Below are 144,179 nucleotides of genomic sequence, written 5' to 3' on the forward strand. Positions count from 1 at the left end.
AATCTTAAGAGAAAAGCTGCAGAATCAAGGCCAGGTATCCAAAGACTGAGCTCAATTGATCCTCCTGCTCTCCTTGAGCCTCCAGGATCAACTGCCTCTAGTCAGGGTTCTAAACCCTTTTCAACTGTCAGAAATTCTGCAGTAAGGCTTTGCAGGGTTGATTTGCACCTTCTGCACCACAAAAGTTAAACAAACTGTGCATTGCAATCATTACGTTAATCAGACTTACTGGGCTCTTTTTTTAAAAAATAGGAAACTATTATGCTAGGAAATTGTTTTGGGGAGAGTCAATACAACAACAACAATCCAACATTTTAAAACAATATCAAAATGTCCATTTATAAAAGTAGAATTGGCTGCCTCTTGAGGTACTATTTTTCCTATCATGAAAGATCTTCAAAGTTAAGATTACAGTTAAGAAAAATATCATATATCATATTCATGGGGGGGTACAGATTTAACTAAGTGGTTTCTAAGGCTATTTTCAATTCTAAGAGTTTATGAATCTGTGAAATGTCATAGATATAGTTATAGCTACCTTATAACAAGGCATTACATTTTTTTGGACAAGATAAGTAAATATAGAGTTATATAGATTTATAACTTGTAAAAAAGGAATTCTTTATTCCTTTTCTAATTTAATGGGGGACCTAGAGGTCCTCTTACCATAGAGATGTGTAGGGATTAACCAGCCCAAAGTGACAGAAAGTAAAAACCATAGAGATAGGAAGGGAGGTAGGAAAAGGTTATAAAAGGAGTCAGTTGCTGACAGTTGGTTGGGCTGGCAGTTGCTGACAGGGCTGGCAGTTGCGGGGAAGTTGGCTGCTGGGAGTGTGTTGGTTTGGTGATTGGCATTTAGTTGCTGGAATATAAAGGCGGGCCTGAGCTTACTGAGAGGGCCTTTTGGCTTTAGCCTTTAGAGTGCTTTTTGACCTTTTCTGGGTAGGGAGGTGGCTGGTCATCATTGACAGACTTGATTGGAGATGGATTAAACACTGATTGGGTTGGTTTTGATTGGGGTGGCTTGGGATGGAACTTTGTGAGATGGTTGTTATTAGCGGTAGTTATAGGTAGATATAGGTGGTTTTAGGTAGTAATTATAGGTAATTATAGGACAACTAGTATAGACATTAGGAAATTTTCTTTCTTTACCTCTTTTCTATGTTTCTCAACTTTACTATATTCATTTTACTATATTCTTTTAATATCTCTTTTAATTAAACTAAATTGTTAATTGTTAAAAGCTGCTAGACATTTTCTTTTCTCTGACTTAAAGGGATAATGTTAATTTACAACTCTACTATATTCTCATTAAAACTTAAATTATTAAAAACTGCTCTCTTAGTTTTTCAAAACTCCTAATTTAACCCTTACAAACTCAATGTGACCAATTTAGACTAATATAGGTTAATTGTCAACTTGAAGGGGGATTTGTAATTACCATTTTTTAAATCAATGATTTTCTTGATGATATAATGAGAATGTTAATCAAATTAAATTGTACTTAACACAAAGTTGGGACAGATAGCTAATATACTAGATCATTATCAGGATTCAGAAAGGTTTTGAGAGACTGATAATGAGCAGTTTATAGCAAAAAGTATAAATGTAAGTTTTGCACTTTAGTTACAAAAATCAACTGAATAAATGGAAAATAGAAAAGACTTGGCTTGATAACTATCCAGGTGAAAATTTAGGGATTTTAGCTAACTGTAACCCAACAGGAATTAACAGTGTAGTGTGGCACCTAAAAAAGTAACACAATTTTAGTTTCTTTAAGAGATTAAGAATGATCAGACTGAGAGAGGTACTGATCCTCTTTTAGGTGCTAAACATATTAAAATGGGAGCATTATGTTCAATTCTGTGTGTCTTTTTTTTAAATCTTGGATCATCCTGACTCTTTAGGATCATTTTTTTTAAATTTTTAAATTTAATTAATTTAGAATATTTTTCCAAGGTTACATGACTTCGTGTTCTTTCTCTCCCTCCTCCCTGGCTCCTCCCATAGCCGATGAGCAGTTCCACTGGGTTTGACATATATCATTGTTCAAAACATATTTCCATATTATTAATATTTACAGTAGAATGATCATTTAAAGGCAATATCCCCAATCATATCCCCAATCACATTCCCATAGAATCACGTGATCAATCCTATATTTTTCTTCTGCATTTCTGCTCCCACAGTTCTTCTCTGAATGTGGATAGTGTTCTTTCTTGTAAGTCCCTCAGAATTGTCTTGGATCATTGCATTGCTGCTAGTAGAAAAGTCTATTACAATTGATTGTGCCACAATGTATTAGTATGTTTTCCTGATTCTGCTCCTTTCACTCTGCATCAATTCCTGAAGGTCTTTCCAGTTCATATGGAATTGCTCCAGTTCATTATTCCTTTCAGCACAATAATATTCCATCACCATCAGATACCACAGTTTGCTTAGCCATTCCCAAACATGGCTATTCAACTAATACTAACTCTTAAGTATTATTTCCTCTTGTTGAAAAAATATTGATCATGGGGTTGATAGAAAAATAAGAGAAGGGGGAATGACAAAGGTACAATAATTGTTATTTAGTTTTTAAATAAAGTGTCACATGGAAGAGTTTAAACATGTCATGTATGGCTCCAGAGGATTCAAATAGCACCAGTGGATAGAAAGAAGTTATAGAGTGGAAATTTTTAGATCAATATAAGCAATAAGAACTATCTCTATATGAAATGTGCTACCTTTTCTACCAATCAATCAACAACCATTTAGTAAGCACCTATTATTTGCAAAAGCTCTTCTGGGGACATAAAACAAAACCAAAAAAATGAAATAATCTGTACTTTCAGGGAGCTAACATTTTAAATAATGATTTCCCTGTGACTAGAAACATTCAGACACTTCTAGAGGGTCACCCAAAAAATGAAGAAGCTGTAGCTCAGTGAGGTTATAAGTGACTTGTAGGATGTAAATATTATTAGCATCATTTTAAAGACGAAGAAACCAAGGCCCAGAGAGGCAATTTTACCAAGGATCATACATATAGGAAATGTCAAAGTTGAGATTCCAAACAGATAAATGATATCACATCAAAACCTTAAGTTGCACTTGTAGCTATCTCATGCTGTGCTATGTCAGTACTATCAGACTCTACCATGTTAAAGTTATTATTCTAAAATGTATTGGGTATTTCTTGCCCTTCTTTTTTCAATATTACTTAGCCTAATTCTCACCTGCATTATTTATATGTCTTTTAGAAGAGATAGTATCAGCAGTATTTCTCATACTTAGGAAAAACAGGTTTCTTTTAGAGGCAAGCAGAGCATGCTGTTGATCAAACTCATTGGTAAATGTAGTCAGTTGTCCTACTGAAAGGAAAAATTATATTAAATCATTAATGAATGATAATTGGTAAAAGTTGTGATGCTTCAGAACAAATCCTAAACTCTAGTTTTGTAAATTATAATGGATTAAATGGCTTTGTTATCATTGGGTGTCACATAAAGTATGCTTAGGATTGCTAGTTTATATTTCAATGTTTTGGTAGATGCTAAAAGAATCATCAGGTTACTAAGCACTGTCAACTCTATTTCTGGAAAACTCAAATTTGCCCTTTGTCTTTTAGGAACTCACCTTGGGGGAAGGCCCTGACTGATCTGAGTGACTTGACTGATCCTACCTCTGAACTGAACAATAGACTTTGTAGTACTTAATGATCCCAGTTTAGATAATATTTGTAATCAATCAAGCCTTAGGTATCCTTGTTTTATTTTAAAAGTTTATAGACATTAACCTGGTAGTCCAGCCCCTGGCTGGAAAAATCTTTTTGCAACCAGTGTAAAGCATCAGTCTCTTTCTGTCAATCTAGTCCTGGGCTCCTCCCTTCTTTGTATCCAATGTAGAACTGGTCGATCATTCTTCTATGCCCCTTGTTCCCCCAAAAAATATATGACCTCCAAATTCTGTTACTTTTGGAGAATCATCTTTGGTGGTGCATTCTCTCACAGACACTGTTCCCAGAGTCCCAGAGCCTTTGGCTCTGTGTGATTTTTAAGCCCTTGACCCTGTGTGGTGGCCAAATATTAAGAACTTGCCTCTTACCTGATTAGAGATTTGGTTTTTCTGACTATTTTAGTGGTTCTGTGTTTTTCCTAGTTAACAGCACATGTAACTAGCCAGACATATCCTGGACTAGTCTTTTCTCCTCCTTTTCCCTCTCAAAGCCCAAACAAGTCTTAGTTCTACTAAACCAGGGGTCGGCAATGTATGGCTCTTTCTGCAGGAGCCATAAAGTCAATTTTTTTTCAGGCGCTGTTACAGGAGTGCGCACTATTACAGGAGCGCGCACTGTGAGCACTGTACAGCTCTCACAAAATTACATTTTAAAAAATGTGACATTTATGGCTCTCATGGCCAAAAAGGTTGCCGACCCCTGTACTAAACCCTCTTGAACTGAGCAGAATTCAATGAACCAAAGTCCAGTTGAATTTAAGGTCAACTATAGAATGGGGTACTATAGGTCATACATATGCATATATAGGAGATTAAATAATTTAGATATCATTCTTATTTTTAGATAAGTTTGGTAGCAGATGGCCTGCCCTACTCTGGCACTACTTGGGTCCAACATTGGGTTCTAGGAAAGGTCATCCTCTGCTACCATGATGTAATACAGTGCAAAAAGGTATATGTTTCAAAGTGAAGAATTTAGGTTTGATGAAAGGAAAATCTTCCTAATAATGAGGTGATAATACATTGGAATGGATTTGCAAGTACTGAGAAAACTTATGGAAGCTCCCAGAAGCTTTAAAAATAGTATACAACATTGCCTCAACTGATGATTAGGTATAGGTGTCTACTGATAAGTCAAGGAATACATTAGTCCGGCTGATGACTCTATTCCTACCTTGTGGATGCATGAAAGATGTTAGTCCTATGAGGGTTTAATAGCAAATAAAAATCACCCAACTTCCTAGAATAGAGTCATCATAGTAGTCTGAAAACTAAGGGAATAAAATACAAAAGCAAAAGAAGAAAATTTGCTGCAATGGACCAAAGTCAAAGGAGCATGAATAGCAATGCCACCTCTCAGAAATAGTGGGAAACTGCAAGTAACAGCATGTGTAATATGTAAGAACATCTGACTTAGAAATAATAATATATTTAACAAACATTTTTCAGCTAAGAATTATGGTATATTTTCTAGCAGTGTGTTTTAACACCATTAAGTTTTTGTAGCTCTAATGAGTTGGATATCCATAGGAAAAAAAGGTTAAATCAATTACCTAAGAAGAGCTGTCTAAAGATATAAAGGCTTTATTTTTTATTCAATAAATACATCTTTATTTTTAAAACACGTTCAAAGCTTGTAATAACCATTTAATATGAATAAAAATGAATATAACATTTTCCTAAAAATGAATATTGGATAAAATATTTCTGCTTCATATTTCAAGTTGTCACTCATCTGAATTCAATTAAGTAATAAACCAGTAAATGATAAATACAATATCAAATCAATTAAGAGAACAGTTATTATCTCTAGTGAGATCTGAATAATCTTTGGCAAGCCATTATCTTTCTGAGTCTCCATTTCATTTGAAAAAAGAAGGGATTGAATAATAAGAAGGTAAACTCTTTGAGGTCAGGGTTTGTTTCATTTCTATTTTTATATTCCTGCTACCTAGCCCAATGCCTATCACTTAATACTTTTTTATCTTCCCAATGAAGTGTGTGTGTTTGTTTGTGTGTGTGTTTGCCTGTATGTGACTTTCATGGCTATTATTTAATTGGTCTTGTGAGTTCCCAAAAAGAGAACTTCCTCTATCAATGAAGATCTGTGGCTTAGAACTAACTGGAGGATTTAGAGCAGTGATTCCCAAAGTGGGCGCCACCACCCCCTGGTGGGTGCTGCAGTGATCCAGGAGAGTGGTGATGGTCACAGGTGCATTTGGGGGCGGTGAATAACTGTAAGGAGGTGGTGATAGTATGTGACAGGGGACGCTAAGTAATATTTTTTCTAGAAAGGGGGCGGTAGGCCAAAAATTTGGGAACTACTGATTTAGAGTTTAAGAACCACCAAGTTTGCATCAGAGAAGGGAATGAATGAGATTAGAATGGCCTGGCCCTGGGGTTGACCCTCCTTCCCCTGTGCCATGGTCTTGCTATACTTAATAAGCCAATATACATATTGTATTTAGTAATTATATAGTAATTATCAAAATTATCTCAGTAATCACATAAGCCTTATCTGAGATTTATAATTGCTTAGGATAAAATCCAAAGAACACCTGAAAAGAGTCAGGTGTCCTCTCTACTTATTAGAGGTATAAGTCACCTCTTTCCAATTCTTTGCAGAAGTGAGGAAGTAGAATGATATCTTGCTTGTAATGTCAGGCTTTTTCAGTATATGTTAGTTGGGTACATGGAAATTTTTTCCCCCATCTTGTTTATTATTTGATGTAAGAGTCAGAGAGGAGGAAGAATTAGGGGAAGATTGGAAAAGGCAAGAAATATGAAAACAAAATATTAATTTTAAAAATGGTTTTATTTTGAGATTCCATTATAATTCATCCTCCAAGAATACCTTAAAGTGAACTTGAAACCCAGAGTTGCCCAACAATAAATCTAGTCATCTCTAGGTCTCTGGTCAGACCCAAAACTTTAGAGCTTCAAGGAAATCATTCCATCATAGATAATGGAAACTATTTAGCACTGAACTAAAATGGATTTTAAAGTTAAAGTGCCTTTGGGACATAAGTCTTAACCTAACCTAGCTGCTATCTGTCCTGACATCCTATGATGCATGATCATTGACAGTATAAAAATGATGCCTTTTTGCTGAAAACTTTATTGACATTTTCAGTGCACAACAACATGTGAGATTTAGAATATTTTATCTGGCCTTTCTAATACTTTTGTCATAAGATAAATTTTGGTTTATGTTCTTAGTTCTTTAAAAAAATTCTAGAAACTATATTTTATAGACTTTCATGGAGCAAGAGTGGCCCCTTGTGGTCTTTCAAATTTTTGTTAAATTTTATTTTATTTTTCAATTAACAGGTATTTTTTTATTTTAACTCCTTCCTGTTATCCCTTCCGGAGGGAGGGGGGAGAAAGAAAAACAAAATCATTGTAGTAAATATGCATAATCAAAGAAAAAAATTCCCATATTGTTTATGTTTTAAAAAAGTATGTTTCCTTCTATATGGCATCATTTCTGTGTTAAAAGAAAAAGAACTGGGTAAAGTTCTGAGAAAAACTGACTTCGTTAGGAGAACTTCAGGTCACAAAAGCCAGGGTCTATCCCAAGATCCCCAGTAATGGTCTGAGACCCCAAGTTTCAGAGGTTGCAGATATTTATAGCAAAATATAATAGACAGTGCGGAAATGAGCAGATCTCAAGTCAACTCTTCTCAGTTAGGGGGTTCATTAAGGGACATCCCTTTTGGAGTATCAGATGTACATCAAATGACAGTTTAAGATCTCTATGTCTCCCTTGCCCTGGGACACTATTATGAGAGCTCTAAGTCAAAAGGGCACAAAGAATTAATCTTACTTTAATTACTGACATAGCACACTATGATTATTTCTTGATTATTCTTACTGATTATCTCATATACAGCTATTCAATTTGCTAATAACAGGGCAATCTCTTACTATAAATCACACAGTAACACTTTAACATTAATTAATAAAACTATTATAAGAATAATCAGTTAAATTTCTCTTTACAACTATGATTAGAGATGGGTAGCATTCTCCATAATCAATTGTCTAGAATAGTCATTGGTCATTGTATTGATCAGAATTCTTAAATCTTTCAAAGTTTTTGTCTTTACAATGTTCTTTTTATGTAAATTGTTCATCTTCTTTTGATCACTTCACTAAGCTTCCATCAGTTCTTTCCAGTCTTCCCAGATTTCTCTGAAACTATCTTTCATCCTTTCTTAGGGAACAGTGGTATTCCATTACATTCACAAACCATAATTTGTTCAGCCATTCCTCATTTGTTGTGCTTCCTTTGAGTCTGTAGTTCTTTGCCACCACAATAAGAGGCTCTTTAAATAGTTTTGAACATATGGACCTTTTTTCCTCTTTTGTTGAACTCTGGTATCTACACCTCATAATCATATTGTAGAGTGAAAGAATGAGCCCAGTTTATTAACTTTTGAGGCATTGTTTCAAACTGCTTTCCATAATGGCTGGTCCAATTCATGGTTCCATCAACAGTATATTAATGAATTTCTTTTCCTATAGCCCCTCAAACACTGTTCATTTTCTATTTTTGTCAACTTCACCAGTCTGATGGGTATGAGATTTTAAAAAAATGACTCACATTTCTCTTGTTAAGATAACTTGAATTTATTCCTTTTATAATTGCCTGTTCATATCTTTTGGATATTTATTAATTCCTTACTATCCCCTTGCCTCCCCATAAACATTTTTTTTTAAATTTCTTCTTTGGGTCCATGTCCTCCTACCTTTCTGAATAACAGTTGCCCTCAGTAACTCTGATTCCTCTTTTAAGGAAAGATGCTAGCACTGAGGTATACCACTCTCTCAAAGGTAGTTTTCTCTTAGAGCAGTGATGGGCAAACTTTTTAAAGAGGGGGCCCAAAGGAAAGGAAATGCTTGTCTGTCAGTCTGTTTCTAAGGCAACTCTTTTGAAGTTTCATTTTATTGTATCCTACTCATTGTGTTTGTCAGATTAGGAATAATGTCCTGCTGCCAGATAGAACATTTCAGGGGGCACATTTGGCCCCCAAGCCGTAGTTTGCCCACCATTGTCTTAGAGTATAAAATCTCTACAGATTATACCATTTAAGGTCCCCATTTATCATTACAGAATAGATCTCTTCTCCCAATGGGAGTATCCTTCATTTGGATTCCCTTTCACCAATGAATCAAGATTTTCCCCCTTTTCAGCCTTTCAAATACTTGCAGGTTAAACATCTCCAGGGTCTTCAATAAATCCTCCTATGAAATGATCTATGGTTCCTCATCATTCTGGTGTAAGGGGTAAAAAGGGGTTTTGATTGGGTGAATATTAAAAGGTTTGGTTGCCAGGGAATTGAATAATTATCAGTCCCCAATTAAAGAATAACCTCAAGTCAAAATGACTTTTATGGAAGTTTATTTACAAATGTGGAGAGGAAGATGAAATAAGGAAATGAGAGAGAGGATAAGATAAGATAAGTAATCTAACATGCTAGGTAGTTTGCTCCAATCCCCTAGTTCAGGCAGATCTAATTAACCCTCAGCCAAGGGAGGTTCAGCCTTGAGCCCAAGGCCTGGAAAGTCAGAGGGCTGGAGGGCCCCAGAGGCAAATGAAGCAAAAGCTTCAGTAACAGAGTCTCTTTTGAAAGGGAAGTTCCTTAAAAGAAGTTCAGGAAGATTCAGTCTTTACACTCACCTAGTGGAATTCCAAAGGAAAGATTTAAGAACACTCTCACCAAGATCTCAGGGTCCCAGCTCCAGAGCTCCTCCAAGTTCAAGTCATGAACAAGAAGAGGGACGCTGAGCTCTCTGGACTCTCTTTTAAAGGGGCTTCTTTTGCACCACTTCCTGTGCCTTCCTCTTAGTTTACATGTCCAATCACAACAGATGCTTTTCTTAGGACTGCCCAGGAGGCAGTCAGTAAATTCTGATTTATGACTCACTCTAGCACACATGGGTCACAGACCTCCCAACTTGTAAGTTAGGTGGAGATGTTTTCACCTTTGGTGATTAAATCTAAAGATGGGCAGAGTAGATTTAATCTAGTTATCCCACTGGTCACCTTTGATTGGTGACCCCTTAGCTTGTTGACATCCTGTCTAAATGTGATGCTCAGAACTGAATACCATATCCTAAATGTGGTATGGTAGGTTAGAAGACAAAAGGAATATCCCCTTCCTTGTTCTGGACACTATCTTACTAATGCAGCCTCTGTTTATATCATTTTAGTGCTATTTCATGCTGTTAACTCATATTGATCAAGCAGTAAACTAAAACTCCTAGACTCTTTTCACATAAAATAAAACGAGGCATCAAGTCATGGTCATCCAAAAACTAGTGGTCTAGTGCCAAGGTATAGTGAAACTAATCCCATGGGCATAGCATAAATATGTATTCCTATTAATTAAAAGAATGATTAAAAAATAACCTTTACCATCTGTCTTGGAACCAATACTATATATTGCTCAGAAGATGTTGTCAAGGACCAAGCCATCACTGACTTTGTGACATAACATCTTCACTCCTCAATCTATTTATTGTATTCTTTGACTTAAGAATGCCAGCATTTTGCAGTACAGACCATTCATTACTCAAGACTCTCTCCAAGGACACTTACAATACAGTAAAACCCAAATATAGGCATACAAAGAAAGTCACCTGGGTAACCAGACTCCCCAGAGCTATATTGCTCTTCCACATAGAGATCTCATCGGATTCTCTTTTTCTTCCTCCTGACAACATTGTTAGGTCTACATCATGAAAGCCTTTATAAATACCTTCCTAGGAAGCTTTGCTACCTCCTCTTTGATAGACCATTCTCTGAAGGGAAGAGAGACTTGCTTTTAACAGAGGTTTTGGCAAAAACTGATGTTTTTCTGTTTCACAGTTCAATTGTGCTGCCTCTGATTGCTTTAAATGTAAAGAAGAAAAGAGCTGAAGGCATCCTGACTAAAGTCTTCATTATAAATAGCAATCATAACTCTTTAGAAAATCATCAATCACTCTTCTTCAAAATATCAGAATCTTTTCTAATCATCTATACACGATGTGACTCTCATAACTGAACATAGTGGAAGTGTGCAAATGTGAAAATATATTTAAAAATTGAGAAAAAATTAATTTTGGGAAACTTAGGTGATTTACCCTGGGAGGAAAAAAGTCTATGCTTCTAAAATTTTCATTATGAAAATAAAATACTGTGAGATGTGGGGGGTATAGTGGATAGAGGGTTGGCCTTTGAGTCACAAAGACAGGGGTCTGAGTTCCACCCTTGACACTTATTGGCTGAGTAAAGTCAACCTCTTGACCTCTTAGTGTCTGGGACTACAAATTGCAAAACAGTTGCAGTTCTGCCTTAAGAGAGGGCAGTTCCTTTTCTTTAAGCTTCCTAAAAATGAATTGTTATTAATTAGGAAAAAAAGAAATGAAACACTACAATGGATCCAATAGATGAAAAGGAAGTAAATTTCCTGCTATAAGCAGTTCAGAATCACTAATATATTAATGGCACTTCCACAGAAAGAAAGGACTTGGGGTAAGAGTAAAGGAGCTTCCTATAGTTCTTTCTGCTTACAAGATGATTGTTGTTGTTCGGTTGTTTTAGATTCTTTATGACTCCATTTGGAGTTTTCTTGGCAAAAATATTAATTTGCCATTTCCTTCTCCAGCTCCTTTTACACATGAAGAAATTGAGGCAAACAAGGTTAAGTGACTTGCTCAGGGTCACACAGTTAGTAAGTATCAAAGGCCAGATTTGTACTTAGGAAATGCACTTTTCCTGACTCTAGGCTTAACACTCTATCCACTGTGCCACCTAGCTGCCCTACCTACAGAAAGATTCCAAGTATTTTCCCACTTGATGGGTGCAAGGGGGTAGAACACGTCATTGTGTGACTGTCATAGCTAACTAATAAACAAAACTTGGCATATGGACAATCAGAATATCACTTTTTTCTATATCTCAAACTTTATATTATGCTAATGTTTCATCTTATTTTATATAGTAAAGGGAACATGTGTTCATTATAACTTTTACTAGCCACCAAAAAAAGGTAGAGAAGTCAGATTCCTTAAAAAAAATTCTAGTTAACAGTTTATAGAAAGTGGAAGAGGAGTAGATCTGGGAGTTTATACCCCATGAAGTTTGGCACCTTCTCTCCTGATTATAATCTTTTTAAACCATTTTTTACACATAATATGTAACCTCACAATAATATAATACATACAATTGTTATAAATATAAATAAATTATAATAAATATGCTTATCTAAAAGTAAACATTTCTCACATTAGATATGTTCAAAAATCTTTGTCTCATTCTTTTTTCCCCTCTAACCTTCCCATTCTGAAGAAGGGAGATAAAATGATATGGACTGTACTTATATTATCATGTAATGCATATTATTTTGTTCATCATGTTGTAAAACAAGACATATTGCTTTCACTAGAGAAAAATTCATGGAGGAAATAAAGTGAAGAATGGTATGTTTCAGTCTCCATTCTATCTGCTTCTTCTATGGTGATGGATATCCATTTTCATCATAAGTCCCTTGGAGTTGTCCTGGATCCTTGCTTGTTGATAATAGTCATCATTCAGTTGATCATCCTGCATTATTATTGTTACTGTGTATTGCATTATCCTGGTTCTGCTCACTTTACTTTGTATCATTTCATATCAGTCTTTTCAGGTTTTTTTTTTTTTGTGATCATCTAATTTGTTATTTCTTATGGCACAATAGTTTTCTATTATATTCATATATCACAAGTTCTTTAGCCTTTCTCCATGATGGACATCCCTTCAGTTTCCAGTTCTTTGCCACCACAAAAAGAGGTGCTATAGATATTTTAGAAAATGGGGTTTCTTTTCCTTTTTCCTTATCATTTTAGGGGGGGAAGTGGTATTACAGGGTCAAAAGTTAAACAGTTTTATAATCCTTTGTATATAATTTCAAATTACTCTCAAAAATGGTTGGATCAGTTCAGTTCTATCAACATTGTATTTGTGTCCCTATTTTTCCACATCCCTTCCATTTGTCACTTTGCTCTTTTATAATTTTATTTGATAGGTTTGAGATGATATCTCAGAGTTGTTTTGATTTGCATTTCTCTAATGGATAATGATTTAAAACATCACTTCTTTACTTTTGTCGTGGTATTTTATCTTGCTCCCACAAGAAAAAAAAAGGAGTCAGGTAAGTAAATGAATAGCCATTCTTTAGCATGATCCTCTTGTATTTCGCTCCCCCCTTCTAATCACAGCTCTTCCCAGCTTTATCCTAGGATCTTTAAGTAATACTTGCAAAGCGCTTTAAAAAAAAAAAATCTTAATTGGCTATAAAAACGTTTTTTTCTCAGTGCAATTTGATAAACTTTTTTATAAGAGCCTACTATGCGCAAGGTACAGTGCAAAGCAGTGAATAAACAAAAAGAGGCAAAAGAAGATAGTCTCTGCCCTCGGATTTACGATCAGTTTATAGTTTAATTGCGGGAGAAAACATGTAAACAACAATATATACAAGGCAAACTACATCAAGGATAAATAGTAAATAACTAAAAGAGAGAAAGCATGGGAATTAAGGAGTGTTGGGAAGAGTTCCTCTTGTTATGTTATCATCATTAATATTATTACTATTATTTTCGTAACACTTAATAAACAACTCTTCCTAGCTCTCAGCCTCTTCCTCTTCTCTAATCCCCACACACCAGCTCTTTGCCCTCCTCAAATCCCCTCCTCTTCTCAGCCAGTTCATGAGGGACCGCCTTCTTTGAATTGACAGCCAATGGTTGAGGCTTTAGTTCTTGAGGCGTGTCCTCCCCAGCCAATAGTTGGGGCTTTAGCTCTTGAGGTGTTTCTCTGTCTCTGGGTTCGGACTACTAGCTCCTTCCCCAGCGTCCCCCTCTCCCAGCCAACTCTCTTAGTCGCGCACGCTCAGAGCAGGGCTCCCCTTAGTGTCGTCCTCCTCCTCCTCCTTCTCCTCCTCCTCCCCATTCCTGGTTGTCTGGATTGAACACCAGCCACAGAAGCTAGAAGCCACAGGAGAGGAAGCTGGTGGGCGGACCTTGAAAAAGCGGGGTGGGCGGGCCTTCGGCCTGGGATCGCCGTTTTCTGCGTTGTCCTGCGAACCATGGAAGCTCACATCCTGAAGGTGAGTGAATGATCTCCTGGGAAAGGGGCGAGGAGAATGGGGCGCTGAGGCCACGTTGGCGATCGGAGGGGGAAAAACGGAGGATGGGGAAGGTCCGAAGCCGCGGAGACCGTTTGGTTCCGGGCGTGGGGCTGATTGGGCCGGTGGGGACCCCGTGGCTCTCCCCTTCCTGGATCGTCTCCGCTGCCTCTCTTCACTCAACTCCAGCGCCCTGATGTGGGGTCACTTTGTGACCAAGTCCAACCCCTGGTCCCATCTTTTGCCCGCGAGGCCACACGACTCCTAGTCCTGGAGCTGAGGATGAAGAAAGCAAGACTTGCTATCTGGAAGGGCTGAGTTCAAATGGGGCCTCTGACACTTAATAGCTTTGTGATTCTGTGACAATATACAACGATATTATCACAGATATAATAGGGCAAGTACCCAGGTTATACAAGCCCAAACTGCCTGTTTCCTCATCTGTAAAATGGGAATACTTGTACGGACCTCACGGGGTTGTTGTGAAGATCAAATGTAATATTTTTGTAAAATGCTTTGCAAGGTTTAAGTTTAAAGCACTATGTAAATGCTAAGCAGCTGTTATCTTCAGCAACTATGAAGAGAATTTCCATACCAGAATCTCCCTGTTGGGATGAATTCACAGGTTCTGTCTAGATTCTGTCCCCTTGTGACCAAAATGAGTTTGCTTGCTGTTGATTGAAGGTTTCAAATGATAACAGGATGAAGGTTCTTTTAACATATGTAGATGTCCCCAATTCCCCGAATTGAAGAGAGCTAATTCCTCTTCTCCCAGTACAGAGAAGTGTTTTAGGAGGGGAAGGAGAAAGTGGAATTAATAGGGAGACGATGCTTAAACACAAAAGAGGCTATCTTAATAAATTCTTTCTTCCCTACAGCCTCTCACATCGCCCATTTTACTTCCTCAAATTTAGGACTACAGCATGCTTTCCTCTAGGTTCACTGAAAAAGGAGAGAGCCATCAGGAAGGGACTGAACTTTAAACTTTGGAGATCATGCATAATACAAAGTGATATGATTCCTGAAAAATCAGACAATATAGATATAGTTAGTTTGAGGTTTGTGACTGGTATTGTTCATTCCCATTATGTAGTAAGAGGTAGCAGGAATGAGAAAGTGATGAATTAAAAGATGAATATTTTGATGAGTTCCTTATGAACAGATCTGGTCACATCACTCCTCTGCTCAAAAACTTCCCCTGGCTCTGATCACCAACCAAGAAAAAGTACAAGTTCCTCTGCCTGAAATTCCTGGCCCCTCTACAACCATAAACTATTCAACCTTTTTTCTTATTACTCCTTTCTCTAGGTACCTTAGGGCAGTTAGGGGGCATAGTTGATAGAGTACCAGGCTTGGAGTCAGGAAGACCTGAGTTCATATCCGGCCTAGACACTTACAAGCTTTGTGACTCTAAGCAAGTCAGTTAACTCCATTTACCTCAGTTTCCTTGTCTGTAAACTGAGGTAGAGAAGAAAATGCCAAACTACTCCAGTATCTTTGCCAAGAAAACCCTAAATGGGGAAGAGTAGGACATGAACAACAATAACCCCTTCCTCTCAATTTTAGTTATCATTAAATAGCACTTTACCTCCCAAATATATACTGTCTATTCTTAAATCTCTACTTCTACTCAGGCTCTTGTGCTTAGAAGGCTTTCCAACACTATCTTTGCCTAATAAAATCTCAACACATCATTTAAAACATGCCACTTTGTAGAGGAAGCCTTTCTTAAACTGCCAGTTTTTATAAACTTCTCTTTACTTCACACAGCACTTTACTTTGTAGTCCCAATACTCAATGTTAGATGCTATCATGTTGTTTCTAATACTTTACTAAACAGTAAGTTTCTTTAGTGTATTATTCAATTTTTTTGTCAGGGGAGTACATTATTTCTGAGAACTTAGCTTAGGATCTATAGACTATTAAATTTCTATAAATAAATGTTTCTTCTTGTTAATTTAGATAATTTCATCTATGCTTTAGATTTATTAGTATAACCATCTCTTATTTATCCAGATCAATAGTAGATGAGAATTCTCAAATACTTAAATAAATAAAATACTGATCCTTGTAAATATTCCTGCCAATGATGCATATCATAGCTCATCCATGCCATTCGATCAGATATCTTCATAAGTTTGACACATACTAAAGCACTTCCTCACTTTCCCTTGACATAGTGGTCATAACCACTGGATGACCCATGTCATCTAGCAGATGACATCTGTTTTGTTTTTTTCCTTTCCTGTATCTAGCCCTTCTTCTGATCAAATTTTTTTATTATGTTCTTTGTTCTGGATTATATTCAAGTTCATTATTTGTAATATGTTTGATACTCACATCTACCTTGAGCTCTCTGTTGTTCTCAGAGTGTTCCTCAATTTTAATTCTGCCAAAACTAATGTCCCATAACCCTGCCATATACCAATATTGGTAAAATATAGTATTAAAAAAGATATGCCTTTATCTCAAGGAGAAGTTTAAGGTCATTAACTGAGAGAGCCTCTTAGATGGGATTTGCTTTTCTTATATCTTCATTTAACTTCTACTTGATCTGTATAATTTCATTACATTTACTTTTGATTTTTTTTTTTTGGTATGGCTTTCTTTCTATTTACTTTCTTATGGGTACTGAATATATTGGTTTTTGGCTCTGCTTTTTTCATTCTGCCTCAGTTCTTATGGCTCTTTTCATACTTCTTTGTATCCACTACATACTTCATTCCTTATAGTATTTAGCCTTCACGTATTTAAATTCTTCATTTAAAAATATTTTATTACATACTTCACCACCAAAAAACACTCAGCTAAACAAATGCATAAAAATTTCATAAAACCATAAACTCTACATTATTTACAATTTGTTTTAAAATATGTAAATTATATTTTTGTACTAATATAAACATTCTCTACTTTTGAGTTCCTTATAGATTTGTTTTACTTGAATACTTTTTCTCTTGATTTTGTAGCTGCTTTTTTTTTTTTAACCCTTACCTCCTCCTTAGTACTTGGAATCAGTACTAAGTATTGGTTCCAAGGCAGAAGAGTGGTAAGGGCTAGGCAATAGCAATTAAGTGACTTGCCCAGGGACACATAGCTAGGTAATGTCTGAGGCCAGATTTGAACTCTAGGCCTGGCTCTCAATCCACTGAGCTACCTAGCTGCCCCCAAGGAAGATAAATATAGCTGTTTTTTAAATGTAGTGTTCTTTTTTTCCCTTTTTTAAATCTCTTCATATATTTCCCTTATTTTCTTTATATTTCCAATATTTATCATTTCTAATGACATCATATAATCCATTACATTCAAATATCACAATCTATTTAGCCATTTCTCCTATTGCATTTGTGCTATTTCCAATTATTTTGTCATAATAAAAAAGCTTCTTTGAATATTTTCATATGTACATAGCTTTTTATCCTTTCAGTAAACTTAGGATCTGATCCTAACTCAAAAGAGATGGAAGAACTTAAGAAAGACCTCAAAAACCAAATGAGAGAAGTTGAGGACAAATTAGGGGGAAAAATAAGAGCAACAACACAAAAGCAAGAACATTTTGAAAGAAAGATCACCCAAATGGAAAAAGAGATCCAGAAACTTATGGAAGAATTATTGTATTAAGAACTAGAATGAGTAAGAAGTTAATAATTTCGTAAGACAACAAGAATAAATAAGGCAAAAACAAAAGAATGAAATAATACAAGAGAATATGAAACATCACAAAAACAACTGCCCTGGAAAAAAAGATCAAGGACAAATGATATAAGATTAGTTAGATTCCCAGAAAGTTTTGATTTTTAAAAAAGAGTTTAGACATCATACTCTAAGAAATCATTAAGGAAAACTGCCCAGAATGTCTTGAATCAGAGGGTAAAATAGAAATGGAAAGAACCCACTGATCACCACCTCAAAGAGACCGAAAGATTGAAATGCACAGGAACATCATTGCTAAATTTCATATCTCCCAAGTTAAAGAGAAAATGCTACAAGAAACAAGAAAAAGAAAACATTTTAAATAATATGGAGCTATAGTCAGAATAACATAAGACCTAGCAGCTGCAACATTAAAAGAACATAAAAAATGGTGCTCAGCATTTTGTAGAGCAAAAGAACTGGGCTTATAACCAAGAATCAGGACAAATGTAATGGAATGAGCTAAAATGGTAGTGGAATAGATGTGGAGGAGATAAGGTGAAATGGCTATCTCATATAGAGGAGGAAGGGATGGAGGACTGGTAGTACTAAAATCCTACTCTCATCAGACCTAGGATAAAGAGAAAACAACATACATAATTAGTAGGATAAGTTTTTTCTTATGGTATAGGGAAACAGGTGGGAAGGGAGATGGGATAAAGGAGTGACTGGATAGGGGAATATATATCAAGAGGAGGGGAATAAGTTGACAGGATAGGGAGGATTACTTCCATACTATGATGAGTGTTAAAGTAAGAATTTTGCATTATATTTATGCTTTCTAAGCCATTTCCCACCAGAAACTATGTTTGTATTATATATATGCTCAGGTTTACTACTACTACTATTAATCTCATGGAAGGGAATGGGGACTCTCTAAATCTTTATCTTACCTAAGGTTATATCCATTTCCTTAATTTCTTTCTTATTTATTTTTTTGGTTAGATTTATCTAGTTCTAAGAGGGGGAAATTAAAGTCTGCTCCTATTATTATTTTGTTATCTCTTTCCATCATTATCTCATTTGTTTTTCCTTTAAAAATCTGGGTGCAATAACACTTGGTGTATAAAGATCCAATAATGATAATACTTCATTGTTCATAGTAACCCTCCTCAGCATAATATATTTACCCTGTTTATCCCTTCTAATTATATTCTTTTTGGTCCCTACTCTGTCAGAGATCATGACTGCTACCTGTGCCTTTTCTGGATCATCTGAGTCATAATATATTCTGCTCTAACCTCTCACCTTCACTCTCTTTGACTCTCATTTTCAGTGGTTTCTTATAAACAATACATTTTCATGTTCTGGTTTTTGATCCTTTCTACTCTCCACTTTCTTCCCAAGTGAGAATGCAAACCACCATACTCAGTGTCATAGTTACTAGTTGTGCATTTCTATCTACTCCATTCCTCCTCACTGATTATCCCCTAATTCTTTCTTTCTGCTATATCCCTTCTTAGATGGCCAGTTTCCTTTGACCAATACTTCTCATTCATGTCTCTTTGCCAAAATCCTCTTTTACCTTCTCCCTTTGCCCTACCAGTTCCCACCTTTTCTTATTGGGTTGTTTTCTCCATTTATATTTAAAGTTATGAGTTAGGTTTATGTTTTCCTTCATCTAATATTGACTTTTTTCTTGAGTTATGAGTTTTTTTCCTCTTCTTCTATAAACATAATACAAGTTTTCCTTCCAATCTTGGCAGTTAGGAGCACATCATTCCCCACAATCTGGGAAATGCACTTAAATTTTTTTGGCCCTCTCTTCATACAAGAGAAGAAATCTGAATTTTTTCCTTTTCTTTTTCTTCTATGGGATATTTACAGTACCTTATTGTAAAATTTGGGTTAAATGTTTGGTCGTAGGCTATATGTTCTAAGTTCTTAAATTTTTTCTGTGTCATCTGGTCTTTGCCTGTTGTCTGCAGCTTCTGCAAATTTCCCATTTAATTTCTTATGTCAACCCTCAATATATCGAAATGATAATGGGGAAAGTCATGATGAAGAGGGGATACCAGTACTGTGTTCCTTCAATTACTTTGACTTAATCTTTTATAAAATGATTCTTTCCATGCCTCTCTTCTTCTCACTCCTGATTCCCTCTTTTGTTTTGTTACTCTTTTCTCTTTGGGATTTTGTTTATTAGGTTTTTTTCTGTCCTTCTTTTATCTGATTAAATAATTTCATTCTCTCCCCTTTTTCCTCTCAGTCAAGTAGGTTTAGCTTTCTTCTCACCTTCATCTAGTCCTGCTCATTAGATTTTTAAATTTCATTTTTGTGTGTCTTTCCAAAAAGTATTTCTTTCATTTTCTTTGTTACCCATCCTCCCCTTCTACTTAAAATCCCTATTCTCTGATTCATGACTTCTATAATTATCTAGTCTTTCTTTTTCTCTGTATTAGTTATGCAACTAAGTTTTTATTCTAAGCTCTTCCTCTAAGTGGTTTCTGATAGTAACTTGTAGGATTTGCCCTGTGGATTCCTACCTTTCTTTGTGCCTCACACCCCAAACAATGCCAGTTTATTGCATTTATTGTCAGAGAAAATACCGTCCCCATGATAGGGCTATTCTCCTAACTAAGTTCTTTATTATTCAGCCCAACATTGATTCTATTGCCTCTGGGAAACCTTTTTTCCCAATTGCTTTAACATTTCTTACCTTTATTTATGCTCTCCAGTTCCTAAGGAGTTCTACTTTCCTCCTTCATGAAGTCGGATGAGTAGACTTCAAATCTCCCAGACTATACCCAGCATAAGATCCCCATATCCCTTCACAGACCATCTCTCTTTAACCATAGAAGTATTATCAGTGGAGATCTCTCCTACCACTGAAGTTAGGCCTCCTTTCCATCTTTTTATTCCCTCACCCCATTCTCATCCACTTCCTCTGTAGGTTCTTTTCTTTCAGTCAAGCCAAATTCATTCACCTGTTGTAGGTAGGCAGTGTTTCCTGGTTCTGCCTATAATACCTCAACCCTGCATTTTTGCTATTAATACCACCAGACTTGTGCCTTCACCCATCTTCTTCTGTATGTGTAGAAAAAAGGGTTTTTACTGTTTTTACTATTATTTCTGATGTCACTCTGTTGCTGCTACTGCCCTTGGACGCTGCATTTTTTTTTCCTATGCCTGCATTTCTGTTTTTTGGAGTGTTGGAGCCAAGTGTCCCTTAAGCAGCTTATTCTACTTTGGGACAGTTGTAATTATTATGAATTTCCATCAGGGTAGTTAATTAGATATAAAGTTAGAGAATTTATTGATATTGAAACCTGATATTAGTACTTATCTTGCATTTGGCAGTAAGAGTTTTTTGTAGGCCCCAGTTTCCTTACCTGTAAAATGAAGGGTTTCAAATAGATGAACTCAGTCTTTTCCAGATGGAGCTATTATTTTTAGTAAATGTATCTTTCCTTTTGGCTTCCTTCCTGTGGAAGTCATCACACTTAATTATGACCCTTATTGGGAAAAAGTGCTTCTGTCTATTTAGTCATTCTTTTGGATAATAAATCTAGAGCTAGAATAGACTTTTGAGATTATCTAGTCCAATGTTCTCTTTTGATAAATCAAGATACATGCATAAAGGTTATTGACCAAGATGGCACAGGCAAGTGGTAGAGTCAGTATTCAAAATCAGAGCCTATCAATCCAAGTTCATTACTCTTTCCACTAAAAGTTATATATTTTTTACTTTGTTTTTTTCTTTTAGACTTTGATCAATTATTATTGTCAAGAGAGATTTTTCCATCATGTAGTAACTGTTGCAAGTGAAGGGCTTAAGAGGTATGTCAGTGATCCAGTTTTCAGATTTTACCATGCATATGGCTTGTTAATGGAAGGTATGTACTATTTTATTGAATTTATTCCTTTTGCTCAAAATTATTAATGTTTACGTGAAGAGTTTGGCTATATACTAATCTTATTTGGCTTTTAGGGAGAAATCAAGAGGCTTTTCGGGAACTGGAGGCCATTAAAAACAAACAAGATGTTTCCCTTTGCTCCTTGATTGCATTGATATATGGTCATAAATTGAGTTCTAATCCAGGTATAGTATATAATAAACCCCCATCTTGACTCCACTCCCCCAATCAACATTATATTTAACATGGCATTGAAGACATTTAAAAATAAAGCACTCAAGACTTTTAGCCTACTCCATTCACATTGATCTTTGTCTGACTTTTGTAGTATTTGTAGTCTCAAACACTCAAGGATCTCATTGATTTGGGAGTTCTTTTAGTGATACGGATGGCATCTTACTCATGTCTGACTATCCTGTGCCCATCTTCTTTGCATCTTAAACTGGTTTTAGAGTCTTGAGCACAAACCACATATTTATTTATATCATTTATGACATTTATTTACATCATTTATAATCTCCTACTAATGGTAGGAGTATATAATATGTGTGTGTATATATAATATATATAATATACATATATATATATATAATACTTAAGTCCACCAAAGAATGATTTCTCATGCTACATCAGGGTGTAGAAACCCTGGTTTCTTAAAGGCTATGTTAGTAGATTGCAAACTCTCTGTTAGGACCCAAGATGCCAAAAGTCATTCAACTAAATTCATTTTAGTTCAGCCCAGCCTTGTCATAGGTTTCATGTCTAACATCTGAAAGATGAAATGAAGAATTATTCAGCTACAGCAACTCTCTGAGATCCTCTGCTAAATCAAAGAGGGATTACCATGAGTATTGTTAGTGGGAATACCTCCTCTGTTAAAAATCACAAGTTCTTGTAATATTAAAGTTTACAACTTAAAAGTTGCCTTTCTCACACAAAAAAATGCTTAAATATGCAATTCAGCCAGTATCTTCATTTTTATAGATAAGAAAACTAAAATTAGGAGAGCTTTACCATTCACTTGATTCAGATAACTAGGTTTCATATAATTTATATATATTCATATAACTAAGGGTTAGAACTAAGTCTTCTGACTTGTAAATCTAGTATTCTTTCCACTTCCCCAGGCTGTATCCACAGATGTATGAATAAGAAAAAAAATTTTTTCATAGCTTGTCAAAGATTTAAGTATATTTAGTCATCTGAACAAAAGATGATTATTAACTACAATGTCCAATGAGGACTGCAGGTACCCTGAATCTGGAAACATCTGGCCTAAACTGCTTGTAAAGCCAATTAAATATAAAACATATATGCTCTACATATATGGAAAAGTGGATATGTATTCTAGTAGTTTACATCATTTTTGCTGCAATATAGAAAACCCAAACCCTAAATTTAACAGGATTGATTTTTATTTTAGGGATCTTTTTTTTCACCTTTCAGATCGAGAAACTATCCTAGAATTGGATGCTAAAATGAAGGAGCATCGTAAAACTGCTGGACCAAAGGCCCTCTACTATGCAGGATTATTTTTGTGGCATGTTGGTCGTCATGATAAAGCTCGAGAATATATTGACAGAATGATCAAAATTTCTAATGGTAGTAAAGAGGTAGCAATTTTCTTAATTGTCAGTGCAATCATAAAATGTCTCCATTCCTTAATCACTATTAGTACATTTTAAAATATAGTCTTATTTTTGAATCTTTATTTGTTAGTTCCTTCTGTTTTATATCCATAAACCAAATTTTAACTCATTTTTTATTATATTTGAATGTTGTAAGAATTGAGGTTTTTTTGTTTTATTCAGTGTTCTCTAAAATTTTCTCTTCTACTAAGTGAAGAGCATGATCTTAACTAGTCAGTTACTTCAGTACACTTACCTGTATTTTCATGGAAAACAAACAAGTGGTTAAATAAAAACTTTAGAATAGGAATATAATTCTTATTTTAAGAATTGGCCTGATATTTAATTAAAAAAGGCAATTGCCTGACTACAGATTGACAATATAAATATTTTTAACTGAATTCTTGGCTTCTTTCTAATATTTTCTTCAGTTTTAATTGTTAATTGTCAAATTAATGTTTTATTAAGAAAAAATGTGTCAAGAAAAAAAATTATTTGCTAGAAATTCTATTTTAGGTTCATTGATAATAGTTGTAATAGGCTTTAGAAGCCATTTTGTGCCATTCCTTTATTTTATAGATGAGGAAACTTGTGTCAGTTATTCCCCTCCACCCAGAGGCCTACCCTGATACCTTTACACGGCATGAGGTTAACTCAGACTGGAAATTTTGACATTTCTTATCTATCTGGAAAGGTTGATAAGTCTATTACAACTATGTCTACTATCTGTAGATCAGTCTATCTAAATTCATAGAGGTTTATCACCAGGTTAGATGTAGAATGATACATCTTTCAATTCCAATAACTCATGAAAACTATAAATAGAATTACCAAAAGCATCTATGGATGTATGTATTCTCTCTATTAAAACTATTTGACCTTTTCAGGACAGGTCAGTCACATTAGCACATATTTCCAAAAGAATTATCTCCCAGATCACTAACATTTATCTCCATAATACATATTAATGGTCATATCAGTGATAGCAATTAATGCTTCATTCTTTCTGACCTCATTTATCTTTTTATTTTGATCTCTGGTGGCTTGGGCCCCTTAAAGAAGTCAATTGACTTTATTTAAAATGGATATAGTAGCATTGTCACTTTTACATTCCTTGTCTTTTTAGATGGTCAAATTTTTTTGGACATGTCACAGAAAAGTAAGACAAATGCTAAAATTGTAATTGTAAATTACAGTCAGTATGAACACAGCAGTAAATCATTTGTATCAGTAATGTGATATTCAGCATGCTTCTGAGTGCCAAGTACAGTAAACTGGTGTTTGTTAGGCCCCACAGTAATCTATAGTTTCTTTGACTGATGGCTGGCAAGTGTCTAAAATGTAACTTTCTTGCACTAAAATAGATTTCAATGATTTTGTTGAGGCAGCTATTATAATTTCCAAAAGACATTTATTCTCTAACCTTTATTAATATATATGTTAGTTTCCATAACAAAAATTAATCTGACTAAATTGTTTCTTTTATAGGGACTAGTTTTGAGAGCATGGCTTGATGTAACTAGTGGAAAAGAAGCTTACAGTAAAAAAGCAGCAAGGTACTTTGATGAAAACATACAAGATGGAAATGATATTTTTGCTATGCTGGGTAAGGTGAGTTCATAAAATGGAGTTTAATGTATGTACAGCTCTTATACTCCTAGTTCTAAGTGTATTTGATGTATCAGAAGCAACAAGAATTTATTAAGTTCCTACTATTTGCCATATGCACTGTCAGCTGCTAACCTCTTCATATATAAATTTGGATTTATACTTGATACTTGGTTATACAAAATCATTGCATTAAGTAAAATAAAATTCTAAAATGCAGGATGAGGAAAGAATATATTATAGACTTGGGAGATTGGGAATTTCTTTCAATTTTCTTAGCTGAGTTGGTGGGAAGAGGAGATGGTATAAGAATCAGGATAGAAGAGAAGTTTGGAAGAGCTGGTGTAGAAAAGAGAATCATTTAAAGGAGAAGGAAAAGGATTGTCTTACGAAAGCCCAGTTAAAGCTAGATAATACTTGTCTATATATATAATATACAATCTGCACAATGATCTGCACAATGTTGTGACTTCTTCCAACCCTATTTAACAGGAAGTCACTAGGAGTGGAAGAGATGGATGTTGGGAATAATCCAGGGTTGGGGTTGAAGGACAGAGTTGAGATTAGGAAAGAAGGAAGTGTTGCTATAATATTCAAGAAACTGTGGTAAGCTCTGAAAATAAAGGAAAAAAAATTATCCCTGCTTTCTCATTCTTCTTGAGAGATATGGCATAAACAAGTAAATGAAATAACTTGAGGAGGAGGAAAGTAACTTAGTAATTAAGGGACAATAAATATGTTAGTAATTAAGAGAATATAAATGAAGGCTTTTCTAGAAAATGGCACATAAGTTGAAAAAGCAAGGGATTCTAAGTCAGGTAAAGAAAAAAGTACATTTGATATTGAGGAGTCATCTTTTAAACAGGCGTAAAGTCAAATTTCAGCAATAGCTAATAGACAAGAGTTATTTGTTTTGTTGTATTTCCCCCCTGAAATATAGAGTATATGCATAGGAGTAGTCTGGAAATGTAAGTCGGAACAAGATTGTAGAGAATCTTCAGTGCCAAGTTGAGGAGTTTACATTTTAACCTAGAGACAATAGGGAACTCATGAAGATTTTTGAGGAGGAGAGCAACAAAACCTTGTACTTTAATAATATTAATTTGATAATTGTTAGAAGGTTATTGTTTACAGAGGGCAAAAAGGCTAAAATTAGGGAAAGTATTTAAAGACATTTTGCAATATTAAATTTGATAGGTAATAAATACCTGAACTAAGTTAGTGGCCTTCTGAATTAAGAGAAAGAGAACAGATTTTGTAAAGGTAGAACCAATGACTTAAAAATGTAATAGATAGAATGGAAAGGGAATACTCAAGATTGACATAGAGCTTTCTGTACTCTCCAAATAATTGGGAAATTTGGAGTGGAAGAGGGGATGGTTTTTAAGAGGGAAGATAAAAAGTTTTGTTTTGTTCTTGTTGAGTTTGAGGTACTGATGGAACAAATATTTAAGTGGTGAGGTTTAGTGAAGGATTGTCATTGTGGCAGAAATTCAGGAAGTTTGCATAGATTTGCTAACCATCAATGCAGAGATGATAATTCTGGGAACTACTGAGCTCCCCTAATGGGCATTAAAGTCAAACTAAATACAATGTTATACTGTATATGTAAAATGATTCTCTCATTTGCATTTTAAAACTTTCATTCTGTATTTTAAATTTACATTGTTTTACTTTTAAAATTCTTTCCTTGATTTTTTTGCTGTAGGAATTAAAAAACATTAAAAATTTATAAGGTATTTACTAATTTCCCTCTTTTTTTAAGTCTAGAAAAAATGCTCAGAATAAGTTTTTATTTGCATTCTGTTTTTTTTTTAATTTTTTTTACTTCCTGTAATAGCATTTAAAAAATTCAGTGGAATTTCAAGTGAATGCATTAAATAAAATACTTAACTTTTCTGGATTAACACATTTTAAACCCTTCATAGGGATCATTATTTTGTTATAATATATATTTTTTCCCATTAGGCACAGTATCTTGAATTACGCCAGAATTATTCAGGAGCTCTAGAAACAGTGAACCAGATAACCATAAACTTCCCCAGCTTTCTTCCTGCTCTTGTAAAGAAAATGAAGTTGCAATTAGCCTTGCAAGACTGGGATCAGACTGTTGAGACAGCACAAAGGTTAAGTAAAGACAAAATCTTAAAACATCATCTTTGACTTTGTTTATATATAGAGGAATTGTGGGAAGCCAATAAGAACCAGTCAAAATTCAGCGTTGGCCTTTGTCTCTTCAGAAGCCAATGTTTTGTCTTTTGATGTGGCATAATTTTTAACTTCTGCACATCTGCAAAATTTCAGGGGGGTTCTTTTGTGTGAAATGAGTCTTGAAATATATATAATAAACTCCATGCTCCTGGAGCCAGAGCTGGAAGCATGAGGTAAAAGACTACTCCCTTGTCCTGTCCTTATTGCCTTATCAACTAAACTGTCCTTATCAGATTATCAGAGATGATAAAGAGATCTAGACAGGGAATGATGAAAGATATTTAATGCATTCTGTTTTCCATAGGTTTGAAACCCAAGAAAAATTTGAAACAAAAGAACACAGCAGCCTCTTGATGTTTTTTTCTACCACTATAAATTAATTAATTAATTTATTAGCATCAGTTTGGTAGTTTCATCAAACAAATATGTTACCAATTAAGACTTGTGTATTTGAGTCAACATAACCAAACCAAAGATCCACATTATTATGTCCTAAAGTAAAGGAAAAGTACATTTACTTTAATAATGATTGAAATGTTTTCCTACAGGATAATCCAACAAGATAGTCAGAATGTGGAATCCCTGAGAATGCTAGCCCTTTACCATTTGTGTAGGGAGGGAAATATACAAGAGGTAAGTTATTTTAAACTATATCCTAGGTAGCAAGCTTTGAATATCTCCTAATTGGTTTCTTTCCTTCCAGCTTCTTCTCTCTGTAATTTATGTCTTCCACACAGCTGTCAAACTAATATTAATGCCAATATATCAACAATGAAACCATTTTGATGGAATATCATCATCATCATCGTCAATAACAATATCATCCAGTTTATCCTCAGATATATCCCAACAGGAGACATAAAATATCTATCATCAAAAAACAAAACCACTGACAACTCCTTCAAATATAGAATAGTTATTTGCATATTTCATACAAAGCCTTCATGCTACCTATCACTAAAATAATTAATACAATTACAAAAGATCAACATATTGGCTAAGTAATAGTTTGCCAAAAAGTTCTAGTGGAGTGAAGTACAATTTATTATTATTATCATTACTGAAAACAGTCACAAAATGTTATATAAAATTTATACTGCCATCTGTAGACAACATGCCCATGAATTTAACCAATGATGCATTGATATGCATCAAATGAATGACATGTCATTCAAATTTGTGCAAATAAGTTTACATATTTCTGAATTTTTAAATTAATTCTTTCAACAATTAGGCATTCTTTTATCCATTTTACTTCCTTTCCCTACCACCCTCCACCCCCAAAAAAGGATAACAAAACAAAACAAATCCCCATATTGGTGTTCTCTGACCAATATTTAGTCTATGCATATTTAGTGCATATTTACCTTTCTTTTAGGAGATTATAGCCTGCTTCGTCATTGATTCTCTGGGGTCATGGTTGACCATTGCTTTGATCAGATATCTCGAACCTTTCAAAACTACTCATTTTTAATGTTGTTGTAATAATGTAAACTTTTCTCTTGGTCTGCTCACTTCAGTTTATATCAGTTTGTAAGTCTTCCCACATCTTTTTCAAACAATCTCTTTGAAAAATTTTTCAGTGTGATAGCATTTCATTACTTTCATATGCTATTCCATAATTTGTCCAATCATTACTCAAATGATGAGAGCAGCCTTTTGGTTTCCAAGTTTTTGTCACTGCAAAAATTGCCACCATAAACATTTTCATACAGTTATAGTGGCTAACATGTATATAGTGCTTACTCTATTCCAGGGACTATGCTAAGCCCTTTACAATTATTATCTCACTTAATCTTCATAACAACCCTGGGAAATAGGTGCCATTCTCCCAATGTTACAGATGAGTAAACTGAAACACAGAGAAGTTAAGTGACTTGTCCAGGGTCACACAGCCAGACTTGACCTCAATTCTTCTTGATTCTAGATCCAGCACTCTATCCACTGAGCTATATAGGTACATTTAGGACCTTTTCCTCTTACTTTGATCTGTTTTGGGTATATACTTAGTAGAGGTATTGCTGGGTCAAATGTATCCACACTTGATAACTTCGTAGTCTTAGTTCCAAATTACTTGACAGAATTATTGAACAAATTCACAGCTCCACCAGCCTGTTTTCTCAGCTTTTCCAATAGTTATCATTTATCTTTTGCCAGTCTGATAAGTAAGAGGTAGAATTTCATGGTTGCTTTAACTCACATTTCTCTAATTATTGGTGAATTTTAAAATTATTTATGGATATAGGTATATTTTGAAATTCTGTTGAGAACTACCTCTTCATATCTTTACCATTTCTTATTATTTGGGGAATAGCTTATATCCTTATGAAGCTAAATAAGTCCCTTATGTATGTTGGAAATAAAATTTTTATCAGAACTTACTGCAAATATTTTTCCTAGTTAATTGTTTCCCTTCTAATTTTAACTATATTTGATTTGTTTCTGTAAAACTTAAAATTTTATATAATTAATATTTTTCCATTTTATCTTCTGTAATGCTCTAGCTCTCACTAAGTAGCTTTTGTTTGTGCAAAAACTTTAGATTTTATGTAATCAGAATTGACCTTTTTATTATCTATTACTCTTGATATCCCTTGTTTAATCATGAATTCTTCCTCTAAACATAGATATAAAAGATAATTTCTTCCTTGTTTTTTAAATTTTGCTTATGATGTGACTTTTTACTATCAATATCAATTTTAGCTCATCTTGCTAAATAATATGAAGGCTTAGGTTAATTCTGACAGATCACTGTCCAGTTTTCTCAGCAATATTTGTGAAAAACTGAATCCTCCCCCAAGAAACTGGGGTCTTTGGGTTAATCAGATAGACTAAGAGCTTAATTTGCTTCCATAAGCTGTGAACCTAATCTGTTCCATTTATCAATCTCTCTATTTTTAACAAGTACCAAAATATTTTAATCATTAATGTTCTGTAATATAGTTTAATTATATAATTTGATCATATAATATAATTTGATTATTAAACCAATATAGTTTAGACTTATCACCTTATTATTTCCCTTAATAGTCTTAAACTTTTCTTCTTTCCAATGAATTTTGTTATTTTTTTCCTACTTCTGTAAGATCATCATTTGGTAGTTTGGTTGTTATGACACTGAATAAGTAAACTAATTTAAGTAATTGTCATTTTTGTTATATTGAATTGGATTATCCATGAACAATTCATATTTTCACCTGTTTCTCTTAACTGTTTCATTGTTGTATTCATGTAGTTTCTTGTGTGTAAACTGAATATTTTAACAATAGCAATTAAAGACAAGGGCATTGCCACCAAAAATTATAGAAGGGTTAGCTCTCTTAAGAAGCTCAACATAAGTCATTTAAATAATTTATTTTAAATTTTTTATCAAAGTACAGTCTATGAACTTATAGGTATTTTGTGAATTGATCTTAGGTAATAATCAACATAGATTAGGCAAGGAAATAATGGAAACTATATATCATATCACTCCAAGCTTTTAAAAATTAAGTACCTACAAAAATCCTAGTAAGATAGGACCTGCTACCTAGAATTATCTCCCTATTCATCACATACTGACAATCAAAACCAATTTTGAGGAAATATCCTCGAAATATTCTGGAGAATTCAACCATTAAAGTCTGTTAGAACTGGACTGTTTTCACAGACTAAACCATTGTCCCCAATTGCTTAGATATACTATCACTCTACAAAAACTTTGGAACAATGATTTTCATAGATGTTATAATACTGAATTCTTATGATTTCCAAATGAAAATAAAAGAGATATTTACTTATTTTAGATATTGACCAGAGACCAAAATCACATGGGAAATAAGATGATATGCATATTATTCTTATTGTTCTCTCTGCTCTTAATGGTGCTTTCAAAGAGCCTGTAGAGGATGAACCTACTTCCTAAAACTTTTATTCATCTTCAAAAAGCAGTAATTTTTTCCATTTGTATACATCTAAAAATATTGAATATGATAGAATAATAGGATAACATTTTGTCACTGTTCTGTTTCTATATGAGCCTCATCAAAAAAGATGAGAATAAAGTAATAATGATACATGATTATTTGTGTTACAAAGAGCTTTCCTCACAATGATTGAATGAGGTAGATACTGCTGGTATTTTTATCTCCACATTACAGATGAAAGTTCTAAGGGTTTTGACAACTCAAAGGGTAATTCTATGGTCATACAATTTGTCATTAGAGATCATCATATTAATAAGCATTAATGAATGCCTATTAAACACTGACTTGTTTAATAAACATTGTCTATCCCAAATTATACTTTCTTAGAATTAAAGAATGTTTTAGTAGTTGTAATTAATGATTTTTGTTCACCTTATATCTACTCTTTATAAGGTAAACATCATGAGTTTATTCAATACAATTGAGATTTAGTTAATCTTCATAGCATATGAGAATTTTCTAAGTGGGATAGTTTGCTAAAATTAAGACTACTTTAAGAGATACTGATAGCAATGATTTTAAAGGTAGCTAATATACACATCAAATAATATAATGTGGCAATATTTATATATTTCACAAGTATGGACATACTTCTAACTTCTTTTTGGCATATATTAAAAATATTTACCATTTGTATTTTTGTTCTAGGCTACCAGCAAGCTGGGAGATTTAATTACTACATTAGATGCAATGGAACCACAGAATGCTCAACTTTTTTACAAGATGGCATTAGCTTTCAGCAGAACTGTAAGAATTTAGACTTCATTATGTTCTCACACAAGATACACCTTTTTTTCTCTAAGATTTAAAAATAGGATAACTACTTTATAGCAATAGTTTGACACTTTTAACTCATAAGGACAACTATATTGGCATTTATTCCTTTTAAGGAAAGAATATCCCTTTTGTACCATTAAATGCCTACTGTGTTCTTGGCACTATGCTAGTAGAAGCTGTGGGGCAGGAATAAAGGATACAAAGATGAATGAAGCATGTGGTCCTTGTTCTCAAAGAGCTGCACTCTGATAGGGAAGAGTGTTATCTGAAAAATAACTGACTATAAAAATGTATGAAAATTTCAGAAAGGAAAGAAGAAATTTGGTTGACTCCCTTACCGAAGGTTTTGTGAAGGAGACAGTGTTTGAGCTGAGCCTTAAATGATGGCTACAGTTTCATCTAAAAAATTATACAGGAGAAAAGAAAAAAGCTTAAATATTTTTGGGGGGTTCACTTAATGTCTGTACTACAAGTTTCGTTTTGGGAAAGATTATGTAGGAATGAGTACATTTGTACATATATGTGCTTAATCAAATTTTCAAAATTTTTCTTTTTGTTTAGTATATTGGAACATATTCAATTAATTTACGTTTTAAAATTTTTTTCACCTTTAATCATGACCTAATTTATTTTTGGAAATGCTGCTAATTTTAAGTGTTTGGTTTTGAACATTTATATAGTTTTAGAAGTATTACTTTACAGTAATTTCTTTTTTAATCATCCTGATAGGCTGTATATTTAATCTAGTAATATTGTTCTTGTAAATAACATTATCCAATTTGATCATGAAGATGTAGTAAATTTGAGGTAGACTCCTTGGAATAAATAGCAAATACTTTGAAGGGTAGTACTCATATAGATATACAAGTTGTGGCATGATAATTAAAAATTCGACCTTATTAACTGTACAGGAATCAATACAGCTTGACTAGATTCTTTATTTTTCCTCACAACATTTGTGAGATGGGATTGGTCTTCTATTCCTAGCTCTTTTTGTTTTTGTTCATTTTAGTGTGGACGGAATCAACTTATCCTTCAGAAAACTCAGATGTTAGTTGAGAGAGCATTTGGTTTAACTCCTCAAGATGCAGAATTTGCTACAGAACTTGGATATCAAATGATTTTAAAAGGAAAAGTTAAAGAAGCACTTAAATGGTATAAAACTGCAATGACACTTGATGAGACCAGCGTACCTGCCCTAATTGGTATGATAGCTCGCATCTTAACTTTTTCTTAAAGTTGTTCTCAAGAAATTATTGACTGCTTATTATGCCATTTGAAAATTTTTTAAAAAGATTGTGCAATGCCTATGTTGATAATTTATTAGTAATTTGTAATGAAGTCCTTCTCTAATACTTTGTCATGATATGGAGGTAATCTGAATTCTCAAAGGCTATGCAAGTAAAATGTAAATTCTTGGAAGGTCCACTATATAGGAAAGAATTCAAGTACACTATTAGCAACATGCTGTGTTTGTTGTTGGAGGATTGGATGAGGAGGCTCTCCATTGGTAATGAATTCTTTGGCCGTGACAACTCATGAAACAAAAAATAAATAAATAAATAAATGGACCTAGTCCTGTGCAACCCACATTCTGCAGCAATGATAGCACTGTGGTGAAAAAGGAGGGAGAAGATGCTAAAATATCACCCAATTTTTAACACGATGAAAAGATCAATTTTGCAATTGGTACTCCAAATTTAAGATCCTTTTCTGATAACCAATGAGCACATGTACTATTTGAGTATTATTAGTTCTTAATTTTTATTATGAAATGTTCTGCACTTTGCATTTTTGGTATAAGACTTCTAGAGACAAATTTTATCAATTAAATAATTTAACTCTAAGGATTTCTGTGGAGAGAGAAAAATCCAGGACATAAATCCATTATGTCTTTTCAAATCTCTTGACCAAAGCTATTTTCTTTATATACTTTATAATATTCCCCCCACCCCAAATCAAAACTCCACAGTAAGGTTAAAGCATAGTAACAAAGTTCAAGTAACTATGCAAATTGATTTTAAAAGACAATAATAATAATCCAGATGTATTCACAAGTGAATTCTACCAAAAAGTTAAAGAATAATTAACTCCAAGTATAGATATAGATATAGATATAGATATAGATATAGATAAACTATTTGGGAAAAAAAGTCAAAAAGGAATTCTTTTAAATTCCTTTTATGAGATAAATATGGTGTTGATAACTAAACCCGATAGAGAAAAAACAGAGAAAGAAAAATGTAGAACAATGATAACTAAACCTGATAGAGCAAAAAATAGAGAAAGAAAAGTATAGAACAATGAATCTCTAATGAATATTGATACAGAAATTTTAAATCAAATACTAACAAGGAGATTACAGCAACATGTCACAGAATTCATTCACCATGACAAGGTGGATTTTATTCCAGAAATTCAGCGATCATTCAATATTGGGAAAACTATGACAATATCAATAACAAAAACCATAGAAATCAAATTATTATCTCAACAGATGGAGAAAAAGCTTTTGACAAAATACAATACCCATTCCTTATAAAAGCACTAGAAAACATGGAATAAATGGATCTTATCTAATAAATCATAAATGGCATCTATCAAGAACCATCAGCAAGCATTTTCTGTAATGGAGATGTGCTGAAAACCTTCCCAGTAAGATCAGAGGTGAAGCAAGGATGCCCATTATCACCACTAATATAATATTCAGTATGGTATTCGAAATGCTAACTATAGCAATAAGAGAAAAAATATTTAAGGAATTCGAATAGGCAGTTAGGAAACACAATTATCACTCTTTATAGATGATATGATGGTATACATAGGGCACCCCAGAGAATCAAACAAAAAACTAATCAGAACAATTAACAACTTTAGCAGAGTTGTAGAATATAAAATAAACCCATGTAGATCTTAAGCATTTCTGTGTATCACCAACAAAGTTCAACAAGAGATATATGTAATTAGAAATCTTGAACTACATTACCAAGCACTCCACTCTCCAGTTGTTACATACTGATGTAGGCAGGATATAAATTCTCCCTTTTTCTGCCTAGTTTCTTCTTTCCTTCCTGTGGTGGCTTTGATGGAATGGACCTTTTAAGTAGGTAGATTAGCTTGGGCACATGGTTTTATTTTGTTTGATAATTACCTTTTTATTCCTTTACTTCTAGTGATTATTAATAAATCTTATAAAATATAATATGTTGAGTTATTGTATATTAATTTTAATTTTATAGATAGAAGGGGAAATTCCATTTAAAATAACTGTAGATAATATAAAATACATGGAGATCTAGCTGCCCAAACAAACCCAGGAACTAAATGAATACAGTTACGAAACACTTTTCACACAAATAAAGTCAGACCTAAGCACTTGGAAAAACATTAATTGCACTTGAAAAGGCAGAGTCAAAATAGTGAAAATGATAATTTTACTAAATTAATTTACCTATTCAGTGCCATACCAATCAAACTACCCCAAATTATTTCACAGAGCTAGAAAAAATAATAACAAAATTTATCTGGAAAACCAAAGGGAAATCAAGAGAATTAATGGAGGAAAAAAAAGAAAGCAGCCTAGCCATACCAGATCTCAAACTGTATAATAAAGTATTAAAATAATCTGATGCTGGCTAAGAAATAAAGTAGTGGATCAACTAAATATATTAGGTAATCAACACACATTAGTAAATGACCCTGGTAACTTAGTTTTTGATAAGCTCAAAGATCTAACCTATTGGGAGAAGAACTTAATTTTGACAAAAACTGTTGGGAAAACTAGAAAACAATACGACAGAAATTAGGCATAGACCAACATCTCACACCATATATTAAGATAAAGTCAAAATAGATACTCAATCTAGAGTTAAAGAGTGATACCATAAACAAATTAGGGGAACATTGAGTATTTTACCTGTCAGACTTATGAATAAGGAAAGAATTTATGACCAAACAAGACATAGAGAAATTTTATGGGAAATATAAAGATTAATTTTGATTATATTAAATTAAAAAAATTTAGCACAAAAAACCCAATGCAACTAAGAAGGGAAACCAAAAACTGGATAAAAATTTTGTAGTGTCTCTGACAAAGGCCTAATTTCTTAAATATATACTATTTGAAATTTCTAAGAATTTAAGTCATTCTCCAATTGATAAATGCTCAAATATGTGAATCAGCAGTTCTTAGATGAAGGAATTAAAACTATAGTCATGAAAAATGTTCCAAATTACTATTGATTACAGAAATGCAAATTAAACAGCTCTGAAAGTCCACCTAAAAACTATCAGAATGGCTAATATGACTAAAAAGGAAAATGATAAATGTTAGGCAAAACTGGGACACTAATAACACTTGGTAGAACTATGAACTGATATAACCTTTCTGGAGAGTAATTTGGAACCATGCCAAAAGGGTCATAAAACTATGCATACCTTTTGATCCAGCAATGCAGTTTATCCCACAGAGATCAAAGAAAAAGGAAAAGGATGTGTGTGTGTGTGTGTGTGTGTGTGTGTGTGTGTGTGTGTGTGTGTATTTATAGCAGCTCTTTTCATAGTAGCTAAGAATTGGAAATGGAGGGGATGTTCAATTGGAGAATGGCTGAATAAGTAGTTATAAATTATTGTAATGGAATACTATTGTGCCATGAGAAATGACGAATAGGATGATTTCATAAAAACTTGGAAAGTCTTATATGAATTGATGCAAAGTGAAATGAGTAAAATCAGGAGAACATTGTAATAGTAACATCAATATTGTGCAATGGTCAACTGTGAAGGACTAAACTGTTATTAGCAATGCAAGGTTCCAAGATAACTCCAAGAGATTCATGCTGAAAAATGCTGTTCACAGTCATAAAAAGGATGTCAGACTGAATATTGATCAAAACATACCATTTTTCACTTTATTTCTTTATGAGTTTTTTTCTAGTATGTGCAATATGTGACTTGTGGCACAAGGAATATAGAAATATATATCTGTATTGAATGACAGCACTGGTATAATCTATATCAGACTATTTACAATCTCAGCGAAGGATCAGGGAGAGATGGAGGGAGAGAATCTGGATCTCAAAATGTCAGATCACAATTGTTAAAAATTGTTTCTACATGTAATTGTCAAAAAAATTTCAATATTAAACTGTGGTCCCCCTCTCCCCAAAGGAAATCTGTTAAATTTTGATGAACCTTGAGAGCTGTTTACTACACCCATTAGTCCCCCTTTATTTGGGGATTTCCACCTATTAAAAATTAGGTAAGCTCCAAAGATATCTCTCTTAACTTAATTATTAAGAATTCAACATTTTCATAGCCTGATTATTATTCTAATCACCATCCTGATCTGATAGGGCCTTTTGATAAGAATGACCTACAAAGTTTTCAATGCAAGAAATTGTTTCAGGGTAGTTATAGAAAAACTAATATATATCAAAATTATTTAAGATTTACTAATGATACAGCAACAGAGATCTCCTCATTCAGTTCTTTGATCTTTAATATTAACTGACACAGAAAACAAGGTCATATGCCTTTATATGTTTATCAAAGAACTTCAAACTGAAATGCTGTCCTAATATTATTTTGCCATATTTTGCCAAAAGAGGGAATGAATTAGACAGTGGCTTATTACTTTGTTGCTTCCCCAAAGGTAAATGGTACCTACCTTGAGATATTAAATTAGAAATCTTTATAAAGAATTATAAAGAATATAATCTTTTATAAATTATATTGAAGAAACTTTGTGTTTGAAGTAACATTTTATTAACTTCTATGATGAAATATTCAGTGAATGTTTAAATACATTTAAAGAAATTTTAGTTTTTTTCCAAATTGATATAGAAACTGTTTGACCAAATAGGTATGGAAAATTACTAAGCCATATACCAGCAAGCAGAGGCACCTTATTCACCATTACTAAGATGATAAGGGAGCTTTTATCACAGTCATAAATTTGTTTAAAGATATGAAATAGCTTTTGTTTTTGCCAAATTCTGCAAAATTCCCTACATATTTATGACAAATGTATAGAAACAGAGCTCTACATTTTTTTCCTCTGGGCATTTCAAATTATGTTATTTATTTTTAAAACCTTTATCTTTTGTCTTAGAACCAATACAGAAGAGTGATAAGGGATAGGCAATGGGGGGGTAAGTGGCTCATTGAGGGTCACACACCTAGGAAGTATCTGAGTCCAAATTTAAACCCATGACCTCCTATCTTTAGGCCTGGTTCTCAATCTTCTGAGCTACTTTCCGCTTCATTACGTCATTTTTTAAGAGAGACAAAATATGCTTGGGATCTGGAAAGTCCATATTTAAGCACTGATTCTTGTACCCGACAGCCATGTGATCATCAGTAAATCACATATCCTCTCAGTGCCCTAGGCAGAACTCTTAAGACGAGACAAGGATATGCTTGTAACTATTTAGCATCAGCTATAGGAGTGGAGGTAGAAGAGGAATGTATCCATGACACTTTTAAGTTTGATCTGCATTATTAGCATTTTCTTCATCACTGTGTTAAGGCTAGATAATCAATATAGCAGCAAATCAAGCTCCAGTCTGTAGCATTTGATGATTTCTGAATTGTAAATGCTCACATTAAAATTTCAGTAATCTAGAGTCAGTAAGAGCAGGCTCCCACACACCCCTGATTATAGACAAATTGTTAATCTGTATTGTCAGGGTGAATTTTCCTTATTAGAAATTCACCCACTAAAAAAAAAAAACAAAAAAAAAAGAAAGAAAAAATAAATTCACCCACTGATACCATAAACAAATTAGGGAAGCATGGAATAGTTTACCTATTCTCTTATCTATGGATCATAAGAGAAGAATTTATGTACATAGGAAACATTATGAAATATAAAATAGATAACTTTTTTGACTACAATGCATTTAAAAGGTTTGAATAAATAAAACCTATGCAACCAAGATTAGAAGGGAAACAAAAAACTAGGAAAAAAATTTATAGCACTTGCTATAAATCTCTATTTTATTTATTTATATATTTGTTTATAACAAAAGCTTTATTTCTCAAATATTTAGAGAACTGAATCAGATTTATAAAAATTCAAAACATTCCCTAGTTGACAAATGATCAAAGGATATGAACAGGCAGTTCTCAAAAGAAGAAATTAAAACTATCTTTAGTCATATGAAGAAATGCTACAAACCATGATTAATTAAAATGCAAATTAAAACAACTGACTTTACAACATCACACCTATCAGACTAGCTAGCATGACAAAAAAAGCAAAATGATAACTTTTGGTGGGGATGAGTGTAAGGGTTAAAAATTAAAGGTTGGACTAAATTTATGAGAAATGTGGTTGCCAAAATTAATTACTCAAGTCAGAATGACTTTTTATGGTAGTTTATTTACAAAAGGAGGGAGGGTGAAAGTAAGGGAAATGTGAAAGAGGATAGAGTAAGATATCTAACCTAACAAATTAGTATTTTGCTTTAGCCTCTGGCTCAACCCAGGCAGGGCTAATTAGTCCTCAGCTGGAGTGCCCTCAGCCTTCAGCCAAGGATCTGGTGATGAATAAAGCAAGGTCTCCAGGCATGAAGCCTCTTCCAAGATGGGGGCCTTTCCAAAGGCTAGTTCCTCCAGAAAAGCCAGGAAAGGGAGTCGGTCTTTTCACTCACCCATGTGGTAGTCCTAAAGGAAGATCCAAGAGCTGCTTCACCACTGTCAGAGTCTCAGATCCACAAAGCAAATTCTTCACCAGCCTCCAACTGGAACTCTAACTCTGAACTCCAAAGAACTCTCCCTCACAGAAAGTTTATAACTGCTTTTAAAGACACTTCTTTGTGTCACTTACTGTGCCTTCCTTCACTTTACATGGACTAATCACATTCTTAGAGTTTTCTTAGGACTGCCCAGGGGGCAGTCATTTGTTTCTGATTTGTCATCCACTTTTAGCACATGTGGGTTATAGACCTCCCCACACTCAAGTATAAACTGAGGTGTATATGCTTCTGGTGATTAAATCTAAAAGTGGACAGAGGAGAGTTAATTCCATCTTCACATGAGGAAATAATACTCTGATGGAGCTGTGAACTGATCCAACCATTCTGGAGAACAATTTGGCAACATGGCCAAAGGACCATAAAACTGCATAACCTTTATCCAGCAATACCACTGTATCCCAGAGAGAACAAAGATAGGGGAAAAGTACCTACTTATATAAAAATATTCATAGCATCTCTCTTTGAGGTGGCAAAGAACTGGAAATCAATTGGGGAATGGCTGAACGAGTTGTGGCATGCGATTGTATTGAAATACTATTGTGCCATAAGAAATGATAAACAAGATGATCACCAATAAAAAATCTGGAAAGACTTAACATGAAGTGATGCAAAGTGGACAGAATCAGAACATTGTACATAATAATAGCAACAAAGTATGATGATCAATTGTGAATAACTTAACTATTATCAACAATACAAGGATCCAGGACAACTCCAAGAAGCTATTGATGAAAAATGCAATCCTCTGCAGTAGAAGGAACTGATGAAGTCGAAACACAATTAAAACATATCATTCTTGGGGCAGCTGGGTAGCTCAGTGGATTGAGAGCCAGGCCTAGAGACGGGAGGTCCTAGGTTCAAATCCGGCCTCAGACACTTCCCAGCTGTGTGACCCTAGGCAAGTCACTTGACTCCCATTGCCTACCCTTAGTAGCTTACTCTTCCACCTATAAGTCAATACACAAAAGTTAAGGGTTTAAAATTAAAAAAAACAAACAAACATATCATTCTTTACTATTTCCTCCATGGATTTTCCTCTGGTCTAAACAATATGTGTCTTCTTTCACAACATGATAAACATGGAAAAATATATGATAACACACATACATTCTATATCATATTATCTGTCATCTTGGAGATGTTGGAGGAGTGGGAGGGCAGGAGAGAACCTGGATCAAAAACTGTCAGAAAATTATTATTAAAAGTTGTGTTGACATGTAATCTGGAAAAAAATAAAAATTTAAAAAAAGTTCACTAACACTGATGAAACCAGGGGTCCAAAGCAAATGAATAATATTAAGCTAGTTAAAAAAACATAATGATTTTGCATAATTTTCTGTTTTAAATATTTTTAATATTTCTTCTCCCCCCTGCCTTTTTTTTTGCCATTCTACCTAACCAATAGGAGATAGTTTGAGGAGGCAATTATGTGGAATAGTAGTCACGTATGTGGGCCTGCATATGCAAGTTCCCTTATACTTACTCCCTAAACCACAAAAGGATTATATCCAAGTCATTTTGGTTGAAAGGAACTTTCCATTTTTATATGATAGTTCATGGGAAAATAGAATTATAGGCATATAACATAGCATCAGGCTATAGTTCCTTTCTGTGGTTTTCCTTTCAAGGATTAATTCAAGGAACCAAGTATAGTCATATTTTGTTCCCTATTTTATAAACTCTTTAAGTTCTTTTTTAAATTAATTTTAAAAAAATTATTAAGTTAAATGTAGAAACAATTTTTGACAATTGTTTTGACACTTGAGGATTCATATTTTCTCCCTCCTTTCTTTCTCCATATCCCCCTAGCAGTAAATAATCTGATTTCGGTTATACCAGTGCTTTCATGCAATACACATTTCCATATTGCTCATGCTGTGACAGAAGACAACATATCACACCCACACATCCACACAATAATACCTAATAAAAAAATCATGAAAGAAACAGTAGAAGATGCCATGCTTTGATCCTTCTTTGACTATAGATAACATTTTTCATCATGGGTTCCTTATGGATATCTTGGGAACTTGCTTTGCTGATAATAGTTTAATCCTTCATGGTTGATCATTCTGTAATATTTTAGTTACTGTATATATTATTCTCCTGGTCCTATTCCCTTTACTTTGCATCAGTTCATTTAAGTCCAAGTTTTTCTGAATTCATCCTGTTTATCATTTCCCCAAGTAATGGACAACACCCCAGTTTCCAATTCTTTGACACTACAAAAAGAGCTGCTAAAATATTTTTGTACATATATGTCCTTTTCCCTTATCTCTGATCTCTTTGGAATACAGATCCAGTAGTAATATTGCTGCATTAAAGTGTAATAGTTTTATGGCCCGTTGAGCATAATTCTATATTGCTCTGCAAAATGAACCACAGTTCCACAGTGTCAGTGACTCAAATTTCCCACATCCCATCCAACATTTATTATTTTCCTTTTTGGTTGTATTAGCCAATCTGATAGATATTAGGTGGCATCTTAGAGTTCTTTTAATTGAATTCTCCAATAACTATAAGTTCCAAGTTCTGTTCTATGACATTTGAATTGTGTATACATTGGGGTTGGAAAAAAAGGAATTATATTCATTTTTACTATTTTTCATCTAACCCTTAATGCCTTATAATTAAATAAGAAAAGTAATTTTAAAATGATGTCGTTTAGTTTTATTGTGAAGCTATTACTAAAATGTTATTTGAATAAATTTCCCTTTTATAGGAATTATTCGATGCCAGTTAATAGAAGGACAATTACAGGATGCAGATCATCAACTTGAATTTCTTAATGAAATTCAGCAGACCATTGGGAAATCTGCGGTAAGATATTTTATATCAGCTAGGTAATTATAACTGATAATGCACAATAAATGGAAATTTGAAAATGCCAAGCTTAAAATTGAAATTTCATTCTAATAAAGACAGTCTTTTATCAATAAATAATAGTTTTTATATTAAGCAAGCCCTTTTTATTTACTGTTATGCAAAATCAGATTATGACTGAAAAATGTTTTTAAGTTCAAATTTGTGATTATATAAGAGTATAAAATTATACATTAATAGTATTTATATGTTTACTCCAGATCTCAACCAACTATAATATTTCTTTTTTTTTTAACCCTAACCTTCCTTCTTAGAATCAATACTGGTAAGGGCTAGGAAATGGGGGTTAAGTGACTTGCCCATGGTCACAAAGCTAGGAAGTGTCTGAGGTCAGATTTGAACCCAGGACTTTCCATCTCTGGGTCTGACCCTCAATCCACTGAGCCACCCAGCAGTCCCCCAACTATAATATTTCTAAATAAAACTACTTTTTTTTTTTAGGAACTGACCTATTTGTATGCAGTTCTAGCTATGAAGAAACATAAAGGACAAGAAGAGGTTATTAATTTGTTAAATGATGTGCTGGATATACATTTCTCTAACTTACAAGCCTTACCCCTTGGTGTACAATACTTTGAAAGATTAAATCCTGATTTTTTATTAGAAATTATTACAGAATATTTGAACTTCTGTCCAACTCAGGTAAGTAACATTGATTTTTTTTCAAGTGACTGAACTATTAAACTATTCAGTGTCATTTTTCAAGTGAAATTTTGTAAATGTCATATTTAGCCTCCCAAAATCTATGTAATTTATAATGATGCTGAGTAGTATAAAACATACTACTGAGTAACAAGTGCACTCTACTCAAGCTGTTGGGAAAATCTCAATGGGAATTCTCCTGGCTATTATTCCATAGTCACAGTGGTAAATTCAGCAGCAAAGAATTTAAAAGGGCCCTGACAGTGCTTCAAGAGCAGCGGTTTTGAGAACATACATAATGAGTGGCAAAAGCACCATTAAGGCTTTTTATTTATTTCTAGGTCATATGTAAACTGAATGCTCATTGACTATGAAATTATTTCCAAAAACTATTTGTATTATATTTTAAGCCCTTTAAGAACAGGGCCTGAGCTGACATATTTTTCTTTAACTTCTTATCTCCTACACGTAATACAATACGTTGCAAGTAAAAATTGAATTTAATGGAAGTTGAAATGCTAGTTTCTAAAATCCCCAACTCATAATGTAATTAGGATACCCAGGGTTCACTATCCCAGAGCAAGTCAGGATGCATCGCTTACTTTGGGTTTAAGAGGAGGTACTCTGAGGGTTCGGGAGTGTTTTTTCTCAAATGCTATCAGCTCAAGATATAACTGGTTGTTTTCCTTTCCTCCCTGCACTGGTAGACCTCTGGGAGTAAGGAAGTTCCATTTAAGCAAGGCAAGGCAACAAACATTTATTAAGTATTTTACTAGGTGTTAGGCTACTATGCTAAGCACCAGGAATACAAATACAAGCAAAAGAAATGACAATAAAGAAGGATAAATCACTGTCCTCAAGTTGTATATATTCTAGGGAGGGGAAGAAAACATAAAAAAGGAAACTGTAAAACTAGGAGGACTGGGAAGAGAGGGAAGGTACTTGTGCAACTTTTTGTTTTTGGGTAATTTATCACATAAGGAAAGAGTCCATTTATTCTGGGTTCTGCTACCAAACAGTTTGTTTTCAGTAAAATCAGGGGTATCGTAACCATTATTATTTGAAATAATTCTAGAAATGTAATAGCAATAAGATAAGAAAAGGAACTTACATAAAAAATGTAGTCAAAGAAGAAAAAAAACTATCACTTTTTCCAGACTATTATATTTTATCTATATGTCACCCAAATATTTGAGTAAAAATTAATTGAAAAAATAATGTTATAAATGACAAAACTACTACCCAAATTATTTTATAGAACCAGTATTCTGCCACTCATACTACCTCAGGGTTATTTTAGTTATCTAAAAAAAATAACAAAATTTATGTGAAGAAACAAATGATCAAAAATCTCAAAGAAAATAATGGAGGTGGGGGGCAGAAGAGAAAGAAAGGGGTCTACCAATACCAGATCTCATACGAGGCTACACAAACAGTAATAATTTTTAAAATTGGCACGGACTAAAAAAATTAAAAAATTGATCAATGAAACAAGTTAGGTACATAAGACCCAATAGCATAGTGTTCAACTCAACCCTCAAACACCAATTACTAGGGAAAATACTTTACTGTTTACCAAAATCTTCTGGGAAAATTAGACTAAGAGCAACATATCAGCAATACCTCTCAGAGATTAGAAATGAAGGTCTTCTTAGCTTCAAGGCTGACTGTGTACATACTATGTTGCCTCTCCATTCAAATATAATGATAAAATATATATTGAGAATATATTGAGAATAAAATATATAATTGAGAAGATTTTTATAGGTTCATAGAATGAAGTTAGCACTACTGGAAGTGCAGTTGATAGCATTTAGTGATTACAGCATTTTAAAGGAAAAACAGCTGTTTAGGTTTTAAGAACTTTGATCAAAAAAAGGGAAAAAAGAATATCCATGAAACAATAATACACCCAAGAGAGTAGAAGGAAATTCAGAAGGTCATAGACAAGCAAGACATTGTGGTAAATCAGGTTAATATGTACTTTAAAAAGCAAGTCAGTAGTCAGTAAAAATTAAGCTCCTGTTATGCACCAGGCACTGTACTAATCACTGGAAATATAAATAAAAAGAAAGACAATCCCTGCCTTCAGAATGCAGGGGATTGGGGGGAGAGGAAATTTGAGGTGATGAGAGAAGTCCAAAAGCAGTGTAGCTGGTGGGAAATGGATAGAAAAATTGTGCTACACTTCCTTTTTAAATAGAGGCCTACATCCTATGGTCTTGCCCTAGGGGCAGAAGCTAATGATAAGAATTAAGGTCTAGGCAGATTCAGCTTTGAAACATATTGAGTTTATGAATAAGGAAGTCATGATGGAGAGATCCAATAAAGTCCAAAAGTAATGTAGCTAGTAAATGAGGATTTATTTATAACCTTTTAAAATGTTTTTTAGCATTTAGAGATGTTTGTTAATGCTCATTAAAATTCATAATAAGACTTTTTTTAGGAGTAAAGATATAAATGTAGAAATTAGTATTTTATTTTATTAAAATAGTGTGTGATCTAGCACACAATATAGAAGTAGTCCAGGTGTGTTCAGTTCTGAGTACTACATTTTAGGAAAGACATTGATGAGAGCCCAGAAGAGACAAGCCAAGATGATGAAGGGCCTCAAAGACCTGCTTTATAAGAATCAGACTAAGGTGGTGGGGAGAAGGGAAGTAATGATAACTTTTTGTTGTGGGTTATTTTATTGATGGGATTCTTGGTCAGGCATGGGTTGAACCAGATAGCCTTTGAGTGTCTCTTCTGACTATGAAATTCTGTGACTATCCCTTTAAATGGGTTCCTTTTTCATATGTTCACTAGATTTTACATAGTTGAGAAGTCTTAGTTGCAATTTAAACTTTAATAATTTATTATTACTAAGGCTGAAGTGGTACTAAGACTTTTGGGATACAATGGTAAATACAGATTTAGTTAAAGGCATCTTATATATAATATATTACTACTGATCAGTCAGTAAAAATTTATCAAGTGCCTGCTATATGCCAGGCACTGTGCTAAGTACTAGAGGGGAAAAAAGAGACAAATAAAGACAGCATGCAAAAAAACATATACAGAGCAAGCTCTCTATAGGATAAATAGGAAATAATTAAGAAAGGGAAGGCACTGGAAGTAAGAGGGTTATGGAAGTCTTCCTGCAGAAGGTGGGGTTTTAGTTGAGAGGTTAGTATTGAGCAGAAGAGAGAAAGCATTCCAGGCATAGGGGACAGCCTGAGAGGAATATCCAGAACCGAGATGAAGTATATTGATTGTGGAGCAGCCAGATGATCATTGTCTTTGGATCGAGGAGTATGTGTTGTGGAATAAAGTTCAAGAAAACTGGACAGGAAGAGTGATACCAGCTTATGAATGGCTTTGAATGAGAAACAGAGCTTTTTTTGCCTTTGCTTCTGGCAGCAATAGGAAGCCATTAGAGTTTATTGAATAGGAGGAATACCTGATTGGAACTTTGTTTTAGGAAAATCACATTAGTGGCTGAGTAGAAAATAGGTTGGAGTAGGGATCAACTGGAGGCAGACAGACCCACCAGCAGGCTAATACAGTAATCCAAGTATGAGGTGACAAGGGCCTGTACTATAGTAGTGGCAGTGTCAGAGAAGAGAAAGGGGTATATTAGAGAGATATTGTAGAGGTAAAATCACCAGGTCTTGACAACAGCTTGAATATATGGGGTAAGAGATAGTAGGCATCTAGGATAATTCCTAGGTTGTGAGTCTGAGGAACGTTAAGGATGATGTTGTCTTCTGTAAATAGAGGGAACATAGGAAGTGGGAAGGTTTAAGAGGAAAGATAATGAGTTCTGTTTTGGACATAATTGAGTTTAAGATGTCTATTGCTTATCTAGTTCAAGATATAATTAATTTCAAAGTAGCACTTACCAGATAACATATATCTTAAATATTAAATTTATTTTAAGTTAATGGCCATTAACAAAAAGATAAAAAAAATATACCAAGGCAAGAATTAGAAAAACAACTGCATAATGGTAGGTATATCTCATATTTGAGATATAATGAACTATTAACATACATTGTGTAACTATTTATTCTCTAAAAAGCACTCTTAAAATCAATCTTTGTGGTATCTCCACTGTAACAGACTAAGCAAGGGGCCAAGCAAGACTGCATTTTGATGGAATTCTGAGAACCCAGGAGAGTTGACAGTTGGGCTGAGGCTGAGAATTCTGGGAAGGAAAAACCAATGAACATTCTCTGTTCTCTGGACTTTTGGGGAGGACAGGGAGGTGGGAGGCAGTGTTTCCGTGGGACCCTGAATATCTCAAAAAGCCTAAATCTGAGATTTTACCAGACCTTCTGTTACTATAATCAGCCTAATTGATTCTACATCTTTAGTGAACCTTGGAAGATAAATATTGCAGTTACCCTTGTTGACCAAAGAGCCTAAGACTCTGGTGGGAGGGAGACGGCCCTTGGGGGCTAACTAAGCCTAAGTTGGGTTTAGATATTACATTCCCTCTCTAGCCATTTGTAACCTTTTAGGATAGGAGTTTTACTGGGATTCTGAGACAGTTAATGAAGATTGAAAGTTACAGAAGAAATCTAAGTTACTGCTCTGCACTGGGAAAGACAAGAGACTAGGCCATATTAATTTCATCCTCACTCTCTTCCCTGAAATCTTTCCCCTTTATCCCTGAATAACTTGTTCCTGAATAAACCCCTGTTGAGTTATTTAAGACAGAGTTTGGAATAGTGACTTCTAGGAGGGAGGCAGCATTTGGGGGTAGCAAGTAGAGGGAGCAGCCACACTCCATATTGGAGAGCAGTCAGTTTGGGATAGGGGGAAGTTTCTGCTCAAAAAACCCAGCTCTGGGTAATCTCTGGGACCATTTGGGTCTCATTCAACTCACAACATCTCCCACTATTCCCTCCACCCCAGCACTTCCATTTTGGGGAACCTCTTTGCATGTTATACCTCCAAGGGACTCCCAAGAAAGGAGGGGTGATGAGAGTAGCTTACACCCATATCCTTTCAGTCAAGGAGGTTTCCAGAGCACACCCCATCTATCAGCTACCCCCCTTCTTACACCAAGGAACAGTAACAGTAATTTTCTGTTAACAAGAACAAAAGTTAAGCACTAACTTTTGCAAAGTACTTTTCTCATAATAATCCTATAAAGTAGATAGTGTGAGAATTATTCTCCTCCTTTACTGATGGGGAAGTTGAAACAATAAGTTATTTGAGATTGACTTGGGTACCTTCGTCAGTATTTACTAGATGTCCTTATCCAGTTATTTAACAAATTCCTTGCAAAAAAATACCCTGTGCTTTATGATATTATGTTGACTAAATAGAAAGAAAAGCAGTGTTGCATTAAGGATGGAAGGCTGGTTTAAGAGTCAAGATGATCTGAGTTTATGTCTTATCTAACACACTGGCTTTATAAACTTAGGCAAACCACTGAACCTTTCAGTCTGTATCCAAGGCAAGGTACTAAGACATATAAGTCACTGTGTTGGTAAAATTCTCCATCTGTTTCTCCCTACAGTGATGAGGTCACAGTTCTGAAACATCCCCCCAAAACAAATCCCAACCAGTATGAAGTGGGTGGGAATGTGTAGGTGTGTATGTCTCAGAGAGTGAATGAGAATGTATGTGTTCTGTTAGGGAAAAGCTATTTTGAAATCATGGTAAAAATTAATCATCTAATTTGTTTTTATTGTTAGCCTGCAAGTCCTGGACAGCCACCTTCTCCACTTCTTAGACATTGTGCCTCAGTCTTGGAGACTATTGTAAGAACTGTACCAGGTCTTTTGCAAGCTGTCTTCCTAATTGCAAAAGTGAAATATCTATCAGGTAACATATGTCTTAAAAATTAAACTTATTTAAGTGTCAAGATTTTACTCACTATAATATAGTTATCCTTCACGTGAATATATGTATATATATTTATATTTGATTCAGATCTAAAATTGTATAGTATTTCCTTTCTTGGATTATTCTTTAGATTTTATTAATTATTGTTAATCATTGACCTTCAAAAAGGCTTTTGGAAAAACAAAGTACAAAATTTAAGTGAGTATTAGCTTATATCAAAACAGGACTGGAGACTATAAATGAGAACATCCTGTCTAGATTATTACTTCAAATGCAGAATAGATATAACCACAAGCAAATTTTCTAGACATTTCAAATACATTAAGTAGTTATCTTCTTTGACTTGCTATTTACCTTCACTAGCTACCATACATATTACAGTAACCACATATTATATGAGCAGAGCTAACATTCACTACATCCTTTTATGCTCATGCTGGTTCAGATGCTAAATAAAAATTAATTAGCAGTGCAGCTGGGTGGCTCATTGGATTGAGAACCAGACACAGAGATGGGAGGTCCTGGGTTCAAATTTCACCTTAGATACTTCCTAGCTATGTGACGCTGGGCAAGTCACTTAAACCCTATTGCTTAACCCTTACCATTCTTCTGCATTAGAACTAATACACAGTACTGATTCTGAGAAGGAAGGTAAGGGTTTAGTAAAAAAATTATTATTATTATTATTATTATTATTACTGAAAAGCCCTTACAGTAAAAATTAGTTTCAAGGAGGTTACCATCTAATCCAGTCATTTTTATTATGTGGAGTAGGAAGAACGCTGGACCGTGAATCAGGAGATCTGATTTCAGTCCCAGCATTACCACTACTATCTAGGTTTGTGATATATACTATAAGTCACATATTTTTTTGAGTGTCCATTTTTTCTTTTGTAAAAGTAAGGATTTTCAATAAATTAGTAGTTTCCAATGCAAATGGAATGTTTTAAATTTTAGCAATTTTTTCAGCAACATTTAAATTTCTTTCTTCATTGTGATTGTTAATTAAGTTACTCCTTTGACAAACTTAGAAAGAAGTCATTTTGAAATTCTTAGACTAGATTATCCGCAAGAACCCTTCTAAGGAAGTTCCACAACTTCTTATTCAGTTCAATTGTAGTTATTGGATGATGTTATTTTCATTGAGTTACCTTGGTGTGATAAAACTGAGGGCTTAATTACTATGGTTAATTTATTTAGCATTTTTCTTAATTCTAAGATATAATTGGCCACAATCTAGTGACATCTCAATTAATGAATTTTCTGGAACACAAGCTCATTCTATTGAAGATAGTCACAGTTTATGGGTACCATTCCTTTCCTTTGTTATATGTGCCTGGTGTTATGAGGAGCTGAAGCTGAATGAGAGTGGAAGATCCCTAAGTGTAACACACACTGTGGTAGTGAAACATCAAGGACTCCACAGGAATATTTGTAATGAATCTGCTTCACCCAACTTCAGTATAATAGTGTCCCAGAACAGACAGTCAAGGGAAGAATCTGTGGTTAAGAACTGTCTATCCTGGCTTACTATGAATAATGCTGGTTGATTATGATTTAAGCTTTTTGCAGTTGAAAGGAATCTCCTTCTTCCCTCATATATCCAAGGATATGTTCACTAAACCCTAAGGTAAAGATGACATAAGCTTTTGGTGAGTTTAAAGATTTAATAACAACAGGCTTAGGGAGGGAAGCAGGGAGATGATGTGAAGAGGGTATAGGAGATCCTTGGCCTAAGCTATTGATGACAAAGTTGATATATGAATTGAAGGTAATCAGGATGTTCAAGCTTGTTAATTGTTGATGATTAGTTTGCCAGTTTCCGGCCTGGCAGAGCCACACTGCCTCAACCTGAATCAGGTTATTTGATGGTAAATGATGTTGCTTCTTTTTGATGAGTGAATTAAATCAGAATGTTCAGTATAGGATAACACAGGATTTGAGCCTATGGAAGTGATCAGTGCTGGTTGCTGGTATCTTAAGTTGATTTTTGGCCTACCCAAGCACAACTAAGAGCTCCCACCAATCCCTCTCTCAAAATTTGAGATCTCTCTTTCAGTTAAAATCCTGCTTTTATACTTTTTCCATCAACTTAATTTGCACCTGCTGGACTCTGCCCAGCTCAGCTCATTCCAAGTTCTAAACAGCTGACTGTCAATCCATTTTGCTTTTCATATGCATTGCAAAATGTCATTACACCTTTAATAAACAAAAATATTCCCAAGTCATTTGAAATAGTATTAGTATGCATGATATATTTCTGTTTAGGTAGTAGTATTCCAACAAGGAGCATTGAGTATAGCTATGCAGAACAAAAATATTTTCATTAAATATTTGAAAAACAGGATTGACTCTAGTCCATTGGTTCCCAAACTTTTTTGGCCTACCACCCCCTTTCCAGAAAAAATATTACTTAGCCCCCTGGAAATTAATTTTTTTTAATTTTAATAGCAATTAATAGGAAAGATAAATGCACCTGTGGCCATCACCACATCCCTGGATCACTGCAGAACCCACCAGGGGGCGGTAGCGTCCACTTTGGGAATCACTGCTCTAGACAAAACTTATGTTTGTCTTTGTTATCCTTTGTCTTCTAGGATTATCTCCAATATATTACCTTTGGACCAAGCTCTAACCTTTTTCCATTATCAGAACTAGAAAGGTGCTGATAATCATTATTTATATTTATCTTTTGATTAAAGTGAGTTAAATATAGTTTTATAGCCATGAATGGTTTTTTCTTTGTAAGTACTAAAAGAGCTATCTATCAAGAGATATGTTTGAGGTAGCAATTGTCTCCCAAGAACTATCCCTAACTTAATTGCTTATATTATTTGATGTTTTGTTTGCATTAGGTGATATTGAAGCATCTTATAGTAACCTTCAACATTGCCTAGAACATGATCCATCTTATGCAGATGCTCATCTCTTGATGGCTCAGGTTTATTTGTCTCAGGATAATTTTAAATTGTGCTCTCAATCTCTTGAACTTTGCCTGAGTTATAGTTTTGAGGTGAGTTCTTCAGACTTAAATGGGTAAGATGACTACTCTCTAAGGAACTTAAGTAAATTGTTAAGAATTATTTAATGTTAACACAAAAATGTTTCACTTGTATTTTAAATTTACTTCATATATTTTATTTCAGGATGAAATGAGAACTGTTAAATTTCTTCAAACCTCTTAAACCATAGAAAAATGGTGATAAATCCTAACAAAGATTTTATATATTGCCTGAGAAATTTGAATTGTGATATAATGTATCTTGTAGAATATTGTTTGTGATTAAGTGCTGTCTTTTCATTCTGAATATCATCACATGGCTTAAGGATGTGGTATACTATATTTTTATCCTGGTTATGTATAACTATTATATTTTGGCATTGAAAGCATTCTTCTTAAATTTATTTCAAAGGAAAAATCTACTGTCATCATGTGCTTATGCAGGGATTCCAGAATCTTCTAGTAAGCATGACTCATAGAATCATAAACCATATTGGTAAAGCTTCAAATTTACAGATAGAGAAGGCAATATATATGCTGTTTCATAGGGCTAGTGAAAGGCCTCATTCTTCTAAACAATGGACCTTAGGTTTCACTATTCTTGTCTTCTTCCTCTTTAACCTTCTTATGTCTTTTTATGACAGTACTTAACAATAAATAGTATTGTCTCAATTACACTTCTGTATGCTTACTTTCTTAGGGGCCTTTATAAGTCTACAGAATAGAAATCTATCTCATGTAATTTATATACTCAGGGGCAGTATCAAAAGGTATTTGAATAAAAAGTATGTGGTAAATTTTTAGATAGAAAAATGGAATATAATTAGCCTTACATCACATTCCTATCTACCTACCAAAAAACCATGCTCAATATCCAGAAGCTTTCATGATTCTTAGTTACTATGAATGGCCGTGATTTTATTCATGTAGATATTTTTCATGGATTCAAATGGCAAACTCTCCATACCTTTTCATCCTGCTCCTACCTTTGTTGTAAAATAAATCTCCCATTGAAGATCTTCATCTCCACATTTCACTAGAGCCCTAGTAGATTTTTTTTAAATAAAGGGCACAAGTCAAATATACCACTTAAATTGTTCATTTCTTTGTTTTCTCTCTTGATCTGTGATTGACCAGTTCTGTGTTTTCTGTTTGCACAATCCTTGATATCTTTTGCTCTACTTTCAGTATGCAAGTCATCACTGTTCACATGTTCCACTCTTGATTATTCCCACCATGAATCTTTCCTTTGAGTTACTAGTAATTTTGTTCTTATAAGATTATGTTATTGACATTCTTATTACAACAAAATGGGCTTTTGAACAGTGTACACTTCACACTTTCCAAATGCAATCAACCTAAACTCAGTTTTAGATCCCATACCTTATCTGAAGCATTATCCAAGATATTCAGTGAGCTGCAAGATTTTTTATTCACTTTGGTTTTTTGGTGTGAATGACTAGACCAGTTTCGTTCAAATTACAATGAAGTTAACTAAGGAGGCTTTGTAATGTTTTCAGGTTTTAATGCAGGGATATCCATTCATGTAAGAACATTTGGAGAACTTTCCCATCAATAGGAAGTCTTTCTGTCCAGATCTTACATAGGCTATATTCCATGATTTTAGTGAACACTGAGTTCATCACTTCATTTCTATATTTATTTGAGATCATTAAACAAAGTAAGTTTTGTAATCATGTCTACTATGGAGTCTTGTGTAATGTTTTAAAAAGAGGTTAAATGTAGCTTATCTGAGAAGAGTTTTTAAAGCTGCATTTTACTTTCCTAAGCCAAATTATTTTTTTTCTTATACATCAGATACCATTCTTTAAAAAAAAAGTTTATTGATGCCTTTTTTCTTTTGGTCATTTTTCAATCTCCCTCCAAAATGGACCTTCTTTTGTGACAAATCAGCAAGTATTTATTTAGCACATACTGTGTGCCAGATACTTGCTAAAAGTGAGAATACAAAAAAAAAAAGCAAAAACAATTCTTGCCTTCTAGAAGCTCACAATCTAATTGGGCTGGGGAGGGTGAAGAGACAACGTGAAAATAATTTTGTAGAAATATTCCATATAAAGGATACAGTGCATACATTCTCAATAAGAAGTCACTAATATTAAAGACAAAGCAGGAAAGATTTCCTGTAGACAAGTCTGGGGGCAGAAATGAGGAGGGAGAACATTCCAGGCATGTGAGTCAGCCAATGAAAATGCATGGAGGGTCCTGTGGGAGGAACAGCAAAGAAGCCAATGTCACTAGAACAAAGAATAAAGTATAAGAATAGAAAGGTAAGAAGGATTCACATTAGGAAGAGTCTGCCACAACATTTCTTATTGTTCCTGGAAATAATGGAGAGCTCTGGGTTTATTGAATACAGAGATAATATGGTCATGCCAGTGCTTTAGAAGATCTCTTTAATAACTGAATGGAGGATGAACTGGAATAGGAAGAGACTTGAGGCAATGAAGCCAACCAGAAAACTATGGCAATATTCCACATGCAATATAATTTAAGGGTGGCACCATAGCATAAAAGGACAGAAAGCAAAGCAAACCAGAGATGTTGGAGTGGTGGATTATTACACATAGTGATTAAAATTGAATTGAGGATAACTTGTATGTTGTGAACCTGGGCAACTGGGAAGGTGATAGTGTCCCTAACAATAAGGAGAAATTAGGAAAAAGGTAGGATTGGGATGGGAGGAGAAAAGTTCATTTTTGGATTTTTTGATTTTGAAGTGTCTATGCAACGTCAAGTTTAAAATGTCTCCTAAGAATTGGAGATGCATAATTAAAGAGCAAGAGAGATTAGGGCTGGATAAGCATTTTAGAGTCATCAATATAGTGATGACAGTTGAATCCAAGGGAGCCCATGAGATCATCAAGTGAAATAGTATAAAGGGAGAATGGAAGGGGGCCCGGAACAGAACCCCTAGTATATCCACTTTTACAAGGGCACCATGAATAAAGATCTAGCAGAGAAGGGGCAGCTAGGTGTTTCAATGAATTAAAGGGCAGGCTTGAGGACAGGAGGTCTTAGGTTCAAATCTGGATTCAGGCGCTTGTGAGCTTTTATGACCATGGGCAAGTTATTTAATCCCAATTGCTTAGCTGTTAACACCCTACTGATTTGGAACCAACACTTAGTTATCTATTCTAAGACTGCAAAGAGTTAAAAGAAAAGAAGTGAAGATTCTAGATGTAGGTGTCTTTCTCAAGGAATTTAACCAGGAAATGGAGTCACTATATAGGATGAAAGCTAGTGGGATTGTATGGATCAGTGAATGAATGTTTTTTGAGAATGGGGGAGCCACAAACAAATAAAATTAGGCAAAAACATCTAATAAAGTAATATACTTGATAGTATATATTACATTTTGTATTAATATTACAAATGTGTTTGTTGTGAATTAAGAGATATGTTTTATTATCTTTCCTAGGTATCTTCATTGATTTTTCCATTATTTAAGGTTCAACTTTCTTCTAGTGATTTTATTTTTTTATTTACATTGTTGTAATTATTTCACATTATTTAATTCTTCCTCAGTTCATATAGATTTTACTATGTTTCTCTGAATTCCTCAAATTTGTCTTTTCACACTGCAAAATATACTCATTCTCAATTATTGAGTAAACCATCTGAGTCCAGTTCTTTGTTACCACAAAGAGAACTGCTCCAAATGCATTCTTAAAAATCAATAAATACAGCAAAATCTTCTATTTCTTTGGTTCTCAGTTATCTGTGTGATCATAAAAATATACTCTGCTATAGAAAACTGCTTATGAAAGCTTGCCTCATACTCCCTTATGATTTCATTTGGAATGTCTATGTGTGCCTGTACTATTCTCATAAAGATTTTATAGAGATATATAAGAAAACAGGCCAATAGTTGTTAATGTCTCCTCAAGCATCCTTCTTTAGTAAAAAAAAATCATATTTTGGTTTTCTTCTATTTTTTTAACTATCTTGAGCTTTTATCTTCAAGGCCTTTCAAAATTGTCACTTCTAGCACAGTCTTCTTTGTGTACTTAGATTCTTTGCCATGACAACCCATAAAACTCAACAATAGTATATGAGTAAAATCTATATTAGATGTTGTTGGAGGCTTTCTGAAAATTAAAATTAATTATCTTATTGCTGTATAGGGGAAGGGTATTTGGAGATCTCCAATAGTGATGGTTTTCCTTCTATCTATGTTACTTAAATGAATAACAGTAAAAAGTTTTTTTTAAAAAAGGAAATAAATCTCACAAACAAATAAATACATATATATTACCCTTTCTTAAATTATTTCATTCATTTTAAATGTTTATTGTCATTTTGTGATTTAAAATTATCTTGAAATAATTAAAACATGTCAAAATATTTTCAGGTAAGAGAATATCCTTTATATCATTTAATAAAAGCCCAATCACAGAAGAAAATGGGACAAATAGCAGAAGCTGTTAAAACTTTGCATATGGCAATGACTTTGCCTGGGATGAGAAGAATTGGAACTTCAAAATCTAAATCCCAGAAGTCCGAGATTGATGCAAGTCATCGTTTGTCAATTTTTCTTGAGTTGGTAGATGCTCATCGCTTAAATGGAGAACAGGTAGGTAGAGATATAGTTCAGATTATCTGGTCAGTGGTGTTAGTTCATTCTCACTTAGTTATAAACACAAAATAATAATCATTCCTCTGTACCAGAACATCCAAGGAAAAATACTTTATTGCCTTGAATTAGAACCAGCTGCACATGGTTTTAGGCAAAGCTTCGTATCCTGAGTAACTTTTGGATCATAGATTTGGAGCTGAAAGGAGTCTTAGATGTCATGTAGTCCACTTTCATTTTATGGGTAAGGTAACTGATAACATAGAAAGGCTAAATAACTTGCCAAAGGTCATATAGGTAATTAAACATCAGGCAGAATTTTAACCTAACTCTCCTACTCCAGAACTCATATTCTTTCTACTGTATTACACTGTATCTTATCTAAAAAAGCACACTACTTTTAAATTACGTAAGGAAAGATAAAATCTCTATATCATCTTGTCTGCTATTGATTTTAAACAAACATACTCCTATCAATATAATAATATAATCATATGCCAATGATTATATGATATTCAATTCAAAAAATGCTTATTTTTCTCTTTGTTTTGGTGGGTAGCATCATTTTTTGGTTGCCCTGTTTTGCAATCTAAACATTATCCTCGACTCCTCATTTTTTAGTCACCCAAAATATCTCATTAGTTGGCAAACCCATAACCTCAAACATCTTTACCTCTCATTTTCTTAACTTGCTAAGTTTTCCATGACTAGCTTCACCCCATCTCAACCAACAAACTTACAGGCTTATAAACTTTGCAATTCACTTATCTGTTCACAGTGTTATCATTCTACCTCTACCTCTTCCTTTCAGCTCCAAATTCTGTTCTTCATCTTTACTATTCTTTCCTAATTCTCTCCTAAGCCATTATTCCTACACTGGCTCTACTTTCCTCCCTTCCCTCTCTTGACCCTGTGGTGTACCAGTTCAATTTTACATTGTCCTTTTTCCTTGAATCCTTCCTTCCCTTATCCTAATAAAAACTTGCTCGACCAAGCCTCAGCCTTGTATTATTCCTACCATCCAGTTCCAATGCTAACTCACTTACTGCCAAATGAAGCCAGAGAAAGTCACAAAACCATCCTGATTGTATCGGTTTCAAATTTATATTACATATTCTCAAGTGGGCCCTCCCTGCAATATCACAATCCTTTTATTCTTCTCTAAATAACTAATTATTCTACTCATTGCAGCAGCCTTTCCAAACCTTTTCATTTCTTCTCAAACCTTCCATAGTTCTTATTCTTCCTCCCTCTCAGCTGAAAATCTTGCCTCATATTTCACTGAAAAACTTGAGGCCATTCATGACATGCTACTCTTTTACCCTTCTCCTCAGATCACATCTCCCAAATGCCTTCTGCCATTTTTTCTGCCTTCCTTCTTTTTGCCAAGGCAAACCACTTTCTACGTACAGCTATCTCCATCTATTCCCCTATTTCACATAATGAGTCAGGCCTTCTCCTTGACAAGGCTAACCCCTCTACATGCACAAGTAATCCTTTTCAATCCTGTCTTGTCCAGCAGATTGTCTACTCTTATCATCTTCATTCTTTCTCTTTAATCTCTCTCTATCTGTTGGGTGCTTCCATACTACCTATGAACATTCCCATGTTTCTCTCGTCCTCAGAAAACCCTAACTTGATCCACTTATCCCTTTTAAATATTGTGCCATATGTTTCCTTCCTTTTATGGTTAAATTCCTTGAGAGAAGGCTATCTACAATAAGAGTCTCCACTTCTGCTCTTATCCTATTAACTCTATAGTCTGACTTCTGACCTTATCATTCAAAGCTGCTCCCTCCAGATTTACCAATCATCTCTTAATTGTGAAATCCAATGGCCTTTTCTCTGTTCTCTTCCTTCTTTACCTTTCTGCAGCCTTTGACATAGTCAATCACCCTCTTCTCCTTGATGCTATGTTCTCTCTAGGTTTTCCTAACACCATTCTCCTTCTATTTCTCCTCCTGCCTCTCTGACTACTTTTTAGGTTCCTTTACTAGATCTTCATTCAGATCACTAAATATGACTATACTCCTGAATTTTCTCCAATGCCTTCCTCTTTTATCCCTCTATACTGTTTCTCTTGGTGAACTCATTAGTTTCTCTTGATTCTACATTCACTTTTGTGATGATGATTCTTAAAATGTACTATTTAGCTCTAACATCTTTCTACTGACTTCCATTCTCACATTTCTGCCTATTATATATCTTGAACTGAGTGTCCTATGATCATCTTAAACTAAACTTGCCCCTAAATAAACTCATTATCTAGGTTAAAATAAAAACTTCTCCTAACTCTCCTTTCTTTCTAAACTTCTCTTTTACTGATGGGAGTATCACTATCCTACAAGTCAATCATACTCACATTCTAGGTACTGTCTTTGACTCTTCACTGCTTTTGAACTCTTTTATAAATAAAAGTTAATCTTGGAGGCTATATACTAAATTTATAAGTATTCATCAATAAAGAGAAAGAAAGAGAGAAATAAGGTTATTAGCCTTTCTAACTTAAAGTAAGATCAAGTCCTGGATTTCAGTTCAGCATGGTCCCTTCCACACTGCTGCTTGCCAGAGATGGCAAGATAGATAAGAGCCAACAGAATGGCTCCGAGAAAGAGCAAGATCAGGGGCTCACAGGCAGCTTGAAATTGCTGGTTGGGCACATGATCTCAAAAACAAACATTCACCAACACTGGCCTAGACAAACGAGCCTTCTTGTTGTTCCTAACATTCTGCATTCAATCTCCCTTTCCATGGCCTTTATACTTGCTATTGCTGTTTGGCATAAATTTCCTCCTTTCCACTTTCTAAAATCTGTTATTCCCTAAAGCCACAATTCAACCTCTATTCCTTCTTCCAATTACCTTGTATTTATTTTGTATTCATTCTGTGTATTTTTGTATATGTCCATGTTGTCTCACTTCATATGATATATGTTCCTTGAGAACAGGAAGATAGTGAAATGGATAGAGTGCTAGATTTGAAGAGCTGAGTTTAAATCTCACCTCAGACAGTTATTAGCTAAGTAGCCAAAACATTTAGATTCATTTTTCTCATGTACAAAATAAGGAGATTAGACTCTATAACTTCTAAAGTTCATCTTAGTTCTAAATCTATGATAGACTGATGAGTTGATTTTTGTCTTTATATTCCCGGCTTTTAGCACTGGGTCTGGGAAATAGCTGGTGCTTAAGAAATGGTATTGAATGATTGATTCCTTTTTCCTAGGTGCTGGGGATAGAGTACCTTCCCTCAGTAAGCTTATAGTCTTTACTTTGTAGCATCTTAAGAGAGTTAATAGTGTACAGATTCTATGAGCCTAAGAATATATTATAAAGTAATAAATAGGAGATATATTTGGATATAGCTGTAAGAACAAACTAAAAAATCAAGCATTGTTACTCATGAAAAATAAAGCAACATGAAAGGAATTGAGAGGCAGTGTAGTGTATTGATAGAGTCCTAGACATGGAGTCAGGAAAATCTAGGTCTAAATCTGGCTTACAGAACCTTACTAACTGTAAACATGGACAGATCATTTAACTTCTATGAAACTTAGTTTCTTTATCTGTTAAAGGAGGGATATGGACTAAACAGGCCTTCGCTGCTCTAGATCTATAGTCCTATAATAAAGCAATGATTTAGTAACATGACAGGTCAGCTAAGTAGTACCATTCAAAGCAAGTTTCATGGGGAAAATAAATAATTCTGATAGAGGAACTAAAGCAAATATGGAATCAAAAGAACATCCAAGTTAAGGCAATTATCTTAGCAACTGAGGTAATTTCATGTTTGTTATTTGGATATCTTATAGCACTGAGAATTTTATCATGTTTGATAGTTAATACTGAACTTCCAGATAATGCTGGATCATCATCATCATCATCCCATTTCTATGTATTAAGTTTTACAAATAATCTTGTATGGCATTCTTTATCCCTATTTAATAAATGAGGGAAATAGACTCAGAAATTTTCTTCCCAACAATAGATTAGTAGAATTTATTTGGCCAATAGTATTTGTATTATAAGAATCAATTTATACTGCTTTCATTTTCCTTTGTTGGTTCAGAGTTGTGATTTCAATGGAACTCTTGGTATAAAAACCCCCTTCATCAATGCAGATTCTAACTCTTAACTTTCATTCTAATTTATATCCTTAAAGAATTGCCCGGGATATTTAGAGAGTGACAAATCTGTTAATGGTTACAAATCCAGAGTGTTTTGGAGGCAGGATTTGAACCTCGTATTTTTTAACTCAAAGGCTTCTCTCTATCCATCTGCTCCCTCTCGTATCAATTATAAAAAATGATATTATTTCACTAAATGTTATTGCTTAGAAGTCCTTTTTTTCTACACATAATAGTTCACTACCTTTTTTTAGACTCCAGAAATTGACCTTTTCTCAGATCCCCAGCAGCATCTTTACTTATCTATCACAGATTACCTTAATTACAAATTAATCTTTTCACTAGATTCATACCATCAGGTAGGAGCCCTTTAATTCCCTTGCTTCATTCCTTCTCACTATTATCAACTTCACTCATTTCCTTTTGAAATGTTGCAAAGGAAGAAATACCCTTATTCCATGTTAGTATTTCAGTTATTTTTTTCATGGACTGTGCAAAAATCCTGACTTCTTTTCATCTTCTTATTCTGACATCTTAAACCATTCTTGTCCACGCATTATTTATACAGTTTAGTTTCTATCACTTATTCATTATTAGAAATGTTTCCCTCCTGGTGTATATATACCTCTTTGCTTGAGATAATGTTTTCATTTCATCTACAGCATGAAGCAGCAAAAGTTTTGCAAGATGCCATCAATGAATTTTCTGGAACACCTGAAGAATTACGTGTTACTATTGCTAATGCAGACCTAGCTCTTGCCCAAGGAGAGGTTGAGCGAGCCTTAAGCATGCTTCGAAATGTCACCCCAGAGCAGCCTTATTTTGTTGAAACCAAAGAGAAAATGGCAGACATTTACTTAAAGCACAGAAAAGAGAAAAAATTATATGCCAGCTGTTACAGGTAAATGTTTATTTTAGTCTATTTTATATCAAGTTGCCACTAGAAATTAATTTTTCAAATGTTTCTACCTAACACAAAATCCTGTACTAGATCTTTCACCAGTCTTCCCATACCAATGACTATTTTTTCTCCTACCCCAGTTTCCCTTTATTAATGAGTTTCATTTATGATAACATCTTCCTATGGCTGACTCTACTTTCCAAAATCTTACTACACCTTATTTCTAGGTGCTGAGGTTTTTTCCCTTGCAAATCATTACTGATAAGAACTTTTTTTTTAAACACTTACCTTCTGTCTTGGAGTCAATACTTGTGTATTGACTCCAAGGCAGAAGAGTGGTAATGGTTAGGCAATGGGGGTCAAGTGACTTGCCCAGGGTCACACAGCTGGGAAGTGTCTGAGGACAGATTTAATCCTAGGACCTCCAGTCTTTAGGCCTGGCTCTCAATCCACTGAGCTACCCAGCTTCCCCCTGATAAGAACTTTTCTAACGTGACACAGAAGTTTTTTTTAGGAAAATAATTCTGATGCCATTGCAATTCAAAACAGTATAGTAATGCCATAGTAACAATTTAGTCATCTTAGATGTCAGATTCCAGCACATAAATAACCATGAACTTCTAAGAAGGTAAAATAGGTCCTGGATACAACTAGCAGGAAGAAGCAATAAATAATATTTTTTATTGGTTTGTCAGTTATGAGAAAGGTGTGTTTTCATTGCCTGGCAATAATTGTCAAAGCTAAACTCTGAGCACCAAATTTAAAAAAGTATGAAATAAACACTATGAAAAGTAGAGAGGAGAGAAAATAATAGAAGGCCAGAGAAGCAGCAGAGGGCTAAACTGGCAATTAGTGTTACAGGTAGCAGTGGACATGGCCAAGAGATCAACCCCCTAGAAAACAGAAAAAAGCATTTCATCCTAGAAAAATATAACCATTTGGAGGGTCATAGAGGAAGGCCAGTTGTTATAAAATAAATGGGCTAGATAGATGGAGAGAGAGAGGGGATAAACTGAATACTACCACTGTAATTGTGTGACAGCAGTAATGGTTCAGACTGTGGCTAGTGCAAGATCAACTGAGGCTTGCCACCTAGCTAGACAATGTAACACCTCCCTCCTTTATAACAGTGCCCAGGCAGGATCCTTCAGGTCAATTGATGGTATCCCTTCAGGTCCCACCTGGGGTTGATTGATGATAGATATTGGGCTCTATTAGCCTTGGTAATGGTTTATCTGACTGTGTGACTCCCTTCCCAGAGAGGCTATGAAACAACCACTCCAGGAAGGTACTTGAATAGTTTATCTATATTTTAGCAAAGAGGAGTATTGGGAAATCGGTAGAAGAATTGGGAAACCCTAACTAATTTGATAATAATAAACCCTCAGAGCTGTAGGCAGGTAATTGATTCTGGTTAGTTAGCTCCTCTGGCTCAGCCTGGCCACAGCCAAACCAGGGTAAGCAAGCTGCTGCTTGATGTCTTTCAGCTTCTTCTTCCTGCTAGATGTTATTCCTATACAGCCTTCAGGATCCACCCCTTTTCCACCCTCTTCTTCTTCTCCTGCCCACTTCCCAGATCCCTCCCGGGCCCTGGGATGCCTAGATAACTACAGATGATTTGAATTCCTAAATATCTAGGGGACCGTAGAATAAGAAGACTGATGGTCTGGATACAGGTTGGCAGTGTTAATCAGGTACAAGACAGGAGGTTCTTGCAAGGTTCAGCCAAGCAAGTCACCAATCCCCAAAAGACCAAGATCCACAGATCTCAGGTCCAAGGGAAGTGAAAGGAACCAAAAGCCAGGGCTGCCAGGGTATTTATACCCCCTGGGCCAACCGCTTTCTTCCCTGTCCTCATGGCCTCTGGGAACATTCTAAGATCCAATGGTCCTCACCCATCAATCTGCTCCCAGAGTTTCAAAAAAACCAAAGTGTTCCCAGGAGCTTTTAGAAACTATTGCTTGAACACATTACAGTAATTGTTTATAATGAGAATGCTGAGTCATCAATAAATGTTCAGCATACTTAGAGAATGAAATTGGCTTTGAAAAACAACTCACCGAAATGTTTAACATTTTTGAAACATGTGACTCCAGAAATTTACTTACCTAGGAAACTCATTCATCAGAACAATTCTAGAAAATTAAAACATTTTGGTTTTCATAATAATATAATAGGATATCACTATATATATCATATTATGATAATATCTTAAATTTTGGGGAAAAAGATTCCCTGGTCAGAGAAGATGTTTTAGGAGTATGGTGAAACTTATGTATGGACTCCTCTCCAAATAATGTTTTTAAGTACATAAAATATATAGAATATTATAGAAAATATATAGAAAATTGTGTAGGAAAACAGTTTACAAAATATTTTTAAAACAATTTAGTAAACTCCAGGTTAAAAACTCTTGATCATCCAAGTGCTACTATTTGTGGATATTTAATGCATGGAACTTCAGAACATTGCCGGGAGATCCACGATTACTCATGAGATCTGGCTTAATAATCTATTTTGGAAAAACCAAAATGAATGAAAAATGTCTTTTGTTCAGATTTTTATATATATGGACACCTACATATAGTGTATATATGAGGGATTATCAGTACAAATGAAGGATTTCTTTAAGGGAGTATATCAGTCAAATAATTGAGATAGTCATTGCCAATGTACAATGAGTTAGGCCCATAATGGAGGAAAAGAATAGACTGGTTTGCATTTTTTTAAAAACGCATAGTGCTTTTAATCATTCAAAGCTGTACCCTGACATAACGACCCATTTTTTTTAACCCAAATGTTTTCTCAGTCACAACCATATGATTTCAAATCCAGAAATATTGCAGGCGACCCAAAGCATAATGGGGATGTGAAAAATGGGCATAAATGGCCTGCAGCACAATCTGTGCTTAAACAGTGATATAAAGGACTGATGGGAATAAGACTTGTGTCACTTATGTGTCAGGGAGGAGGGATAACAGATACACTGCCAAAGTACTCCACTTCCATCTAGAAAATATAGAAAAGACCTAGAAGGAGTCTTTTAGTATATTGGGTGGTTCCTCTGTGGAAGAACTATTAGAAAGCAAGGACAAGAATCCTACTGTATGAGAAGGCGGGGATGGCTTATAATGTGCCCTGATGAAGTACTTCACAGAAGTGAAATCATGGATCCACTGAAGTACTATTATAAAATCCTCAGTTAAACTGGAATCCTTAGAGTATTGTTTTAGTTATGCCTTTAAAGGAGAAAGAAGCAATTGATGGCAAAATACTTTCATATGAGGATTATAGTTCCTAAAAAGCAATATTCAGAGGTCATTATCATAACAATACAGATTCAGATTAATCTTGGCTACACTCTAAAGTAAAACTTAAGCTTTGCTTGGATCCTAGCCATCTGGAATTAACACTAAGCCTAGATATAGGCCAAAAGACAAAACAAAACAACCTTTGGTGATAAAACAGGTCCCAAAAAGTACCTCCCAAACAATGAAAACTGCAAAATAATGTTGAAGAGCTAAAGATATATACCCACTCAGTTCACTGGCCAAAAAGAATGAAACATGCAGATTAGCTTGTATTGTCTGTAACAAGCTAGCTATCTCAAATGAAAACTGAGAATCCCAGTGAAAACAACATGGGACCCAAAAGAAAAGAAGAGGGAAGAGTTTGCAAAAGATTAGAAGCACAGAAGGTTAAGGATTCAGTAAATAACAGACACCTTTTCATATCAGAAACGAAAAGAGCTAGCAACAAAAATACAGTAGATAAAATACCTATGCATGGGAAAAGCAGTATTCTATATCTCATATGACTTCTCTACCCTTTTCAGAGCAGGAAGGGCATGAAAATCATTCATTTGCACTTTAATAGCCTCAATAAATCAACAAACATTTATTAAGGGCCTACTATTTGCCAGCATAGCACAGTTGAAAAAGATGGGGACTTGAAACCAGTAAGACCTGAATTCTATTTCTTTCTCTGACTAATACGGGGTAAGTATGTGACTCTGGTAAAGTTACTTAAATCTCCTAGACATTTGTCTCTCCAAGATACTCTCCATAGGAGATGCAGATGCTACCCTGCATTAACACAGGGAGTTTCTTGACCTAGGAGTTATCTATATGCCCTTGAAATCATAAGTCAAATCCCTATCCCTATCCTTATGTGCCAGACACTATGACTAGGTACTGAGGATCCAGACAATAATCCCTGCTCTCAAGGATTAACGTTCTACTAGATGAAATATCATGTACATGTGTAAGTATCTACAGTATGAATATAGAGGGACGATACTAAAATTAGGGATCTGAGAAAGTGTTTTGAGCTACATCTTAAAGGAAGAAAGGGATTCTTTGAGGCGAAGATGGAGAAGGACTACATTTTGCCACAAAGATAGGAGATGGCATACTGCGTGTGAAGAACAGGGAGAATACCAATTTGGCTGGGCCATATGGTATGGGATGGAGATAAATATATAATGATAATATATAGGTTGGGACAAAGTAGTGAATGACTATTAAATGTAAAGAGTACTTAGCAGTTGTAGCCAACATTTATTTAGTACTTAAAGTTTATAAAGTTACTTAACATTTATAATCTTATTTGTTCTGCACAAAAATTGAGAGAGGTTGTGACTTTCCTATGATAACAACCTAGTAAATGTCAGTGTCGTGGTTCACACCCAAATCTGCATGCCAAGCATTATATAGTTAAGGAGTGTGGAGAATGCATCATGTGCAGAAAGTTATAACCTTATAGTCTACATAAATGTTCATGGATCAATATTCTGTTGGCTTTATAGAAAGACTCAGAAGCGCAACTGTTCAAACTCTTTGAAGATTCTGACTCAGCTAATCCACTGAATATTGTTGCAACTTGTAAAAAGTTAAAGTACTCAGATCAAGTTTTATATGAGTGGTTCTCAGTAAAGATCAAAGAAATGCCCCGTCACTCAATATTAATTTAAAAGGTAGAATATTTTTATAAGCAAGTTCAGATTAATTAAGACTAATTAAGATTCAATTTAGTTTTTTGTGTTTATAGATTAGAAGCCTTTTCTGGAATGTTGAGGGGATGATAGCTATCTTCAAATAGTTGAGAGGCTTTGTGGAAGCAAGATTAGAGGAAAGATAATAGAATTTAGACCTAGTGCATGACTGCCGGAGCCAAAAAATACTTAGTCTTATCGCACATAGATATGGCAGCCTAGAATATATGCCAGTTACAGATTGTGTACTGCTTTATAAAACAACTTGAAGCATTGGAGAAGAAACTGAGTTAAATCAGATTGTCCAAGGATAAGTCAATCAACAGGCATTATTAAGTACCTACTGTGTACCAGGAACTGTGTGCTAAACACTAAAAATAGAAATAAAAACAATGAAATAATCCTTGTTTCCAGGCAGTTCATATTCTCTCTTTTTTTTAATTGTCATGCCAAACACACTTCGATATTGGTCATTGTTGCGTACTATTTACATGTAATGGACAAGAATATATTCAGAATTCAAATAGTGATCTTCAGTCATTAAGAAAAGTTATGCTTAGTTCTCTTTTTGGGGGGAAAGCAGGGATATTTTAAATATACATACGTATAGAGAGGATGAGTGGGAGAAGAGAGTGCATTTTAGAAAGATTTCCATCAAAAGAGTAGAAAAGATTCAGAATATTCAAACTTCAAATATCTAGACTTGATTTTTCTGGAATGGAACCTTTTTATATGATTCTGGATAAGGGAGATTTTACTGACTTCAAAAGCTACTCTCAGATGTGATTGAAGATAATAGCTAATAATGGATGGCATTTAGATAGAACTTTAAAGTTTGCAAAATATCTTTTTTCCCTCATGACACTAGGAAAGTAGATGTTATTAATATTTCCATTTTATATACAAGGAAACTAAGGTAGAAGTTAAGTGACTTAATCACGGTCATGTAGTCAGGAAGTGTCTGAGGCAGGATTTTAACTCCAGATCCAGTACCAATCCGCTCTATGACCTAGATCCTGCAGTAATCAACATCATCAGAGAAAAAGAAAATTGTATTTACTTGACTTAGATGTTAAAAGCAAAAAACTAACCTCATATACCTTTAGAAAGCTTTCTACACAAATAGTTTGAAATAAAACTATTTCTAATACTCAATCAGAAAGTTAATTTAAAAAGAATGTTCACTACTCTGAACTGGCATCAAGATTTCATTGGTATTTTCCCCGTTTAAGAAGAGATGTTAGGCAACATATATTAATTTTGTAATAAATGTTAACCATAGGCTTTGTAAATTTTGTACTGTAAAAATAGTTCAATGTTTAGTAAGTGCATTAATACTTATTTGTTTACATAAATCATATATCTATGACTTGGAGAAGAAGTAAGTTTTTGGCTTAGAGTGATAGGTTCATACACATATTACAAATAATTTAATGAATAAAATTTGTCTTCCAGAGACCTTGTAGAAAAATTGCCCAATCCTCATACCTTTCTTCTCCTTGGTGATGCATACATGAACATACAAGAGGTAAGAACTTGCATTGCTTATAACTGATAATTCTTAATGGTTAGCAGAAGATAGTTATGGTAAAGTATCAAGAACTAGAAAACCATCTAATTTGTTAAAAATTTAATTAATTATTGAAATTATATGCTATAAAAATGAAATTGATTCTTTTTTCCAAATAAGATTTGACTTGTTATTGTTATAGTGTTGTCATTATTGAATCAGATACTTGTGTAAAGTAACCTCCTGTTGTTAGAGAAGAGGTCAAAATTAGTGCAAAGGTAGAAAAAGAATAAAAATAAGAAAAAAATTAAAAATTTATATTGAACTATTTTAAAACATAAACCAGTTTAAATAAAACTTATCAAGAGATCCAACTAAGCAAAATATCTTTAGGAACAAAAAGGGAAGACAACAAATATAAGAAAAAATGGAAAAGTTTTGCAGTCATTTTTGTAACAAACTTTTTAAGAGTCAAAAGATAATAGAGCCGTGAACTGATCCAACCATTCTGGCTGGCAATTTGGAACTATGCTCAAAGGGCTATAAAAAATGCCTTTCCTTTGATCCAGCCATACCATTGTTGGGTTTGTACCCCAAAGAGATCATTAATAAATAGACTTGTACGAAAATATTTATAGCTGCGCTTTTTGTGGTGGTGAAAAACTGGAAAAGGAGGGTATGTCCTTCAATTGGGGAATGGCTGAACAAATTGTGGTATATGCTGGTGATGGAATACTATTGTGCTAAAAGGAATAATAAACTGGAGGAATTCCAGGTGAACTGGAAAGACCTCCAGGAACTAATGCAGAGTGAAAGGAGCAGAGCCAGAAGAACATTGTACACAGAGGCTGATATACTATGGTAAAATCGAATGTAATGGACTTCTGTACCAGCAGCAATGCAATGACCCAGGACAATTCTGAGGGATTTATGGTAAAGAACACTACCCACATTCAGAGGAAGGACTGCAGGAGAGGAAACATATAAGAAAAACAACTACTTGAACACATGGGTTGAGGTGGACATGATTGAGGATGTAAACTCGAAACTACCACACCAATGCAACTACCAACAATTTGGAAATAGGTTTTGATCAATGACACATGCTAAAACCAGTGGAAATGTGCATCGGCCATGGGGGGGTGGGGTGCGGGGGGTGAATGGGGAAAGTAGGAGCATGAATCATGTAACCATGTTAAAAACAAATATAAATGTTTGAAAGAAAAGATAATAGAGCCACCTCACTTGGATTCTAATTAATAGTTCCAGATATACTTCTAGAGGATGTAAACACGGCACTAAAAGAAATATTGGAAAAGCAGTTGGATTAGGCCAAGTATCCATAGCAGAATTACATACTCCAGGCAGTAGTTGTGAGAGATTAATTAACAAGATATCGAAGATGCGAGAGGAAAAAAAATCTCATACCTCGTTAACATCACTAAGTCATTTATGACTACATAGGCACAAGCCTACCATGTGTCAGGAATGGGAGATACAAAGACAAAAATGAAACAGTCTCTGCCCTCAAAAAGCTTAAGAACTCTCATTGAGATCATATGCATGTATATGGTAAATATATGCAAAATATAACTGAAATAAAAATATGGAATTTGGTGACTCTATGAAACAAGCAGCTCTAAAGGGAATCTGGAAAAGCTTCATGTAAAAAGTGGTACTAATATCCACCACCACCTTCTATTCCCCCCCCCCAAAAGCAAAAGAACACATTAATAGCTAGTAAGCTATGTAAAATATTTATTAAAATCATTTATACACATACTGGAGTCATCCTCATTGAGACTTTCACAACTAGTACTATGCATCTTTTCTTTGAAACAATTGACTTAAATATGTAACAAATACAAAAGTCCAGAGTGCTTTTAATGTAAGGAACCAAACACTACTTTACAGGTTCTTTTTCAAAAAATGCCTTCATCCATACATCAGAATTATTCAAGATCATTCAAAATTTCCCTGTAAGATATAAAAACAAATAATCCTTTTTCACTATCCTTTTTATCATGAATATCAGACAGGACTTATAATAGGTAGATTTCATTTTGTCAAAGATGATCCACCACTGTAATAGAAGTGATCCAGTGGAAATACCAGGTTAAAGAGAGATTCTTAATAGATTGTAAGGTCTTCCGAATACTTCTGTTCGCAAATAAAGTTGAGCTGGATACATCATGTCCAAAAGTATTGCAGCATCCCCAAGAAGAAATATGTAATCACTCAAAGCAGCCATTCTTTTTATCCAGATTGATCAAGAATGTCCATCATATAGGCATACATTGGAGATATTCTTGTTTCAGTTCTAGGTAAAGTGAATTTTGCAATAAAGCATGTTGCACAAATTTTTTGGCTCTCCGGTACGTATAAAAGTGTGTCTTTTATACTGTAGTCTATCAAGGTACAATTGTATTATGTCTAAATAAATGTATGTACCTCATTCAAAAAATAATTTCTTGAAAATAACTGCTAATCATTAAGCCTTCAGGGAGTTGTCATTATTTTGCTGGGGGAGGTATCTTGCCTAGGTATTGATGGCTGATGACTGCTCAGAGTGGGGGTTACTGAAGGTTGTTGTGACAGTGGCAATTTAAAAAAAATAAGACAATGAAGTTTGCTATAGAAATTTACTTCCTTTTGGCCTAATTTAATATTATTGTGCTTAGACAATAGGGAAGTCTGAGAAGAGGGAGATACACAGGGACTTGCTGGTCAGTGGAATTTTGTGTTAATTTTCTTGGTTTATTAGTTACCCTAATCTCTTCTTATTTCTGACAATTGTAGCCTGAAGAAGCCATAGAAGCATATGAGCAAGCTCTTAAGCAAAACCCAAAAGATGGCACATTGGCAAGTAAAATTGGGAAAGCCCTGGTCAAGACTCATAACTATTCCAAGGTAAAAAATAAATCCACTGGACCAAATTTCTCAAGCACTGTGCTATGAAGTAGCCCTTCAAAAAGTAATATGTAGGGGGCAGCTGGGTAGCTCAGTGGATTGAGAGTCAGGCCTAGAGACAGGAGGTCCTAGGTTCAAATCTGGCCTCAGACACTTCCCAGCTGTGTGACCCTGGGCAAGTCACTTGACCTCCATTGCCCACTCTTCCACCTATGAGTCAATACACGGAAGTTAAGGGTTTAAAAAAAAAAGTAATATGTACTCATCTGATGTCTACAAAACATTCAATTTGTATTCACAAATTAGAATTTCTTTTTGAAGGCATAGATGTGGTCATATCATCACTCCGCTCAAAATTATTAAATGGCTCCCTACTGCCCCCTAAAAAACATTCAGACTTATTTACTTGTCATTCAAATCTCACCATAATCTGGCACCTACTTATCTTTTCTGATATTTCATATTACTACCTTCTTTGTTAATGTCAACTGGACTGTGCTTGCCATCTTTCTCCACTTGTTTCCTGTGTCTTCCCACATTTGTTCATTCTCTTCCATTTGCCTAAAATATCTATTCTCAGACTCTTTATCTGCTAAATTCCTCCCTCTCCTCTAAAGCCAAGATCTTTAAGTACTGGGACTGTCTTTTACCTCTTTTTGAATTCTCAGTACTTTGCACATAACAGGCACCTAATAAATGCCTATTGACTTAGTAAAATTCAAGTCAGATGCCACCTCTCCTGGGAAGTCTTATCAGACTTATCTCTTCTTTTGATAAAACTTCCCCCCTCAGACTTTCTCTAACAAAGGTTTTATAATGCCCTTACAGTGACATATTAAAATAACAGTGTATCTTATCCCTCACTTAAATGGCAAAATCCTAGAAAATCATGGCTTAAGTAAAGTGTGTTTCTCAACATTTGGTACTGTATTCTATACATACAATAGGTGCTTACTACATATGTTAAATTGTTAGCTTTCTTTGTAGCTCCAGAACTTACACAATTCTTGACACAGAATAATTGCTTAATAAATACTTGTTGACTGACTGACTGACCTCAAAAACTTTGACCTCAAAATTTTTTTCAGGACTTTTTGAACATGTAGAAATCTTTCAGTTTTATACAGTAAATTTTTGCTCCTTAAGAACTAAATAAACTAAAGCCCCGACCACCATGTTTAAAGTTATATTGAAGTTTCTATTCACATACAGTTTTCACTATATGAGAAAATATGAATATTCCTAATAACCCTCCTGTTTCCTTTTGATCCACAGTAAGTAAGCACAATGACTTGATTTTGGTCATGGGTTTACACTGCCTACATACTCTTGTCAGATCTCTTCAGAACTCTTACATTTTTAAGATATTAGCCTCAGATATTTGTATTCTACATCTAGCCTGGTATCACAATGAGGTTAACTTGTCTATGTAGCTGAACTCATAACTTTAGTCTCATTTGGATTTTGTTTTCATTAAATGAATTAACTGCTCATAAAAAAAAGAATGTTGGGGCTAGATGTGATAGCCTCTAATACTCATGTCTGAGAGAGCTAGAGCCAAGCGTATCTCTTGAGTTCAAGAGTTCTGGGCTACAGTAGGTATCTGTAGTAATTCTGGCATAAGTATGGTGAGTGCCCCCCCACCCCCACCCCGCTGGAACAGTAAGCAGTGTACTACCTCAGGAGGCACAGACTAGCCCAGACTGGAAAAACGGAGAAGGGTAAATTTTCCGTCATGAAGAGTACTGTGATTGGGCCCAGGAATAGCTACCATTAGCTTAGGTAATAGAGAGACCTACTTTCAAAAAAAAATTTTTTTTTACCTTGATGCCATGTATTATATTTGAAGTTTTAAACCTTTTTCCATATATAATTCACAAAATTTAGGCTATTTTAGGAAATGTGTCTATGAACAAAATCCTCTTAATTATATATTTATTATTTTTAGTATCTTTATTGTTTATAGGACATGGAAAATAATTATTGTTGAATGTTATTTAAATTGCCTCTCCCCTTTAAAAAGAGTTTTGTATTTAGGCAATCACTTACTATGAAGCAGCACTGAAAAGTGGTCAACAGAATTTTCTTTGTTATGATCTGGCTGAGCTTTTACTAAAACTGAAACGTTATGAAAAGGCAGAGAAAGTTCTTCAACATGCTTTAGCCCATGAACCTGGTATGAATATCTTTTTAATTTAAAACTATATATGCCCTAGCTTTTTAATTTAGGTTTTTTTAATACATATTTTTGCTTAAATGTAAATGTTGGTAAACTGTTTACTCTTAGTTCTTTATTTAATATTCAAGTATCCTAGTCTTTATCAAAACATCATATTTGAAAATCCAAGACAGACTCGTAGGAAGGTGGTTATTTATGTTACAAAATGGTTTGTTACTCTCTAGAAGACTTCTTTCCTGTAAATAACTAGCACCTTCAGTGAATTTAAAAATTCAATTTATAAGACTTAAATTTATACTTTTCAGGAATACACATGTTGTTCACAGTCAAATTTTATACGAAAATGTGTAGGTTTGTCAGAATTTTGAAGTGGTGCTAAAGATATGAAATATTCAATTAATTTTCACTTAAGTGTTTTTTGTATTTTATTTTTAATTGTTTAATTGTTTTAATTGTTTAAATATGAAATAGTTTTGAATTGGATAGTAATGAAAAGAAATATTTGGCTATAATATTGTGTTTCTGTTTTCTATAAGTGGTATTCAAGCCAAGTCCCTTTTTCTACTTTGATTCATAACAGTATGAAGTCATAAATTGGATCATTATGCTTTATTTAAGATGTGCCTTTTACTTCTTATCTTATGAATAACATTTGGACATTTTATTTGCCGATTTATTTAAACAGCAATAAAATACTTTATAAATTATCAAAAAATAATTTATCAAGCATTTACTATGTGTGAAGCCTTGGAGATCCAAATAGGAAAGTAAAACAGGCCTGACCTTAAGGAGCTCATGCTCTTCTTGAGAGAGATAGCACATTAAAGAGAAATTCAACCACTGATTTCATAGAAAGACACAGCAGTCTTTAAGTCATGTGATAAGCCCTGGCAGGATGCTGCACCAGGATAGTTGATAAGGGCTGTAAGTTTCTCCATCTTATGAGAAGAACTATATTTAGTGATTCCTTGATCACCTAAAAGGTGAATAATCATGTGAGCGTAGTGAATTGCCTAAAAGAGTCCTGCCCAATACAGGGAGTGAGAACTGAGGGTATGAGATGAAGGAAATTCTGATTTTTCTTTTGCAGTGGTAAGGATAGGGGAAGAGAGAAAGGTTTACTGTCTAGCCAGGAGGATTGATGGGTAGGGATACATGGGCAGGAAGGTTGGAGGAACATGACACTCAAAAGCATTTGTTTCTGGAGGCAGCTGGGTAGCTCAGTGGATTGAGAGCTAAGCCTAGAGACGGGAGGTCCTCGGTTCAAATCTGGCCTCAGACACTTCTCAGCTGTGTGACCCTGGGCAAGTCACTTGACCCCCATTACCTACCTTTACCACTCTTCTGCCTTGGAGCCAATACACAGTATTGACTCCAAGATGGAAGGTAAGGGTTTAAAAAAAAAAGCGTTTGTTTCAATGAGGGTAAGGGGAAGGATTTAAAAAGAAGAAAGGATGAAAAAGGATCAAATGTAAATTAAAGCTTTTCATTTGTATTGATAGATTTAGTTCTTAATGTAAAAAATGTATTTAATTATCATTTGAAGTTTGTCCCCCTGATTCTTAACAATCTTGAACTATTCTGGACTTTTTATAATCATCATTCCATATTTTTGAAAATGAATCATTTTCTCAAATAAGAAATTAAAAATTTATTAAATGCTTTTTGTTTTTTATTTCTGAGTTAAAACATTTTTTTCTTTTTTCAACATTTAACTTCTTGATAGTAAATGAACTGTCTGCTCTAATAGAAGATGGGCGTTATCAAGTTCTCTTAGCAAAAATTTATAGCAAAATGGAAAAGCCTGGAGAAGCAGTCATTGCATTGCAACAGGTAAATAATAGAGGAAAAATAATTCATATGTACATGCAGGGGAAGAATGTAGTCACCCCTATCATCACCATCCTACACACATAATTGAATGTGGTATAGCAGGGATAGAAAAAAATTATCCTAAATAAGGAATGTTTATAATAAAAAGATAATTCAGAAAATATAGAAGCTATAGGAAATAGGTGTAATTTGGGCTTTAACTTTCTAAGAAACTGGTTTGAAAATTAAGCAAGGCTGTGGAAAAGAACCCTAGTCTTCAAGTTGAGAGCTGTAGGTTCTGTTCCCAGATCTACCCCTGAGTAGCTATTTGATCTTGAACAAGTTACTCATTTTTAGTCTATAAAAAGGGATGGATGGATACCACTAAATCCCAGTAGGGACTAACATTCTATATAGACTTTTTGCTTTTAGTTTAGAATAACTAAAAATGTTACTTTAGGGGCAGCTGGGTAGCTCAGTGGATTAAGAGCCAGGCCTAGAGACAGGAGGTCCTAGGTTCAAATCTGGCCTCAGACACTTCCCAGCTGTGTGACCTTGGGCAAGTCACTTGACCCCCATTGCCTACCCTTACCACTCTTCCACCAAGGAACTAATACATAGAAGTTAAGGGTTTAAAAATATAAAAAATAAATAAATAAATAAAAATGTTACTTTATTAAAAACTTTGAAGTATTGCTGTTATAATGGTTTTGCTTTTTATTAAATTTTGTGCCCTAGTAGAGCAGTTAGTGATATTTGATAAACCCTTAATTCATATGTTTATAAAGAAAACAATACAATTGAGAGTAAGATAACTATAATTGTTATAGTTTTCCTGTCATCATTATCCTGTAGTGCAATAACTAGAGAGGCAGTACTTTGCTCACACAGAATGAAAATGTGCTATTTATTTTGTCTTTTTAAAGCCTTTTTTCCCATTTTCCCATTTGTAAATAATAGGAATAGCTTTTTTCGTGTACATAGTAATGTGTTTCAGTGTGCCTTTGGATTATAGGTACTAAATAGTTTGATCGAATTTGTAACTGACTTGAAAGGATAATAGTTTGGTTTTTCTGCTTTCAGAAAATTGAATTTTCAGAACAAAAATGCTGCAGGTTACATAATTGTGAAAGTTGCTTAAACACCCAGTTAAATAGGTAGAATGACCTTTCTATTAAATTTTGCTCTTTCTTTGGTTTTGAAATAGTGTGCACTACAATTAAACAGCCACTTACTGAGCATATCCTAGATGTTTCTAAGTATCATGCTAAGTAATTAAAAGTAAAACAGTGATGGCCAGTAAGTAAGAGTCATGTAAAATTGAAAACCCAGTGTTATGTAAACTTGAGAACACAAATTACTTAGGAAAAACTTTGACAAGAGCTGCTGGGATGACTGGAAAGAATTGTGGCAAAAATTAATGTTTAAGCTAACATCTTACACCATATGCTACAATAAACTCAAAATAATGTATTATAATAATAATGTATTAATGCATTATTAATTTAATAATGTAGTAAAAGGCACACCAAATATTTAGTATGCAAAGAATTAGTATTAGTTTGTTTAGTATTGGGAGTAAAAGAAACCTTAAGAGATCATTTAGTCTGACTTCTGTTTTATAAGAAAAGAAAATTGCCTAAAGAATATCTCATTGTCCAAAGTCTTTGCTGAGCCCTTATTAGGGCAATACAAATGCCAATTCTTATTTAACAGGCCTTTTATTGCTCAAGTCAAAAAAAAAACCCTTCAAAAGAGGACTTTTATCATTTTGATACACCAGGAAAGGTAATACAGATTGTCTCACTTGTAAAATTTTTCATGGGCATTTTTACTTTAAATAAATTATGAAGGCAAAATGAGATGCAGGAAAGATATTTTGTTTGCATATGAACTATTATGTCAATAATGTCAGAAATGAAATGTTATGTGATAGTTATTTAGAAATTATTTATTTAGAATGCATTTTTTTCTTTTCTTTTCCCTCTTCTACTTCCTCATGTCATTATCCTTTATTGCTTTCAGGCTCGAGAATTACAAGCCCGAGTACTAAAACGTGTTCAGATGGAGCAGCCAGATGCAGTCCCCACACAGAAACAGTTAGCAGCTGAAATTTGTGCAGAGATTGCAAAACATTCTGCTGCTCAAAGAGACTACGAGAAATCAATTAAATTTTACAAAGAGGCTCTTGTTTATTGTGAAACAGATAACAAGGTCAGTTCTTTTATAAATTTTTTCATAGTACCTTTGATAGAAAATATCAAATTTCTTTGAAAAACAAATTCTGACTATATTGTTTATAAACATTTGAGGAGAAATCTAACACAAATTACCTTTTTTTAAAATTAAAGAAATGGTATTAGGAAACTAGTTCAGAATAAAACCAAAACTATTGGTGTCATACCTCAAATTGGAAATGTTTAGTAAATAAATTGATGATGATAAAAATTCCAAATACATAATTATAAAATAAATCTCTAAGCCATTTTTTAATGTTCTTTATCTTGTGATTTAGTAATCTGTTTCAAATCATTTCAAATTAGATATATACATTTTGTGATTAGGGCACAATTAGTAAAATTGTGGTGGGGAAATATTTGGTAGACATATCTAGAATAAAAATGTGTGTGTGAGCTTAATTATTTTTCCTGATTCTGCTAGCTTAAATTTGATTACTCTTAATAAGATCTACTTAGTATATTATTAAGCTGAACAAGCATACTATGTTATATAGGTAAAATTCTTGAATAAGAGATGAGACAAAATGTCATTGTATTCTCAAAGTTAAAGCTTGTGTTTGAAAATTTTGAAACTAGTATATAGCTTCTAGAAGTGAGAAAATTTTAATTATTTTATAGCATTAATAAAATATAACTAAACAAAAACTTCCTTCTACCTAATTACCAAACAAATTAGCATTTGTTTGTTTATTATTGGGGGATAAAAGAAACCTTAGAGATCATCTAGTCTAATATCTTTGTTTTACATGTAAAGAAAATTGTCTAAAGAAGTTGTACATTGCCATAAGACACAGAACTACTTATTAGTGCTAGAGAAAGGACTTTGAACAACTTTCCTTTCCAACTCTCCTGACTCCAACTTAAGTATTTTTTCTACTATACCACCTTGCCTTTATAAAAGTTGAAATGACCAATTTTCAGAATCCCAGAAGCATTACAAAAAACACATGGAAAATATCTGTTGTTTTCCTACCATCATCCTACTTTTCCTACATTTCCTACTATCATCATCTTCTTATATTTAGGATCTAGTTTAGTTTAATTTGAGAAATATTCCTTTCATTCAAAATAGAGTTCTAGAGATTCCTGAAAAATTAGATGTAATTTTAATCAATTTTTTATATGTATAGGCAATGTTAGAACTTGCACGTTTGTACCTGGCACAAGATGACCCTGATGCCTGTCAACGTCATTGTGCACTCTTACTGAAGAATGACCAAGATAATGAAGCTGCTACCATGGTTAGTGAATTTTGCTATGAAATTCAACTATGATAAATATTTATTTTCTCTGCACTTTCTAAAGATAAATTGCTGAAATATAACCATACATTCCAGGTAAAGTTTTACAATGTTTGGTTGTATTATTTATTACTAATATTTCTATGGAAAATCATTTGCCCTTACCCCTTGACCTTCCAAGGTCATCCTGAAATAGTCCAGGCCTTAAGGCATCTCAACTGGATTGTGATCTTTTTTCTTTTGTTAAATCTTTGAAAGGATTTAAGGCCTTTTTTCTAAATTAGGATGGATTGACATTTCCCTTATGTGGATACCTCCCCTGTGATGAAGTAATTGGGAAGGAGCTGAGATCTTTAAGTTCACCTCTTTTTTCAAAATATCCACCAATTGGGATTGCCAGGAGAGGTCCAAAGGACAAACTGTCAGGCCAATTAGAAAGAGAACACAACTCTATAAAAGAGAACGTTTAGGACTCATGGAGTGTCTTTCCTGTAAAAGGCAGGCTAAAGAGCCATCATTTTTTAATAGGCCATATACTTCTGTTAAACAATGTTATTATTGAAGAAATGGCCTCATGTTCTTTATTGTTTAAAATTCCAAGTGCTACAAGAAATCATTTATGTTGTAAGTAAAGTTTTAATTTCAGTGACTTACTATGATGTTGATAACCCTGAGCATAGAAACATAATGCCTAACGATCACAAATTCCATCAGTATCTATTCAAGGGAAGACTTGGTTTCTAAGAGGCAACTTAGCTAATTTGGAAAGGGTCATTATCAGTAAAGAGGCCACTTAGTGATACATTCTTCAGCAATGGCAACTTAAAAAAACAAAGAAAAATACAAAATGGCTAGAGATTGGACCTCAATTGTCATTCAGTCCAATCTATACTTAAAAAAGAAAAAAAGTCTTCTACAACAATAGTATCAAATTCCAATAGAAACAGGCCACAAAACTATGTGGAAGGATCTCTGTGGGCAGCTTAATGAAAAGCACATGTTAATATTATCTGTGTTCTACTGTATTTTTGTTATTAAATATTTCCCAATTACATTTTAATCTGGTTTAGGCTACTCTCGGGAGTTTTGTGGCCTCATATTTGACACATCTGTCTTACAACATACCTAAGTGATTATTCAACTTTTGCTTAAAGACCTCTAGTAAGGAAAGAACCTCTCTTCTAAGGCAGTGCATTCTGCTTCTCTGTAGCTTTAATTAGTAAGAAGTTTTTATATCCATCAAGCTCCACCTTTTCCTCTTTGGCTTCCATTGTTCCTAGTTCTGCCCTCTGGGGCCAAGCAGAACCTTCTTCAAGATGGCAGCCCTTTCAAATTCTTGAAGACTACTAAGTCTTCTCTTTTCCAGGCAAAACATTTCCCTGTTCCTTCAACTGACCTGCATATGGCACAAAGCAAAGACCTATCTTGACTATTTCTGCTGACTTCTACAAATTTTGGGGTGTCTTTTCTAAAATATAGCCCCCATAACTTAACACAAAGCTCTAGACATACTCTTTGTAGAGCAGAGTACAAAGTGATCTGTTATCTCCTTATCCCTGGAAACATTGCTTCACTTGCTGCAGACTAAGATTGTTTTAACTTTCTTCCTTAGCACCCTATTGACATATTGAGTTTAAAGAACACTATAACCTACACATATTTTTAAATGTATTTTTGTCTTGCAGTGCCTCCCTCATTTTGTATTTGCAAGACTGATTTGTTTATTCCCAAGAGTAAAACTTTTACATTTATCCCAACTAAATTTTGTCTTATTCTTTTTAGTTCTATGTTCTGTCCAGGTTTTTTGAATCCTGATGATCACTCTTGTTTTAGCTATCACTTTCTGCTTTTGTCATAACTGAATAATCTTGTCATCTCTATATTTATCCACTAATAGAAACCTTAAATCACATATAACCAAGCCCCAATCTGTAGGGCATTTTGCTGGAGAACCTCTTTCCAAGTTGATATCATATCTTTAGTAACTTTCTCTGGGCCCAGCCATTCAAACAATTTAAAATCCATATAGTTATGCTAGATTTTGCCTTTATCTCTCCAGCTTTTTTTTAAATTCTTACCTTACATCTTAGAATGTAAGAATGTAAGGCAGAAAAGTGGGTAAAGGTTAAGCAATGGGGATTAAGTCACTTGCCAAGGCTTACAGAGCTAGGAAGTATCTGAGGCCAGAGTTGAACCCAGAATCTCCTATCTTCAGCCCTGGCTTCCAAACCACTAAGCCACCTAACTGCCTCCCATCTTTCTTTTCTATATAAACAGTACAAAAGCTTTATATTACTTTATTAAAATTTAAGTAAATTTTATCCACAGGATTCCTTTGATCTTTTATTCTAGCCACCTTAATTCAAAGGGAATAAGATTAATATGTTCGATCCATTAAAAAAAACAACATTGTTTTAACTATTTTTATAGGGAAAAAATGAAATAGATAAAGAATGCCTGTTCTCCAAACTTTGACTTGCATATAGCTGGACAGCTCATAAAGTTGGTTTGTCAAATATATATATATATATATATATCAGGTTGGACACTAAACTGGCCCCATAATTGAATAGAAAGACAGGGGTTGAGATGACATTTGGGAAATTATGTATCACTTTTAAAGGTCCCAATCTCCTCTATGAAACAAAAGCCTATCTTTTTTTTCCTTTAAAGAAAAACTAACCTTCTGCCTTAGAATTGATATTTTTTGTTCTAAGACAGATCAATGTTAAGGGCTAGGCAACTTTGAAAGAGCTTAAAGTAATTCATAAGGTTATTCAGAAAAATGCATCATTCAATGACACATGTTAAAACCAGTGGAAATGCACGTTGGCTATGGGGAGGGGGGCAGGAAGGGGAAAGTAAAAACATGAATCATATAACCATGGAAAATTTTTCTAAAAAATTAAGAAAAGAAAAAAAACATAAAAAAAGAAAAATGCATCATAACTGAGTAATGTCATAAGTTGAATTTATGTTTCCATTAGTTGACTTCTTAACATTAATCAGAAAAAAACAAACTGATAATTACTTTTTGGAGAATAAATAGAGCTATCACATCACTAAATTTGTGGTTAGAAAACGATATTTGTTTTTCAAGGATGTGGGATAGAAAGATCTCCTTTGAGGCAGGTAAGTGGTCCAATGGATAGACTACTGAGCCCAGAGTTAAGAAGACCTGAGTTCAAATTTGGCCTCAAATACTAGCTTATTGTGTGACCATAGGCAAGTCATGTAACCTTGGTTTGCCTTAAGTTTCCTTATTTGTGAGATGAGGATAATAATAGTACCTATCTCTCAGAGTGACTGTGATGATTAAATGATATAGCACATAATAGATGCTATATAAATGTAGCTATAATTATTATTATTTCACTTCTTCACAGAATTTAACTTCAGGAGTTTGGACTTAAAATACACACACACACTCACCTAAAGCTTGGCAGATAAATTCTCAGTTGACTTTATTAAACCTCATATAATCTAACCTTTTTGGCCAGGAACTAATGTCTAAAAGCTGAATTTTGAGGGTCTGCTCATACTGTCTGGTTTAAAAATTATACATATATGGTATTGACAGAGTATTTTGTTTATTCACAATGTTGTAGGGGGACTGAAGAGAACTCCTAGGGTTTGGGAAGGTTGCCTTTTGCAAGAATGCAAGACTCTGAAACTTAGCTTAAAAGTTAAAAAGAGAGATTTATTAGTAATGTTGAATTCTTGGGCAGCAAGACAGCATGAGTGGAACAACTTGGAGGGTTGCTCCCAGAATGCCTCAATTCTAGGGTTTTTATATTCTTTATAACAGTAGGACTTGACTCTGGAGCAAGGGGTTGTGAGGGAGGTTTGCCCAAAAGCATGGGTGGTCCCCATGATTTGGAGGACAGATGGATGAGGTGTGTCTCTTTGTCCATCTCAAATCAATGGGACAATCAAAGAAGGACAATCCTCTCAGGGTCAGATGTTTTGGGTTAGGAGTCATGAGGGCATAAAGGAGCAAAGGAATTTCCCTGCTAATAGTTTGCCTGAGTTTCTTGGGGTATAATACCCATGCCAACCAGAGCAATTGATCTGCAGTGTTCCTCCTTTAGACTTTCTTTTTCAGCACTAAAATGCTCTTCTTGCCCAAGGAATACTTGGGCCATATTAATATGTTAGAGATTAAAATTAAGAACTTGTTCAGATACAGTTTTTGTTATCACTTTCATCCAACAACACATTTTTGCTTAGGCTATTTTAGAATTGCTATGAATTTTGAAACGCTCTGTTTTGATTTTTGTTCTTTGGCGTTTAAGGAAAGGGCAGGGATTTTTGTGTAAGTTCCTACAAAGAAGCTATAGATGTTATGATAGACATAAGAGATATAACCTGTAGTCCAGACCTCGTGTCTGGATTTAGAGAGACTGGGTTCAAATGTGGCAGAGATTGCAGGAGGGAGAGGTTAAGAGTTCTCACAACATTTTCTCTTTGGCATATGTCCCCAGGCTTCCCCTGGGAACATCTGAATATGGTTCATGTCTAGGTCTCTGCATGGAAAAAAAGTTAAAGAGCTTTCCATTCTCATGAAAACAAATACTCAGACTAACAATAAATTGAATACTGAGCAGGTTTTATTTCACCTTACAAAAAACTCTAAACACAAAGAACTTAAACAAAGAGCCAGTAAATAGTCAAGAAAATTCTTTCCTGCACTGATGAGTCTCATCTCCCCCAGGGGAGACTTAATAACAATAGTCCAGGTTATGAATGACTCTATAGTTAGGGCTCCATTATAAAGGGAAAATACTTGAGATTTATTTAAAAAATCAACCCCACTCTTCTTGGGGAACTCCAAGGATCCCTACAGTCCTCTGACTTATAGAAGAAACATCCTGTGATTGAAGGACTGCTATACAAGAAAAGCACTAAGAATACCTAGAGCGTCAACTTCTCTCCCTCAAATTGTAGTCCATCTCAACTATTTTCATCACTTATTAAACATATGACCATGAGCACTCCAGACCTCAATTTCCTAAATAAAATTCAAAGGTTAGATTAATTGATATATTTAGACTTCCAAGATTAAAATACTATTATCTGTTCATTCAGTGATTCAGATTTAATTTTTGACATATTTAAGGGGGGAAAAGCAAGAGAGGCTTACTTTTAAAATATAAACAAAAAAGAGAGAAACCCTTGGGAGAATGTTAATTTTTAATTTTATTAGGGTAAACCTAGTCAATAGTAATACTCTTTTATGTCTTCTACTTTCAGTTTTGCATAGCATTTTAGTCTAGTGTGACCCTTTTAGTGATGTGAGAATGAAATGTATTCATCTGCTTGCTTTTGGACAGAAAATTTCAGGTAATCAGTCTTTTTAAAATGTGCCTAGAAAGACTTAATTGATGAAAGTATAATTTTATGCTAACAGTGGGATCTAGTTTTCATCTTTCGTTATTTCCTACTATGCTAATCTAAGAGCAAAACTCCTGTTGTTTTAAAGCGAGCTAGAATCAACACCCCAAGGTTTCCTGTAGAGTGAAAAAAAAGATTCCTTTTCATAGATCTTTGTACTTTCTTCGTGTTTTCAGGCTTTGTTCTTAATATTGATAAATCCAATGTTACAGAAAACACTTTTGAATATGTGACAACATTTTTAGAACAATTAACATTTACCTTTGTAGATGATGGCTGATCTCATGTTCAGAAAACAGGACTATGAACAAGCAGTGTTTCATTTTCAACAACTTTTAGAACGCAAACCAGGTAAATATTTTCTAAATGTACTTTCAAAATTTGAAAATAATACTGGGCTGCTATTCTAATAGATGTTAGACAAGAATACTTTATCATAATGCTTCTGAAATACTAATAAAATAATACTTTTGTATGTCTGTTAAATTTCTGTCAATGAAAAGTTTTTGCCATTAAAAGTTAGTCCAGTAAGCATTTTATCCCTAGGTCCTGTGATTTCCCTTAAGTGATATTTGATCCTGAGGTGATATATCGCAAAGGCAGTTAGTCTTTCTTTATATATGGACAACTCAAAGAAGCAGAAATTATACCACTCAGTATACTTACCAGAACATTTTATATGGAAATGTATTTGAATAACTTCACTTTTTACTTATATTTGAATCTATTATCTTCCCTGGGGGCCCTCCAATTATGCACATTGCTAGAGATCATGACATTCTGTGATTTAGAATCAAATAGGATCACCAGAGGAATATTAATACTTTATTGAAAGAAGAGTTTTACAATGCTGGGCAATTAGCCACTAGGAGTAGCTCAACATCACTGAAAACTTCCTTTTCCCTTCTTACTCGTTTCCGGGTCTTAATGATTGTCTATTTGTTAGTGTTCACCCAAGATATATATACTGATATACTGAATCAAAAGCCTGCCCATCTAATTCCTCATCTACTTGAGTTTGCCTTTATGGTTTACTAGGTTAATTTGTTTTGAGTATCTATAGAGCTCTTTGATCCAAACTCTGTGTGATGTTCTAGAGTAGTGATCATAAACCTTTTAGAGGCCACATGCCATACCCCTTCCCTTCCAGACTGTGTACAGTGCCCCCCTCCACTGCCTCCTTACCATGACACAAGAAGGACAAAGGGAGGGGAGTGGCCTGAATGCTCCTCTCAGGGGAGGGATTAAGTGCAGAAGAATGGGGAAGAACAGTGGAGAGGTGGAAGGGAGCAGCTCTGCCAGAGTCCCTCTGCCTTTTTTAGAAACTAACGCTTCCAGGGAAGGCCCAAGTGCCCACAGAGTGGTCGCGGCATGCCATTTGTGGCACATGTGCCATAGGTTCACCATCACGGTTCTAGGTTTTGATTTATTCAGTTACTAAAAATAAGAATATCTGGAGGAACCACTATCCATGAGTAATCCTTTTTTCATTTGGTCTTTGGACAAAGAATCCTGTATGACACTGGCAGACACCATTGGCAAACATCTGTCTCTGCTTGTTATTAACATTTCAAACACTCTTTAAACAATGTTATGTTTACATATGTCAGTCTTGTATAATCTTATATGCATGGGAAATACTTTGTAGAGAAGAATTTTAAAAATCTTAAAAATTGCATTTTGTTCTGCTGAATCAAATGCTTTTTTGCAATTAACAAATAGTAAACACAGCAGAATCTATAGTCTCTCTACCTTCCAAAAGTCATCAGTGACAGGATTTCTGGGGTCAGAGCCAAGCTGGCAGAGTAGGGGAAACACTCAGCTGAGCTCCCCAGCATTTCTTCAAAACAAATTTAAAAATTAACACCTCACATCAAATTCTGGAGTGATACAGCCAGCAAAAGGTCAGAGTAAGACATTCTTCCAGCCCAAGACAACTTAGGAGGTCAAAAAGAGAAATATGTAAGATATCAGTTATGAGGCCCAGTACTGGCAACAGAAGCAGCAATAATTTTAGAAGCCCTTAAGTCAGAGATGGTAAGAGGACCTGATACCTGTGTGAGAAAGAGATTACAGGGGACCTTTATGTGAGTTCTATACATAGGACCAGATGCTATTTTTCAACTTAATTGTCTATACCTATGTCTGAGTCTATAGTTTTAGATGGAGAGGGGCAGTATCACTTTTGGTCACAAAAAATCAGCAATCCTGAGGAGTATCATCCCTTTTGGCTCTCAAGGAATCAGGGACCCTGAGAAGCAGTCTCACTTCTGAGATCAAGGGATCAAACCACTTCCTAGGTACAGATCAGAATATAGACCATGAAAGCAAAGTCCATACCTCTCCCCAGATCAAACAATTTGGAAGCACCAAAAACTTTCAACTCCCCAGAAGTAGTTCTCAAAACCTCTGTGAAAAAGCCAAACATTTTTTAAAAAAGAAAGAAAGAAAAAGCCAAACATTGATATAGTAGCCCTCCCCAAAAATCCAGGAGGAAAGCCCATTTTAAACATGAAGTTCAAGGTCAAGAAATAGGGTAGAAAAATAAGCAAGCAACACAAACAAACAAACAAACAAAAAGAACATGACCAGAGAAAGCAATGTTAACTGGGAAGATCAAGACACAAATTCAAAAGAAGACATTGAAGTCAAACAACTATAAGCAAAATTTCAAAGAAAAAAATGTGGATTTGTACACATGTCCAACAAGAATTCCTAAAACTAAAAATAATTTTCTAAGTCAAGTAAGAGTGGTGGAGAAAAAATTCAGTAAAGAAATGAAAGCAAAGGAAGAAAATTACAAAGACAACAGCCTAGTAAAAGAGGCATGGGAGCTAAGTGGCTTAGAGGATAGAGTCAGGAAGATCTGAGTTCAGATGCAGTTTCAGATACAAGTTATGCGTTACCCTGGGCAAGTGACTTATAGGATTTAAATTAATATCCAGCAACTCCCAAGTGTTAATTTTATAGTTTATTAATAATCACTTGAAATAGAAGGAATAAAAAGGAAATAGAAGTTAAAAAAATCTAATTATTTAACAAATTTAAGACCACATGACTTAAGTTCTCCTTGCCTGTTTAAAAAGCTCACTCCATCAAAGCCCTGACAGGAAGACAAGAGAGTAAGAGGCAGGGCTGCACCAAATTTATATCCTTCCTACATCAGCATGTAACATGAGGAGAATGGGGTGCTGGGAATTGTAGTTTTTAGGGTAAGAGATTCAAATTACACAATCCCCCCTGTGATCCTTTGGGAGACTAGTCTCCCAATGGATCATTTAAGCATAACTATATTATTCCTCTAAAGATCATCTAACTAAAGGTGCATACAATATTGCACTTTCTAAGAGGAAACTACAATAGTTAGAGATAAGAGGGAAATAGAAGAGAGAGAGCGCAAAACCACTGTTTACTAGGCACATTCACAAAAAGCCAATTGGGGGCAGACCTCTTTGGCATAAGAGTTTACATTCAAAATAAATGCATTCAACCCCCCACAGTTCAATTTCACTACATCCCAAATTTCATTCTGGATCTTTTGGTATAGTGTGTGGTTTCTGCAGGCATCTTCTTGGCACCTTCTTGATTTGGGGAGGTAGCAAGTTTCTTATCCTAAAATTACTCACAAACAAGAAAAATTTTTGTAAAACTAGAATTTTACAACAATTATACAATTCCTCCCCTGAGGAGATGTGGAGATCTCTTTATCATCTCTGATAAGGACAGTTTAGTTGATAAGGAAATAAGGACAGGACAAGGGAGTTGTCTTTTACCTCATGCTTCCAGCTCTGGCTCCAGGAGCATGAAGTTTATTATATATGTTTCAAGACTCATTTCACACAAAACAACCCCCCCAAAAACTTTGCAGATACGCAGAAGTTACAAATTATGTCACATCAAAACACAAAACATTGGCTTCAGAATAGACCAAGGCCAAGACTGAATTTTGACTAGGTTCTTATCAGAAAGCCAAGTTGGGGATATCTTGGCCTTGGCTATAACAGGCAGCAGCATTCCTTGCTGTGTTAACAGTGTTAACCCTTTAAATTCAGGTTTGATAGGAACTTAAAGCTTTCTAATAAGGTCATAATACTTTTCAAGAAGAAATCACAAAGGGGGCAGCTGGGTAGCTCAGTGGAGAGTCAGGCCTAGAGACAGGAGGTCCTAGGTTCAAACCCAGCCTCAGCCACTTCCCAGCTGTGTGACCCTGGGCAAGTCACTTGACCCCCATTGCCCACCCTTACCAATTTTCCACCTATGAGACAATACACCAAAGTACAAGGGTTAAAAAAAAAAAAAAAAAGAAATCACAAGGATCACAAAAGGGGTCAAAAGAGGAGTCAGATTTTTATCTAGTCTCTTATTGGCTTCCCACAAGGAAGGTGTTGACAAACACACAGATCACTCAGGGATACATGGCTGAGTTATGGGGTATATAAAACATGAAAAGAAAACCAAAATCATAAAAAAATGAAAAACAAATAGAAGAAAAATTAAATTTTGGGAGAAAATAAAAAATTCAAAATCAGAATCAAAATATAAAAATCTATGTACATAAAAATTTCTGAGTAAACAAGATTAAATTCATAACAGGTTCTTAAATCAGGGTCCAATTAAAGTGATTTCTGTCCCACAAATCTGTAGGATAAATGTAGTAATATTGCACTTAACCATTGGCAGCCAGAACTACAGGAAGTTGCCATATTATAAGAAAGAAAAAAGAAATAGGTTTTCTGTGTAAAAGGGAAGTATTTTTCCCTGGTCTGATTTTACCTTCATTCTCAAGGATAGGGGAGCCAGGATGGTAGCCAAACTTTGATACTTGTTGGAATGTGACATGGGGAAAACCTGCATCTAATGTATGTCAAATAGCTGCAACCTCAAACAAGTCCTCTGTTTCAGTACAAATTCTCATCAGTCCCACTGGGATTGGTTGACCTTCTCCACCTTTGCTTATAGGCACTATGCAGATTAACTTTGTGCTTCCTTGGCACTGTGCAGTGGCTCTTTTGTGATTCCTTTCTCTTGGAATCAGACATAATCATTAATCAAAGTCCCTTAACATTTACCAATCAATGACAGATTTCCATAGTCTAAAGCAGTGATGGACAAACTATTCCCCGTGGGCCAGATCCAGGCCTTAGTTTTCCCATCACTGCCTTAAGCAATTCCCTAATCACTATGTCCTCACATCCAGATGTAGTGATGAGGGAAATGCTTAAGGCAGTGATGGGGAAATTATGGCCTGGATCTGGCTCACAGAAAATAGTTTGCCCATCACTGGTCTAAAGCTTTTGGGTATACATTAATATTAGAGCAAATGGATATTTTAAACTTATATTAGTGCAAAATCAAAAAACCACTAATACTAGTAACATGTGCTTCAAGTACAAAAATGAGAGGGGGGAAAAAAGAAAACTCATATCCCATTGCATATACAAGGAAAAACAATAATAAAATTTAAATAATCAAAAATGTATTGTTCACTATCAGTGACATACTGCCTTTGTCCAATAGTCAGAATACAAAGGTTTCTCACCCAAAAATGAAATCCATTTCCTTATTAACATGATTCACAATGTGAGTGCAAATGATTTTTACCAAGTAACAGCTTTTTAAAACAGTAGTATAGCAGTTAATGCACATTCAAGAAGTACCCAAATCCCCCAAATCATAAGAGCACTTTAATGACAATAGCAAACAAACTCGCTATCATTAGGATTCACATGAGTCTCTATAGCAACTGAAACTCATGGATATTTTTCACAAGTTCTACAGATCTAGCCAATCTTTCAACCTTGGATGAGATATTTTTAACAAAGTCTATTACTGCCATCATTCTAAAATTTTACAGAAGAGCCCCCCAAAAAACACAAACCTCTGTATTGCTGATGAAAACCTTTTGGGTCTAAAATGTCACCAAGGATCTAGGTCATTCTAGTGGAACGGTAGAATAAACTAAAGAGTTACAAATATGAAAAAAAATTCCGAAGCTATTAGGCTTCGTGTGAAATGCTCCCTCTCAGGGGCCATTCAGGGGTACCACACCACCTAGAAAAAATTTTACCACCTCTGGATGAACCTCCCTCCTCTAGCATGAGACCGTAACAGCCCAAAAGGCATGTCTTTATATGTCCCATCCATTACAATGTGGAGGTGTGGGCTACAATAGTGAAAATCATGTCAGATGTCTCATTCATTACATTTTTATAAAGGTAGAGGTGGGGAATATAATAGTACTACAGCACTTCACTTCGGTTACTAAATGGACCCTTTGCCTCTTGTTACAAACAACTCAGGGGTAGGCAAATGATCAGTTAGAGGTAGTGGTGCTACTAGATATCTAAAAATCATTTCTGGAGTCCCCTTAAAAACAATTTAAAATTGTGGTCATTAAATTCTCCAAAGGTTGTATACAGGTTGTAACCAGTTTGATGGAGTCCATCCATCATCATCTATGTGACAATTAACAAAAGGCAAAAGGCACAAAAGGCCATTTAGGCAACATGTAATCTTGATGGATCTGGTGACAAACCCAGCATCTAAAAGGACTTAAGACTTTGCCATGGAAAAGGGTTTGCACAAGTTGTTTATGGACTTTTACAATGTTATTTTCTCCAGTCCAGTCATATGGGGAAGTACAAATAAAGATAGTAGGATGGTACAAATAAAAACAGAGTAACAGAACATATAGCTAATAGCCAAAATATAGTAACTTAAAGTGACATATTGTAGCAGAATATATTAGATCAATATGTGAACTTAACAAACAAAATTAAATCTTAAAACAAACAATTGGAAAATATAATATATGTAACAGGATACAGGCACTGAATTCAAGAGTCCTCTTTTTCTTAATTCTGATACAGAGACTTCTTTACTATTTTTAGGGGAACAAAACTGAAAGATTTAACAATGGAGTCTGAAGAGGCTTAAAAATTCACCTCCAGGCTCTTTAAGTTTCCTTCCCCTCCCCAGTATCATCATCAATACAGATTCCTTTGGTCACACCTCTATGGTTTCCCCATACCTGCACTGGGCATAGTGTGGATGAATCCCATATTGAATGTGTTGCAGAGCCTGAGCAGACCAAAATGGCAAGGGGATGTAGGAATCTCACCCCTGAATCTCAGGATTACTCAAGCTAATCATAAGGACCAGTGCACCAAGGAATAGTAGTAAGAGAAGATACACCAAAACTTTGAGTTGTGCAAGTTCTATAATGTTCTCTTGGAACGGGAGCTGTTTGAGATAGGCAGGAAACTGTGCCATGCCTACAATTCTACTTATTAAATTTTGGTTGCAAGTCTACTTCCTGTTTGGAAGAGTAACCTTCCTTCTCTTCCCCCAAGGGGTAAAAATGCCAGGGAGCTGCTTGCTTCCACTGCCACATGGACAAGGAGTTAAGAGGGTAGAAGCTTCTCCTAAGGTAAAAGCCCTTTATGTGGCTGATTGTTGCCTAAAAGAAAAACCCGAGCTTTGCATTCAGATGTTATCAATGCAAGGGAAAGAGGGGTTAATACTTTTTCAGCAACAGCAGTAGAGGGACCACACAGTCAGTAAGCAAGGGAGGCAGGACCTGCAGCAGTGGGAAGCAAGGCAAACAGGCAGAGATACCACCACTCCCTGGAGGGGAAAGGCTAAAAAACCATGGCAGAAGAAATGTGGTTTCTTTTCAGACTAATTTACTCAGAGAGAATTAAGGGTTCTAAACCCCACTTCTAGTCACCATAAATGTAGGATTAAATTAATATCCAGCAACTTCAGGTATTAATTTTATAAAGTTTATTAATAATCACTTGAAGTAGAAGGAATAAAAAGGAAATAGAAGTAAAAAAAACTAATTATTTAACAAAATTAAGATCATGTAACTAAGTTCTCCTTGCCTGTTTAAAAAGCACACTCCACCAAAGCCCTGATAGGAAGACAAGAGTGAGAGGCGGGGCTACACCAAATTTATATCCTCCTTATGCCAGCACATAACATGAGGAGAGTGGGGTGCTGGGAATTGTAGTTTTTAGGGTAAAAGATTCTAATTACACAGACTTAACCTTGTTTTTGTTAGTTTTCACCTTTATAAAAGAATCTAGGGAAGGAAATGGCAAAACACTCCAATACCTTTCCAAAGAAAACCCCCAGAGGGGTCATAAAGTGTCAGACATGACTGAAAAAACTGAAAAAAAGGCACAAAAAATTACAGAAGAAAATAACACCTTAGAAGTGGCCAACTAGAAAAAGAGATAGATAGAAATATTCACTGATGGAGATAACTTCTTAAAAACTAAAATTGGCCAAATGAAAAAAGCTATATAAATAAAAATATATTATGAAAAAGTAATTTTTGAAAGTCTGACCCTTTCTCTTGTTTTCATCATTGAAAAATAGCCTACATAGATCTTTTTCATAAAGATTTTATAGAGATAAGAAAGTAATACAGGTCATTTGTCATTGATGCCTTCTGTTATCAACTATGAAAAAGTCTAATTAAAATATAGACAGAAAAAAATCTAAGTAGCTCATTGCTAACCATTTCACTATTTTAATTTCCATTTTTCTAATTATTTCTTTCCTGTTCCACTGATTTCCCCTAGAGGAAGGCTTCTGGCACATTGAGTAGATTCCCCCATGGCAATCTTATGGGTGGATATGGATGAGAATTGCCCAAGATGAATAGGAGTTCTCTCATCAAAGATGTCACTGATACCTATCCATTAGATTGTCTTTTAAGCACATTTATAGGCTGCCTGAGGTCATTTTAAAAGTTTCTTCCTTTGACTGTTTCAGTTTTTAATATGCTACTATTTAAAATATAAGTATTAATTACTTAGCATATTTGTTACCCTTTCTGAGTACTAAACACCCCTAAGCAGCTTAAATTTTTTCCCAGCCTGTCAGCTTTCCTACCATCTGTTCTCTTTTAGTTTCTTTTTTTTCCTTTTTCTCATTTTATTTTTTCCCTAGGATATCTAATATATTAGTGAGTTCTGAAAGCAATGGGTGCATCGTTGTGTTTACCCTCAAACTGTCTTAATTCAGGGATATTTTTCTAGAAAAAGTATGTAACTTCACTTTTTAATTAATAGAATCAGACCCATATTTTCTATAAATTTTTTTAACCTTTTTAATGATTCTCAACCATTCACCTTTTAATCCTTTTTTTGGAGTTTTACATCACTTCAGTTTTAGGAATTGTATGTACCCTACACTACCTTCCACCTAGTTAGAGATTATTCCAATTAAGCATTTACAAAGTGCTTGCTATGAGCCAGGCACAACTATCTAGGAAATAGGGATATGAAGAAATGCAAAACTAGCCCCTGCCCTCAGTGAATTCTCACTGGGACAACACCATCTAAAAAGGTACATACAAAATCTGTATATAGTAGGTGAAAGGCACAGGTGGCCAAGTGGACCAGGAGAAGCCTCCTAGAGAAGATGGGATTCAAAATGCCTTGGAAAAAGCTTGGGAAACTGACAGGGAATAAAGTGTGGGAACAGCAAGTAAGCCATCATAGCCAAATTATATAGTGCATGGAGAGAAAGTATAAGACTAGAAAGATACAAAGAGACCAAGTTATGAAGAACTTTAAATGCCAGACAAAGGGGAAAATATCAGGGTGAGTTATACTTGGCCAGACCTATACTCTAGAAAAATCACTTTGTTACCTGAGTGGAGATGAATATGATTTAAGTGGAGGAAGAGTTGAAACAGCCAGACCAGTTAGTAACAAGTATTTATTAAGCATGTGTCAGGCACTATGCTAAACACCTTAACAAATATTCTCTCATTTGATCCTAACAACAAACCTGGAAGGGTATGCACTGTTATTATTTCCATTTTACAGATGCAGAAACTGACTCCAGCAGAGGGTAAGGGTTGCACAGTTAATAAGTTTCTCATAGTCAAACTTGTCCTCCTGTGTCCAGGCCCAACACTAAATCCACTGCTTAGGGATTTCTTTTCTTGCTTTAAGTGCATCACCTAGTAATAACACAGTGTCAACAAAGTTTACTAACTTATTTCACTGTGTCATGGTTGATGTGAAGATCAAATGAGAAAAAAAATACATCAAGTGTTTTGCAAACATGTTTAGTTGTTAAATTTAATGTAAAATTTCAGTGTCTTTATGTTAAAATAAAAAGAGCATATGTATAGAAAATACATGTATTTGAATGTATAGAAAATTAAGTAAACTTATGAAGAAGTCAAGTAATTTACTCAAAATGGCTAGTTAAAAAGTGGCCAAGCTGGGACTTAAGCGCTGATCTCCTAAGCATATATGAATGCTTCTTCACCACTGCATTGTGCTTTATAGCAATATTCTGAGGCTATTCTAATTCAGCAAGGACAGGCTTGGGTTGACTTTAGATATCAATGACTGCATATAATCTAGAAGACAAAGAGGAAACAGAAAGGCTGCTGGAAATAAATCTCCATAAAGAGGTACCATACAATTATCCATCAAAAATATTTGTCACAACACAAGAACAGCAGAGACCAAGGAGTAGCAGAATAGGAGAGCAAGTAAAAATGACAGGCAGAGATTATCTTGAAATCAAGACTATCTACCATCCAAAACAATAGCAAAAAACAAGTGTATGAGGAATATTGGACCATCCAGATCCTTATAGCAATTTCATTAGATTATGAGCTGGTTGAGGGCAGGGACTGTCTTTTACCTCTTTTTGTATCCTCAGTGCTTTTGCACAGTTCCTGGCACATAGTAGATGTTTAATAAATGCTTGATTGACTAACTTCTTAATCAGATACCTAAAATTTTACTTTGATTCTTCATTGAGCCTTTGGTCTCTTATTTCTGTGTGATTCTCATGCATATCCTCCTTTAAATTTTTCACAAGGAATCCACCCAATATGCCATCAGCTTTTTCTCATGTTCATTTCAAATTCCTTCTGATGACATCCTTTAAACCAGTTATCTTGTGCATTCCTGGTGAATGGTTTTTTTTTGCACCATATTCATGTCTGCTGTACACCAGCATATCTCATATGTCATATCTCATCACTACAAAATGTTACAAGCAAAGGTAGCTAGGTGGCTCAGTGAATTGAGAGACAGGCCCAAAGATAGGAGGTCCTCGGGACAAATCTGGCTTCAGACACTTCCTAGCTTTGTGACTCTGGGCAAGTCATTTAGACTCATATACTGTATTTATTCTAAAATTGAATGTAAAAGTTTTGAAAAAATGTTATAAGAATAATCTAAATGTACATACCTACATAGAATCCTTAATGAAAGTGTGGGAAGAAAAACAATATTCTTCAGCCACCACATTTTTACAATGAACAGTTAACCAAAAGTTTTAAAGAATTAAAAATCTAACAGTACCTGTTGTTTGTTAATTTAAAAAGTATTTGCTATAAAGAATAAAAAGCCACATTAAGGATTTTCCTTCAACATTGTATATCCCATGTATGTCAGAATTATATACGAGTCCCTGAAAGACATAACAAATATTAACCCTCTGTTTATCTATATCATGTGAAACATAAAAGGAGATGTATTCTTACCCAAAGTATTTACCACTATCATGGAATGTCCACCTCAGAATTCAAACTAACAAAGGATTCCTCAAAGCTAATAATAAGATCTTCTATACCCTAGGTCTTAATTTCAGGTTAACAAACCCAAAGCATCTATACCTAGATTTAAGGGGTTAAACTTGCTTTTCAAAATATTTTGATATCTGAATTTTAATGTAGTTTGTTTCCTTTGTTATATTATGTATTTTATGCATCAAAAACATTCTAAGTAGTAGTCTCATAGGCTTCAACAGATTGCCAAAGAGGGGATCATGACATTTTTTTTTAAAGTAAAGAAACTCTTCTTGGGACTGAAAACTCATTATATTAAGAAACAAAGTTAATTATTTTATGTGGGAGAAGATTGAGACCAATTATAATTGCCTAAAAGAAAAAAAATGGATATAAAAATGTTGGTTATATGTTGGCATCCATCTTGGTTGCTTTATATGTACATATCTGAAAGAAGATAAGGAAATAGAACCGGCAAGTTTGCCAGCTATCAAATGTTGTCATCTGCAGCAGTTACCCATCCTGTCCTCCAAACAGCAAGCGTCCCTACCCTTCCACTCAGTATAAATGTTTTTAAAAATATATTTCATAAATGTATACATGTTTATAATTATGTATTAAATACAAATAAGTTAACATATTTATATAAGTATACAAGTGGAATTGGAGGTCAAAATGAGGTGACACACAGTCTGTAGTCATCCCGAATTCTATAGCATAGAAATGTTTAAGAGTTAGATTCAAATGAAATTGGCCCTAGTAAAGCAATGAGTAACACATCCCAGTGAATATATATATATATATTTCAGATTTGACAGTGTAAATTTTGACTGCCAGGATCAGACTGGCTACCAATATAACTAACTAGCACTCATGTAATGGCTCATCCAGTCATCCAATAATACATTTTTAACATTCCATCATAATATGTTTTCATGTTTACCTTTGAAGTATACTTTCAAGTGCACATAAAACACTATTTAAAATTTTGTTAAAATCAAATATCTTTGTGTTTCTAGACAATTATACAACATTATCTCGTTTAATTGACCTACTAAGAAGAGCTGGAAAACTTGAAGATGTTCCAAGATTTCTTTTGATGGCTGAGAAACATAATGCCAGAGCCAAATTTGAGCCAGGATTTCAATACTGTAGAGGACTATATCTTTGGTAAATTAATTTGGTAAATAAAATTTCCTTATAACAGTTTTTTTTAATCTACCATTGTGTTAAACTGAAATTTACCATTTTATTCAACAGTATGAATATTGTGAAATATTCTTACACTTTATATTTGACACACAAATTAGGAATTTCATTGAAATTTTAATCACAGTATTTGGATACTTGAAGGAAAAAAACAATACTTTGTTGTTTGTTGTTTTTAACCCTCCTAAGGTATACTGGAGAACCAAATGATGCCCTTCGACATTTTAATAAAGCCCGGAAAGATAGTGACTGGGGTCAAAATGCCATTTACAACATGATAGAAATCTGTTTGAACCCAGACAATGAAACTGTTGGAGGTGAAGTATTTGAAAATCTGGATGGAGACTTAGGGTGAGTCCATCACTCCTTTAACTTTTTTAACAGGTTAGAAGAGAGATATAGAGCCAGTGTACAAGGAAAGGTAAAATTCTAGTGAGGGCACTACCAAAAGATCAGACAAGCTAGTTTAACTGCATAATTGACCTTTTGGTCTCTGGAACAGAGACAGAAAAAGCATTTGGAGTTCCACTGAATCAGAACAGGCTTTAATTATAAAAATTAACTGTCCCGCCCAGATTTATCTTCCAGAAGAAGAGCTCTCATCCTAGGAATCATTTGTTCAAAGGTCTTAAGTGGCTCCTACTGCCTGTAGAATAAAGTCCAGATTCTTCAGCCTGGAATTCAGATTTGTTTCCCTATAACACTTAACTTCTCAGTACTCCCTATTTCAATTAAACTGAAATTGCTGATTCTGATCTCTTCTCTCTTCACATGTTTATGTTCTTTCTGCCTATACTTCCTTCAGGTTCCTGCCTAAATTCCACTTCTTCCATTAGTCCTTCTTTGAGCCCTACATTAAAGTGTAAATTCTTTTATTACAACTCTCATCACTGTTTTTATACATCTCTTTTGATAGTTTTTTTTTACTTATATTACAATTTTTGTGATCTTAGATTATCTACCTATTATAAGTTACCTGAAGAAAGTATTGTGACTTATACATTTTTCATCCTCTGAATCACCAAGCATATCACATGCATAGTAGGCATTCACTCATATATTGAATTTGAAATACTTTAATTAATTTAGAAAAAAGGAGGAGAAATTACAGAATCTATAGTTAATGCATACCCATATAAATAGTAGCCAAAGATTATACTTCACTCAATAGGTATTGAGTATCAAGTGTTTTCAAACTGCATAAAGTTCCACTAGGAATACAGGAGAAATATAAGACTTAACTCTTGACCTCAGGAAGCCTCACATCTAGTTAAAGGATAAGACCTACCCCCCACGAAATTATTTAGTAACAATGCAAGATAATATTTTACTAAGTATCAAAATGAATCCTAAAGATAAGTGAATTCAGAGTGAAAAGAGTGGGTTGTGGTTCTCAAGGAAAAATTTGCAGGGAGTTAAGTAGGACTTGAACTAGATTTTGGAAGATGAATAGGATTTAGAAGGGTATTTCTTGTGGGGGAAATGGCAGAAGTAGACAGATGAGTGGGAAGATAGTTGATAGAGTAAATAGAGCTCCAGGTCTGGAATCAGGAAGACTTGTTGTATGACCCTGGGCAAGTCACTTAAGCCCATTTGCTTAAATTTCCTCATCTGTAAGATGATGTATAGAAGGAAATAGAAAACCACTCCATTATCTTTGCCAAGAAAACCTAAATGAAGTCACAAAGATAGAACTGAAACACAATTGAACAATAATAACATACAGATTAGTAAATTGAAGGCTTGTTTGGGAAAAAGCAACTAGATCAGCCAGACTAGAAGATATCAGAGATGGAAAATAATAAAAGAACTATAGTTAGATTGGAAAGGCAGGTTGGAGATAGGACATTATCCATGAAATAGTAGCACAGGGAATTCAAGATGCAGAGTTATAATAAAATAAAAACAGTGTTTTAGAAAAAGTCTGATAATAGTATGCAAACTAGATTAGAAATTGAAAATAAATGGGTGATTATATCAGTAGTCAAGTCAAAAGATGATAAAGACCTGAGAAGACCATGGCATGGGCAATGGAAAGTATAGATATATGAGAGAACATAATGTTACATGTGATGTAACATCCAGGTGGAAATGCACAGTAGCTATGGAAATGCAGAAGCAAAAAGCTTTAGAAAAGTGGTCTCAAGGGCAGCTGGGTAGCTCAGTGGATTTTCAGACCTAGAGACGGGAGGTCCTAGGTTCAAATCCAGCCTCAGACACTTCCCAGCTATGTGACCCTGGGCAAGTCACTTGACCCCCATTGCCCACCCTTACCACTCTTCCACCTATGAGCCAATACACAGAAGTTAAGGGTTTAAAAAAAGAAAAGAAAAGAAAAGTGGTCTCAGCTAAAGATAAGGATTTGGATATTATCTGCATACAGATGATAATTGAAGCAGTGAGAGTGAATGAGACCTCTTAAGATCCCCAATGCTCTGAGTTTAGAGAAAAGAACAAATGACCAAAGACCAAACTTTAGGTAGAACTAACCCTGAAGAAGAACATAGGGGAGAGAAAGCAAAAAAAGAGTAATCAGGAAGGAAAAGAACCAGGATAGTGTGATGTGACAGAAACTGAGAAAGGGACAAAATCTAACAGAGGAGGGGAATAGTTAACAGGATTAAGTGCTACAGAGAAATCAAGAATGAGAATTGACAAATATCCATTGGATTTGGTAAAGGAGAGGCCATTGGCGTTTTTCAAGAGTAATAGTAATAAATTTTGTCATCAGACATTCCATTTTCTCTTGCAGCTGAAATGTATAATTTGTTAATAACCAAAATGCTATCCCTCTTAACTATGTACACTATTCAGCAACCTCTCATATGAAGAATTTACCATTTTTACACATCTTTCTCCTACCATTTCAGTGTAAATAAGTTTGCTGTTTTTCTGATTTCTAACTTCTGCTAAATTGACATTCATAACATAGAAACTATACACACAGAAACGTCCTATAAATTGCCTTTTTATTTCATAGGAAATCAGAATTGATGAATATTATCTAAGTAAGAGCTAAGTTCATCTTAAAAAAATATTCTCAGCATTCTTTATAATGTCTGTTAACATTAAGTAAAGACAGGGTGGCCTATTTTTTAAGCAAGGTCAACTAAATAATGCACTCATTCCAATTTTCACAAACTTTATTTAGAAAGCAAGAGGGAGTGATTTTCTCTGTGGTGGAGGGAGGTATGTATAGAAATTTGTATAGCTTTTTTTTTATATAGTAATTCCACAGAGAAGCAAGAATCTGTGCAATTAGCTGTGAGAACAGCCGAGAAACTCCTCAAAGAACTAAAGCCTCAGACTGTTCAAGGTCACATACAACTTCGAATAATGGAGAACTATTGCCTAATGGCAACCAAGCAGAAAGCCAATGTTGAGCGAGCATTAAATACCTTCACTGAAATAGCAACATCAGAGGTTAGTATTTTTATTTAATGAATATTTTCTTTCCAAAGTATTACAAAGCATATTTTTTGATAGCTGTTTATTTCCAAAAATCAATTCCTTAGTTCTTTTTAAATGAATATTCATTTGGCAAAAAATTCACACAGCAAACCCCTATTTCAGAAGACTGTGCTTTTCTGTGGTTAGAATTATCATTGATATGGATATTCTTTAGGATCTGTAGTTAGGAAGCAGAAAATAGGAAATCCCCATTGTAGCCTCTAGGACACAAGTTAATTCTCTGGGCTATTGCTGAAAGAATCCTCTGGAGAATTCCTGAATTATAAAGGTGGCCTACTTTGACTCACTAGAAGATTTGGCTGGGGAAAGGTATCCAAGCTTATCAAGTGATGTGAACTTGGAATATTTCCAACTGGGAGGCTAACTGGGGACAGTGTTGGAAGTGTATGAATATATTACTTATCAGTCATGCAGATAATGGCTTGCTTATCTAGGATAACTGCCTAAGATCTAACCACAAGAAACTGATTTTTACCTTGGGCTCTTCCTACTTTCCTGGGAAGCTTTCAGATATCCCTTTTTTTCTTGAAGAGAATGACTCATTTCCCTTCCTATAGTCTTTACCCACTTTTTCCCACCCCTAAGGTAAAACAAAAACAACCTTCTTCACTGGTGTTTTATAAACCGTTTAGCCACACCACCACATTTCCTGACTTGGTATGAAAATGACAGAAAGGAAATACTAGTTATTCCATTCAGTTGACAACTAATTCAGAGTATACTCCCCTTTGCTATGTTGCTGACCACTGAAAACTAGTAATTTGCTATCTCCAGTTGGATGTCTGGACTCTTGCTATTTTTTTACTTGTAGCAAAAGAGTTCTAGTCAAGATGGCAATGGATTGTTTCCTTAATTTTAGCACAAACGTTTATGGTAATGTATTGCTTAAATCCTACTTTTAGTGTTGTAGGAAGGCACCAGACTTTGAGAGCAAGTGCTGAATATTGTAGAGAAATGCATCATTACGTACATGTTTGTGCCTTTCATAGAAGGAGCCAAGAGTTCCTAATCTCTGTTTCAGATTCACACTTATCTCTGATTCTAGCTTAGAGAAGGACAAGGTACTCCACATGCGTTTCGGTCCAAACCCAAAAAGTTCCTGAAGGGTTCTCAGTAGCATTGTTTTCTCAAAGCATCAATATAGCTATTTTGGCTACAAGATGCCCAACTAATTCTTTATTTCTCTTATATGAATTTTGTGATCTTGAATATTTATTGGGACCTTTCCGTTGCTGTCATAACCCTGTCTTTATGTTGCCTTTTGTATATTCGGTGAAATACTGGTTCTTCCCTGTCCTATCATTTCACTATTTCATTCCTATATATTTTATAGTCCCTCAATCTCTATTTCATTTATGTGCTGATAAATATTAGTGCCATCACTAGGCACTCCCTTTGTGATGCCTCGTTGTGGCATAGAGATGATTCTGGCTTCACAAAGGTTATGCCAGTAGAATACAAGCTTTGGCAGATCCTACTACACTGAGAAAACTTCAGGTATGGGCCTGGTAACAAACATATATATGTGTGTTATATGGAGACCAGCCACATTAAGTTCATAGTCTCAGTATTAGAAAATTAGCTACTGGGTAATGAATTATTTTGGCTACATTAGTCACTTGCCCACTAAGTTGTATGGGGATTATAATTTGTGACTTTAGAAGGAAAAAACACATAGATGCAATCATTGCTTCTAAAAATATTGAAAGACAGTGGTTACAAATCGTAGCTTATTTTAATCTTTAATAACTTCAGAAGTATAAATGCTACAAAATTACAAAAATATTTTAAAACTTAGTTGAACTTATAAATATTGATCTTACTAATATTATTATACTATAATTGAGTTTTTAAACTTTGTAAATTAAAAATCCCTTCATCAACTGTTGCTAAGTAACTAAAAGAATTACCTTTGTACCTTAGGATCATTCAAGGAGTAAGGTTTTGATGTATACATAATAGTTTTGGTATGTCTCCCTATAAAAAAAAGTCCAACCGAGATAGATCAGGTGATCAAAATGGTCATGGAAAAAGACCACCTCATCTTGCTCCAGCAGTCTGAGAAAGCATCATCCAGAAAGTGGTAACACACAATGCATAATGACTGGGTGTTCTATCGTATTAAAATGAAAAATATATTAATCAAAATTCACAAAAATAAATATAAAAGAAATTTAAATAATTAAATTTTCACATGATTTTAAAAAGTTTATAGCATTTATACTTGTAAAGTTATTAAAATTTAAAATTGCACTAAGATTTTTAGAATACCCCCTATATAAGTTAATCTTGGTGAGGTCCTGTTAGTGAGCTCAGAAGATTTTAACCCTGTGTTCTTTATGTTATCTTGTTGTGGTGATATTTTGTCATTTTCTTCCATTCATTCACATTCTTGGAGAGTGCTATGTACCCAGTGGGAGGGCCACAAATTTTTTTAACATGGATCAGATTCATTATCCTTTAGAATGTACATTTAAACATAAAATTGCAAAGTGGTATCATTAACAGCAAGGTTCTAAAGTACAACCTTCCACTAACATTCAAACAATGCCCTCAGTAGTTTCATTCTGTTGAAATGTATGTGTGTACCAGATGGATGACAGCAGCTGCTATATGGAGTGCAGAAGGAAGATAATTACAAGTTTGCCAAGCCTAAGAAAATCTGTAAGAACAGGATGAAACTCAGTTTCAAGTAATATATCATAGCTATGGAATGCTGGAAAACAGCACTCAAGTGTGTAACAATCAGAGAAAGTTCTTTGTAAGCAAGGGTGTTATGCCCCCCATGGGGTGAGAAGAGAGAAGCAGACAGAACCAGTGACTGATATCCTTCCTCCTGTCTTGTAGCCAATTACAGCCACCCTCCAAATAACAGACTACACACATCTTGTCAGTGTCGACAAATGTGCCTGTGTTAATGTCATTCATGTGCACATATAGGAATACTAACATCATAATCTTTTAACAAGATGTAGATTATGGCATTAAATTAATTTGCTTAGCTATAAGAACTAACTGAATTTTCACATTTTGCCCTATAACCACTGACCCACATATCACTTTCACAATATTATATTATGCTGCAAAAACAGTGTTTTGAGCAATACACATTTAGTGCTATTCTGTATGTTCTGTTATTTTGCCACATTTCAAATGTAGGCATCATATATGGATGAACCTTGTACTTTGCAGTCATAAATAATTGATTATTTCTAGTATTTCTCACTTTTATTAGAAAGAAGAAATATATACCATAGAGGAAAAGAATACAGGATTTGGCATCCAGAAACCTGGTTTTGAATCCTTGCTTGACCACTGCCTATGCAGCCAAGACATTTTGTCTCTCTAGGCCTTGGTTTCCACCTCAGAAAAAAATAGTAAGGCTAAATTAGACCATCCCTTTGGATTCTAAAATTCCTATAATCCTATAGATTTTATATATATATATATATATATATGTGTGTGTGTGAATTGATATTTCTCAATTTTTAAAGGAAAGGTAATCTTCATCAGAACCAACTTAGGTACTGTGTACTAGGTGAGAGATGAACAAAATTAAAGCTGAGGAAGGGAAAGGAAAATACGGTTACATATGTATTTACACTACATAAATCCACATATTGTTATTATCTATTAGGAAAACTGACAGAGATGTTAGATGACTTTTAAACATAAATACTTGAAAAAGGACTATGTTTAAAATATTTGTTTTCACTTGTACATAACAACTCCAAAATGTAAACCAAAAGTTGAGTCAGACATTATCTGGCATCAGGACGTGGTATTTGCATGATCGATTGTGTGTTTCCAAGTTATATGTGCCAAAGTTTCTTCATCTAGAATCTAGCATAGTGCTTTCTATATGAGGATGTGTAGGATGTCATTTAAGGATGACCATTTAAAATTATCATGTATATTAAAAGTTATGGAAGCTGAAATAAGACCCTTCTGTCAAATTCTAATTTTATATTTCATATAAACAACATATTAGCAAATTTCTTAAGAAAAACTAGTAATCTATATGTGTATATACAGTATCTCAATTTCAAAAGTTTAATTACAGAAAGATCACATTCCAGCACTTTTGGGGATGGCAACTGCATTTATGATCTTGAAACAGACACCACGAGCCAGAAACCAACTAAAACGTATTTCAAAAATGAATTGGAATCCTATCGATGCTGAAGAATTTGAAAAGAGTTGGCTGCTGCTTGCTGATATTTATATTCAATCAGCAAAATATGATATGGCAGGTGATCTGCTAAGACGGTGCCTGCGCCATAATAGGGTAATTAATAAAAATAATTCCTCTTCCTTTATTTGTTGAAATATATTTACTTTTTTTGTAGTAAGCTGTACTGTTCATTTTCTGTATGTTCTTTGCCAGAATGGGGCAGGGGGCAGTTAGTAGGGGCAATGAGGTGTGGCTTATTGGATAGAGAGCCAGATTTAGAGATGAGAGAACCTAGGTTCAAGTCTAGTCTCAAATACTTCCTAGCTTTGTGACCTTGGGCAAGTCATTTAACCCAAATTGCCTAGCTCTTACCATTCTTCTGCTTTGGAACCAATATTTAGTATTGATTCTAAAACTGAAGTAAGGGTTTAAAGAAAAAAAAGAGAGTTGGAGAGGGGATGGAATGCTTATTCTTGACATTATCAGCAAATAAAATTAAGAAAAACCGAATATAAGCAATTTATTTTTAAGTTAAAAAATAAGTAACCATAGATGCTTTTTAGTAATTTTCATTCATATAAATAATTTATGCATGTTTCAAGTTTCAGCTGTGAATATGCACTACTTACTAAAGGTGTTTATAGAATGTCAAGTGTTTGCCTCTGATTATGTGTCCTATCCAGAGCTAATGAAAATTGCAGAAAAATATCAATTGTGGGCGTCTGCCTCATTTGCAAAAAGAAACACTGACTGAATTTACTGCAGCTGGATAACATTCCTATATATGAGAATATTCTATTCAAAACACATTTTGTAAAAGTTTTTGAGGTTTTAATTTGGATTGTTTAATTGAAATGTTAAAGTTTAATTGCAAAATGTAGGATAGATTTTTACAGCATAAAGTCTTTTTTAACAAAATCATTTTTAAGCATAGCATTCTCTTAAAAAGGACAAAATTATTTTGTGTTTGTGATTCTTTCATAATTTATCTAATTACTCTGAGTACTTTGAAGTTGCCTTAGTTTCTCAGTAGAAATTTATTTATATAGTTTCATATGAATTATTTCAGAATCTCTGCCATAACTAAATTAAGCTACATTTGCAGTCTAAGGGAAATGTATTAGTAAGTACTTTTACCAAAGAGTTACGATTGAGTCTTTCTAATAAAAGAATATTGTTACCAAGTCATTAGGAAACTTAAAGATGAGGCACTTATCAGTTGTTTGTCTTTTCCAATTAAATAAATATGTAGCATTTTTTAAAATTACAAAACACAAAGTAGATGTTAATAGGCTTTGAAAACTCTGAGAAACGAAATAAAGAGTCTGGACACATCACAAGTAGAACAGCCTGCTCACAGTGAAAGGAGAGTAAAGCACACCAGAATTCAGTTTGATGGCTTTTTAGCAGAGTATGCCTAAATATGGTGATTCTTCCTAAACTGGCAGTCATAACTCACTGATTTCCTGTAACTTTAGATTCAGAAAAAGTGAGATTTGGAGAAAAAACCCAATAGTTTGGAAACCTCACATTTTATAATTCTCATATGTATTCCCTCACTTCCAATTGAATGTCCTTTTGTATTGATTATAATAAAGTAGTTCAAAAATAATGTGCATATTTTCAAAAATGTCATAGTTGTAACAAGCTCGAAGAGAAATTATATTCTAAATAAATTGTATTATGGCATTTCTGAATACTTTGGGATCTTTAAGTAGTTGACAGCTTTAACAAAAAGTAAACAAAAGGGTTTTGAGAATCATCTCCTATAAATAAACAGTTTCAACAGTTTCAAGCCTTCTGAATGGAATGTTAGAGGTATTGATATTGATATTGATATATGTGTATGTCTTTTTTACATATAAATATATAATACATAAATATATATGTATCTTTATAACATTTTTCTTTAGTCTTGTTGCAAAGCCTATGAATATATGGGATATATAATGGAGAAAGAACAAGCTTATAAGGATGCTTCCGTGAATTACGAGATGGCCTGGAAATATGGCAATCAGACAAATCCAACAGTGGGTGAGTGCGGTAAAGAGAGATAGTAAATGGTTCTTTTATTCATAAATCTTCACTTAAATAGAGGTAGAGTTTTTTTGTTTGTTATTCACAGCTACATAATAGCTTTATTTTGAGGACCTTCCTGAAAAGAGAATTATCCTGATATCCTTAGAAATCTTTTAATGCTTATGCTTACTTCGGACAATTATTTTTTAAGTAATATTTTATTTCCCCCCAATTACATGTAAAAACAAATCTTTTAAAATTATTTTAAAATTTTTGAGTTCCAAGTTCTTTCCCTTATTCCCGTCCTTCTTCCCTCCCAACTCTCCCTGAGACAGTAAGAAGACCGATATAGATTTTACATGTGCAATCATGTAAAAAAAATTTTCCATATTAGTCATTTTGTGAAAGATATCTCAAATGGAGAAGGAGGAGGAGGAGAAGAAAGAAGATTGTATTCAGATTATCTTTGATTACTTCTTTGCTGAGAATAGTTAGGTCATTCACAGTTCTTTATCAAAAATTATTGCTATATATAAATAGTGGGTATGCTCACTTAACTTTGCCATCAGTTCATGTCAGTCTTTTCATATTTTTCTGAAATCATCTTGCTCATCATTTCTTATAGCACAATAGTATTCTGTCATATACCATAACTTGTTCAGCCATTCCCCAATTGATGGACAGCCCCTCAATTTCCAATTTTACCACAAAAAAAGAGCTTCATTAAATATTTTTATACAAATTGATTTTTTTCTTTTTTTATCTCTTTGGGATACCGACCTAGTAATGGTGTTGTTGGGTCATAAGGTATGCACAATTTTACAGCTTATTGGGCATAGTTCCAAATGGCTCTCCAGAATGGTTGGATCAGATCATTATTCCATCAATAGTGCATTAATGTCCCAATTTTCCCACATCCTCTCCAACATTTATAATTTTCCTTTTCTCTCGTATTGGCCAATGTAAGGTGTTGTGGTGGTACCTCAGAGTTGTTTTAATTTGTATTCTCTAGTCAATAGTGATTTAGGTTGTTGCATATAAGCATATATATATATATATATATATGTATTCTTTTTTCACATAAGTATAGATGATTTTGATTTCTTCATTTGAAAATTGCATTTTTAACTTCATATCCTTTGAACACTTACCAATTGGATAGTGACTATGTTTTTATAAATTTGACTTAATTCTCTGCATATTAGAGAAATAAAACCTCTATCAGAGGTACTTGCTGTGAAATTTTTCCATTTTTCTACTTTCCTTATAATCTTAGTTGCATTGATTTTGTTTGTATAAAACCTTTTTAATTTAATTTAACATAATCAAAAGGGACAATTCTTTAAAACCTTTCATTGTCACTGTTTCTTTTAACATGTTATATGTTCATAAAATTTTGGAATTGATAATGACCCTTAAAAGTTCTGTAGTCCAACTTTCTCCCCAGTAAAGAAACAACTAGTTTTTAATCCTATTTCTCCCCCTGCTCAGGACCCTGAACATATCTAAATCCCTCTTCCACATGTTATACCTCTTCAAGTGCTTCAGGACATCTAGGCTGACCTACTTTTATACAAGCCAACCATCCCCAGAATCATTCCTCATAGGACATAGTTTCCAGAATATTCACTATCCTAGCTACCCTCCTAATATTCTCTTATGTCCATGTTTATCTTAAAATACAACTCCTAGAACTAAATAAAGTACTTACTTGTAGTCAGACCAGCTTACAGATCGAGGTACTATTGCACTAAGCTTCTTAAGAATAGTAACTGGGACTTGTTCTTTGACTCATTCCCTACAGCACCTAACACAGTCATTGAATCCGTGTGTAATGAATTAATGCAGCATAGGATTGTATTGCCTTTTTTCTTAGTAGCCATGTCAGATTGGTTTATATTGAATTTATGTTTAAAATTTCCAAGCATTTTTCACTTAGTGCTACCTGTTTAACCATATTCCATGTCATACTTACAGAAATGTTGGGTTTTTTTTTAAATCAAATGCAGGACTTTGACATCTTTTCCTATGAAATTTTTCTTGTTCATTTAAATCCATTGCTGAAGTCAACAAATATTTTGTTATTCATCTTTCTCCAAGTCACCTCAGTTTGAAACCTTAGAGTTAATTCCTTCTGATCCTACATTATTTAATTTTGCATATGAATTTGGTAATTTAAGATACTTTTCTTAATTTTTATTAGAGGTGAATATTTTAATATGACAGCATTTGTGGTGGCACTTAGTAATTTAAATGAACAGTAGATTTATCCTAAAATTCTCTTGATGCTTTATTTATTATATACTTTAGGATTTTTGTGTCTTGAGATGGGTTTTCACATTATTCTAGTACAACTGAATAGAAGTTGGAAGTCCCAGAAAAGGTTTAGATAACTGACTATGTTGCAAAAACAGAAGTTTGAAATCCAAAAAAACCCAAAACTATATGGTGGTGGTAGGTATTTAATTGTAAGCCCATTTGTTCTGGTTGTTCTCACTGCTTCCAGTCTCTCCCCATTCAAATCCATCCTCAACTCAGATATCAAAGTGATCTCCTAAAGAGATCTGCACATGTCACTCCCCTATATCCAATAAACTCCAATGAGTCCCTGTTATAGCTGAGATAAAAAATAAAATCTTCTGTTTACTTTTTAAAGACTTTCATAAACTTGCCCTTTTCACCTCTGTAGCTTGTTTATGCTGCAATGCATAAACAACTACTTAGCAGCATAAACAATAATATGCTGCAATGCATCATATGCCCCAATATGCCCCAATCCACTGACACTGTCCTCTTTCTGCTTCTTGCACAAGATATTCCATCTCAGACTCCACACATTTTATTTGTTGTCCCCATGGCTGGAATGCCCTGCCTCCTCACCTCAGCCTCCTAGCTTCCTTGACATACTTAAGATCTCAGAGAAAATCTTACTTTCTGCAAGTTTTTTCTGTCTCCCTTAAGGCTAATGCCTTCCCTTCAGAATTACCTCAAAATATCCTGTGTATGCCTTGTTAGTGCATAGGTATTTGCTACTGTCTTCCCTATTAGACTGTGAGCTCCTACAGAGCATGAACTGTTTTTGCCTTTCTTTATATTCCAGGACAATACCTCGCACATCATAAGTGCTTTATAAATGCTTTTTGCCTGACTAACACTCTTCTATACCCATGGCAGATATTCTCAGTCTTTTCCATTTTCTTTCTGCCTTGTCTTGTCCTTATTGCCTCATTCTTGGCCATCTCAATGCAGTCCCTTTTCCCCCACAAAATTAAAGCAAACTCTGGTAGAGCAAGTCAGGTAAAAAATGGGGTTATATTTATAAATAAATAAATGTTATCACTACACTGTTTTTCTTTACAGGCTACAAACTTGCATTTAATTACTTGAAAGGGAAGAGATATGTTGATGCCATTGATATATGTCACAAGGTAAATACTTTAAAAATAAAAATAATTTTTACCTACATAGTTTAGCATATAATGAGACATTGGTGTAACTGTCTAATGTCCTTTTTTAAGTTAACTTCAAAATAGACTTTAGCTTCATTACAGCTATCATAAGTAAGCACTGTAAATATTTTTTTCCAGCATTGCTGGGAATAAAGCAATCTGGTCATTGTAGTTACTCACTATTCCCTAAATATAGATTATAAATGTTCAGAGTTTAGAATGTAATTAAATGCACTTAAAACTAAAATTATCTTAAACATAATTTAATTCATCTTTGTAGATTCAGAAGGTACATCAGTAGCATCTTATACAGCCTCAAGCTCTTCATTACAGAGAATTCTGTTGTTAAAGGGCTTAAATGTTAGTAAATAGAGTTCAGATGAGTGGAATTCTAAGTGATAAAAGTTTGGTTCAGTTTTGTAGTACTCAGATTGAATTTAAATTGCTCCTCTTACGGCAATGAAACATAATCACGGTAAATAAATAGTCATCAGTTTTGCTGTATTATCCAGTTGCTAAAGGAGTTTGGTATTTTAAATAATAATTTTTTCACATAAAAAATTCCTAACATTATGAAATTGATATATTATAACTGGTATGTTTTATATTCATCTGTTCATTTATTGCACCTCAGAAATGCCATTGTCTTAATGTGATAGCTGCCACTCCTAATAGTTCATCCTGTTAAATACATTGACTTGAACACATACAAATCATTTATTTATTCCTAAGGAAAAAAGAGTTTTATGATAGGAGTGTTCTGCCAGTATGATAAAATTTGAATCACAGTATATAAAATTGAAGTTAATCTGCTGTTTATTTGAAAGCAAAGCAGTATCCCCCTTTTGTTTTCAGTTCTTTTTATTAAAACATTTAAAAATATTAATCTATTCTCATGCCTTAACAAGTATATCATAATGGCTATAATTGAATCATAACTGAGGTCTTTCAGTGCCTGAGGGTGATAATTCAAAACCATTCTCATAATACAGTTCTGTAGATGTCAAGATTATAAGATATGGAGCATAATGTATACTGCCCCCAAAATGTGACCTGGAAGGTTTTGTGTTTTGTTTTGAAATTGATTTCTAATAACTGCCTGTTTTCTTGTGATCTGATTCTCTAAAATGTGTAATCAAAAAAAATTTTAAGAAGTTCTATTTAAAATCTGTTTGATAAAGCTTTTATTACATTAGAAAAATTTTTGATCAATATAGTTTCAGACTCAAGAATGAAATAGAGAAATCTAGAGGACAAACAATTATCTGAGCTGGCCTTTTGATTTATATCTTGAAATAATTTGATTTAGTGAAACCTTAATTGTGGCTGGTTAAATGTAAAGTAAACCCAGTGTAAGGCAAAAAAGATGGAGTATGAGAAAAATCTTATCTTTTTTTCCTAAAACATGCTGTAAAATCTGACTTTCATCACCTTGAAATTGAATTACTTCCTAGTCAGTTATTCTGAGATTTGAGGGCTTTTTCTTTAATATATTCACATTCCAAAATCTTTTGAAAGATATTCATCAGAAAATCATCATGCTTTTTGTAAAAATGAATTATCAAAAAAGCTTATTTGATTTCTTAGTTCCATACATTTAGTAATAACTTTTTTTTATTTTTTTTAACTTTACAGGTTCTTGAAGCACATCCAACTTATCCGAAAATCCGAAAAGATATACTTGATAAGGCCCGCTCTTCTTTAAGAACTTGAACCTTATTCTCCCTAGATTCCTTAATTGAAGCAAAGACTAGAAAAGTAATATGATGTTAAATTCTTTTGTTGATAAGATTTGATTCAAATTTATTTTACCAAAAAAAAGGGTTTGTTTTTTTTTCCAGTTAATTGGTATTCTCCAGTAGAGGCTGCTGTTGTACATGAAGAGAAGCATTCAAATTGCTTTTTCAAGCATGGGAGAAGTTAATTGAGAAGAGGTCTCTTTTATTGACTGTCTGATTAAAAACTGTCTCCCAAGCTATCATCTTCCACAATAGGAAGAGCTATTTCTCTTCTCATTAAAGAATATCTTGACAAAATCAAGTTAACCAAACTTAATGCCAAAATTTTTAATGTAATACTTGTGTTCATTTTATGCAATTGCATTTAAAACAATGAGATTTCTTTTGTTGTTAATATTTTTAACCAATTTCAATTATTGGCATAAATCCAAATGTCATTTGTAAATAACTCTTAAGAGAAAATCAATCTGTTTTAATAAATATTTTCTAATTCACATATTGTGTTCATCTTAATTGCATTTTTCTTTAATCTTCTAAGCCACAGGAGATGCTAACAGAGAATTATTCATTCTAATGTAGCCATATCTTTTTGTTTATGTGCGCTACAGCACTTAAAAATTGATCACAGAGCGGGGCAGCTGGGTAGCTCAGTGGAGTGAGAGTCAGGCCTAGAGACAGGAGGTCCTAGGTTCAAACCCTGCCTCAGCCACTTCCCAGCTATGTGACCCTGGGCAGGTCACTTGACCCCCATTGCCCACCCTTACCAAGCTTCCACCTATGAGACAATACACCGAAGTACAAGGGTTTAAAAAAAAATTGATTACAGAATCTTAAAAGTTGAAAAGGACCTCAGATGCCAACTTAAACAGGAATCTCCTATAAAACATCTCAACTTCTGCTTAGCCTCTAGGGAGGAAGTGACCCATCCCATTTTTGGAGAACAGGCAGCTAGCTAGGTGGTCAAGTAGATAGGGCACCAGGCCTGGAGTCAGGTCCAGTCTTTAAATCTAGCCTCATATACACAGCTATTTGAAATTAATGATAATGCCTAACTCTTATGATTATTGTGAGGATTAAATAAGATAATATATATCAAGCACTTAGCAATTGTATCTGGTACATATAAGTATTCATCATTATTATTACAATAGACATTTTCCTTACATCAAGCTAGATCTGCCTCTGCAGTCAGAACTAGGAATAGTAGGTGAAGTTTTTTTAAACCCTTAACTTCTGTGTATTGGCTTCTAGGTGGAAGAGTGGTAAGGGTGGGCAATGGGGGTCAAATGACTTGCCCAGGGTCACACATCTGGGAAGTGTCTGAGGCCAATTTTGAACCTAGGACCTCCCGTCTCTAGGCCTGGCTCTCAATCCACTGAGCTACCCAGCTGCCCCCTGGTTGTAACTTAATAACTTTATTAAATCAAAATTAGTAGTAGTAGTAAAGAGAGGAAAAAGTAGGAGAGAGGTAGAGAGGTACTTAACCTTTCTAATCAGTTGACGCCATTCTGGGCCTGAAGCTACACTCCACCAAGGGTCCACTATGCTCCTCCACATGCATGCCAAAGACCTCCACTTGCTCCTGATCCCAACTTACAAGCTTTTTTCTCCACGCACTAACTCTCAACTGTCACATCTCAAAAACCAATCATAGTTTCTTAATCTGCCTAGACTGCCCAGAGGGGGCAGTGCCTGTGGAATAATTGTTTCCTGTCTTGTTAGTTCTTTGGGTCTTTAACATCCTTTTTCTGAGACTTGTCTATACCTGAATTTACTCAGTGGTTTTTGACCTCCAGGTCACTGAGAGATGACATCTGGGAAAAAAAGTAGACCCTGGAAAGAGAGAAATTCACTTCCAGCAATCCCCACTGTGATTCTATTGGGAGACGAGCATGTTAAAATCTCCTCACTTGAGGTTTCTGGGAGATTAACATACCAAGTTTCCCCAATGAATCATTCCACATATCCACCTTATACATCCAAGGATTCTCTTACTAGAGGTGTATAAAATATTGCACGAGGTATATAAAATATTGCACTTTACATAGAGGGAATTACAACAATTTGGGGAGAAGAGGGAAAGAAAAGAAAAGGGAGAAAAAACAAAAAATGATTGATAGATGCATTGAGAAAAAGCCAGTTAGGGTGTACTCCACTTTGGCATAAGAGTTTACATTCAGAATAAGTGATATGTTCAACCCCCTTCAGTTCAGTTCATTATATCCCAAAGTTCATTCTGGATCTCTTGATGTAGTGTGTGGTTTCTGTAGGTACCTTTTTCAAAAGATCCACTTTCCTGATTCAGGTGTTGGTGATTTTCTTTTCCTAATATTGTTTTAAAAGATCTTAAATCTTGGATTTTAGGATACTCATATACTGCATAATAATCCAGTAAATCAGATTATAAGCCCATCTATGGAATCCTCATCAGTTTGATGTTTGGATTTTAGAGCTAGAAAAGCCATCTAATTTTACTTGATCAAAAATCCTCCTAAAAAAAAATGGAAATGTACATTATAGTATTTACCTTTATATGAAGTGCTATCCGCCTATCTCAGAACACTATAATATACTATAAGAACAAACCAGGCCTAGAAAGAGGCTTATAATAAGTTCAGCTGATGAACAAAGTATAAAGATCCTCAGATCCCAAGTTGAAAATGTCAAGACAACTTCAAACTGATTTTAAAGAATGCACTGGTGGTTCAGAGAGCCAGGCCTAGAGACAGGAGGTCCTGGGTTCATATCTGGCCTCAAACACTTCCCAGCTGTGTGACCCTGGACAAGTCACTTGACCCCCATTGCCTAGCCCTTACCACTTTTCTGCCTTGGAACCAATACAGAGTATTGATTCCAAGACAGAAGGTAAGGGTTTAAAAATTAAAAAATAAAGAATGCAGCCAAATTACTAGAATTTTACTCTTTTCTTGTACTATAGGAATAAAGTCTGCAGGAAAGAACATTGGTTCTTCAGTGCTTAAAAAAGCAAAATTTTGTATCTACTATTTGGGAAAATCTTGCCTTCGGTAGTGGGATAAGGTGGCAACAGGAATATACCCCTTGGTTTTCCTAAAAAATGAGAAAATGATGCAAAGAAGCTGACTGAGGTCTCCTCAATTCTCCCTCTATAGATAGATCCCAATTAATGGGAATAATTAATCCCATAAAGTAGGCACATGTTATAATTCACACAATTTGAAGTTAGAATTACATAAAATAATAGTCGTCAGTTCCAGCCCAAGCAATGTATGGTTCCAGCCCCAAATTCAAACATTTGAATAATATAACTAGCTCCCAAAGTTCATTATTCAAAATAATAGCTATACTTTTATCTGACTTTACTTCCAGCTCCTTTCCTCATTCTGGCACCACCACCCTAATTCAGCACTTCATCAAGGACAAAAGGAATAAAATAACATCTGATTTCAAGTTAAACATTCTTCATGTGCTTACTATATGCATGTGTTGTTCTAAACACTGGGAATAGAAATACATGCAAAAGAAAGGAGTCTCTGGCCTCAAGGAGATTGTATTCTAAAATACAAAAAAAACTAGCTGTTAAGCCCCATCCACAGTGATTTGGTTACCTGATTAATCTCCTGGTTTATCTACTGGATTCTAGTCACTTAACTAATCTTTGCTGCGTTTCCTCCAAGGGTTGAACTCCAATGTCTCTAAAGTCCCTTCCAGATCTAAATCTATGAGTGGTTCTAAAGAACAACCATAACAACACCAACCATTGGTGTTATCCCCTAACACTGTGCTAAGTACTTTGGGAGGGAGAGAAATGACTCGGAAGAACCAAAGGATAAGAAAAGATAGATTTTTTTTTCAGTGATCTTTTAAAATTTTTTAAATTTTTCCCAGATTAATTTTTGTATAATTTTCAATAAGTTTTCTGACATTTTGTGAACCATGTTCTCTTCCCCCAAGACAGCAGGTAATATGATATAGGTAGAAGGAAGGAAAAGTGGGGGAGTGTACTTTTTAAATGAAAACAGAAAGCTATTCAAAACTATTACATTTTTTTATTAGCATACTACTGCTCCTTTGCTCCAGGCCTGTGGTTTCATCAATGTGGGTGAATTTATATTTTTATTTTTTTCCAGACTGTTACATATCAACACAATTTTTAAAAAAATCATTTTTTGATGTTTTGTGATCCATTTTCTCTCCCTCCTACCCCGTCCCCATTTCCAAGGTGGTGGGTAATATGATTTAGGTTATACATATGTTATAATACATCTTTCCATGTTCATCATGTTGTAAAAGAAGGCATATTGTTTACACTAGAAAAAAATTCTCAGAGGAAATGAAAGGGAAGAATGGCATGACTCCATCAGCATTCAGGCTCCAACAGTTCCTTTCATGGCAGCAAATAGCCTTTTTAATTTTTTCACGAGTCCCTTGAGTTGTCCTGGATCCTTGCATTGCTGATAATAGTTGTCATTCACACTTGATCATCATATTTTATTATATTATTATATTAAAGAGGCCTTGTGGCTGCTATAGACCTAGATTCAGGGTCAGTAAAACTCAAGTTCAAATCCTACCTCTGAGACATAATAGACACCAACTCTGAAGTGATTTGACCTCTTAACTATCCCCAGATATTGCAGATATTGATAGAGAGCATTTCCTCCCTGGGCATTCCCTACACCAAGAAAATCAGAGGTCCCTTAAAAAATGGAACTCATGCACAACCATTTTATACATTTCACTGCCTTAAACAGCAGACTTGAAAAGTAATTTGACTTTAAATGATTTGAGATCAAAATTATGTGCCTCCCTTATTTAGAATAGTAATGTCCTCAAGAACTTTTCCAGTGTGTTTGCCCATGAACATGGCCCCAGACTAATTTATAGCTGCATAGGCTAGGTTTCACCGTTTCTGTGAAGATTCTATGTACAGTAAAGCTGTGGCCAATTTTTCAACATTGTATTTAAATCTACAGATACGAGAGCAAGAAAACTGAGAAATGAATTCTTCTAAAGGGTGGAAGTAGAGCCAAAATTCCATACAATTTCACTTACTTTCATCTCCTGGAATTAATATCAGTTAGCACTTAGCAAGGCATTTATCTGCTTTTTGAGCTGAATGCAAAAATCATACCACTTTGGTAGGAAGCAAGTAAGGTATGTGAAGGGTTTGACATTTCTCTACTGGGCAACTATGTGGTCTAGTGGATAGAGTGCCAGGCCTGGTGTCAGGAAGTCTCATCTTCCTGAGTTCAAATTCAGTCTCAGACTTATTAACTATGTGGTCTTGGGCAAGTGGCTTAATCCTCTTTGCCCCGATTTCCTCATCTGTCCAATGAGCTGGAGAAGGAAGTGGCAAGAAAACCGTAAATGGGATAACAGAGTCAGACACAACTGAAACAACTCGATATCAACATTAGCCAGCAGAGTCCTGGGAAAGATGTCTCAGGTAGACCTCCACCTGGTAACTGAGATTTTGCACTCTTGAGTTCATTCTCCCACTAGATTTTATCTAAGTCTAACCACCAACACTCATTAAATCTCACCTATGTTTGTCACAGTGGATTCTTCTACTCTCTCCTTCTTCCATATCAACCACTTATTTTTTGTGTGCCATCTTCTAATGAATTCTCCCCTAAATCCCCCACACAGACTCATTTATGCATAGACATAGACCCTTTAGTAGTTAGCTAAAACCCAGAAAGAACTACAGGTCTTCAGAAGAAATCAACTAGCCGAGTTTATTCAATTAAGCAATTTAATAGAATTTATAAATAGAATTTTTATAAAACTCTTACCTTTCATTTTAGAATCAATACTGTGTACAGGTCCAAAGGCAGCAGAGCAGTCAGGGCTAGGCAATGGAGGTTAACTGACTTTCCCAGAGTCACACAGCTAGGAGGCGTCTGAGATCAAATTTGAACCCAGGACCTCCTGTCTCTGGGCTTGGCTCTCAATCCACTGAGCCACCCAGCTGCCCCTATATTAGAATTCTAATCATGGAAAGAACTTAGAAGTCATGTCTAATCTTATTACAAAGACAAGCCAGGTGACACAATGGATAGAGTGGGCAAGTCTTGGGCAAGTCACAGAGGCAAAACTCTGTTTGCCTCAGTTTCTTCAACTGTAAAATGGAGATAATAATAATAATACTTACCTCACAGGATTATTGTGAGGATCAAATGAGAGAGTGTTTGTACAGTCCATAGTAGGTGCTATATAAATGCTATTAACCATGACACAGGAAGAAACAGACCCGGAGAGATGAAAGGTCTTAGCTAGTATAACCCAGCTTACTTGAGGCAAAGTTGGGACTGGAATTCATGATCCCCAGGGCAGTATTCTATTCCATCAAGCTGACTCAATTCTACAGTATTTCTAAGTCAACAGGCTGTAGCCTGAAGGGCCATGCTGCCTCGATTTGTGCCTGAGCATAATAGCATCTGTTCTCTTGCTGCTCAGAGGTTGTTTCACTTCCTTCCAGTTTTGTGCCTGCGGTTCAGTGGTTAAAATCGCCGGAAGTCTGACCACTAAACAAATGGGGCAGCACTGTAATGAAGTATATAATAGTCATGGATAAAATAATGGGTGATGCATATTCTAACGTTCTTCATGAGGAACAGATGTTTTTTAGCAAAGTACTTTACTCTAGCAATCTGCCTTACACTGTACATAAATGGTACTGGCAGAATGCCCATAAAGGCAATTTTATCCCATAAATGAGGAAAGCTGAGTAATGAGTAGGCTCAGAATGTCTTCCTTCCGAGTGGTACAGCCTTGGAATCTAGGGTAATCTTTGGACCATTCTGTCTTCAAATAGCTCATATATTATATTTATATTTCTCCAAATTACTTTTATACCGGAAAGGAAACGTTTTTTTTAAAAATAAGGTCATGTTAAGAAGGTAATTACTATTATCTCAGTTTCCTCCAAACACAGGTTAGCTTTATTTTTAATGGCTAAATATGTAAATTTAAAAATGCTAAGAGAAAATTATAAAATGTTAACTTTCCTCCTTACTTAAAAATACATCCTATTGTAATATTTCATATTCAACAAAGTCGAGTTGATTCAATATTTATTCAACAAATATTAGGTGCTTACCATATGTATCACACTGTAGGGAAATACAAAGACATATAAAATCCTGTACCTGCCTTGAAAGAGTTTAAAATCTAATAATGAAAAAACAAATTACAGCAAAGCAAAATGTAGTTCTTGGACAACTATATGGCACGATGAATGGAGCATGTGCTAATAGTTAAGAAGACCAGAGTTCAAATTCAGTCCCAGACAGCTGTGGCCATAGACTTAACCTCAGTTAATCTTGCCTCAGTTTCCTCATTATGAAATGAGAATCATAATATCATCCACATCTCAGGGTTGTCATGAATTTCAAATGAGATAATATTTGTAAAGCACTTAGCCTAATCCTGGCACATAGTAATGTGTAAATGTTAGCTTTTATTTTTAAAATAATCATCAATGGTGTGGTGATGTTATGCTGAACATGGCTGTTGGTCACTTTTAGTTGCCTCCATCTTTTTTGTGGATTTGTCATCTTCCTCACCTTGGGTATGATTTTTCTCCTGCCATTCCTTCCTTTTCTGAAGGAGTGATTTTCCTTTCAAACCAGGCCAGGGGAAAAATAGGAAGAAAAATTATGAAGGCTCTGCCTCAGTATCAGTTATGGCCACCAATACTGCTAATTAATTTTCTACAGGATCCAAGGATAAATCATCTCTCTCTGCCTTGGGAAGTTGTGAAAATGAATCAGCAATTTTCTATACTTCCAAGCCCCAAAGGATTCTCAGCCCCTCAAGAGATATTTAATTAAGGGGTATGGGGTAGTGATGGCAGTGAAAAGGGCTGTTTGACAGTTGAAGTAGTCATGCTGGGAAGGAGGAAAGCCAACCTTAAGGAGATTATGGTGAAAAGTAGACCTGAAAGAAATGCCATGACTTTGATATCTTGGTGGCAGATGGCAAGGCAAAGAGCTAGGACCATGGTCATGTGGGGAAGGTATATCCTTCTCCACGGAAAGTATCCCTATATATCAACACCCTGAGGCAAAGCTATTGAGGTCTTTTAAAGACCTGTCCATAAATGGTAGATATTGGGGCAGCTGGGTAGCTCAGTGGATTGAGAGTCAGGCTTAGAGACAGGAGGTCCTAGGTTCAAATCCGGCCTCAAGACACTTCCCAGCTGTGTGACCCTGAGCAAGTCACCTGACCCCCATTGGCCCACCCTTACCACTCTTCCACCAAGGAGCCAATATACACAAGTTAAGGGTTAAAAAAAAATAAAATAAAATGGTAGATAGTCAGGAACCCAATACCAATGAGACTATTTTGTTTCTTCAATTATGTAAAAAATTCTGTTTTCTCAGTTGACTTTTAGATATTGAATTATTGAATTGTCTCTCCTGGTTTTATGTATTACTGGTTTTTGATAGTGTGGAATATTGTTTTCAAAAACCAAAACCTGTAAATAAGAAGAATCGTTCTTGAATAAAGTCAAATGCTATGATTCAGAACTTTTTGAAAGAAGAAATGCAGACTATCAACCATATGAAAGAATGCTCCAATGTTTCCAATAATAAAATAACTACAAAATAAAACAAATCTGAGGTTCTATCTTATATCCATTAAACTGACAAAGAGGACAAAAGAAGAAAGTGGTCAACATGGGCAGGGCTGTGGAAAGACAATGACAATGTTGGTAAAGCTGTGAATTGGTCCAACCATTCTTTAAGACAAATAAGAACTATACTAGAAAAGTCATTAAAATGAGCATAGTCTTTGACTCCATATCACAATAACTGGATCTATATGCCCCCCCTAAAAGTAAGTGACAGAGGAAAATAATAATAAAAATATTTATAGTGGATTTTTTGTGGCAGCACAAAACCACAGTTTGGGATAGAAAGTTCAAGCCCATGCATTGGGGAATGGTTAGAAAAATTGTCTTAATAAAGGAAATTGAATATTATTGATCGTAAAAATGACAAATATAAAGAATTTGAATAATGTTTTTAAGTTTTTTGTGAACTAATACAGAACAAAGTATGCAGAAACCAAGAGGATAATTTTCACAATGACCATAGTATCAAGGAAAACAACAAAGAAAGACATAACTGATCAATAAAGTGATTAAGTTTTGACTTCAGGTATCTGACAGTGAACTATGCCATCTTCCTCTTAGGAGAAAGATATGTAAGTGAGGCACATGTTTTTAAATATGACCAATGTGTTGATTTGCATTGCAATGTGGTTTTGTGGTTAGAGAGAGCTGCCCTAATGGCCAAGAAAACCTGGGTTCAAAGGCTGCCTCTCACATAAATACTTTGTGATCCTGGGCAAGTCAATTATATCTCAGTCCTGCCTGAGCATTCTTTTAGGACCTTAAATTGCCAAAAGGATACTGACCTACAACAGTAGGAAGAGTTTCCTTACTAGGGAATGCCCTACATCTATAATCTCATTGGTCTAGTGCCTGTACTGGAAGGATTGCAGTCAGAGGTCATTTGAAAGTAGCAATAATGTATTTTTTTAAGCATCAACAATTTTTAAAAATTAGCTTATCCTTATGGTAAACTGTATATTCCAGACCAGTCTTAACAACAACCTAAAAAAACAACAACAAAAAAACCTTTCAACTTGCAAAATATTTCCCATCCCTTTTTATACCAATTAGTGTTCTATTAAAGATACAGAAGACATCAAGAAGACCAATAGCTTAAGTATGATCAAACATGCTAACCATTGTGAGTTCAGATTAAAAAATATTTTTAAAATGTATTCAGTAATCCTAATTTCTTTTTTTTTAGCTTTAGACTAATTTGGTCCCCCAGACAGTTGACTGGTTATAGTTTGCTTAGGTATTATAAAATATCTTTAATAGTTATTTTGTTAAAGATATATTTTGTCCTGGGTTATTAAAAATAGAGTTCTAGGGGGCAGCTGGGTGGCTCAGTGGATTGAGAGCCAGGCCTAGAGACAGGAGGTCCTGAATTCAAATCTGGCCTCATACAGTTCATAGCTATGTGACCCTGAGCAAGTCACCTAACCCCCCCTTGCTTAGCCCTTACCGCTCTTCTGCCTTGCAACCAATACACAGTATTGATTCTAAGACAGAGGGGAATGGTTTTTTTTTTTCAATAGAGTTCTAATTTATAGTAAATCACAACCTTTTCTATAATGTAACTTTATTTCCTAATTGCTTTTTTCTCTTCCCTGACTTTTCTGGCTTTTGGTTTAATAGTAGCCTTTCCCACAGTATCTTATTATTGTATATATAAATAGTATACTTAACAAAGAGCATACCATTAGACATAATGCTGTGTAATATGTATAATATAAAGTATACTATTATCCGTATTATGCAATGCTATTATGTATAATAGTATGTAATAGATAATATAATCTATGTAACACAATAGTCTTACTTTTGTATAATAGTATATTACATATTATACTTTAGTATACTATAGTTACATAGTAAATGATGTAATAGTATTCTGTTATCTACACTTTTATATGCAATATATCCATTTTGCTGCTTCAAAAAATGGTTTTGAACAGGAGAGCTCTAGAGATGTTGGGGAGGTCAGTTATGTTCATTTCAAAGAGCTACAGTCTTCAGTGTGACGTTGCCTAGCAACCCATCTCTTGGTCTTCCTCTTTTGTGGGCATGGAGAGGGGAGCTGATTCTGTTCTCAGGCAGGGATGGATGCCTTCCTAATATGAGTAGATTTTAGCAAAGGACACCACACAAATCCTTTCATCCTCTCCTAACCTGCTTGGATCTTCACATGTAGAGATCCATATATTTCATTTTTTTCAAGCCTTAAATCATACATAGATATATTGGAAGGAAGCCAAATAATATACAAGGTCCAACAATAGAAGCTTCCTATATCCATTATATTGGGCTGAACATTCAGAGAATCCTCTTCCTTTGCTATCTTCCCTTCTATGAAGCAGACTTACCCCCAAATTCCAAAAGGCGCAGCTAGTACTCTTCAATGAAACTCGAACTGAGTGCTAAGTATCAGTTACTATAGCAACGGGAGCCAGAAGGGCATGATTTTCTCCTTAGGTGCAGGATGGCTGAAATTTGTTCAACTAAGGGTTCAGTGGTACTCAAGCAGCAGGCTCACTACTTAGAAATCAGGCACCTATTTTTTAAGTGCTCCAATACTTTTCCTCCAAGCTTCATATGAATAGAAAGCACTTTGCTACTCTTGAAGCTAGGAACTGGGTATGTGTAAATTGTACAGTAAGGATGTTGATGCATAAGCACAAGGGATTAAAAAGCAACAAATGTGTAGTCACAAGTGATGAGTAAAATCCACATAAAAATAAACAATCCTAAGAAGTTTAGGGCTAAAAGGGACCTTAGAAAGAATCTTAATATGTTGCCAAGGGCCAATTATAACCTACCAGACTCTATAATATTAACCTATCTGAGATCTTCAGCATTGATGTTAATGATGGCAAAAACAACAATAATAATTTGTCTAATTAGCCCTGATCAGCAGTAAAAAACAGACCAGTAGAGCCTTACCACCTATCCTTTGCTCTATAACAGTTTAGTTTATTGCTATAGGTGTCATGCAAAAAACCCAAACTTGCTAGATCAATCAATTATTGTAATTGAAGATGAATGTAATTAACTTTTTTTTAAAACCCTTAACTTCTGTGTATTGGCTCCTTGGTGGAAAGAGTGGTAAGGGCAATGGGGGTCAAGTGACTTGCCCAGGGTCACACAGCTGGGAAGTGTCTGAGGCCGGATTTGAACCTGGGACCTCCCGTCTCTAGGCCTGACTCTCAATCCACTGAGCTATCCAGCTGCCCCTGTAATTAATTTTTAAATTACATTCAGGTGGCCAACACATAGGCCTTTCTGATCATGTGATTCACTATTGTGAAAAAATGGCTATGGCCCTGATCTAGTCCAACTTTCTTATTTTACTGAGCTGCCCAAATCTAGCTCTGATCTCAACGATTTGAATGTCCCCTGAAATCAAACAGATCACAAGTCATTCATGTCTGCCCATTCTGAACGACTCTCGTCTTTTGTCTTGCCATTATGGTGCAATTGAGAATCTAACCAAAATACAAGTGAACCTTCCTCACTTCATCAAGGGTATACTACACTATTAGTGTATTCTTCAGTACCTAACCAGACCATCTCCTTTTCCTATCATACATTTTCCTGATGACATCTTTTTATTCCTGTTCTTCTTTCGAGGTCCTCAAGGGCTATAACTTCCTCCCATTTGCTATGCACTTTTCCCTTGCCTTTGATGTAATGCTCATTCTCACTTATTTGGAAACTATTGTGTTGCATGTGTTATAGCCATGACACAAAACTGATAGCAAATTGATATTAAAAAATGGGTCTTTGTTTCAGAGCAAAGCTTGTGATCTATAAAGCCTTATAGTTTCCTTCAGACAATCCAATCCCCTCTCTTTCTCCATTTTAATTCTAAGATGAACTTTTTTGTATTATCTAATGAATTATGTTTGTATTATCTAATGATGGGCAAGGTCTATAGGTTAACTATCTAACTGTGTGTCATAATCTGGGTGGGAGAAATCCTTTTTTTTCCCCTGCATGGATAACCAGGCCAAATTCTTTTAAGTAGTTATGGATCTCTTCCAGGAAACTGCATTGCTTTGGGGGGTATTGCATACATCACAGTATTATCCACAAATTGGAACACCTAGAGAACCTTATAATTCACTAGGAATTCCTCTTCAATTTACACTCTGCTCTGTATCTCCTCTATCACAATGATGAAAACCTCTAGGGAACACGTCTGTTTTATGGTAACTGATGTTTGTAGTCAGAGGATTTTTATCTCTCAATGAATATTGACTGTTTTTTAATTATGTTCAGGAAACATCTTTTTTTGTAAGAGAGCTTGTAAGACGGCATTTTGTTTAACCAAGTCATTTTTTTAAAAATCATTAAATAATAAGTGTAAAAAGGTTCACTAGATCCTAAAAGTCCCCTCATAGTTGCTTTATCTCTCCTTCTGTTCTCAGCTAAACTTCTTGAAGAGTTTGTCTCATGCTTACTGTTTCTATTTCCTCTCTTATCACTCATGTCTCAACCCTTTGCAATCAACCTCATTATTCAACTGGAACTGACTTCTCCAAAGCTACCAGTGATCTCATTTCTGAAATCCAATGATCTTTACTTAGTCTCAATATGTCTAAACCTAGTTGATCTATTTGACACTATTGACTACCCTTTCTTCCTGAATATTCTGCTTTCTCAATTTTAATAACACCAATATCTCCTAATTTGTCACCTACCTGTTCAAATACTTCTTTTCAGACTTCTTAGTTAGTCTGATTCCTTCCAACTGTAAGTATTCCCTAAAGATTTGTCCTAGGCCTTCTTGGTAACCTCCTCAGGACCAATGGGTATAATTGTTCTATATAAATGACTCCCAGATTATTTATAATGAGCCCACTTCTCCCTTGAGTTTCAGTCCTCATCCTCAGTTACTTATTGGGTCTTTCAAGTGGATGTCCCAAAATGGGAAAGAGCTTGCTTGTACAAAAATATTTATAGAAACTCTTTTTGTGAAGGCAAAGAAACTAAAGGGAGGTCCATCAATTGGGGAATGTCTGGACGAATGTGGCGTATGGTGGTATATGTGGTATAGGATGGTGATGAGATACTATTGTGCTACAAGGAATGATGAATAAGATGATTTGAGAAAGAACTAGAAAAACCTGCATGAATTGATGCAGTGAAATAAGTAGAACCAGGAAACCACTGGATACAGTAATGGCAATACAGAGGAATGACCAAATGTGATAGGCTTTGCTACTCTCAGCAATACACTGATCCAGGACAATTCTGAAGGACTTATGAAAAAGAATGCTATCCATATCTAGAGAAAGAACTGTTGAAATGGAAATGCAGATAAAAACATATGATTTACCACTTGTTTATGTAGGTATATGATTTGGGGTTTTGGTTTATATGATTATTCATTTACAAAAATGAACAATATGAAAATATGTTTTGGGTGATAATACATGTATAACCCAGATTAAACTGCTTGTTAGCTCTGGGAGTGGGAATAAAAGGAGGGAGGGAGACAATATGGATCATATAACTTCAGAAAACTTATGTGGAAATGTTTTATTACATATAATTGGTAAAAAAATTAATAAATAAAATAAATTTTAAAATAATTATATGTTATAAAGTTTTTTTTAAAAATGGATGTCTTAGAGGGGCAGCTGGGTAGCTCAGTGGAGTGAGAGTCAGGCCTAGAGACAGGAGGTCCTAGGTTCAAACCCGGCCTCAGCCACTTCCCAGCTGTGTGACCCTGGGCAAGTCACTTGACCCCCATTGCCCACCCTTACCAATCTTCCACCTATGAGACAATACACCGAAGTACAAGGGTTAAAAAAAATGGATGTCTTAGAAGCATCCAAAATGTAATATGTCCAACATTGAATTTGTTATCCTTGTCCTGAAACGCTCTCCTCTTCCAAACTACTCTATATTTGCAGAGGCACTATTCTCCTTCCAGCCTCACAGGTTTTTAACCACAGCAACCTTCCAATATATACAGTTATTTGCCAAATCTTGCTGTTTATACTTTCACAAAATCTTTAGCATCCCACCCTTTCTTGTTCTTATAAAGCTACAATTTTAATTCAGGCTTTCATTACCTCTCCCCTAAATTATCACAATGGCTTCCCAAGTCATCTCCACATTTAGGTATGTCCTATACACAGATTACGTCAATGTAATTTTCCTTCACATGACTCCCCTATTCAATCAACTCTTTTGGCTTCCTATTGCATCTACAATAAAATGTAGTCTTAAAAATGGAGAGGAATTCTGGGAAGACAGTGGTGTAGAAGCAATAAGGTTCCAAACCTCCATAAAGCCCTTGTATAAAATATAGGTAATGGAGGGCACCAGGGGTATTATAATAAATCTAAATAGTTGTGGATACACACGCTGGGTTGGAGGAGAGACTGGACCAGGATAAGGAGTTCTCTGGACTTATCACAGGAATGGCAGTTAGTCTTAACTGTCACCCTACTCTCCCTAGGCCAGAGTCTAGAAACAAGCAGGCAAGGTAAAAGGGGTTTAACAGCTTTAATTATATTTAACTAAAAGGTGGGAAAGGGATTTCTATACTTGAAATCTAAAGGGCAAAACCACAGGGCAAGGGGAAGACTTATTTCTACACTAATCTAAGTGATCTAACAGGCAGAGCCCAAGAAGCAGTGCAGTCTCTGGGGAGCTGATTCCAGCCTGGTACCAGCCAGCCTTGAACAGCACAGCTATGGATCAGAAGTGTGGCTTTGAGGATTCTCACAGTTTTCCAAAGAGGTTCACAGGATGCCAAAATCCTAGGTGGTCTAAGATACCAAGAAGAGTGAGTGAACTTGAGGTGCTGTCCACCAGGTCTCAAACTCCTCCTCTGCTTGGTTCTGCTCTGTAGGTCTTCTCCTCTTGCTAGAAATCCACCTCCACTCATGATCTCAAGGAAATCAGGAAGCAGGGTGTGACATCTCCCTGGGCTGGCAACAGTTTACCCACCACTAATGGAGTCTCTCTCTCAGGGCCCACACACTTCTTGCCCCTTCATTCCATCCTAGAATGCTCCAGGCTTCCTGCTAGATCAACCTTAATACTTAATCAATAGCTAATCTTCTTCACAACACCCTTCACCACCAGTTAAAGACAAAGGGCTCTGAGGTAACAGAAAACCAATCTGACAACACAAGAGAGCTGGGGGATCCTCCAGCTTAACCCAACTTAAAAGCTGGGGAAAATCTGGCCTCAGGCCCCACTAACCTAATTAATCAACAAAACAGAGAAGAAGCCCTCCCAGGGCTGAATAGCCCAAACTCAAAAATATGATCAGAGGATGAAGATCACAGCCAATTACAGGGGAGAAAGAAAAAAAAACCATGAGTGAACAACAGAAAAAGAAAAAAGAAACCACAATCGACAGCTTTTATCCAGAAATTGAACAAAGAGCAAATGGATCAGAAGAAGATAAAGGAACATGGAGAAAAAACATAGAAAATTCAGTGAAATGAACACAGTCTTTGGAAAAAATTAAAATTCAATTAACTCAAGAACTCAAAATCCAAATAACTGAAGAACTCAGAAAACAATCAACAGAGGCTGAAGGCAATTGGGAAAAGGAAAAACGTGATCTAAAACAAGAAAAATAATGTCTTAAAAGCCCAAATTGACCAGCTGAAAAGTGAAGCAAAGAAGGTAAAAGATGATCTACAAAGAAAAGCAGTCCAGAAGGAGAAGGATGAGCAAAAATCCAGGGATGAAATTAAGTCTTTAAAAACTAGAATTCAACAACTAAAAGCAAATGACTTCACAAGGCAGCAAGAATATATAAAACAAAATTTAAAAATGAAAAATTTGAGGAAAATATGAAACACCTCATTGACACAACCACAGATCTGGAAAACAAATCTCGAAGAGACAACTTAAGGATTATTGGACTGCCAGAACATGACAACAATAGGAAAAGTTTGGACATCACCCTACAGGAAATTATACAAAAGAACTGTCCTGACATTCTCAAACAAGGGGGGGAAAGTGGAAATAGAAAGAATCCACAGATCACCGCCTACATTTAATCCACAACTTCCAGAAATATTATAGCCAAATTCAAAAACTACCAGACCAAGGAAAAAAATATTACAAGCTGCTAAGAAGGTCATTCACATACCAGGGAACCATAGTTAGGATAACACAGGATCTGGCTGCATCTACATTGAAGGACAGGAAGGCATGGAATACAATATTCCAGAAAGGGAGAGAGCTAGGTCTACAACCGAGAATTAACTATCCAAAAAAATTGACTATATTCTTGCAGGGGAAAGTATGGTCATTCAACAAAATCAAAGACTTCCAAGCATTCATAAAGAAAAAACTAGAATTAAGCAGAGAGTTTGTTGCTCAAACACAGAACTCAAGAGAATCACCATAAGGTAATTAAGAGAGTGGCAGGCGGGGGGGGGGGGGAAAACAAAACAAAAAAAAAAAACATGTCTTTAAGGGACTCAATAAGCTCAATTGACTTATATCCCTATAAGAAAAGAAGATATTGGTAACTCTTAAATATTGTAATTACCAACAGGGTTGATAGAAGAAGTATAATTAGAGGGAACAGGGACAAACTGTATAGGAAGAAATGTCAAGATATATGTATGTATGTGTATATATATATATGTGTGTGTGTGTGTGTGTGTACATATATATATATATATATACACAAAACTAGAGGTAAAAAAGGAGATAATATTAAGAGAAAGGGGAAAACAGACAAAATGGAGTAAATTTATATATCATAAAGAAGTGCATGGGGTGAACAGGGAAGAAAACCAATACAATGGAAGGGTAAAGAAGTTGGAGAAAGGAAATACTTAATTCATAAGTGCATTGAAATTTATTTTAAAAGGGAAGAGCAATCAGATCCATTGGGGCAGAGAATTGATTCATGCTCTATAGAAAAGTAGAAGGGTAACAAATGGACTGGTGGGGAGGGAAGCAATACTAGGGAGGGAGAGGGCTTGGGGGGAGCATGGTGTAGCTTTAAAGAAAAATAAGAGGGGAATGAGAAGGGAGGGGGGAGAAAGGGAAGTACAACAAGGGAGGGGATTAGGAGAAGTGATTAAAAACAAAACACTGGTATAGAAGGAAACAGTGAAAGAAGAAAGGACAAAGCAAGGAGAGAGAATCAAAATATCTGGGAATACACAGTTGAGAATTATAACTGAATGTGACTGGGATGAACTCACCCATAAAAAGGAAGCAAATAGCAGAGTGGATTAGAAACCAAAATCCGACCATATGCTGTCTACAAGAAACACACATGAGACAGGTAGACATACATAGAGTAAAAATGAAAGGATGGAGAAAAATCTATTGGGCTTCAAATGAGAAAAAGAAGGCAGGGGTTGCCATCATGATCTCTGATAGAGCCAAAGTAAAAATAGATCTGGCTAAAAGAGATAGGGAAGTGGCAGCTGGGTAGCTCAGTGGATTGAGAGCCAGGCCTAGAGATGGGAGGTCCTAGGTTCAAATCGGGCCTCAGACACTTCCCAGCCTTGTGACCCTGGGAAAGTCACTTGATCCCCATTGCCTACCCTAACCACTCTTCTACCTTGGAGCCAATACACAGTATTGACTACAAGATAGAAGGTAAGGGTTAAAAAAAAAGAAATAGAGAAGGTAATTACATCCTAATAAAAGGCAGTATAAACAATGAAGAAATATCAGTACTCAACATGTATGCACCAAATGGTATAGCATCCAAATTTCTAAAGGAGAAGCTAGTGGACCTCAAGGACAAAATAGATAGCAAAACTATATTAGTAGGTGACCTCAACCTTCCCCTATCAGACCTAGATAAATCAAATCAAAAAATAAATAAGAAAGAGATGAGAGAGGTGAATAAAGTCCTAGAAAAATTACAGTTAATAGATATATGGAGAAAAATAAATAGGGACAAAAAGGAATACACCTTCTTTTCACCAGCACATGGAACATTCACAAATATAGACCATGTACTAGGGCATAGAAACATGGCAAACAAATGCAAAAAAGCAGAAATAATAAATGCAACCTTATCAGATCATAATGCAGTAAAACTAGTTATTAGTAAGAATACATGGAGAGACAAACCAAAAACCAATTGGAAATCAAATAATATGATTCTCCAAAATAATTTAGTGAAAGAACAAATCATAGAAACAATAAATAATTTCATTGAAGACAATGAGAATGATGAGACTTCTTACCAAAACCTATGGGATACAGCTAAAGCAGTTCTAAGGGGGAAAATTATATCACTGAGTGCATATATTAACAAATTAGGGAGGGCGGAGATTAATGAATTGGGCATGCAACTTAAAAAACTAGAAAGTGAGCAAATTAAAAATTCCCAAATGAAAACTAAATTAGAAATACTAAAAATCAAGGGAGAAATTAATAAAATCAAAAGTAAAAAAACTATTGAATTAATAAATAAGACCAGAAGCTGGTATTTTGAAAAAACAGCTAAAATAGACAAAGTACTGGTCAATCTAATAAAAAAAGGAAAGAAGAAAACCAAATTAACAGTATCAAAGATTAAAAGGAAAACCTCACCTCTAATGAAGAGGAAATTAAGGCAATTATTAAAAACTATTTTGCCGAATTACATGGAAATAAATATAGCAATCTAGGTGATATGGATGAGTATTTACAAAAATATAAATTGCCTACATTAACAGCAGAAGAAATAGAAGACTTAAATAATCCAATATCAGAAAAAGAAATTGAACAAGCCATCAAACAACTCCCTAAGAAAAATCGCCAGGGCCTGATGGATTCACAAGTGAATTCTATCAAACATTCAAAGAAGAACTAATCCCAATAATATACAAATTATTTGATATAATAAGCAAAGAAAGATTCCTTTTATGACACAAATATGGTACTGATTCCAAAGCCAGGTAGATCAAAAACAGAGAAAGAAAACTATAGACCAATCTCCCTAATGAACATAGATGCAAAAATCTTAAATAGAATACTAGCAAAGAGACTCCAGCAAGTGATCAAGAAGATCATCCACCATGATCAGGTGGGATTTATACCAGGAATGCAAGGATGGTTCAACATTAGGAAAACCATCCACATAATTGACCATATCAACAATCTAACAAATAAAAATCACGATTATCTCAATAGATGCTGAAAAAGCCTTTGACGAAATACAGCATCCATTCCTATTGAAAACCCTGAAAAGTATAGGAATAGAAGGACCTTTCCTGAAAATAATAAACAGTATATACCTAAAACCATCAACAAGCATCATATGCAATGGATAAATTAGAAGCCTTCCCAATAAGATCAGGAGTGAAACAAGGATGCCCATTATCACCTCTATTATTCAACATAGAACTAGAAACACTAGCAGTAGCAATTAGAGAAGAAAAAGAAATTGAAGGTATCAAAATAGGCAATGAGGAGACTAAGCTATCACTCTTTGCAGATGATATGATGCTCTACTTAAAAAATCCTAGAGAATCAACTAAGAAGCTTGTAGAAATAATCAACACCTTTAGCAAAGTTGCAGGATATTAAATAAATGCACATAAATCATCAGCATTTCTACATATTTCCAACACATCACAACAGCAAGAGGTAGAAAGAGAAACACTATTTAAAATCACCCTAAATAATATAAAATACTTAGGAATCTATCTACCAAAACAAACACAGGAATTATAGGAATACAACTACAAAACACTTTCCAAACAATTAAAACTGGATCTCAACAAATGGAAAGCCATTGATTGCTCATGGGTAGGACGAGCTAACATAATAAAAATGACCATTCTACCCAAATTAAGTTACTTATTTATTGCCATACCTATGAAGCTAACAAAAAACTTCTTTATTGAATTAGAAAAAGCTATAACAAAGTTCATCTGGAAGAAAAAAAAATCAAGAATAACAAGGGAAATAATGAAAAAAAAATGTGAGGGAAGGGGGCCTAGCAGTACCAGATATTAAACTATACTATAAAGCAGCAGTAATCAAAACAATATGGTACTGGCTAAGAGACAGAAGGGAGGATCAGTGGAGTAGATTTGGAGTAAGTGATGTCAGCAAGACAGTCTACCCAAAGAGCCCAATTTGGGGGACAAAAATCCACTATTTGACAAAAAATGCTGGGAAAATTGAAATACAACATGGGAGAGATTAGGTTTAGATCAACATCTCACACCCTACACCGAGATAAATTCAGAATGGGTGAAAGACTTGAATATAAAGAAGGAAACTATAAGTAAATTAGGTGAACACAGAGTAGTACACTTGTCAGATCTCTCGGAAAGGAAAGATTTTAAAACCAAACAAGAGTTAGAGAAAATTACAAAATGTAAAATAAATGGTTTTGATTATATTAAATTAAAAAGCTTTTATACAAACAAAAACAATACAACCAAAATCAGAAGGGAAACAAGAAATTGGGAAAAAATCTTTATAACAAAAAACTCTGACAGGGGTCTAATTACTCAAATATACAAGGAGCTAAATCAATTGTATAAGAAAATCAAGCCATTCCCCAATTGATAAATGGGCAAGGGACGTGAATAGGCAATTTTCAGATAAAGAAATCAAAAGTATCAATAAGCACATGAGAAAGTGTTCTAAGTCTTTAATAATTAGAGAAATGCAAATCAAAACAACTCTGAGCTATCACCTCATACCTAGCAGATTGGCTAAAATGATAGAAGGGGAGAATAATGAATGCTGGAGGGGATGTGGCAAACTTGGGACATTAATATATTGCTGGTGGAGTTGTGAACTGATCCAACCATTCTGGATGGCAATTTGGAACTATGCTCAAAGGGCTATAAAAGATTGCCTGCCCTTTGATCCAGCCATACCATTGTTGGGTTTTTACCCCAAAGAGATCATAGATAAACAGATTTGTACAAAAATATTTATAGCCACATTTTTTGTGGTGGCCAAAAACTGGAAAATGAGGGTATGCCCTTCAATTGGGGAATGGCTAAAAAAATTGTGGTATATTCTGGTGATGGAATACTATTGTGCTCAAAGGAATAATAAACTGCATGTGAATGGAAAGACCTCCAGGAATTGATGCAGAGTGAAAGGAGCAGAGCCAGAAGAACGTTGTACACAGAGACTGATACACTGTGGTAAAATCGAATGTAATGCACTTCTGTACTGACAGCAATGCAATGGCCCAGGACAATTCTGAGGGATTTATGGAAAAGAACGCTATCTACATTCAGAGGAAGAACTGTAGGAGCGGAAACACAGAAGAAAAACAACTGCTTGAATACATGGATTGAGGCGGACATGATTGGGGATGTAGACTCAAAATGACCACACCAATGCAACTATCAACAATTTGGAAATAGGTCTTGATCAATGACACATGTTAAAACCAGTGGAAATGCACGTTGGCTATGGGGGGGGGGGAGGAAGAGGTTGGGTGATGAAGGGGAAATTAAAAACATGAATCATGTAACCATGGATAACTTTTATAAAAAATAAAAATTATAAAAAAAATGTAGTCTCTTCAGTTTAGATGTTAAAACTTTACACTCTCTGGCCCTGACCTGTCTTTTTTTTTAAGAAATAATTTTGTTTTGAGATGTTTTATTTTCTATATCACCTAAATTTTCCACTCTAAGGTTCCCTGTCCCCCTCCCAGAGAGTGATCTTATACATTTTAAACTTTATTTTGTCTCTCTCCTTCTCTTACTCCCACCACCCTTGCTGAGAAAACTAAAGGAGAAAAATAACCTTAAAAATAAATTTCTCAATTGAGATACACAATCTAGCAAAGCAAATTCTTCCATTGGCCCCCTCTGAAAACCATCTCAGTGCATTTTAAATTCATCCCCTTTCTTACAGGAAGAGAATGAGAGGGATATCTCTTCATTCTTTAGTATTTGTAGTTTGTAACTAAGTTGATGAGATCTCTAAAATCTTTCAAAGTTATTTTTTCACTTGTGTATACTGCTTTCATATTTCTGATTATTTCACTCTCTTGGATCATAGAGGTCATCCCAATTTCCTCTGGAACTGCCATTTTGTCATTCCTTATGGTACCCTAATATTCTGTCATATTCCCATATAACAACTTATTTAGCCATAGCTTATTAGGAAAAGGTTGTTCAGTGGTTTTTCAGTCATTTTCAACTCTTCATGGCCCCATTTGGGGTTTTCTGGGCAAAGATACTGGAGTGACTTCCCACTCTTTCTGCAGCTCATTTTACAAATGAGGAATTGAGACAAAGAGGGTTTGCAAATATGGTCACTCAGCTAATAAGTGTCTGAGACTAGATTTGAACTGAAGAAAATGAGCCTTCCTGATTTTAGGACCACCTCTATTAGAAGGACGACTTTATTGAGAAGTTTCCAATTTTTAAACATCACAGAAGAAGCTGCTATAAATATTTTTGTTCATATAAATCTTTCTACTCCTCATTTGATCTCTTTGAGGCATAGGTCTAATAGTGGTATTGCTGGTTCAGGAGGAATAGATAGCTTCAAAATTGTTTGGGCAGTTCCAAATAACTTTCTAGTGTAATCCTCTCTGAAGGTCAGGTGTGTTCTATCTCATTCTGCCTCCATGGTTCTCTGACATATATCCTAAAGGGGATTACGGGGTATCTGGTCTCTCTACCATTGGCTTCAGCCCTCACTGATGGTGTTCTCCAATTTTAGGTGGTTCTCTGCATCCCAGATAGAGGTAGCTAGGTGGCAAACTGGAGGGAGTGCTGGACTGGTAGTTAGGAAGACTTGAATTCAAATATGACCTCTGGTACTAATTAGCTGTGTAACTTTGGGCAAATCACTGCCTCAAATTCACCAGCTCTATAATGGGAATAATAACAATACCTATCTTGCAGATATAAGGATCAACTGAGAAAATATTTGTAAAGTGCTTAACACAGTACCTTTATGTGCCAAATAATGTTTATTCTTCCATTCTTCCCTCACTTCCTCTTAACAGAGTAGTTTTGACAGAAATACTTACTCCAAACGTATAGCTACATTCTCTGCACCCTCCAATGAATGGAGAACACATTTCCCCCACTTATAGCATCTCAGTCTCTGAGACAGAAAGCGAAATTAGCTTCATTAGCTTAGCATAGTCCCACCAAGTTCGAAGTCCAAAGCCCCTCTGTGACTCAAGTCTTAGGGACCTGGTTTTTCAGAATTTCTCTGCATGGATAGAAACAATAACCAGTCAGGAGTCCTACCTCCTGGGTTATCAAGGATGGAGTACAGGTCTGAGTGTGTGCCATTGTGTGTGTGTGTGTGTGTGTGTGTGTGTGTGTGTGTGTGTGTTCCAATCCCATAATTTCAAAGATGGAGCCACAATTCTCATTATGCAGTCAATGGAAAAAGACTTCCCATTCACATGGTAGGGGAATACAGAATATTTCCCCCAAGAAGCAGATCCCTAGACTCTCACATGTCAGTGCCTCTATATTAGGTAATCTGGGAATGTGCAAAGTGAATCCCTACTACACAAAAATGACAGAATTTATTCACATCTCTACCATGGGTACACTAGGGTACCTATTTTCCCAAAGCCCTTTAAACATTTATTGGTATCATCTTTTGTCATCTTTGCCAGGTGAAAGATGGAAGGTAGAAACTCAAAATTATTTTAAATTGTATTTCTCTAATTGCTATTATTTAGTTTTTAGTACTGATAATTTGGATTTCTTTCTCTGAACACTGTTAATATCCTATGAACATGTATTTGGGGGGGATGGTTCTTATTCTTATAAATTAGTTCCTTGTATAGAAACTTTCTCTAAAGAAGTTTTTCTTAATTAACCATTTCCCTTCTGATTTTAAATACATTAAATATGATTATTCAAAAACATAATCAAAATTGCCTATTTTTATCTTTCATGATCTATCACTTTAGTCAGAAACTTTTCCTCTATGCATAGTTCCAAAAGCTAGTTTCTTCCTTGATCCCCTAATTTATTTATGTGACCTTTTTTTATCTTGGTCCTTTTGAAGTATCTCTTGGGTACATGGTATGAGGCATTCATCTCAATCTAAGTCCTGCCAGATGGTTACTAACCAGTTTTCCTAACAGTTTTAATCAAATATTGAGTCATTCTCCCAAAACTATTATTTTCTGGTTATCGAACACTACGCTATTGTGTTTCTTTTCCTCTGTGTGCTGTGTACCTACTCTGTTTCACTAATTGTCCTTTCTTTTTAAAACCAATAATAAATTATTTAAAATAATTTCAAATAATAATCTAATGTTTAATATTTAAAATAATTAATTTAAAATTAATATTTACATTATTGTATTTGTAATAGAATTTTAGATCTGGCATTGATACACATACTTCAATCTCTTTAAAAATTATTATCCATGACATTCTTGACTTTTTCCCTCTCCATAGGCATCTCATTATTATTTTCCTCTATGGGTAAAATATTCATTTAGCAGTTTTATAGGCATGGAAATGGATAAGGAAATTAATTTACATTAGCATTTTCATTTTTGTTATATTGGCTAATTCTAACCATGAGTAAATAACATTTTTCCAAATGCCTAGGTCTGTCTTTATTTATGCAAAGAGTATTTTATAGTTATATTTAAAGGATCCCTGGGTGACTCAGTAGATACATCACCAAATATTGTATAGCTTCTGTAATTACTTTGACTGGCATTTCTATATATAGGTCTTTCTGCTGGATTGTGTTGGTTATATACAAGAATGCTAGTGATTTATATGGAATTATTTTCTATACTGAAAAAATGTTGAAGCAATTATCTTAATTTTTAGGATTTGCTGAGTACATCATCACATCAACTGCAAAAAATAGTTATTTTCATTTCTAGTTACCTATATTTATTGCCTTGATTTCTTTTTTCTCACCTCATTGTTATTACTTACATTTTTAGTACTATTTTCAATAGTAGGAATAACAATCTTCATTTTTGTTTTACCTCTGATCTTATTAGAAAAGCCTCTAACTTTTTCTCTATCATATTTAATGTTTACTATTAGATTTACATAGATACTTTTCCACATTAAAGAAAGAACAAGGGGCGGCTGGGTAGCTCAGTGGATTGAGAGCCAGGCCTAGAGACGGGAGGTCCTAGGTTCAAATCCGGCCTCAGACACTTCCCAGTTGTGTGACCCTGGGCAAGTCACTTGACCCCCATTGCCTACCCTTACCACTCTTCCACCTATAAGTCAATACACAGAAGTTAAGGGTTTAAAATAAAAAAAAATGTATTTATAAAGAAAGAACAATTATTCCTATGGTTTCTAGAGTTTAAAAGAAATTTTAAAAGAAATAATTGGTGGACTATATAAAAAAATTTCAGTGTCTATTGATACAATTACTTTTTTTTTTACTTTTTATATTATTAACAGTTGTTATATTTATAGTCAGTTATCTATTTTATCTTCTATAATTACCTCTACCACTCTTTAGTTGAGAATACATTTCCTACTTGTAACTGTAAATATTATATGATTTATTTCTGTACTCACGTCTTTGTATTCTGTTCTTTAATAGTAAGATCATAAATCTTTTTAGAATGTATTATGAAACATGGTATAAGGTGATTATCTGAATCTATTGTCTAGCAGACTGTTTCCCAGTTTTCCCAGCAGTTTTTTTTTTCACATGGGGAGGTCTTTCCTAAACAATTTATGTTTTCTAGTGTATTAAACAATAGATTGGTGAGTTCCATGGTTTCATATTCTGCCTTGTTTAGTTTGTTCCATGATCACCCTCTCTATTCTTTAACTAATACAAGGAGGGCTTTTGTTTTTCTCTTATAGCACCTCAACAAGTAGTTCTATTTCGTTGTCTGAGAAAAGATTATTTAATAACTCTATTTGGTCTTCAGTTAATATGAGCAATTTGTGATTTTAAGAATATTCTATTTTTTCTGTGTTCTCAGTTACTTTAGCATACGTAAGATTGTGTATACATAGTGCATAGAGTACCCAGTTTTGAGTTAGGAAGATTCATCTTCCTAAGTTCAAATCTGGCATCAGACACTTATTAGCTATGTGACCCTGTGCAAGTCACTTCACCCTCTTTGCCTCAGTTTCCTCACATGTAAAATGAGCTAGAGAAAGAAATGGCAAACCACTCCAGTATCTTTGCCCCCCAAAAAAACCCAAATGAGGTCATGGAGAATTGGATACAACTGAAAAATTACTCAACCACAAGTTGTCTATGAGGGATGTGTTTACTATTTTGATCTTTTTACATTTGTTTGAAACATTTTGGTGCCCTAACACATGATCACTTTTGGTAGATATTTCATTTGGGGCAGATAATATAATCTATTCTTAAGGAGGTCCATATCAAAGTAGCCATGCGTTTTTAGTTCTATTTTTGACAGCTTTGGGTTCGATTCAATTTAGTAGATCTTTTTGTTAAAATTATTAAAAACTGAAATAAGGACACTGAAATCTCCAGCCACTGTTATATGACTATCTTAATCTTCTGGTAGTTCAGTTAACCTTTCTACTTGTGAATTTTGGTGTCAAGGAATTTGGAGCATGTAAATTTAACACTGACAAGTAGATGATTCATTGAATAGAGTACCAACCATGAAGTCAGGAAGATCAAAGTTCAAATATAACCATAGGCACCTTGTCTAAGTTACTTAACCTCTGCTACCTCAGTTTCTCCATCTATAAAATGGAGGTAGTAATATATACTATATCCCAGGATTGTTGTAAGGATCAAATGAGATAATCATAAAGTGCAAAGCACAGTACCTGGCATATAGTAAGTGCTATATAAAACTTATTATTGATGTCTATGTTTCCTTTCAGCAAAATGTTGCTTCCTTGTTTACCCCTTTTTAAGTTTTAAAGGCTATTTTTACTTTTTCTGATAATATGATTATAACTTCTGTTTTTTTGGATTCACCTGATGCACAGTAATTTTTTTCTAGACCTTCATTTTCATTCTATTTATGTCTTGCTTTTTAGGATGTCTCTTATAAACAACAGATTGTGGGATTTTGTTTTTTCTTCTCCAATATGTCACTTTCATTTTATTGAATTGTGTAATGTATTTAAATTTAAAGTTACAAAGTCAGCTTTACATATTACTCCATTTGTCTCTAATATTAGTTTTTTTCCCAAATTAGGATTTTCCTCTTCTTCTGAAAACACAATGCTTTGCATTTTTAATTATTATGGATTAATCTACTTTAAGATAACCCATTTCAGTGGGCTCTCTTTCTCACTGTCAAGTTCCCCTCTCCTTTGCCCTACTTTTGGAATATTGTTTAACTTATCAATGCCTTTCTCTTGTTTTATAAAGTTATTTAATTCTTTCCCTATTTTTCTCTCTCTCAATTAAGTAATCAGGTAAAATTACCTTTCCTCTTCTCCCCTTTAACTTGTTTTGTGCGTTGGATCTTTTAAATTTATTTTTTCTTTAAAAAAATCTTTCTTCAATTCTCTTTATTATTTATCTTCTCTTTCTGTCTACTCTAGACTTTTATTCTTTGATTTGTGGCCCTTATACCTATTTAGACTCCTTTAGACTCTATATTCCTCATGGAATTAAAGCTTCTAAGGTACTTATTTAGGGTTTCTTCTAAATAGTTTCTGATATTGCCTTGCAGATCTTGCCCCTGAGCCTCTTTTTCTGTTGCTACACTATCAAAACTAACTATTCCTAAGATAGGTGATTGAAAAGATATTGCTTCCATGATAAGGATCTTTCCATGTCTAATTGTGTAACCTTTGCTCTTCACATGGTAATTTTCCCCCATTTGCTCTGAAACCTCCTCCCTGGGTCCATGCCCTCCACTCTACTAAGTATTGCTTGCTTGCCCTGTTTCTCTGAGGCAAGATGAGTGGTCACATTAGGCACCAAATCTCTAAAAAACACATCTATTGTAAAGTTCTCTATCTCTTTACAGAGTATCTCTCTTCCCCCATGAAAGCATTTAACAGTAATTCTATTTCCTACTGCAAAAACAAGATTTCCTACCTTATTTCCCCATCTGAATCCCTCCTTTTGTATACCTGCCCTTCCTCCTATAGGGTTTCTTCTTCCTGAGGGACTATACAGTCATTTTCCCTTCATTGTTAAATTTTGATTTGATTAGATATAGTACATGTTTTCTTTCTTTTCTTCCTCCTTTTTCCCCTTTTATGGGACCTCCTGTTCTATGATTTAGTCTCACAAAAACATTTATTCACCAGGAGGCAGAATATTGTAAAGTTTAGTCTATGACTTGGAGACCGGTTCCTTCATCATGACTTTTATTTACTTTCCTCTTTCGCCCTTGTTTCTTTGTGTATTGTTCAAGGAGGACTAGTACCTCTGATGAGTGAACTTGCTACACTCTCTTTGAGGCTGCTCATCCATCTTTGGTTGCTCCCTTACTCCCTACTCTCATTTGCGGTTCCAAGAAGTTGTAGCATGCATGTTGGCTATATCCTGGTAAAATTATCACAACAGGAAGATTAAACTAAGTTAAAGGTAAACCATAGAACTCAAAGTTGTCATTGATTTAAGGAGACGTCTACCCTGGCAGAATGTACAGATGAAAAAATTTGTTCCAACAGCCATGAAGCTTGCTAATACAGGTGTTGTGGATAGCTTAGAGCTTGGTCAAACATCAAAGATGCCAAGGTCATTTTACTGCATCCTGAGATGATGCCAGTCACCATGACTTTCGTCTTACCTACTGGTACAAAAAGCATTTTATAGGAACTCTTTTTCTGGTGGCAAAGAACTGGAAACTGAAACGATGTTGCTCAATAGGGGAATGGCTGAACAAGTTGTGGTATGTGCTTGTAATGGGACACTGTTGTGCCATAAGAAATGACAAACAAGATAATCACCAAAAACCCTGAAAAGACTTATTATATGAAGTGATGCAAAGTGAAGTGAGCAGAACTGGGAGAACATTATATGCAGTAACAATAGTATACAATGATCAATGGTGAATGACAACTATTATCAATAAGGTAAGGATCCAGGACAACTCCAGTTGATTCATGACAAAAAAGGCTCTCCACTGCCATAGAAGGAACTGATGGAGTCTGAATGCACATTAAAGCATACCATTCTTCACTTCATTTCCTCCATGAATTTTTCTCGAGTGTAAACAATATGTATTTTGTTTCACAATATGACAAACATGGAAATATGTATTGTATGCTATGTATTGTATGAAAACATATATGCAACCTATATCCTATTGCCTGCTTCTCAGGTAGAGGTTAGGGGTGAGATGATGGGAAAGAACATGGATTATAAAATGTCAAAAATGATTATAAAAAATGGCATTGATTTGTAATCTGAAAAAAGTTTTAAAATAGAAAAAACAAATAGTTAATTATGATGTTTTCTGTTGATAGTTTTACTTTTTTAGGTTTGTTATTAATCCTTTTTCATTTGCAGTTTTGTAAGTTGATATTTCTCTTTTCATTTTTTATTATTTGTTAGTTTTTTAATTTTATTGATCTTTTTAAAAACAGATCTTGGTTTTATTGACCAATTCAATAACATTCTTTCAAAGTCCACATAGCATTACTCAAATACCTCAGAGAGACATGGAATAAACCATGAGTTTTACAATGCTGTGCCAAATGCTTCAGGTTGTTCTGCCATTTCAGAAAAGCTTCAGGTGAGGTCACAGAAACAGACAATTTCTCTGAATACATCTTAAGAACCAGTCTTATTAAGTATAGAAAAGTTTATCTCCTCAGGGAAGGAAACAAACTTTTATGAAGCATTTACTTTGTTTTAGATACTTTACAAATATTATTGCTCAACTATGAAGTTAGTGCTATTATTATTCCCATTTTACAAATAAAAAACTGAAATTAAATGACTTGTCCAGACACAAAATAGTACGTATTTGAAGTTAAACTTGAACTCAGGTCTTTCTGACTCCAAGCCAAAAGATCTATTCACTGCCCTTCTATGTGCCTTGCTCCTTGCTAATAAGATCTTTATAAATAAGCTCAAACTATGGAACAAAAATAAAATGAGCAATGGTTCTCCTGTATAGTTTCTTTTCCCTTCTGCATATAATGGCACCAAGGTAGTAGCAAAAGAGAGAGATGGCCTAAGAATCAGATAGTTTTTAGACCATCTACAAGCATGAGGTTCATCCATTTGTATTATCAAAGTGAAGTCCTGTTCCACTTACCAACAAGTGGAATACTACTGGAAGAAGTGAATTGTTATTAATCTTGGCATTCTCTCTGTAAAGTAAAACCAGAAGACACATAGTGGTTGCAGCTAAATGGAAGGGTGAGTCACAGATTCTGCTTTTATAAAGGAGTTACAGCTGGTTTCATTGTGCACCCATTGGCAATAAGAAACACCATTCCATGGGACATTTGGTTCTCTTTTGTTGCCATGCTCATTATAAGCATTTCCAAAACCACCAAGAAAATAAGCATGGCTTTAGGTACCAACATATGTTGCAGAGAAGATACAGACATCCTATTGAGAACTTATGGCATCCTAAATTATACCAACATGTTTAATCATTGATGTCTTCAATGTAAAGATGCACATATGAGAGTTTTTTTGGGGGGTGATGACTAATAGAAAATGTATTTTAGGAATACAGAACTATGAGATATCAAAAGTTTATAAATTACTCAAGAATATCATGCCTCTTTATGATGAATATTTCTTTCTTTCTAGACCAACCTAGAAGCAATCTTATCCAGTAAATATTTGATTTCCTTGCCAAATTCTTTTTCTCTCTTAATTACAATGGAGCAAACATATCTGGACTCTGATATCACAGTGCCAGATGTGTTGCTTGAGGAAGTAGAAATGGCCGTAAAGGATGAAGAAAGCAGTAAGATCATTTTGAGGGTGTTGTAAAGTAGCATGTAATCATTCTATTAGTTGATTTATTTGTTTTCAGGTAATGTATTTTGTGATTTATTTGTTTTTTTAAAAGTTGTTATATGATCTATTGTGTCAAAATATATCAAAAATAATTTAAAAAAATAAATGAGCAGTTCATGTCTGGTGTTACTTAATCTTTTATGAGCTTTAGGTTTTTCTATTAATTGTTCAAATTCCCTACTGTGATTATATTTCCTCTGATACCTTCTGTATCATTGATAATTTTTGAAGAGATTTAACTTTCAGTTTTTTTGGCAAATTGAAGATTGTTCTCTATTTTTTCCAGTGGCCATAGGATGATATTTTAATTTTTTTCAACATTTAATTTTATTGCAATTTCCTATAAAAACTATTTTAACATTTGTTTTATAAAAATTATTCTCTATTAATGCCTTCTTCAACATTTTAAATATCCTTATCTGTCCCTGCTAATGTTTTCTGATTTGAATTTGCTTTTCACAATTATATTCACTTCCTCTTTCTATGAACTTACAGCAAAATGATATATTTTGATCAACTTCTCAATTTGGATCTCTTTGTCTCTTTTTAATTATGGAATTTAGACATTTGCATTTATCATCATGTCTTTAAATTTGTCTTCTTATTGGCTTTGGTATTGCCTGAAAATTGCAAAATCGAGCTTAATCTTCAAGTTATTGCAACTAAATGAAACAATAACTTAGATTTAGTCCCTTTTTTATTATAGATGGGAGTTTTGCCTTTAGGCTCATTAGGTCATTTACTTTTTTACCTTTTAGAGGGACAGAAAAGGAAAGGTTTTTCATTCTTATAGGACTTAAACATTTTTATTAACAAATATGTAAATATTTTAGTGCTTAGCCTTTTTGTGTTTATCAAAATGCAAATTTGAACACAAACTCTAATTTCATAAGAGGAATACAGATGAGGAAATTGAAGTCCAGGGAGATTAAGTGGGATACACATTTACCTGTTACAGAGCCATGATTTAAACTTTGTTTCCCAGACTCTGAACAAGTAATCTTTCCATTAGACTATTGTGCCTACAACTTTATTCTTCCTAAATACCATGTTCTTATGAGTGTGATTTTGCCTTTCTTTGTATCTCTAGCACTAACCAAAGTGCCTGGCAAAATACACACACACACACACACACACACACACACACACACACACACACACACACACANGTGCCTGGCAACACACACACACACACACACACACACACACACACACACACACACACAAAATCTCTTTCTCTTTTTCTTACACAAACAAAGGTGTAGTAAGTAGATCAGTAGTTTTGTTAGTCTGGAATTCCTCTTTGACTACTTAGAGGCATCTCTTTAATTGTTAAATTTTTCATGATATTAGTCTTTGAAGTATATTCTTTTGTTCTTTTGTTTTTTAAACAGTTTTGTCATATTTGCTGGGTATGTGGCTTAGAGATCTAGTATTATGTTTTAAATACTTTTGACCATTTTTTTCCAAC

General features: G+C 34.6%; 1 protein-coding gene across 2 annotated transcripts; it reads left to right on the forward strand.

Annotated features, from left to right (window-relative positions):
- Window positions 1–13,832: 13,832 nt before the first annotated feature.
- TTC21B (tetratricopeptide repeat domain 21B) lies at window positions 13,833–111,670 on the forward strand. 2 transcript variants are annotated; one of them, XM_044669820.1, is made up of 30 exons: window positions 13,833–13,853; window positions 21,271–21,400; window positions 21,496–21,606; window positions 22,868–23,034; window positions 24,538–24,660; window positions 26,626–26,783; window positions 27,417–27,501; window positions 31,482–31,580; window positions 32,623–32,815; window positions 42,093–42,190; window positions 42,695–42,895; window positions 48,586–48,715; window positions 51,592–51,749; window positions 56,113–56,334; window positions 61,123–61,361; window positions 67,810–67,882; window positions 70,664–70,774; window positions 72,812–72,950; window positions 74,680–74,786; window positions 76,791–76,979; window positions 78,136–78,246; window positions 83,910–83,991; window positions 96,214–96,364; window positions 96,593–96,754; window positions 99,631–99,826; window positions 103,938–104,162; window positions 105,962–106,082; window positions 109,428–109,495; window positions 111,152–111,274; window positions 111,358–111,670. In XM_044669820.1, the coding sequence occupies exons 1-29, from the start codon at window positions 13,833–13,835 to the stop codon at window positions 111,227–111,229; spliced, it is 3,948 nt and encodes a 1,315-aa protein (XP_044525755.1). In that variant the 3' UTR covers window positions 111,230–111,274; window positions 111,358–111,670. The 2 variants fall into 2 exon arrangements, with proteins under 2 accessions (XP_044525755.1, XP_044525753.1); XM_044669818.1 differs by having other exon boundaries at window positions 111,152–111,670.
- Window positions 111,671–144,179: the final 32,509 nt, after the last annotated feature.

This window comes from Gracilinanus agilis, chromosome 3 (genome assembly GCF_016433145.1).
Source record: "Gracilinanus agilis isolate LMUSP501 chromosome 3, AgileGrace, whole genome shotgun sequence".
NCBI classification, from domain to species: Eukaryota; Metazoa; Chordata; class Mammalia; order Didelphimorphia; family Didelphidae; genus Gracilinanus; species Gracilinanus agilis.

Excerpts from the sequence above, each read along its gene's own strand:
- TTC21B (XM_044669818.1), top strand. The coding sequence starts at position 13,833 with ATGGAAGCTCACATCCTGAAG. Across the intron at positions 31,581-32,622 it reads CATTAGCTTTCAGCAGAACT|TGTGGACGGAATCAACTTAT; the intron begins GTAAGAATTTAG and ends TGTTCATTTTAG. Across the intron at positions 48,716-51,591 it reads AAAAGTGAAATATCTATCAG|GTGATATTGAAGCATCTTAT; the intron begins GTAACATATGTC and ends TGTTTGCATTAG.